The sequence below is a fragment of the Strigops habroptila genome, chromosome Z, assembly GCF_004027225.2.
Source record: "Strigops habroptila isolate Jane chromosome Z, bStrHab1.2.pri, whole genome shotgun sequence".
In the NCBI taxonomy this organism is placed as follows: Eukaryota; Metazoa; Chordata; class Aves; order Psittaciformes; family Psittacidae; genus Strigops; species Strigops habroptila.
Genome location: NC_044302.2, coordinates 30,913,533 through 31,057,711, shown reverse-complemented (window position 1 = coordinate 31,057,711; position 144,179 = coordinate 30,913,533). Strand labels below are relative to the sequence as shown.

Here is a 144,179-nt window from a genome sequence, read left to right as displayed (position 1 = left end):
AACCCTTGTAGCCTTGTCTATGTCTAAGTCCATATTAAGTGAAATACTAGTTTAATTCGGTATCAATTATACACTGAAAGAAATAAAGGACTAAGCTGTTCTTTATCTTCAGTGGGGATGGAGAACTAGAAATAGATTTAAAAAGCCAGATGAACAATTCAAGAAGGCATTAAGAGAAACTTTCTGGTGGCAAATATACTGCTGGCCCAAGTTCCATTATACAGCTTGTTTTTAAAATTCTCCAGATGCTCCTACATCCCCCAAACCAAACCTGAGTAAATTCCTCATTTTCTGGATCCCGTATGAGTGCAGCAGCAGCTTCTTTCCTTCTGATAAGAGGCCTACTCTGATCTTCCAGAGGACAATTGCATAAACCTAATAGTGTGGTAGGGTTTATGAAGCAATCAAGCTGTAAAAGGGGATAGAGAGTTACGTTGTATTTATCCCCTCCATGCTGTGCCTCAGCTTTGTGGGCTAATCAGGAGATTATTAAGAGTATATATTTCGTGTTAATTATGATAGGGCAAAAGGACAATTTGATTACTGTTAGAAGCTTAGTCTTGCCAAGTGATCTACTTAGAAAATAAATAACCGGAACCTAATAGCCTTGGGCCAATTTTAATTCACTCGTGTATAAAAATGGTTTAATCTTCCTTAGTGGTAGTCAAAATAATAATCGGGTTATAGACAATTCACAAATGTGCTGTCAAAGTAAACGCGATCATAATTAAAGACTATATACTTTCAGGGAATTTTATTTTATGGCGTCCCATGATAAGCACAATTATGGCATCCCATGATGAGCATAATTAAACTTCTTGGTAAGTTGGATATTTAAGCTGAGTTAGAATTAACCTGTCACATGTCAAAAAATGCTGCTGCTGAGGTGTAAAAAGGAGCTTAGTATCTGTGATAGCTGGAAACATGTGAGTCATATAATAAACTCCTTTTCCCTGGCAGTCTTCCCATCCCTTTTGTCAGACCAGAACACAAAACATCCATTCTTGTGCATGTCTTCCCATCAAAGGAAATATCTAGGGTGGGGAAAAATCTAAGCAGAGTTCATGCTGGCTTACTACCAAAAAATTCGAGCTTCAACCAGTTCACATCTTCACTGGAAAGCCCTTTCAACTGAAAATCTTACTCAGCTTTATCTCTGTAAGACTTCCAGGTGTCGGAAAATGGACCTAAAAAGAGACCATGAGAGAGAATGTCCATCCCTTGGCCTGAAGGAGAATCAGGTTATCATTCCCTTGCCTCTTCTGAGAAGAAAGCACAGACAACATTTTCAAGAGTGACTACCTTTACTCTCTGTGCTGTCACAAAAGCTGGAAAAGCTGTTTTCCTCCTGCAAAACAGAAAAGGTCACCAGCCATTTTCTAGTCCTTGCTGGACTGATACCAGCAATCAGCTGCAAGTTTCAAATTCAGCTAAAACTAACCTAGCATCCCAATGAAAGGGTCATAGGAAAAAGAAAAAGAAAAAATGGCTTCTCTGGGGAGACAGTAGGAGCCACAGAAAAGCAACAGTGCTTGGTAATTATTTTTAACAGAATGTAAAAGCCACAAGTTCAAGGGGATTTTCTTTGTTTGGTTTCTTTTAATAAGCAGGATTGAGAAAATCTTTCTTTAAAGAAAAAAGCATTGCCTCTGCACAAGAACAAGTGAAGCCTCCAGGAGAGGCTGGCTGTCAGACTTGTTTTATAGTCCAGCAGGTAATCATAGCAGAGATTATGGAAAGCTGGCTTTCTATTAGAAACTGTCTTGTACATCTGCTACTCTCAAAGAACTGCCAGAGGTCCTCAAGCCAGTGTGCTCTTTGGGTTTCTCTTCTCAGCCTTGCACAGATCATGAGCAAAAGTGGTAGGAAAACTGAAGATAACCCTATCCAAAAGCAGAACTTCTTTAGTTTGCGTTTCCTCTGAAGTGGCTGAGCAAGGCTGAAAATCCACAGCTCACATACTGCAGGTCTTTTGGAAGGCTGTGGTCTTGTTCCTCATATGCTGCTTTTCCAGGTAAAAACTAAATCAACTTCCCTTCATCTGGAAGGACTTGGAAAGTGATTGCTTTTGTATGAGTCTATATCTGAATCATGGTATCTACGACTGGGGTTTATTTTGTTTCAGTGATGAAGGAACTTGGTGTCACACAGAGGAAGTGGCAGAAAAAATACACAGTATAAATTCCTGGTTTTACTCTATAAGACAGTGTCTAATTATGCTGCAACCTGGTTTTCAGTAGTCACAGTTACTAGAGTATAAGAAAGGAAATGTGGGAGTGGTGTGGATACTGGGAATGGAGTAATGGGCAAGTGCGGCTCTTGACTTTCTTCCACACGTCCCTGGAGTATAGATATTCCTTGACATTGTTCTGCGGTCCATGGGACAGTATCAGCAGCTGTTCCAGTGAAGTCCAGATGTCTTCCTAGGTGTTCACTATGGCACTGAAAATTTCTGTCCCAGAAGCAAACTCAAGCTGTTCCATTTCCTGATAAACCCCTGTGTTGTGGGTTTTTGAAGCATGTAACTGGTGGGCAGTTATGTTCCGTATAGCTGCTTGCTCACTCGATCCACCCCCAGTAGGGTGGTGGAGGAGAATCAAAAGGATAAAACTGATAAAACTCACGGGTTGAGATAAAGCCATTTTAACAGAAAAAGCATAACTGCCTGAATAAACAAAGCAAAACAAGGAATTCATTCACAATTTTCCATCATCAGGCATCCAGCCATTTCCAGGTCTTTATCTTTCATAATGGTTAAGTGGGAAGACAAATGCCATAACTCTGAATGCATTCCCTGCCTCCTTCTTTCCAACAGATGATTGTTTCTTTTTTTGCTGTGCATGATGCCATATGTTATGGGATATCCCTTTGGTCAGCTGGGGTCAGCTATCCCCGCTTCTTGTGCGCCCTAGCCTGCTTGCTGGAGGAGCAGTGTGAGAAATAAAAAAGGCCTTGATTCTGTGGAAGCACTGCTCAGCAATAACTAAAACACCCCTGTGTTATCCACACTTTTTTGGTCACAAATCCAAAACATTGCACCATATAAGCTGCTATGAGGAAAATTAACTCCATCCCAGTGAAATCATAGAATCCTAGAATGGTTTGGGTTGGAAGGGACCTTTAAGCTCATCCAGTTCCAGTCCCCTGCCACGGGCAGGAACACCTTCCACTAGACCAGGTTGCTCCAAGTCCCGTCCAACCTGGCCTCGAACACTGCCAGGGATGGGGCAGCCACAGCTTCTGTGGGCAACCTGTGCCAGCGCCTCACCACCCTCACAGGGAAGAACTTCTTCCCAAGATCTCATCTCAGTCTCCCTTTTAGGGAGATCTCATCTCGGCCCTTTTAGGCACTGGAGCTGCTTTAAGGTGTCCCCTTAAGGAGCCTTCTCTTCTCCAGGCTGAAGCAGCCCAGCTCTCTCAGCCTGTCTCCAGAGCAGAGCTGCTCCAGCCCTCGCAGCATCTCCGTGGCTTCCTCTGGATTCGCTCCAACAGCTCCACATCCCTCTTGTGTTGTTGCCCCAGAGCTGGATCAGGACTGGAGGGGGGGTCTCCCCAGAGCACAGCAGAGGGGGAGAATCTCCTCCCTCGAACTGCTGCTCACGCTCTGGGGGTGCAGCCCCGCACATGGTGGGGTTCTGGGCTCAAGTGCATACTATGGGTCATGTACATGTAGAAGACCTTGCTGTCACCCTTCACATCCCTCACCAGATTCAACTCTGTGTGGTTTTTTGCTCTCCTAATCCGTCCCCACCCTATCAGACAGCATCTCTGTATTCCACCTAGGTCACCTCCTAGGTCACCTCCTAGGTCACCTACCCACTTCCACATCTCATATACTTCCTTCTTATATCTGAGTTCAGTCACAGGCTCCTTACTTATCCATGCAGGCCTCCTGCTGCCTTTGCTTGTTTTCCTGCTTTTCAGGTTGGCTCTTTGTAGAGTTTCAGGGTGGGCCCTTGAATATCAATCAACTGACATGGGTCCTTCTTCTCTGCAGGGCTGTATCCTTTGGGATTCTTCAAAACAGATATCTGAAGAGATTAAAGTCTGCCCTCCTGAATTCCTTGGCTGTGGCTCTAGTTTTTGCTTTGTGCCCTCCTCTTAGAATCCTGAACTCCACCACCTCATGGTTACTCCAGCTGGGATTGCCCACAGCTTTCACATCCACAACTACTTCTTCCTTGTTTATAAACATCAGGTTCAGCAGATCACCTTTCTTCGCTGATTTCTCAGACATCTGTATCAGGAAATTGTCATCGGTGCCCTCCAGCAATCTCCTGGGTTTGTGCTCTGCTTTGTCCCTTTCTAGCAGTTACTGGCATGGTTGAAGTACCCTGTGAGGTCCAGGGCCTGTGAGTGAGAGACTTCTAGTTGTTTGCAGAAAGCCTTATCTACTTCTTCTTGATTGAGAGGTCTGCAGCAGACACTCACAGCAAATTCACAGCAAATTCACCCAGGTTATTCTGCCCACTAACCTAGAGTCATCAGCTCTTGACTTGATCCTAACAGCTCCACAGGCAGGGCTCCATTTATTTTGGCTTCTCTCTCACACAAAGGGTATGACCCACTTCTTGCCTTCCAAGCCTGTCCTTGTTGAAAAGCCTATATCCATCCATCACAGCACTCTAGTCATGTGAGTTATCGCACTGTATCTCCATAATCTCCATGAGATCATAGCCCTGTATCTGCATACAGACTTCTAACTCCTCCTCCCCATGCTGCATGCATCAGTGTGGAGACTTGCCCCATAAGCTGTTCTGCAGGCAGCTCCTTCTTTACATGCCTATGCTTGAAGTGACTGCATTTCACTTCTATTTTGTTGGTTGCTACCTTCCTTCTGTTCCAGTGATCCTGGGCCCTTGTCTTTCCCACCTCATCCACAACTCCTTCACTTGTTATGTAAGAAATCTCTCCATGACATCATCATTCCTAGTTTAAATCTCTCATCTGGTTGGCAAGCCTGTTGGCAAAGATCCTTTTGCCCCTACTTGTCAGGGGGATCCTGCCTCTTCCAAGTGGTTGTTAATCTTCAAAGACAATCCCAAGATCATAGACACCGAAACCTTCGTGCCAGCACCACCTGAGCTATCACTTGTTGGATCCATCCAGTCCTCCTCAGGCCCTTATCCCTCACCAGCAAGGCTGAGGAGAGCACCTCCTGGCTCCCCATACCCTTGATTACTGTGCCCAGAGCCTTGTAGTCACTCTCTAGGTCATCCCCAGCAATGTCTACATAGAAGAGCAGCCCTAGGCAATAGCTGGATGTACCTTAGTAGCTGCTTCACATCACCTTGAATTTGAGCTTCCAGCAAGCAGCAAGCCATCCTTGGTGGCAAATCAAGCTGAGAGCCTTCATAACATGCAGTAGAGTCTCTAGTCTGATGTGCAATTCCCAAATCCAGATAGGATTCATTTAAGCACTGGCTGGTGATCGAGCTCATACTGTCCTAAATAGAGATATATGCTTAATGTTCTCTAAGCATTACAAGTGCAATTTGTGTCTAGTCTCCTTCCTCATTGTATGGTATTTTTATGAGTGGTTTGTTTTTTTTTTTTCCTGTGGGTTTTGATTGAATCCTGGTGTTAACTACTTCACACTCCCCATGAAACAGTGAATTAAAAATACGGAAATGTGTACATGTTTCTGATGTGCATTACTTAAGTTGAAATGCATGAGGCTTGGGGAAATGCAAAGCTGTTCTCACTAGCAAATGAACTGGTGTCTCACTACTGGTGGGCAACAAGAAGCGTAACAAGGCTCAAAGAGGAAAATAACTTTCTATACTGCTATCATCAATGCCAAAGTTAAACAAAAAGAAAACAAGAAAAACGTCCTTTCTGTAGAACTCATCCTCTCTCTCCTAATGACTCCTATTAATGCAAGTGAATCTATTCTACAGTACTTTGTTTTTATCCTCCTGATAGAGCTGGAAATATTCCTTAATGTTACTATCTTGTCAGTGGATAAGCAAAGTGTTTTTCCCAAGTTCAGACATATTATGGCAAAGCAGGGCATAGACCCCATGTTTGCAGATGCATGCAAAAGACATAGTACCATCAGAGGAGTCTTTCCAACAATCAACTAGAACATGAAGTAGGAAAGAGACTGAGCGGATAGGCTGTTTTTTTCTTTCCTGAAATCCATGAGTTGATTTTTTCTATGCTGTAAAAGGGAGAGGTTCTTATTGACACTGATGGCATACTGCATCTAATATCACTTTAATAGTTTGCTCCAGCATCCAGTGGAGTCAATGGAAAAGCTTTTCAGAGTCCTTTTGTTGACAGAAGTCTGCATTCTGGTCTAGGAGGATTGGTTCCTTGTCCTTCTTTTACAGGAGAGGTGTCTGAGGCGGGATTTCTCTGGCTGCCCAAGGGCAACAGAAGTCTCTTAGCTTTCTATTTGCAATCTCAGTCTAATTGCTACCAGGAATCCCATCTACACAATAATTGTAGTGATTCACAATACAAGAATCCCTTTCATTTCTGTCAATCTCACATAAAAATGTAGGTGAAGTCAGTAAAGAGCCTGGCACATTGATGAAGAGGAACATAAAACTCACAGGATGAAAGCAAGTGTGCTCAGGGTCAGATTCACATCGAACACCCTACATGGGGATTCTGTGTTAGCAGGACACATCATTTATGACACTGCAGTTACTCACAGCAGTTAGCACAGCAGACAGAAATGTCTTTTCTTACATTGTTCTTTGAGAGGTGAGATTAGATATTTCAGCTACGCTTGAGTTAGAAATACATTTGTGGCCAGTGTCAATTTACATTAAGTCATTCTCCTTTTTTTTCAGCTGGGTTCACCTGAATGTTGGTTGATGTCTTTGGTCTGCTTTGAGGATGCTTTCCAAGCTTGTAATTTGCTTTTCAGGAAGTTAAAAATATTTATGAAAATATATAAATAGATATGTAAGTATATAATTAATTTATATAATGAATTATGAGTACAAATATAAATACAAATATTAGTACATATGTATTGGGGATATTCATATATCCCTCTAGAGTAGTTTTCATGTAATATAATTTTTAAAAGATTTCTACCCCAAGTACTTATTCATTTTGTTGACTTCCAGAATTAAAAATTTCCAACTTCTTGTCTTGCTGCTGTCAGTTTCAGAAGAGGAACAAAACAATTATTCCAGATTAATGTGAGTTATCTGCACAAATGAGAACTGACTAATTGCAGTGCCTCTGATGTACAGCCTTTGTCTGGTCATATTTGTTTTCATCACCAGCTGGAGGAAAAGGTGAGGGTCAGCAAGTTCTGCAGCACCGTGGCTATGCTTTGTCTCCTCTAACCTTATTTAGCTCTGCTCTGAAAGCTTTCTTAATAAGGAGATTTCTGAGCTTGTAGCTAAGCAACAATTAATTGAGCTGCTCTGCACCTTGCAGTCTCAGCACTATCCAGGTGCGGAAACAAGACATCAGCAGGAAATTTCAGCCCTTGCCGGAGTCAGTCAGTGGGAACTGACCCTGAAAAGCAACTTGGAATTCCCTTTTGGACTGGTTTGGGATTTTCAGATCTTTATCTGTGAATATGAATTAGCCCAAAAGCTTCTTTGAGTCCAGCCTGTCTTTAGAGTGGAGTTTCTCTCCCACACTGAGGCTGTTGCTTAGACTGAGTGAAGGGGAAGAAGCTGGTACAGTTTTGAAAGCTGTGTTGCTTAGGGAGTCTGGGCTCTTATACAATCCATAGTTGGAGACAATGGAGAAGAGTGTGTTTCAATACACTTAGTCTCCTGCCTCTTGTCTGCAAGACTCTTTTGGGATGGGATAGGCCAAAGAGACCAAAGGGCCGATCTGGAGATCTGTTGGCTGCCTATGGGGTGTCTGTCATCGTTTTCGTCTTCTGGACTAAGAATTTTGATGTTGTTTGTAGGCAAAAGGGGCAAAGACAAAGACAAGCACTCTGGATCAGTCCCAGCACTGGCCCCTGAGGGACACCACTCATTACCCATCTCCATTTGGACACTGAGCCGTTAACCGCAACTCTCTGTATATGGCCATCCAGCCAATGCTTTATCCACTGGGTGGTCCATCCATCAAATTCATGTCACTTTACAAGGATGAGACAAGGGTGTTGTGCAAAATAGTGTTGAATGTTTTGCACATGTCCACGCTGAGAAAAAACACACCTGTAGCTTTTGTTGCAGGGATTACAGATGTGGTTCCTCCCTGCGCCTTGTGCTGTGGAGCTAGTCGAATCCTATTGCACTCAAGCACTTCTTGAATGCTCTTCTACCAAAGAGCTTCTGGAAGAAGTAGAGTTAACAACATGCTGGTGGGTCTGAAAAGTGCTGGTGAGCAAATATGGACATGCTCCAGATATGAGTGTTCTGACCAAGAGGTAAATGCAAAGGTAAAAGCACAACAACACCCGGTTTTTAATGTATGGCATCCTAGCTGTTGATGGTTTGATTGGATCAAGGCACATCCAACCTGGCCTTAAACACTACCAGGGATGGAGCAGCTACAGCTTCTCTCGGCAACCTGTGCTAGGGCCTCACCACCCTCACAGGGAAGAACTTCGGCCGAAGATCTCATCTCAATCTCCCCTCTGTCAGTTTAAAGCCATCCCCCTTGTCCCGTCCCTACAGGCCCTTATCCAAAGTGCCTCTCCGGAATTCTTGCTGGCCCCTTTAGTCACTGGCAGCTGCTCTAAGATCTCCGCAGAGCCTTCTCTTCTCCAGGCTGAATAATCCCAGCTCTCTCAGTCTGTCTCCAGAGCAGAGCTGCTCCAGCCATCACAGCATCTCTGTAGCCCAGTCCAGGTATTAAAAGTACAAGGAAGGAAGGGGGGTTTTTTTAAGGTATGGACAGGTCTTCTCTCCTTTAACATCACCCTCAGCATGTGTGTCTATTTTTAACTTTAACTGACAATTTTAGCACATGCTTTGGTGTATGTCTTGCAGCAAGGTCTCGTTAGTTCAACAGGGACAGTTTCCTTTGTGACACATAAATGCACTTCTGTTTCTTCACTCTGGATGCCTGGTGTGCTCTTAACACACAGTCAGGTCTAAGAGTCTAGCTGAAAAACAGACTAGTTGCTAGCTCTATCTTATACAACAAATATTCAAAGTTGTACCTGTGCCAGAAATAATACATCCTGAGAAGATGCCACCCACCACTTTTTGGATGAATGGCAGATTGAAAGTGGGATTCATTAAACAAGGCTCTGCTTGTAACATGTATTGTTTGAATCCCTATTCCCCTGTCCATTGGCATTGTGGTTTTTTTGGTGTTCCTCCCTGGCTGCTGCAGTTGTGAATCCAGGTTGAAATGCTGCTGGCAAGCCCTGGATGTGAGAGACAGGCAGCTTCTTGAGGGTTACTACTACAGGTAGTTTAATATATTGCCACTTAAGTGACATCAAAGGGTTCAGCAATTCATTGCTTCTTTCCCCTGCTGTGGTTTCCATCCCTGATAAGGGTCAGGATCTTGTCCTAAGGTTAGATTTAACCTTTGATGTGACAATGCAGAAATCCACCCACTACAGCCAATGTGTGCAACGTCACATTTGGCCTTAGTCATAACTTCACCTTCGGTGTTCTTAGGCCATATTCTTTCCATACTATGAACTGTGCTCCCACCTTCCTTCAAATCCCCCAAAAGGGAGACAGGGAGACTCCTCTCTACCTCTGACCCACTTTTACTTGGAGAGAGGGGGGAAGGCAAATTTTCAAGGTAAATATTTGGGGCTAAAGAGCCTCTACCTGCATGCATCCCATAAAACTGTCATCTTTTGTGGTTTCTTTCTCCTCACCAACAATAAAAAAAAAAAAAAAAAAAAAAAAAAAAAAACACAACAGCTCCTTTCCTGAGGTATTGAGTAACTTTTTCAAGGGAAGAAGAAAAGGAGAATGGTTCCTGCAGGAAGTTGAGTGTGCATGTGGGATGACAATTTTCCACCAAAAAAAGTCCGGGGAATTTGGATGTTTTGTCATAATTCCGCTTTTATACATTATCTCTTCTTGTCTAGGTGTAGGAATGCACAGGTGAGAATATCACTTCAAATTCTTGTGAGGAAGGGTGATAACATGACAGTCTGTAAGTGCTGTCATGTTAGTGCCACACGCACTCCCCCCCCCATTCTTGATACACTGACAAGTATGTCACACCTGCCTGATTTCATCTGGCAGCTGAGATTATCTTTCATCTGTGCTGCTTTATGCACCATAAGAGATGAGCTCACACAATCCATACAGAGCTAATAAGGAATATGCTGTCCCGTACTTGTCTTTCCTAAGCAGCACAAGACTTGACTTAAAAATGAAAAGGGTAAAGACAAAAATCCACAACACCCAAAACCACATGGGAAGAAACAGTTTTCTTGCTGCAGGAGTTCAACCCTCCAAGCTTCTGGTACTGATTTTCTCTGAGCTTAATTGCTTTTGTGAACCAGGCAACCACATGATGCAATAATCAAAATGGTAAATCAGTTCAAGCAGAGGTGTACCTTGTAATTAAGCAATGCAAGTAATCAGCCTAAAATGGGGGCCACAAGAAATTATAGTGTCATCAAGCAATAACTCAATCACAACTCTGCATACGGTTTGGCAATAATGTGGAAAAGATTGTTTAGTTATTAAGCCCCTCAATTTTGGAATTTCCAGTGAGAGTCAGGCAATGTTTAAATACCCTGTCAAAAGGCAGAACTACTTTCCAGTTAAGTCTCAGGCCCCCTTTGAACTGGTAGAAACATTTTTATCTCACCTGAAGTCTGATGAGAATTGAGTTTCGGACAATGTCTGTGTCTTCACTTTGGAAGCCTTTCTTTTAAAAGGAAGAACACTGTGTTCCTATCCTTTTTTCCTCTCTAAAAGCTAATCTGGTCTCAGAAGTTTAAAAAAGGATCCTAGCACTGTATTTTAGCAATGTTTCCTAGGGGGGAAAAAAAAAAAAGTCAAACTCTTACCTTTTTCTCCATGGAAACCCTTTACAAAAACAAAGGCATTTTAGACTTCTTTGTGGTCAAAGTAACCCCTTGTACAATTAAAAGGCACATTTTGTGAAGTAAACTTTCTCTTGTGGTTGAAAATACTTTTCTTCTAGAAACTGGAAACAGAAATGAGTAATAACTTTTTAAAACACCAGGTTTTCTCTGTAACATTTTATGCTGAAGTCCTAGGTTTTCAGGTGGTTTTGATTGAAATGCATGAAGATGATTTTTTTTTTAAATACCAAAAATGGTTTTCAGAAATCAAATTACCACATTCTTGATCAAAGAGTTGTTTTGAAAAACAGGAGTTGTGTGTGGGGGTGTGTGTGTGTTTGTAGGTTTTTTGTTTGTTTGTTTATTTTTTAGTTTAACATTTCTTGAGCTCTTTGAAAACTTGAGCAAAAATAATGTGAATGAAAACTTGACAGAAAAAAGCAAAGCCAAACAAAAGCAAGAAAGTCCTTCTATTGAAACTCATGGAAAATACTATCATCCTGTGAGTTTTATCAATGCTGTTTTCTAGGGCTGGGGGTTAGCACTGTTCTTACAAGCTGCATTTATTTTGTTTGGAGTTAAGCTCTCATTAGTATTTGCTTGGTAAATGCAGCTTCATTGATTTAATTTTCTACCTCCTGTGATATTTTAAGCTGCAGCCTCAGTGAAGTCAGAAGATCTCTTCTCTCAGCTGCATCACAGGAGTGCCCTTTTTAGCCAGCTAAATATATCACCATGACTTGAATTTTCGTCTGTGATTTGTGAATTGAATAGATGGATTTCTCCATCCCCTCTGATTGATGTACAATTGTGAAAGCTTGACCTTTACCTGCTGAATACCCATTTCATTTTAGCCTGAAAATAATTCAGTCCCAGAACTGTAATGAAGTTTCCCAAACTTGTTTGTCTGCTAAGTACAAAGTTCTATCCTCTGCAGAGAGCCAAGGAGGGAACTGGTTACCAATTAATAATGACATTTCTGCTGTTTTCCTGTCCCAAAGACACTTGACATGTCCCACTAATCTTCTCCTTGGGTCTTCAGGAGGTCTACACCATATTATTCTGTACTTTTCCATTAATATATACTGTAGGAGATAAATGTAACAAAACTCAGTGCAATCCCTTATGGAAGAGGGAGGAAGTTTTGTTTAAAATGGTCTCTCAGTGGATTAAAACTATGCAGAAGGGGGCCCACAAGAATGTGGGAGAGGGACTCTTCATCAGGGACTGTAGTGATAGGACAAGGGGGAATGGGTTAAAACTGAAACAGAGGAGATTTAAATTAGACATTAGGAAGAAGTTCTCCCCTGTGAGGGTGGTGAGGCCCTGGAACAGGTTGCCCAGAGAAGCTGTGGCTGCCCCATCCCTAGCAGTGTTCAAGGCCAGGTTGGACGGGGCTTGGAGAAACCTGGTCTATTGGAAGGTGTCCCTGCCTGTGGCAGGGGGTTGGAACTGGATGAGCTTTAAGGTCCCTTCCAACCCAAACCACTCTGTGATTCTGATTCTGTATCAGCAGTTGCTGATCCATAGTTGTGAGTGCATCATTAAAATTCTGCTGTGTCATTCCTCTGTATTTTAGCAGAGGTTCTCAGAGCCGTCCCCAGAAATCACTAGGGTGCTCATCAGGTCTGCATTCTTGTACTTTAGTCCAGTTCACCCCTCATTCTCTTAATAGCTTCTACTAAATTCTAGAGCCCTGTCTGACAAATGGCTCATCCCTTGCATTTATTCCCGATTTGGACCATTTGCTAGGCAGGGTTTTTTTTTTACCTCCCACCTGTTGAGCCAGTTCAGCACCCTAATTAAAGATTTTATCTTTCTCAACAGGTCAGAATAATTCCCTCTGTAACACCAGGGTATCTCCGCAGCTGGGATTGGGCTGAATGCATATGTTAGAAAATAATTGAGCATATTTCTCAGCATCCTTCTTCAGCCTCGGCATTTTACTTCCCTGTAGAGCCAAATCACCAGACCCATCAGACTCAGAGTCTCTCTCCTTCAGACCTTATGTGAATAACTTTCTCCCAAATCAACGTGCAGAGGAAATTAAGCCACAAGATGAGCATGAAGAAACTAGCTATGGGGTTTTTTTCACTATGGCTTCAGCTTATTCAGCATATCTACAGACAAGTGGGTCAGTTTTTGAGGAGGTATGGACGGCCTGCAGATAAGTGAATAGTAGGGCATGCAAACTAGTCAGAAGAACAGACCTAGAAATACTGTGGAAATAGTCCTGTATGGTAATATTCCCTGGTGAAAGTGGGCCCTATAACTCTGTAACCCTTGTACCTGTTTGTTCCTTTTCGTCCCTCGCTAGGGCTGTAGAGATCTATTAAAAGTCAGGTAGGGAAGTGACAGTAAAATCATGCATTGGGGAGCACAGAAGACTTGGCCTATGGTCAAAGAGCGCAAAGAGCACTGCACTTTTCAGCACAGTTGACTGAGCTCCCACTCTACTCCATTATTATGTCTCTGAGATCACCTTTGGGTCCACTGGCATCAACTGACTTTGCCCAATGATTTCCAGTACTCCACCACCGACGCCAGTCAACCTTTTTCATCTCCACAAACACAGGGTGCTATCAGGATCTGAGGCAGAGGGCCTGCACTCTTCAGGGTCTCTTGACTCTTGAGGTCTGATGTCAGGAGCTAGGTTGCCTCATGTAATGTAATTTGACAGATAAGGATCGAAACAATGTGACAGGATCTTATAAGACTGTGGCAAGATTTACCCTGTATACCTATATACCCTACATACAATTACTCATCATCATAGAAGACTTATTCTCCATGAAATCTCCCAAAGCCTTTCTTCCCCTGAAGACTGCCTTACTGTCATTGGGGTGTCTACACATTCATAGTTTGATCTGTGGAGAAAGGAAGGAATTAAATACCCAGCAAGGTAAAAAGAACATGCCTATTAGCTGTGAATTTTCCAACCTACTCACTTTATAAGACATTGATAGCATAGAAAATAATTATTTTTATTCTTTTGACTAGAAAAATTCTGAGCTTCTATAAAGATGAAGCTACCTAAGAAGGAACTGGTTCTGATCTGCAAATTAACCTCACCCCACCACTATCTAACTTAGCAAATATTGACTCTCTCAGCATCCTGCTATGCATGGTCCCAGAAAGTGTGACTAGCTTCTTAGGGACCAGTGGTCTTCCCTCGGTATCTGTACACTTCTGAATTGACAGCAAGACACATCTAGCCACATCAGTTGTGCTAAACAATGAATTAACATGATTTAATCTAGACAAGAGTTCCCTTGGGACACAAGCCAAAATCCAGTGGCTGGCTCTGGTCTGGCCACTAGGCAGTGGAACCCTGCTTGTTCTCTGAGGTGTGTTTACATGAGGAAGACTCCATCCATGCATGATCAGTATTTTGGTATCTGCTGCGTATAAACGAACTCCTAAGGGGATCCTATAGGACAGCCAGAACTGTGACATTGTAAATCTCACTTATTGTTTGGAATTGAAAAGGAAGTTGCAGAGAAACCTGGCATTGTGCGTGGAGGCCTGCCTTTGGTATTGCTCGTGCCTCCATCACTAAGGTGAGTTGGAATAGATTTTCCTCTGGAACCATGGTTCTCATGGGTCGAACTTCCTTTCATGACCTCCTTTAGTAGGTATCACAAGACTTCTTCCATTTGACTTCACTGATGAACTTCAAATATCCATATTTGTGTTATCCTGCAATGTTAATATGAGAGCTTTTGGTTCACATTAGGAGTAAGAGTTCACTCTACATTGATTTTTGGAAACTTGTGTTCAAATTCTGCTCCTGCAGAAAGCTGATGCCTTTCTTGTTTTGCTTACCTTAATTCTCCATGTATTGAGAATGGCTTCATGGCCCAGCAGTGAAAGAAATACATGTTCATTGAATTTTCAGCAAATGAGTGGGTCAATTTGAAATCCATGTGGTAACAAGCAGCAGACTTCTAAAGCATCTCATAGTACAATTTCTAGTTTCTGTTTAATTTTCTAGTGTCAATGCAGTGTCATGTGGCATTGAGCAGAAGGCAAATCTCAGATCACACAAGTGTGCAGATATTCATTTGAATTTAGTTTATAAAGTCATTGTGTCACAGAGGTAGCTCCAAGGTAAAACTGGAATGCAGAAAAAATGGATTCAGTTGAGACCCCCCACCATTTCAGAATGAAGGGGAAAACAAAATCAACACACTACCAAACTAGTATAACGTGAGTTATACTTTTGGAGAAGAGAAGGCTGTGTAGAAACCTCTTAGCAGCTTTCCAGTATCTAAAGGAGGCCTACAAGGATGCTGGAAAGGGACTCTTCATCAGGTGCTGTAGCGACAGGACAAGTGGTAATGGGTTCAAACTTAAACACTTTGAAACAGGGGAAGTTCAGGTTAGATTTAAAGAAGAAATTCTTCCCTGTGAGGGTGGTGAGGCACTGAAACAGGTTTTCTTCTGAAAATGGGGTTATATTTCCCCTTTTCCAGTCATCAGGAACTTCACCTGACTGCCACGATTAATTTGTAGAGGAAGACCCAGCAGTGAATTCACAACCATTCCCCACCAGCTTGGAAACCTGGATGGGAAATAACACAGATGGAATAAAAAACCAAAATTTTCTGTGCAGTTGCTTAAGCTTGCTTCAAACACACATTTCTTAGTCCTGTGTGGGCCAAGCATGAATGGAACATCAACCAGGCCTCCTCAGCTCAAGCTCCCCCTGTCCTGTCCCTGCATAGTAGTTAGTTCCAGAAACTTGGGTAAATGACCTCACTCTGCTAAACTGTAACTGGCACAATGAGGCGGAGCTTGAGAGAGGTGTTCATCTTTGTCTGCAAGAATAATTAACTACTTTGCGTGATGTGCATCAGCTGGCTTTGTGCATTTGATAAATGTTATCATTTTAAGATTAAATTTTACAAAAGAGGATTAGATGAGAAATGGCACGTAACTAATTAGTGGCAAGCAATGCGAAATTAAAAGGCAGACAAGCGTACAGAACAATGCTTGTATTTCACACAGATTCAGGCACATTAATGATTAAACATTTGGGTTATTGAATCCTGAAGAGCTTTTACTCTCAACAGAGGACACTTATCTCTTTATACCTGCATCTCCTGAAGAGTCACTAAACACAGTGAATTTTTTCATTTAATCTGTAACTAATTTTACCAAAAAAAACCATACAGGAAGACCCTGTGTAAGAGTTAAATTGACAGATCATGTTTCCAAATCACATCATTTGTATTCAGGGAAACTCATCATTTGAATTGTTCCAGCCTCGATGAACTAATTTGGATTCAACAAAGGACTTATACGTGTTCCGTAATGGAAGTACCCACATAAGTTCAGTTATTTCAGTGTAGCTTAAGGAGATGCTTTAAGTCAAACTCCTTCTCTTGTGGTTTAGCTTTAATTGGAATCTGTGTTTTGGCCGTTCTTGTCTAATATTCACCTCATTCAGATTTAAAAACTTTTTTATGGCTACTGAAGTGTCATTTCTGCTGACCAGTAGTAAGCCATCCATTTTGTGATTGTTTGATAGGGTCATAGTTGATGTGTTCTGCAGACACTAACATTGTATAGCATAGGTAACTTTTTTCCTTTTTTGCTAAGGGATTCACTTGCATGCACTGGGCATGGGGAGGATGTGGAAATGGAAAGAGTAAAAAGTTTATCATTTTTTTTTTTTTTTTACCAATTTTAGCTATAAAATTTATTACATTATCAGAATAAATGCCTGGGGGTCTGATTTACTAGTTGCTATAACCCAAGAAGACAGTGGGATTATATTATAGATGTGGTGTAGGAAATGTGCTAGTAAGAGAAGTATTAAGAACAGATGCAATATTTTAGCTCTACTTGCATCGATTTGTGCACATGTGGATGCCTTCAGACAAGGGTGAAGCAGAAAGAGGGATGATAGTGAATGTCCTTGGATACTCTTGGAGAGAAGCTGATGAAAGAACAGCCTGTTGTATAAGGCTGTGGTTGTATAGATGGGCTTCCTCATTGCATGGTCAACTTTTCTTTGGCTGCACAACCTGGAGGAATAGGATTTCCTATGCTGCTACTTGCATGCAACCTTGTTCCTACAATGCCTGTGGAGCTGTCAGTTGACTGACACTGATTGGACCAATGCAAGAAATGCCATGCTAGTAAAGACATGGAATGAGTTTGTTGAACATATTTATTTATTTATATGACATTACAAGTTACTTTTGTACAATGCCACTAAGGGAAAAAGTACTCATTCTAAGGTGAAATGTATGTCTATATCTTCTGGATTACATAGACTTGTTATTTCCAGGTACTGCTATTTCCCTCATCCTAATTCAGCAAATACTTTCTACCTAGAAAATTAGTTCATCACATGTTTAGGTTTCTTAACAAAGTGAGGCAGTGGGGAGCAAGTTCAAGACTAAAATGGGAAGGTATGAACTTTTGTTTTGTATTTAAGTATTATGATCTCTTTAGAGACACCTGAGTGCAAAGAGCATAATACTGTAACAGCTTAATTTACCAGCACTGCATGACATACCTAACAGTAATTGTTCTACAAGTGCCTGAAGTATCTGAAGAGATATGCACACATTCACTTCATGCCTAATGAAAAGTTAAAAATAATAAACAATTAGATTTGTTGTTATGAATGGGAAATCATGCCTATTGAGGTGAATAGCTCCCTTCCAAGCTGAGTTCAGAACTTGGGACTACTGTTTTTACACGGGAAAAGAACTACAGGCCACAGTATTATGCTACTCATACTCATACATAGCTGAGTATGCTGATTCCCTCTGCTTCTTTTCTTTGCCAAGAAGCAGAGTAATAAAAGAAGGTGAGGCACAGAACTAGGTGGGAAAATTGAGAAGTTTGTTTGACACTTTGAATTTTGTTTCCACTCTAAATTACAACAAAGAGGAAAAATGTGACCTCTTTTCTCCTCTCCATGATATGGAAAATCTGAAAAAAAGAGGTGCTCTGATATGATTATGCATTTAGTGTTGATACAGACGTGCATTGCTAGAAGAGAAAAGTCAAGGCAAAATGAATTAGTCATCATCAAAGTGCAGTGCTTTTGCCATATCAAAACAGAATGTCTCCACAGCATCAAATACAGGAAAGTAAAAATACTTTCTTTGTCTTGTTTATCTTTAAACTTCTTTGTAAACTGACACATTTTCGAGAATGCACTGGTTTGGACAAGACTTCTTTACCGGTGAAAAAAATCCAGTCAAAAATACTTGAAATAGTAGTCCCACAACAAAAGCTTGATGAGCTTTGGATAAAGACACCACGATTTGATCACCTGATTGATAAAGATGAATTCCCAGCTTTGCGGACAGCTTATGTCTCCCAAAGAAACCTTTTGATATGGACCAGTAAATCCTGGAGATAAAAAGCTACAAGATCTTCACCCCATCATGCCCATCTGCAGAAATCAGTGCCCTGCTGAGATGGGACTCTAGAATTCTGAAATGTTTTGAAAGCCAGAATTGGCAGCTGAAGAGCAAACAGAAACATGCAGTAGGTTTGTGTTCAGTGAACTAAACTACTGGGGAGGCTGAAACTGCTGTCCACAAACTACCCTTACCAAGTATGTGATTCCTCTGTCTCAGTAGCTGTTTTGATTAGAAGCTAATCATCTTATTCAAGGCCAGGCTGGGCAGAGCCTTGGGTGACATGGTCGTGTGTGAGGCACCCCTGCCCATCATAGGGGGGTTGGAACTAGATGATCTTAAGGTCCTTTCCAACCCAAACCTTTCTATGATTCTATGATCCTATCTTGCTGCTGTCCAGATCCTGCCTGCAACACACTGAACAGTGCTGCAGGTACATCAGTGTGAGTTGATACTAAGGTGGGAAAAAAACAAACAAAACTTCCCAAAAAACAGACAAAAAGAAATAAAGTAGGTTCATTCTGGGCAGCCGCTGAAGCATTTTCTATAACCTTCATACTTTCTTATTAGTATCATTTTTATAATGATTTCATTGGCATTGATTTCAGTTTAGCAGTCAAACACCATATGGAATTGAATAATCAAACATTGCATTTAAAGATGCTGAAATAAAACATCTTGACTCATGTAATTTTTTTCTTTTTTTTTCTTCCTTTTTTTTTTTTTTTCCCTGGAAACAGACGCTTTTCCTTCTTTTTGGAGAACTGAATATTCATTTTTTCAACGGAAAATGTGACCAAAACTGATTATTGGCTTACACCACCTTTTTACACAGACATGAGTAAATGCACAGGCACCCAGCTGATGGCCAAGGAGTCGGAGTTTCATAGACAAAGCTCCATGGAGATCTTTCTTTGCTCTGAGTTTTCCGTACTCTTCATTTGCGCCAAGCAAGGTCACAGAGTGGATTCCTGTTGTCCTGGTTCTGTAAAAGGAAGAAGACTGTTCGCACACTCAGGAACAGGTATATCTCAGTCATACAGTGCAAACCAGATGAAGAGCTGGCTTTAATATTTTGAGAAGATTTGGAGGTGCCAGTGGTGGTCTCAGCATGTGCCCATGGTGCTGAGATAGATCCCATGTGAGAAATCAGTCTCTGTCCCTTGCCCTGATGAAAAAACACTGCTATTTATGAGACTTGTAAATAAGTTATTATATTGCATTACTGCCAGATTAATATTATTTATGTCCAGATTAATTATTATTATTATTATGTGCAGATTAATATTCTGGACATAATATTTTGTTATGTGCCATCAGAGTGAAGATCCATGGGGCATTGCTCATATCATGGCCATGGCTGGGCAAGCTGTTTTTTCTCTTATAGCAGAAGTCATGTATCTCGGGTAAATCACATAACAGATCCCCATGAGTCCATCTGTCTTGTTGGTTTTCTCAGCAAATTTAGGACAGGTTGTGTCAGAATCCCTCTGTTCCATTTCCAAGGTAAAAGCCTTCTCCAGAAGACTTTCTGAGACCATTATTAGACACATCTATAGACTACATCACCTCTGTTTGACCGTGTATTTTATTGCCTTTGTGCCTGAACCCTGTTTGTTGATGAGGGTACTGGTGGGATCTTTTCTGACTGATAAGTCAGGGTGCCACTTGGATAGAAGGTACCCGAATCAGGCTCACAAGCATTTGCGTTTTCATCTTTGAAGGCACATCCTGTGGGAGCTGCTTGGAAGCTGGCCCTTGAGGCAGGGAAGAGATGCTTAACTTGGGACTAGAAGTATCTCAGTGGGATTTGTGGTTTGGTGATCCTGTGCCTTGTTCTCCTTGAAGAAGAGGGAGCTGTGAAGTAGTTGGTGTTGGGGTCATGTTTCACAGACTCATGTGCCTTGATTTTCTGTGGCAGTTGTATAATCTGGAAAAAGTGGGAGCAGTTTTGGGACAAAAGCATGGGTATATGACCTTTGGAGGGTCACCTGGTTCTGGGAATAGTCCAGCAGCTCTAAAGAGGTCAATGAGAAGCTGAAGGACCTCTCAGGGCCTTCCCCTTGATATGTTCATTGTTTTGCCTGGCTTTGAAGGCCCCCGTGGATGACATCACTTTATTCTCTGCACACAAGGGAGGACATTTACTGCTGCAAAGCTTGTCAGGAGCCTATGGACAGGAAGCCTTCTCAGCAGCCCTACTTGTCTGTGCTAACCCTTGGTTGCTACAGGAGTTCCTTGGTGTAGCATGCTCCAGCAGGGAGAAACCAAGTTTAGGCATTTAGATGTTTTAACTATTATTATCCCACACTTCTCTGATCCTTGTGTTTGAGGGAATTTGAATTGTTCCTTCCCAGACTCCAGGATATAAGAGGAAGGTGTGTGCAAGGAGGTTTGGTAGTGTGTGGTGGGCACACTGTCTTCCTTTATAAGAGCAATCATATGATGAAGGAAGAGTGTGAGGATGAAGGAAGGTTATATGACAGACCCAAACTATAAGCCCCACCAGAATTATATGGGCATGTGGAGAGGGCAACATAGGCTTGAAAATACTGTGTTAATTGCACAAGAATGTGGGCACACAACTCCAGCAGGCTCTGATGTTTATTTCTTGGGCATAGCCATCTACAGTGACACACTGCTAACAGTATGTATGGGAAAGAGAGCATCAAAAAAATACCAGTATGCCCTTTGGATTGGAAATACAGGGGGTGAGGTAAAGCTTAAAAAAAGCAGGTTCCCTACACCCTCTTTGTGAATAGGATATAGAATAGAATATAGAATAGATGAGATAGAGATAAAGATAGAGATATAGAGATAGATAGAGATAGAGATAGAGATAGAGATATAGAGATAGAGATAGAGATAGAGATAGAGATAGAGATAGAGATAGAGATAGAGATAGAGATAGGACAGGGTAGGATAGGATAGGATAGGACAGGATAGAATAGAACAGAACAGAACAGAACAGAACAGAACAGAACAGAACAGAATGAATAAAAAGAATAGAAGAATGAAGAACGTAGAATGTAGAATAGAATATAGAGTAGAAAATAGAAAATAGAATACAATAGTTCAGTTGGGAAGGACCTCCAGTGATCACCTAGTCCAACTGCCTGACCAATTCAGGGCTGACCAAAAGTTAAAGCATGTTGTTAAGGGCATTGTCCAAATGCCTCTTCAACACTGACAGGCTTGGGGCAGAGAGGCAGATCCAAGCTGGGGGTGGACATTATCCTGACCGCAGAAGCCCTCCTGCATCTGCACCCGAGAGCTCCGCAGGCTGCAGACCCGCGGTGCCCGGCAGCTCTGCCCTGCAAGGAACCGTTCTGCCGTGCCCCTGGACCCACACTCTTGCGCCCCGGTACCCTCCCCTTCATTCCCATTCCGGTGAGCTTCGGGGGCTGCTGTCCCAGCTCTCCCGCTGCCGATAGCAGGGCGGGCAGGAGCAGAGCCCCAGGCCGGCTGTGGCATCGCTAAAGGGAGCGGGTATGGCTCTGCTTCGACATGTAGCGCTCGCAGCAGAAGCAGCTCCTTCGTCCTCACCTTCAGATGCCGTCCAGAATTCGGGATGGACCATGGATGACCTTAAAGGTCTTTTCCAACCTAGTTGATTTTATGACTCTATGTATCGCCGCAGTGAACTGCGGGGGGGTGGTGGGGGGAAACGACCCGACACACTCCTCCCCCCCTCCGCGCCCCGCTTTCCTCAGCCTCCTCCTGGGCTGGAAACATCGCTGGGTAGCGAGTGAATTGAGCTGAGCGCGGTGAAATCCAAGCGAAGGAGGAGGGAGTAGGAGGCTCTGCTCCCTCACTATTTTGTTCCTTGCCTCTCCAACTCCTTCCAGGACCTCGGGGTTTAGAGGGAAGGGGATCTCCGGGAAAGACCCAGAGCAGAGGATGCGGACCCGCGCTCCCACCCTCACCCTTTTGCAGGAATCCGTATTTGCAGAGATGTCCCCGGTACACACACACAGTGACTCCCGAGTAGATGCAGAGAAGCGATTGCAGAAAGCAATCAGCGCGCTCACAACCTCCTGTCCTTCCCTGCCGGCAAAGCGCGACCAAAGCTGAGGATGCTGCAAAAAGCCGGGATGGGGCTGGTGTGGGGGGTGCATGAGAACAGACGCACCCCCCGAGGGGCTGGGGAGCGCCGAGGCAAGGGGCGGGGGAGCCGGGGGCAGGGGGCGGGATGGAGCCCGGCTCCCGCAACGCGAGGAGGAGGAGGGACCGTGCCGGTGGGATGGTCCGGAAATCCTGTGATAAAAAGAGGGGAGCGGGGGGAAAAGTAGGGAGCAGTTCTGGACTCTTTTGCTCTCTCTTCTCCTCATCCCCGAACACGCAACTTCCCCGGCAGCCCTCGGGCACACGAGAGCCGGTAGGACCGGAGCGGAGCTGCCGCAGAGACCTGCCACCGGCCCGGCCCGGCACGGCTCGGCACCACTCATCTGAGCTCATCCTAGCTCAGCAAAGCTCGTCTCAGCTCATCCCAGCTCAGCACATCGCCCACCGCCGAGCGAGGTACCGGCGCCGGGGCGGGATGTACCGTGCCGTGCTGTAGCGTACCATGCCGTGCCGTGCCAATGTGCGGAGGGCAGCGGGCACACAGGGATGGGGAAGCCCTTCTTGTCGTCTTCCCCAGCGCTGGCGGACCCCGTGGTGCGTGTGCCGGGCGGGGAGCAGCCGCCGAACCGAGCGCACTGCTCCCCGCCGTGTCAACCTTCAGCCGTCCCGGGTGTTCCCGGGGAGGTGCAGCCCTCGTTGGCGTTGAGCCCGAGCGAGGGTTCTGAGGGATCAAGGTGCGGGATCCTGCCCCGCATCCGTTGTCTCCATCCCGTCTCCCCTGCCCGCACTCGCGAATGCTTCACCTTCAAATGCCCCCTCGGTGGTCCCCGGCGGAGCTGCGGCTCCCGAGATCGCCCTCGGAAAACCGAGAAGGCGAGAAGCAGGCAGGGAAAACGAGGAAGTTCAGAGGTTTAACGCCTTCCTGCCCGCCTGCAGGAGAGAAGCCGTGAGGACCGCCACACGGCTCCTCCAGGATCACTCCTGTGTCCCCTTCCCTCCTCCTCCATCCCCTTCCCTGCTCATCAGCATCCAGCTTTTCTCCCCCGGGGCCTTGTCCCACAAAGCCAAGGTCTGCAGGTATGGCAGGTTGGAAACTTGCCTGCACCCAGACAAGGGGAGAAAAGTAAGATTGAGAAGGAGCTGAGAAAGACCAGGCATCAGTGTTTTCTCCTCCTAGAGAAACCATTCCTCTTACAGTTGTGCCTTTCTGCAGGGTGCCCTTCAAGGATTCCTAATCCCTGTGCATCTGAGGTGTGAAGGTGGGCAGGGCCGCTAAGCCATCACCATGGACTTCGTCATGAAACAAGCTCTGGGAGGTAAGTGCAGTTGGCACAAGAGGGGCTTCTCATCCTTCCATCCCCTTCCCTTTGCATCTGGCAGGAGAGGGTCCCTCTGAGTCTCTGGTAGGGTCTGCAGCTGGACAAGCTGTCTGGAAATGCATGCCTCTCACAGATTCGTGATCCCAGAGCCCAGTGTCTGAAGGTTCTGGGCAGGAGAGGGCAGCAACAAGCAGACACCAAAGCGCCATGTCAGGGGAGAGATCTCCAACACAAGGTGTGCAGGGCCTGGATCGTGCCCCATCTGGCACTTTACTTGCTCCATAGTGAGCAGGTCTTGCCTTGCTTCATGTCATACTGCTGAGGTGGGTATTACAAAGGCTGCAGAGAGGTTTAGCTGGAGTAAACCCAAAGAAAGGGTAGCATTTTGTGTATGTGCATGAGCCTCCTCTTTACCCTCTCCCCCCAGACCTTGCCCAAAAAACATCCAGTGCAGAAATATTTGTACCTGGTGTTTGGAGATTTATTTTTAATAAGACAATCACTGCAATAAGTAGTGATTAAACATTAGTAAAATATCCCCACACACACACCCTACATGGATTTGGGGCCAACGCCAAATACGTTTTTGACATATTTCCTTCCATTTGTGATTGTTTTAACCTAATGATGGGAAATAGAAAAGGCAATGGTGTACGTGTATGGGGAAACTGAAAACAATGGAAGTATTTGGGGATGAGATTGCTTTGTTCTGCCACAGTTAACATTGCTTTTCTGTGCTGCTTGGCCTGAACATTCAGCCTAAGCAAGGCTGTCACTGCAATGATGATGCTGAATGATGGCTGCTGTTGGGAGTTGGAATAGTTTGCCTCAGAGGAAGTTGCTGAGGTTGGTCTGATCATTCAGTTTTGTACTGTACCTCATGTGTGAATTTTTCATTGATTTTCCTTTGGAGAAACTGTAGAGTCATGGGACTGTGAGAATGCTTCATGCATAGTGTTACTCTACTGATGTCATATGCAGCTTCAGCACTTACTGCAGGGCTCTCTCCCATGGCATGGAAGCAAGATTTTCATCCTTGAAAGCAAATGAACTGTTTGGGGGTTTTTTGTTTGTTTTGTTTTGTTTTGTTTTTGTTGTTATTGTTTTTATCACCAAGAGAGCAATATTCTCACAGTTAAGACTAGAACAAGCAATCCAAGTTTTATCTCGGGTGTTTTGAATGGGAAGATTCTACTGGAGAAGAAAGGGTCTAATTTGATTGTACAAAATAGCTAGATATGGAGATACCTATGTGAGAAGACAGCAGTTTGTATGGTAGCAGTGTTACATTTCATTACTCTCCAGAACCTGTTTTGAAGGAGAAATATTTTAGGGAAGAGTAGATTTTTCACTGTTCACTACTGCTTGCACAGAAATGAACATGTGTACCTGCAAACTGGAGATGCAGCCACTGCAGCTGGAGATCTGTGAATCCACCAAGGGAAATAACTGCTTAGAGATTGCAGTTGAAGGCAGGGGGAGGATGGCTGCAGCAGAGCAGTGACAGCTGAGATGCATGCCTTTTCTTGCAGCTTAATTTCTAACCTGAGCTGGAAGCAGTGCCTGCCCATGATTAACATCCATCCTGGGCAGACGTTCATCCTAACATAATGTTGCATGCCAGAGTCAGGATTGGCATCATAAGAGGAGTTGCTGAGAAGGCAAAGTCAAAAAGCAACTTTTGGCAAAGTCTGAGTTCCTGATGTCTGTCAAGATGCTGTCCAGGGCACTAGCTCTTGTGCCAGGTCACTTAATGTGTCCGGAACTTGCCCACTTAATAAAGGAGAAGTCTCTGCAGAGTGGTAAAATCCAGGAAATGCTCATTCATTAAGCAGAGACAAGTAGTTTCTAAGAGGAAAAACAACATCTTCCAAGGCAAACAGAACATGGAAAGCAAAGGTAGTTTTGGATACTTGTTTCCCATTAGAGTTAAAGCCCAAGCTGATGCAGTCTGTCTGCACTGGAACAGTAGATAAGGACTAAAGGTTGCAGTTTGTTTCCTTAATTACTGGGCCAGAACTGTTTTGTTTGCTGGTTCTGACATCCACAGGGAGATGCTCAAACTGCGTAAAGCACCAAACCTCTGGTGGGTGACAGGCTTGCTTCGGCTGGGATACATGATGTGATCTGCTAGTGGACTTTTTTATTATTTGCACTTTCAGCGAGATCTTCCTGTGGATTTTTGGCTTTTTGACTTCAGTTTAATATGGCTTTTCCCAGAACATCTCCAAATTCATTTTGCTGCCTGCTTGAGATTTTTTGAATGGTGTGAAAGTTCTTATCCAATTCTCAGGATCTCTTCTGACGATCCTGGCAGAAACAAAAAATACTGCAATTTTGTCAGTGAGGTCCTCTCCAGTTTACAAAGAATCAGACTTGCTATAGATATCACTTTGCAGATCACCCTCAGCTATGATAGCTTAACCCTTTCACTATCTCAGCCACAACAAATGCCAATGGGTTTCCTCATCTGATCATTATGGTCATGACATTTTCTCTTCCCAGCATCCAGCACCAAAATGGGGCTTAGGTCAGAGCTTATGGTAGCTCAGACCCTGGATCTGAGAACTGCTTTCAGGTTGGGTGTTTTTTGCTTTTCCTGCTGGACAGGGCTGTACAGGGTTCTGAAGTATACGTGGACTTTGGGACAGGATTTTGTCGTACTAGAGTGATCAGAGTTCGTACTGGGAGGAAAACTTCATTGCTTTCCCACCTCCTCACTCATTAGCAGAACACTTCTGTGGGAGTTCTCCCACTGTCTTTGAAGCAATTCTTAAGGATGTTGTCCTGTGCCATTAGAGACAAAGGAAATCAGATTTGGTTTTCCTTGGAGTTTTGCCAGTCAGAGAAGAAGTCAGTGGTGTGTTTTGAAAGGTAAGTGAGCTAAGTTAGCAAGGAAGGATAGGCAGTTATGTCATGTAAAGTTGCTTTGCTTGGAAGTCTGTGTGACTGGAGAATTTATGTTTTGTGAAATCAGTTTTGCAGGTTACTGTGTTGCTGAAGAAGAATGTGACCTTGCCCTGACTTCTTGTAAAGGGTGTCTGTTTCTGTGCAGTGGAAGGCCATCCTCTGCTATACTGCCAGCACTGGGATTTTGCTGCTCATGTTGGCAGCAGAGTCTGTGTGGCAGTTGACCAGGTTGAAATGTGTCTTTGCAAATCCCTGTCCCCTTCAAGGCAAAATCCTTGTCCCTTTCATTAGTAGTGGAGACTGTGGCCAAGGAAAAGCTGTGCAAAATATGAACTCATTTGGCCAATTTGCTTCCATGGCTTGTTTTGTGCTCCTCAGACATTTCAACACCCTATTTGAAAGTCACCTCATTTATTGTCTGACAATGTCAGAAGCTACAGAGACGAAATGCAGTCATGGTGCTTATTAGCTGTGTAGGACAACAAGAAGAAAACAGGAAGAAGAAACACAGAGGCTTACAATTGCAGCTTCTTCTTGCACTAAAATAACAGGGACATCAGAGGGATATTTTGTAACTCTGATCCTGTCACACCAGTAGGCACTAGCACAGTATAGTGCATAGATATGCAGCCAGGGTGATCAGTCACTTTGCTGTTCCTGCGACAATACACTAAACCAGAGTGTTTTAATGATCATGTTTTACATTAGGATTGCTCTTTGCCAAGCCAGAGCAGACCTCTGGAGCACTCTCATAATGACCAAGGTGTCTAACTTTTCAGGAAAAAGCTGGTAGTGGAGGACCTGGAGGAATTCAGCCATAGTTTTTCACTGGGAATTGTTTATTTCTTCATAGGTGTATGTGAAAGCAAAGGTTGCATTAACAGCTGTGTTATACTCCTGTGTCATACTGCACTGTCTCACTTCTGTCACTAGTGGCTTGGACAAATAGGGAAACAGGACCAAAGTAGAAGACAGTAAAATGCATGAAGCTCTGCTAGCTGTCATCCTATTACTGGGAGACTTGGGGGACAAGGGTCACTAGGTATTTTCATATGGAAAAAGAGGAAAGCCCATGGGAAGGTGAGTAGGATTTGTCTGAGGTGGGATCATGATGTGGTTGAAGAGAGAGAGATTTCTTAGAGCAGAATCTAGCATTGTGCATACCAGAATTCTGTGAAGATATGGGTATACAGAACACACAACAGCTCTAACTCTATTATATGATGTTGTGCAGGGGCCTTTTAATGTGCTCCTTTTATTGCCATGGGTAGGAGAAGTATCTAGCTGCTATGCCTGCCTTAATTAGTGACTTTTCCTAATGTTAGCCTGTGGATAAATCACGTAACTCATTTCATATACAATGATGCAGATGAGTAGTACTGTCTACATTTCTTGTTCATGCTACCAGTACCTCTTGAACTCATTGTGCAATGCAAGCTCCATCAGGAGGGAGGCTACATTTGAGTTTCTGGATAGATATTCACTCGGCTATGTTGTAGGCATAAGTTTCTGTTTTATTGGCTGCATCTTAGAGTGAAGACTACAGCTTAGCATTCACTTCTTTATCTGTCAGGATTCAGTGGAGATTTGCTTTGGTTCATAATAATTCTTAAAATACTGCAGGCAGAAGACAAATGCAACCATATTGCCATCTGGAAGATGCTAGCAAGTGGGGGACTGCCTACTTCATGTCCCTTACTGGCAGCTTTGGTTCAGCTAGGTGTACCACAAAACATGGTCCAAAGAGAGTTTAAAGTGCCCTTGTTCCCGAAGATAGGCAGGGATCTAAACCCTCCTGAAGATGATGGGGTTGAAGTCACTGTTCATAAGCTCTGAAAAAGCAGCCCCTGTGCTAAGCTTACATTAATGAATATGTGAATATGTGTGAATGCCAGCTAAGCCTGAATGGAAGCTGTACTAGTGTTTGACAACATCTTAGAAGTGGCTTTCTCTGTGATTTGTGAAGTGTATATTTTGCTGCTACATTTGCCTCACTTTAGTTGCTTGTGATGTGGGGATGAAGTCCTTGATTTTTGCTGGAGAAGTCAGTGAGATCGAGTGCAGTCAGAGGCAATACAGACATGAGTGGGGTGGAACAGACAGTGGAACAAACACAGTGGTTTCTTCCTTCTCGGTTTCCAACTCAGCCTCTTGTTTCTCACATGTGCAGTTCTCTGCTGAGCCTTTCTCCTGTTCTGGGACCTCATGCACCATTCAGACCATGTGCAACAGCTTATGTTAATGTATGAAGTCCTGGAGCAGGACAGAAACTATAATGCAGAATGGCAAGTTGTAGTGCCAACAAGCACTGGTGGTATTTACTTCTGGGGTCTCTATCGCCTATAATCCTTGAAACCTGTGGCACATGAGATCTTTCATTTTGCAGTCAGGTGCTTCCAAATCAAAAAGATTGAAGAGGCTGGGATGAGACAGGAGTTCACCAGCCCACTGTCACAAGTGGTAAATGTGGGGGGCCCATCTACTTTTGTTCTCAGATAACTTCTGCCTGTATTGTATGCAGCTCTAGGCCCCACAATTTAGGCATGATGTTAAGGTATTTCACTGGGTCCAGGGAAGGGCAACAAAAGTGGTGAAAGGGGTGGAGAGCATGTCCTGTGAGGAGCAGCTGAGGATCCTCGTAGTCCAGAGGACGCCATCAGGATGCTCCGAGGGCTGGAGCACCTCTGCTATGGAGACAGGCTGAGAGCCTGGAGAAGAGAAGGCTCCAGGAGACCTTAGAGCAGCTCCTAGTGCCTAAAGAGATCAGCAAGAAACCTGGAAAGGGGCTTTGAACAAGAGCCTGTAGGGACAGGACAAGGGGCAATGGCTTTAACCTGACAGAGGGGAGGTTGAGATGAGCTCTCAGGCAGAAGTTCTTCCCTGTGAGGGTGGTGAGGCCCTGACACAGGTTGCCCAGCGAAGCTGTGGCTGCCCCATCCCTGGCAGTGCTCAAGGCCAGGCTGTACAGGGCTCAGAGCAGCCTGGTCTAGTGGAAGGTGTACCTGCCAGGGACACAGGTGTCCCTGTCCCCTGTCCAGGGGTTGGAACTGGATGAGCTTTAAGGTCCCTTCCAACCCAAACCAGTCTGTGGTAATGTGGTTGTGTGATTGTATGATGCTATGACTTTGAGTTTGTCTAGTTTGGAGAAAAGGGGGCTGAGAGGTGTCCTTATTGCTCTCTAAAGCTTCCTGAGGAGTGGAAGTGGAGGCTGAGGTTTTCACCCCTTCTCCGCAGTGACAGGCTGTGTGGGAATGGTTTAAAGCCGCATCACAAGAGGTTCAGATTTGACATTACGAAACATTTCTTTACTGGAAGGGTGGTCAAACACTGGGACAGGCTCCCTAGAGACACTGAAACAGGTTGCCCAGGGCAGCTGTGGATGCTCTATCCCTGGAAGTGTTGAAGTCTATAAGAGGTGGTGGATTCCCCAAGCCTGTCAGTGTTGAAGAAGGATTTGGACAATGCCCTTGATGACATGCTTTAACTTTTGGTCATCCCTAAAAAGGTCAGTTGGACTAGATGATCATTTAAGGTCCCTTCCGCTATGTTATGTGGAATATATTGTATCATATATATACCACGTATGTAATATGAACTCTATTATTCCATACTATTATGTTCTAAAGTGAGTAAGAGTATAAGAAGAATTCTGCAGCCCTGGTTTGTAGAATGGTTGTGTTGTTGATCTAATATCTTCTGGATCTTCTTTTCTTCAATGCTTTGAGTATATGTATTTTAAAGACGTTATTAAGATGAAGAGGTAGTGTTGATATCTGATGGATACATTTTTCACAAGGAATGGTTTTATAGACCTTTTTCTTCCTAATGTGTATTGCTGGCAAAGAGATTTTCTTTAAGAAATTGGATTAAGTTGAGTGCAATCATGATGTCTGTGGCCGAGGCAAGGATAGAAAGCAAAATCCCATGTAGGTGACCCAGTGCTTCCAGAAAAACAAAACATAGGTGCACTTAGCTGTTCAAGGCTGATTGATCCATACCAGCCTTGGATCTTCCCTGTTAATTTATTTGATGCCAGATCCTCCAATAGCAATCTGTAGGGCTTAGTTATTCAGGGATTCCCATCAACACCAAAGAGCAAGATGTCTTTCAAGGAAGCAAATCACTGACTGTGGAAATGACACTGATGGAACAGCTACAGTGAGAGTCATATGATTTATTCCACCTAGGATCCAAACCAGAAGGAGGAAAACTGGCTAGGTCCTTTCTTCCTGTGTCTTTCTTGAGAAACCATCCTTTTATTTTTGCTTGCCTCCATTGGGCCTGTTGCTGTTATAGTCATATACATGCTCTCACTTGTGTATGCCTGGATCTTACTTGTGTTTGTCTTATTTGTAAGCAGGCACTGAGATCAGAGTGTGCTTATTTAGTATTCTTGGAGGAAATGAGCAACCTTCAGCCTGCTGATGGTAGAGGTATGCCACAAAGAGCTTAACTAAGATTTCTCCTGCTGAGCATCTGTTTGGCAAGAGCCTGCTTGGAGTGCAGTGACATGGATAAGCAGGAAATTTTCTCTCTCAGAGAGTGGAAAGAGGGAGGAAAAAGGAAATTTCACATGCATTATGATGTATTAAGGAGTTTGTCTAGGATTCCTTCATGGCAGAACTAAAGATGCTTCTCTTTGATTCTCTGTCCATTTCGAAGGAAGTTCTGCACACTTTTCATTTTAACATCTCTTGCTGTACAGCTGAATCTTTCTGGCTTTTCTTTTTTTGTGTCTTCCGTGATTGAAGCTGGTTCTCATGAGGGCAGAGAAAAGTGGTGGTTTCTTGCCCAGCTGTATACTTTTGGCATAAACAGAGTTTGTCAGTGCTGATTTTTTGTCCTGCTTTGCATAGGGAAACCCTATCTGCAGCCCCAGGTTTGGAGTTGGTCAGGAGTCTAGTACATGATGCATTATAGTCATTCAGGCCTTTCTGGTGAAATGGGACTCTGAAAATACAAGCTACTGGCTTACCTTTGTGTTGGTCCTTGGAGAGAGAGAAGTTCAGACTGTAGTTAGGCTGTTAGTTGTGGAGACCTATTCACTTGCTTGTGTGCTGGCAAAGGGAGAGCCATTAGAGAAGGCTATTGCATATGAATGCCCATGTACACGGCAGGGCGTTGTGCTTTGATTAGAAGTGAAGAGAAGACAATGAAATCAAATCCATGAGGCTACATGGGTTAGAAATCTTGCTGGTTGAAGTTGAGAGTGTATGGACTGCTCATGTTTATTAGCACTGCAGTAATGCACAGGGCTCTAAAAGGATTAACTAATCTCTGCAAATGCTAAAGGGAAGACAGGCACCCTGTCCTGATGGAAGACAAGAATCTCTCATTCTGAAGTACCCCCTAGGCCAACAGCACAGAATTTAGTTCTAGCAGCAAGATGTTTGCATGGGAATTTGCAGTAAGAAATCTGTGGCAGCTGCATGGAAATGAAAAGCACTCCAGCAGTTCTTAAAGGTCACCAAATTGTTGAGGAGACCTGGAAAGGCTGGAAGAAAGAGCGGGACAGATCTTTAGTGTGTTGGCACTGGCTTGCCTCCTATCAGAGGGCTACATGCAAATGCTTTTCAGTTTGAGCTTCAAGGTCCCCTCTTAGAACATTACATGATAATGCTCAGAGAGGAAAGAGAGGGAGTAGAGGCTGGTGATGAGACTCAGAGACAGATACAGGTTCTAGTGTTCTCAAGAATGGGAATCCACCATTTCTTAGGCTCTTGGAGAGGCGAAATGGTTCATAAAGTGGTGACTATGGGACATGAGTGTTTCAAAGCTCCAGAATTTCTTCTCCCACTTCCTACAGCTGCAGATGCACCATGCTGTGGCTCTTCCAAGTTCTCTGACTCTCCTCTTTCAGTGGTGGGGCAGGCAGCACTCTGCCTTAGCCGTGGACACTCCTTTTTGGGAGGCTGCAACTCTGCACTGCCTTTGTATACTCATTCCATGTGCTGAAAACAAGTGCTTGCATAAGGCTACACAGAACCTTGAACTTTTGCTAAGTAATGTATTTGAGAACTATGTTTGTGGCTGTTTTATTTTCTCACCTATGGCTTGGTAGCGAGAGTTTGGATATAGTCAGTTCTGTTTCTTGTTTTGGCGGCTTCAGGTTGGAGTACGTGTCTTAGGATGTAGAGCTTTGCCAAGAAGGCTGAGAATTTCCACAAGTTGCTGAGCAGATAATCATGTGGTTTGCTAAAGGGTGATCATGGCAATTACAGACATGGCCAAGGTAAATGGTGATCTTCCTATCACTGGTACAAATCACAGTGCATACCAGAAACAAAATGCTTCAATCAAATTGTTCCTCTCTACTACGGACAAATTGATAATAACACTGTGCTGTTAGAGATTGATTCCCCTTCCTTCTCCCTCCCTCCCCCCCTGTAGTTTTAAATGAGCTGTTTCCAAATTGGGTGGATGCTGTCACTGCAGAAATGCGCTAATGCAAACACTAAATTTAATCTGATGACTTTGATGTGCATCTTTTTTAAAATTTGAATTTGCCATTCCTTGCAAGAATAAAGCTGCTCAGCAGTTACTCGTGTTTTTGCAGCATGACTTGAGTCTTGTGGCTTGTTTGCAGTGATACTGACCTTGAACGAATGTCAAACATGCAACATCAACAGGAATGAGGGATTTGAATGGTTGATAATTATCTTCTGTGGGAAATGAGGAAAGAAACAAAGAAACCCAAGCCTGGAGTGGTGGAGCTGTCTCCTGAGACAATAGGAGGAATGAAGGCAAAGGCAGACCACTATTAAAGGAATAGGAATGGCAAAGACGTGTGTCGATGCTTAGGTTAGCTGAACTGCCATGTCTCTGTGTCCCTGGATCCATCTCTTCTCTTTTGCTGGTGAGCACAGGCAAAGTTGACCAGCTGAAAAGAAATTTGAACCTTGTGTTTAAGGTCACTGAGTGGTAGGTGGTTGTCCCAGCTGCTGAACCCTGGGTGTGCTTGGAAATGTCACTTGGTCTCTAGGTTAGATTGTGTTTCTCCCAGTCCCCTTCCATCAGAAGCAGTATGTGGCTCCATTACCCCAAGAGCTGGACAGAGCCGAGTGTGACCCACAGGAACCTGAACAGTGCCCTTCTCTTCGTTGGAAGGGAATAACTTTTCCTTTCCTTCAGTCACTCCTTCTTCTGCTTCTTGGTGCTTGGCAGAGCTGAACATGCATACTTAATGGACTTGAAAGTTTGTCCTTGACTTGCTATTGGCAGTGAAATTTTCTTGTTTATTCTGCCTTCCTCTCAGCATATTATTTCATGAGACTCTTCATCAGGGACTGTAGTGATAGGACAAAAGGTAATGGGTTCAAACTTAAACAGTGGAGATTTAGGTAAGATATAAAGAAGTTCTTCCCTGTGGGGGTGGTGAGGCCCTGGCACAGGTTGCCCAGAGAAGCTGTGGCTGCCCCATCCCTGGCAGTGCTCAAAGCCATGTTGGACGGGGCTTGGAGCAACCTGGTCTGTTGGAAGGTGTCCCTGCCTGTGGCAGGGGGTTGGAACTGGAAGAGCTTTAAGGTTCCTTCCAACCCAAACCAGTCTGTGATTCTGTGATTCTGTGTAGTGTGAGACTTTCTGCATGTCTCCTGAAGAAGCAGAAACTGCAGGGGACTGCCTGGTCTCTGTTCAAGTCCCTGTCCTTAGTGTATGTGTCCATTAAATTCCTTGAAAAGACACATATTAATTAAAATTTTATTTTGCAAGAGGTCTTTGGAAAGGTTTTACTAAACTATGTGGGTTTGCTTATTTGGTTGCTTTTTTTGTTTCTTTGTTTTTTCCTGTGAAAAGCTTCTAAATACACAGTTTGTATTTTCTCCGCAATCACGAAGAGACTCCTCATAAACCTGAAAGATTTCATGAGACTAAGACATCATATCCAAACAGATGTATTTTTAACCTATAACAGCCACTTATTATTTTGCTGGAGTTAAGCCTATGGATGCTATTTTCCCCTGATAGACATGTTGCTCTTACTGAGTGAAATGTTTTGTTCTTTGTGAATGAATCTATTTCCTTTTGTAGTTGCCTCCAGATTTATTTTTTTCTTAAGTAAAATAAATTTTATTTAAAAAACTGCGAACGAACAAAATACAAATAATCAAAAAATTGAGGAGAAGGAGAAAATATTCAGTAGTTTTGGCAACCTCCAGCATATCAACATAGCTGCTCTTGTGCACGGTTCCAGCTAGTAATAAAACTGCTTGGGAGAGTGTTTAGAAAAACCATAGTGTCTGTGAGAAATAGACAAATCTGTATTTTACTATTTATGATAATGATGATGATCTATATTTAAAAGACTTTTCTTGTGGCAATTACAAGTTTCTCCTGTGTATTTTTCTTACAGTTTAAATGTCTGCAGTTCCTGTTCCATGTCAGTCCAGCTGCACAGTGATAGATGAAAAGGAGCATAAAAGAGGAAATTTGTAATTATATGGAGATGCATTAAAATGCTGAGGAAAAATTTAAGAAGGGAAACAACTTCTCTTTCTAAATACATGACAGAGGTAAACACTGCAGTGAAGGAAGAGCTGCTTACAGTGAAGAACAATATTGGTAAAAGGATAACGTGAATAAATTTGCTGTGAACATACTTGAGTCAGGAATTAGAAGAGAGTTTCTGACTAGTGGAAAAGGAGAGAGGTGCTGGGGGAGCCTGGGACAAACGGTAAGCCAGGTCTCAGGTGGGTTTCAAATAATCAGTGTAATTGTGCATGCCCAGAGATATAGGGACAGTGAGGCAGGAAATAATTCTGTATCCTGAACACCCCTATAGAAAGCAGACAACATCTTTGACTCTTCACTTCAAAGACTGTCCTAATAACAAAACCATCTTTAAAAGAGGTTTAGTTTTCACATTCAGTTTTGATGTTATTACAATATGTGATAGTCTCTGATGGGATCCAGGGGTCCGGTCCAGCTCAGTGGGAAGCAGCAGTGTGCCCCTCTGCGTGAGGTTATCATGGAATCTGGGAATCATGTAATGGTTTGGGTTGGAAGGGACCTTAAATCTCATCCCGTTCCAACCCCCTGCCGTGGGCAGGGATACTTTCCACTAGACTTGCACAAGCTATGCCGGGGCCTCACCATCCTCACAGGGAAGAATTTCCCTCCATTGTAACTTCTACCAACAGCTTACATGGAAGCAATTTTGAACAGGTGTCTGAGAACAAGCTATTCTGTCTTCCTCAGTACCAATATTTACTGTTTTACTTGTGATGGCAGACTATTAGACTCAGTTTAAGTTTCTCACTTTATGCTCCTGCTATCTACCCTGGCCATAACCTGGTCTTAGGCTCACATTCCAATGACTTAAATCTCTACCTAGGTAGGCACTTTAGGAGGATGCATTATGCTGGCTTAACACCCATGAAAAGAGGCATGTTTTATATGCAGGACTGAATCCCTTGGGCTCAAATGCCTCCTGTAACATTGTGAGGCTGATAACTTTTCACTCAAGTCTCCTTAAAACTGCTGAATTAGTCCAGGAGTACCTACCCAAAGGAAACCTTCAGCCAGGGCATATAGGCAGATAGTAGAACATCAGATCATTGCCACAGCAAGGTGTTGGCTTCCGGAAATGAAGAGGAAGGTGCCATCCCATTCTGCTGACTGCATCTGGTTGTGTGTCCAGGCAGAGATCCCACTGCAATTCCTCTTTTCTGGTTATGTGGCTTGAGGTCTCTTAACATGGAGACAATGACTTGCCTCCTGGCTGAGACACTCAATTGGGACTTCTGGTTTTGGTTTTTAACTGCTATCTGGTAAAACTTTTCAGGTGGTACTGCTTCCTCCTGGACCTCAGTTCCATTCTTCAAAGACACTATACATATGTTCCCGCTATGCTAGCTGCTGCACTAACAGTTGCTTAAAATAGGTGAGCAAAACCCATCCTCTTGATCATGACCACAGACAAGAGTGTTCTGCTTCCACACCAGCTGCAGTGAAGACAAAGCTTCTACAGTTTTAACTCTCCTTCACACCTTGAATCCTACCAATGCAGGGTATGCCAGCTTCAATGCTGTTTTAACTCCAGCCAACTATTGTGAATTGGCCACCCTGAGTTAAGAACACCCATTATTTTTTGTCTCACTTGTAGACGTGCTGTCTAATTGCTGGTTTTTAAGTGGCTATTTGTCTGATGTTTGGGGCTCAGTTTAGTGTGTATTTTGCTATGTCCTTTAAAAGACTATGTCCTTTTTAAAGGACCTTAAAAATTAGAATTGAAAGACAGCAATTGAACTAATCTAGCCCAACAGAGACAAGCTCTGCATGATCAGTGAAATCCAGGGCTTGCTTCTGCACAACAGGGTCCTGAGACCTCACAGGCACTGCTCTGATACAGCATAATGTAATTCGCAAATTTCAGCTGCTCTGAGCATGTCTTTTTTTTTTTTTTTTTTGACAGAGATCTGTCAGTCTACAGCAGCTGAAGAGCAGCATTTCTACTAATTTCTTGTAGATGAGAGTAAAATCATCACAGGGCTTTTCTTCCCCTTCTTAAAATCTCACAAAAATCCCTTCAAAGTCTCATGGGTTGGAGTATTTCGTGTTTCTACACCGTCTGAAAAGGATGGGTCAGATCTACCACTGCTGAATATGCATAGAAAAGGTATTTGTGGCACATTATTAGGGGGCTGGCTAACCAGAGATGGTGTCACTTACGTAAGATCTCAAACATACCCCAAGTGCAGCACGGATGCTTTGGAGTGAAGCAATTATCTATTTTGCTGTCTTAAGAACAGAGTGACCTAGATTCTGTCTTCTTTTTTCTCTTTTTCTTTTTCCTATTTTTTTTTTCCCCCTTTTCCTCACGGGGTGGCCCACTTAGTTGATTAAACTGCAACTCAATTATAACCGGTTGTGTTACAGTTGGGAATAAAGCAGATGTAAAGAGACTGGAGCTGATAAAGTAATTTTTTTTTTTTTTTTTTCCCTTGTTGGTTGGCTGGAAATTATGGTTGGGACTAAGTGACAAGAATTAGTTTTAGTAGCTTTTGGGTGACAGATATCTCACAATAGCCTTGGCTGGCAGCAGGGAATGCAAAAGTGATATAGTGAAAAGTTGTGCATTTCATGATGAGGAAAAAAAAAAAAAAGGTAATGGACTAATTTCAAATAAGAGATTTGAAATAAGCTTTAAATCCAAAATAAGCCCAAAGTCAGCAAATGCAGTGACAATGTGAGGCTGATACTTTTTTGAAGTAAATACATAAACCACGTTTACACTTGTGTATTATTTATGATTTTGGTGTGCCTGCAAATTCTCTAATAAATCATCAGAGGCATCAGGAAGTATCCTGATGTCATCCAGGTAGAGTCTGAGAAGAACGTGACCAAGCTCCAGCTGAAAACAACCCATTCTAAACATTCTTTCATAATAGAATTATCCTTTACGTTAAGGACATGCCAGCCAGGTAACATGTGGTCCGTGCTAAACAATGATGTATTTAATGGAAACTGGCATCAGCTCAATGCTGTATTTGTTTCTTTCTCTGTTGTCTCCTCTCACTTAAAGCTCAGGGAGCACAAGAAAAGCAAATCTGTTCAGTGCAGGACAACCTGAAAAATAAAATTCCTCTTCCTGTCAAGTTCAAACAGGAAAGGGATCCAATGAGAGCTCTTAATCCCTCCCTGAAGACATATGCAGTCAAACTGTACTCCCAGGTAGATATTTCCAGGTAGGTATCTGCAGCAGGGATGAAGCTGTGGATGGAAGCCAGCACCAGATTTATGCATGGACTCCAAGTGGTGGGAGGAGTATCTTCTGTCTCTTTGGGCTGGATGCTTAGCAAGGCTTCTGGCTGTGTCATTGCATCACCTGCAGCTGAGCAGCCTTCACAGCATTGCCACCTGCACATTCATCCTGATCTTATTTCTGTCCCTGGCAGTGTGAAAAGCTGATGCTGTGAATATATTTCCTGATGGCAGAACAGAAGAAGCCTGCCCATTTCTGCTCTGGAAAGTCCCTTTGCCCAAGCTGAGCTCTAGTGTACTGTCTTGCTGCTCACTTACTACTTCAGGTTCTGAAAGTGGTCTCAGAGCTGCAAAGTCTGTTGTATGCAGTGTGAGACAGACAATCTTCTTTCCTGCCTGGGTTCTTATTTGGCTTCAGCAACACATGAAAGAAGCATCTACCTGTGCCAAAATCTGCCTTTGATACTTTGGGGCTTAAAGAAGTTCCTTGGGGATCTGGGAAGAGCTAAGGGAGAAGGGCCTGGGAAAATCCTCCTTCCTGTGTTTATGCTGAACTTCCTGGTATCAGGGAGTAGTGGGCTAGTAAGGAAGAAATATGCAAATATTCTGTGAGGCTAATGGCTCATATGACTCACTTATGAGAAGAGCCAGATCTGCTCCAAGTGCAGCTCACTTAGAGCAAAAGAGAAAGATCACACTCTTCTATCTTCAAACAGTAAAAATAAAGCATTATTTGTCTTTGTAGGGAATTCTTGCTCCATTGGGAAGGATTAATCAGAGATACCACAGAAGACAAAAGCTAGTCATGTAATTTGAAGGCCTTGAAGGCCCTAAAAGATGACTTGCATTAAAGATGACTGTCATCAAGGGAAAGGCCACACTGATTTTAAACTGTCTGAGCTCCATTTGAAATTTGAAAGCATTTGTGGCACACTTACACATGAGCTCAGATGCTTTTATTTTGACTTTCATGGTTAATTTTCTGTCCTTTCTCAATAGCTAACTTACACAGGCATGGACATTTGTGTATCCTACAGTCTACTCTTTTTTTCCGCATTTCATAAACCCTCCTGTCAGGATGTTATTTCTGTTTTACTTTGGTGCTAAGATAGCACTAAAACCACTTGTCAGGGTCTGTTCTTCCTGGTGATCTCTTGTGAGGACAGTGATGGAAAGGAGAAAATGGAACAATAAATCTTGTTTGAGGGCTCAGCACTCCAGTTTTCAACCAATAAACTTGTTCCCTTCTTTGGGCTGCTGCAATTTCTTCCCTGCAACAATGTGACTAGATTCTGGTACTTGTTGCTGCTTAGACCCAGCAGTGATGGATGAAGACAAATAAATGTTACCCTGTGAATTTACACAGCTCAGCAGTCTGGATTACAGGGCTAATATGTACATGGTGCTGTTGAAAAGGCTGGTGTGAACTGCCAGTGGAGTATGCAGGAGTTAATGCTATCAGAGACATTCATCCAGTGAGCTTTAGTCCTGTCTCTGCTCGTGATGATGTGGTAATTTTGTGATGAACTGGATTCACTGTGGAATTGTAGTAACTTGTACTGGGGCATGCATGTGCAGCTTCCCCTGAGAAAGACCTTGACTTGGCTTTAGTGAGAAAGAATGGTGACCTTTGACAGAAACAATAAATCACAGAGTGATTTGGGCTGGAAGGGACTTTAAAGCTCATCCAGTTCCACCCCTCTGTCGTGGGCAGGGACACCTTCCACTAGACCGGGTTGCTCCAAGCCCCATCCAACCTGGCCTTGAGCACTGCTAGGGATAGGGCAGCCACAGCTTCTCTGAGCAACCTGTGCCGGGATCTCACCACCCTCACAAGGGAAAAGTTCTTTCAAATGTCTCATCTCAATCTCCCCTCTATCAAGTTAAAGTCTTTGTCCTGTCCCTACATGCCTTTGTCAAAAGCCCCTCTCCAGGTTTCTTGTTGGCTTCTTTAGGCACTGGGAGCTGCTCTAAAGTCTCCCTGGAGCCTTCTCTTCTCCAGGCTGAACAAGCCCTGACTGCACATCCTGACTCAGGATCGGGAGAGAATGATCTCCTTTATGTACGGGGCATGCTTCGAAGCTTCCAGCAGTAAGCACAGAGACCTTGTTCATGTGGTGGCAGGGTACACTCTACTGCTGTTGCATGTATTACACCATGAACCACAGCTGATGGACCTGCTCACAACCTCAATTCCAGCAGATCTCTTCTCCCAGAAAGCCCATTGCACCTCTTGAAGAGCCGTAGTGAGCTGAGAGGATATTTCCCCTCCATTTGTTAGATGTGTTCATTGCCACACAGAAAAATCACCAGACTGGCTTTGCTATAGTCACCTTGCTGAGAAGGTGACCTCTCTGTGCCTCCCACTAGTGTGTGCACACAGTAACTGCAGAGTACGATTGCTGTACAGGGCATTGACTATAAACAAAAATGAACCCTTCCTTGACTGTACTGATTGTATGAGAGTAGGCTCAGAGTAGAATAATCCCTGTTATCCACCATTCCCCATAATTTTCATTCCATGTGCAAGTTTGTGCCTGGGAATCAGAGACTTGCCTTAATTATATCACTGACAGTCTTGGGGTAGTTAAATTCAGTTCAGGGTTTAAGCAGAGAGACTTGAGGTTCCTTATGTCTTGGCAAATGCTCACTGTTCATGTTTGCTAACCTTTTAATTAGAGAGCCAAATAGAGAAAGTGGTAAGAGGTAACTGGCTTGAAATGCAAAACCCTCAACACAGTTTTCATTTTAACAAAGTCCCTATTCCCATTCTCTTTAACTACAAAGCCTTTATAAGAGAGCCAAGCCATGAGTCAGTCTTCATTAAGACATGTACTAAAACTGGCCATAACTGTTCTTCGAAAAATAAGAAATTAGTTGTGTTGGGCAGATCAAGGTTTCTTGGTTTGTTTGGTCTTCTTTTTCTTGCTCAAATCCACTCCCATGCCCTCAAAAAAAACCCAGGGAGCACGCACTGGGGCAGTGGGAGGAGAGAGGAGTACAGACAGAATTTATCTTCTCATCAGAGAAGCTGGCCTATCCTTGCATTCTTTGTTGCTCAAGGGTAGAAAGCACAACTCTTGTAATCAGCCACTCAGGGGCTTGGCTGACTTTTGGCTGACTCTGTGGCCATAAGCTCATGCTGGTTTGGTAAATGAGGCAAAATTGCCTATCCCTTCCTGGTCTGTTGGACTATGTAATTTTTCACTGGTAACATGGGAAGTCCCATCTGTTTCACAACATATTCCGGACCTCTGGGGGATCTTGGGGAACAGAAGCTGTGAGCAGAGAGCTTTTTTGTCTCTCCACCATCACCTTATCCCACTGTCAGAAGCAGAGCTACTAATCCTTTAGCTCTCATTTCTGGCATGTCATTGACCTCTGGTCCCAAATGACTGTTAATTGTTAGACATTTTCTCAACACTGTCAGCAGGCCTCTGGTTTTTAACCAGCTCAGTCTGGCTTATACCTATACCAACTTTTATGTGTATCAGTATGGTTATATTTAGTCATTTGATGAGTGAAGAGTGTATGCCTGAACTCAGCATGCCTTTCTTCCAAGATTGTGCCTATAGCCACAAATGTATGAAAGGAAACCAATTGGACAGACCCTGTTTACTGCTTTTTGGGACACAGCCTTTAGTTTTCCAGTGCAGTGTCATGGCAGAAGTAGGCTAGACTTCAGCTGTGATGGTCTATCCAAAAACCAATGGTGGTGTGGTGTCACTGTTGCTTGATCTGTGTCAGACAGATAAACAGAAGCACATATATGTGGCTATGTGTTGCAAACCGGTCAGCCACCATGACATCAAAGGATCTAGAGAGTTGAACTGGTTTTGGTGGGAGAAAGTATTTGTCATAAAATCTGTTTATTGTTAATCTAAACTCCTGCTTAATTAACCTGGGACAGGCTCATCTGTGTAACTTTCCAGCTGAAGCACTGAAGTTCCTGAGCAAACTCATTAAAGCACTCGGATGGATGGACCAGCTTGATGAGGGAAAGTAGCACAAATAATAAAAATAAGACAAATAATAGTCTTAACTAGAGACCGTTTCATTATGTAACATTTTAAAAATGTGCTTTCCTTAAGCAGATCTCAGCACCTCTGGGGAACATTTACAACTTCTTCCTATAAGTAAGCATGTGTTCCTTCTCTGGCCTAAAAGGTGATAATGAAGTCCTTCGCAGGATCTATGGTAGTTCCTTGCTAGAGAAAGATGAAATACAGCACTGGGATATATTCTGGCCACCAATGAAAGGAACAGGGTGAAGGTCATTTAAACATTTTCAGCAGAACACAATCACTCAGATCGGGATGATTTGCTGCCTGATATACTCACATTATGTCAGGATGAGGCAGAGATGTATTTAGTAGCTGTTCTCTTTAATCTGCAATATGAGCTATTTCCTGGCACACTGCATTGATTTCCATCTCATCGTTATCTTGTATAATTGTAGAGGCAGGACAAAGCCTAATCTAGTCTAATTTTTCTAGCGTCTTCCATGCCTTAGCTGTGACAATAGTTTATATCTCTGTCATCTCCTTATCAGCAGAACCGCTGGTGGGTCCACACTCCCTTGTGGGAAGCATACTTGTACTCGTGCACTTGAATATTCCTCTTTTGGTAGACAACTTTGGCTTTGCACCCAGCCTGTTTTATGCCATTATTTGAGTGGACTTCTAATGCTAATTTTGCCCTGTTAGCTTTCCATCATCCAGATGAAGAACTGTAGGAAGGCTGGTGTGCTTGAAAACTACTGTTTTTTTTCTGGGTAATGCAAAGTATTCTGTCTTGTAACAAGCCATGCTTGTCCAACTTCCTTACTTTACCCAGTTTACACTTACACTACTGCAGCAATGGAATAAGTGTCCATGTTGTCATTCAAGTGATTAATTAAAATGAGGGATAGACCTTTCAGAACACTCTCCCTGCAGCACATCCTTCCAACCTGACTGCAAATCCATTATGCATCGGCTTCCAGACTTAACAAAGCAATACAAATGGTCTCCAGGAGCCTTTTTATCATTGCTTCTACAGACATACTGATGGATACAACTAACACAGCTAATCATCAGATTCTGAGGTCCCCTCAAAGAACTAACGTGAAGTGATCTTCTAAGGGACCTTCCAAGAGACACTGGTTTCTCTTCAGGAGAATGGAGAGAGCACAGGCAATGTTTCTTTACCATATCTGCCAGATGCCCATATCAACTGAGATGGATCCCATTAGGATTGTCTTCTTGGGAGAAGGCTCTGAATTGTCACAGCTACAGACCCAATTTAGATTAAGTAGAAATGCTTGCAAAGAGAAGAAGGTCTGTTCTTGCTTTCATGTCTGCTAACCAGAAGTCAGGTCTATAGCTTCATTGCAACTGTTTACTCTTTTATTCCTTTGTCTGCCCCTGTTAAACTTGGTAGACAAATAGAACAAGGAGAGGTGCTGTGAGATGAGAAGTATTTGAGAGGAATAAGGAAGTATTCTGACAGCAGAATTTGGAGCTGTGAGTATCCTGGAACTAAGATATGCCCCATATCTTCTAGAATTTAGATAATCATGCTGGTAAAGCACCTATAAGATTTGTGATTGGTGTTACACTCATGCCAATAAGCCAAGTTTTATCTGTGTTATGTCTTCTAATATATTGCATCCTTTATAGGTGCAAAGAACAAGTTATTGCACATTAGCATTGTTGCTATTACCTCTCTCTGTGTGCTCCTCAGTCTGGTTTGGGGGATGTTGGTCCTCTTTTCTTGAGCAAATTGAAGCCTTCTATCAGTATGGAAGTCCTCTCAAAGGAATTCTGTGTTCATAAAGTGTAGTTATTTAGAGCAGGAGGCATCTGAGCCTTAATTCAGTATGCAAGAGGCAGCGTGAGGTAGTCTCATGTATTTCAGTAACATTGCTTTGTATTTTGATGGAAAGAAAGACATAACCAGAATGAGCCATTTCTATGTGCTCTGTCTCCCTTTAACTTTTTCAGTGCTGCATATGGATACCAGTCACCTGGAAAGATCATAGCAACAAGCAGGAAAGTTGTCTGAAACAGTGCAGGGAGTGTTTCTGCATTGCTGGAGAAATCTGAAGTTGCACTAAGTGAAGTGGGAAGAAAAGACCTTTTCACACAGTTTTCACTTCTGGAGCTAGAAGTCAGCCAGATACCACACAAATTCCCTCCAGACCCTCTTGTGGAAATTGTCATCCATGGCCATACCGTTTAGGCAAATCAGTGATAAGGTGAAGGCACAGGGAGGCAGCAGACTTTCTGCTCCATGGTGTGTCCAAGAGGCCCACACTGGCGTTAGGACTCCAGCTGTTAAACTGCGAGTAGGATTGGAGCTGTTAAATTGAAAGCAGTTCCACGATATGGTCTGTAGGAGTCTATTTATGTTTTCATTATCCACACTGCCCTTTTTGGGTACTTATACCTTCCCTTTCAGAGTGTGGCCACACAAGGAAACAGCTCAGCACAACTAGAAACCAGCCCCAGGGCGGGAGTGAAAATGAGAAAGTGGTATACTTCTTTTGGTTCTCTTAGATATGTGAATGCAAAGGCAACATATATGACAAGGCAAGCAGAGGATGGATATTCTTCTAGCTGGTCTGTGGGAGCAACAATGGTAATGGTCCTGGTTTTCCTTTGTCCTTCCAGACTGAATCATCAGTTGTGCTTCTGAGACAAATGCAGAACCCCTGTCAGAATGAACAAGGGGCTGAACTTTCACAGTGTCAATATAATAAAGATGAGAGGTGAGGATATGGTGGAAAGTAGCTGAGATGCCATGTTCTCAAGAAGAGAAGTATGGTTTACAGGAACTGATAAAAGAGATGAGTGGCTTGTGCTGGGAGTATGTCTCTTGAACAATTGCCCAAAGCTGCTGTGAGTAAGATACTTTCTGACTATTCATCACAGTTGCACTTTACTTGAATAGCAGCAACCAGCATAAACTTGTAAGCGGCACATTCGTTTTGAATATGCCCACCAGTCTGACACCACTTCAAGTTCCAACCTAAAGAGGAGGGCAGCCCTTCTTAATTCTGTCTTCTATTATGCAGAAGCATCTAAACCCATGTGCTGATTTGGGACTATGTTTGAGCTTTCTCAAACCAGCTTTGGTATCTAATCTCTTCCTCTTTTTTCATGCCAGCTCTTAGAAGGAGGTGTGATTTCTCAGCAGCTGTGGCCAATGTAGTGTCCCCTTGTGTGTATGTTGGCTACATTGTGGTGCGATAAGAGCTCTTTGTGTACTGGAGAACAGTGCACTGAGTTCACAAAACAAGTGAACCTGCCCTGTCCTTTCAAAATTGGATAACTGGAAATTTGTTGTTGGTGTTCACAATGGAAGAAACAGAAGAGAAGTGACTCAAGGATTAATTAGATTGTCCTATTTGCAGTGGTAGTCACATTTGAGGCGTGGCACTCAGCAAAGGTTGACCTCAAGAACATCCAAATTACTCTCTATTAGTGGTCTTCTCTCTTATTTCTTTCATGTTTGAAGCTGGGGTTTTTTGGGTTTTTTTTTTTTTTTTTGGCTGTAAGCAGAAAAAACACCTCAAGGAGCTATTTTGGTGCTGCTAAGTGTTCCCCTGATCTCTCTGTTTGTCTCTAAGTCAATGTCTGTCAGCCTTGTCACAGACTTAAAGGGGAGGGGGGAGAGGGAGAAGCATCAGCTTCAGTTGTGTTGGTTCTTGCCTTAACAGTGTAAGTTTTAACTTGATCTTAAGGCATGACTTTCTCTGCAAGGTGAATAACTGAGTAACTCTTATGTTTAACATAAGAGAATGAACATCAGTGATGCCGGCTGATGACCTGTGGCTTTAATCTGGAAATGCTTTAAATCATGGTCCATCAGACTCTAATCAAGTCCCTAGCTGAAAGAAGTGTTTCAAAAGTTCATTGTGGTCATCAGTAAGGTAAAAAGCATGGGCTAAAATTTAAGCATATGTGTGGCTCATTTCCTAGGTTGGGGCTCTATCATTTTTTGTACACAATGAGGAAACTGGAACTTGCCAGGCTTTTGTAGCCACTCTTCCCTCGTTGTCTTGGCCTAGACTGAGACCTGTGCATGGCAGAAATCTGAACATGAATGCAGAGCTATCGATGGCTGGCAAGAACACCATTGAGAACCATGATGTATTGAGACTCATGAGGAGACCCCTACAGCCATCAGTTGCTACCTCCCTTTATAGGACAGCCTTTAAGCCTTGTTTCTTACAGCCACTGTTATTTATTTTGGCAGCAGAAAGCCCTGTTCTCCCCCTTTTAAAATATTTGCTGTTTAGCCCATTTAAAGAGTGTGCAGTTAGAAAATTTTCCAGCCACTCTTCTAGGTCATGTTCCATCTCTCTTTGCATCAGTTCTCCATCTCCAATAATGCTTCAGATGCAGCTGTGCTTCTGGGCTCTTTTGCACAGCAGATTTAAAATTGTGTTAAGCAGCTGCTAGTTGGAATTGAGGCTTAGGGGCTCATTAGCTCACAGAGACACTTATATTTCCATTTGCATTTTAGGGTAGCTTATGATACCCTGTAATTACAACGTCTGAAGACTCTCCATCCTCCTGGTGCTGAGTAGCCACTGGTTTTCTGCTCATTTGATAAGTAGCAGCAAAATTAACCATTTGTTTAGAAAGCAGGTAGCTTCCTTGTACCATTGACAGCCAAAGAGGTGATACCCACCCCTGCAGACACTGGGGCATGTCTTCAGTAATAACAATGGATGCTTCTTCTTTAGAACTCACTAGACTGCTAGGTGTTTTTCAAAGTGGGGGCAAGGTCTTTACTGCTTTCACAGAAGAAAGAGCTAAGGCTCAGAGGTAAACCCCAGTCACTGCGATGTAGGTAGGGTGAATTTGCCATGCTGACTAAGAACCAACTTTGTCCCCAGTGCTCACCTGTCCTGTTGTATGTGTGGAGTTCTATAGGACTGATACAGGTTTGGAAGATGGTTTTCTTCTGCTCCTATCTTCATCCCCAGATCTTAGCATTTGAAAAATGAATTCAGTCACCAATGCACCTGAGATAGTGTCCCTGTGATAGGAGAGGAGAGTCAGCAGCAAGCAAAAAGGAGTGGTGAAGGAAATGGAAACATCATGTGAAGGAAGGAGACAAGAATTAAGATATTCTGAAATTTCTCTGGCTGGAAACTCACATTGAGCAAATATCCTTCAAAGAGAGGTTGGACTAGAGGGCTTTCAATGTGTCTTCCCATCTAAGTGGTTCTGTGACCCTGTGGTGTGTGAAGTCTACTCAGTGCTGGTTTATGTTGGTCCTCCTGGTGAGAGCACTCAGTGAAGACAAACTAGAGATGAGAACTTGTCTCTTGTCTGATGTGCTGTTTTGTATCTTGAGTGGAAATCCAACATGCCCTTCTGTTAGTATCAGAATCTTGTTTTGGCCACAAAGGGAACATATGTTACATATGAAAAGCCAAGAATGTATTATTAGTATAATAAAAAACTTAACTGTCTAATTAAAGATGTATTATTAGTTCAGATTTAGATCTTTCTGGCAAAAGAAAACCAGAAATAAATACTGCTATAAAAAAATATAAAAAAAATCTCAGTTGTAGTAACAATACAGTTAAAATTATCATACACATGTTCTAGCATCTATCTTTCTGCCCCATTCTGTGATAATATGCTTGCCGTTCTGCTGCTCCTTGAGGTCCTAAGGAGAATAGCTTCAATCTGGCCAAGAAAGTCATCAGTATTGGGAGTTCTTTATCAGGAGAAACATGATGGTGATGTTAACGAGTTCTTCCTCACTCAAGGATCCAGTTGGGGTCATTTTTATATGTTTCCTAGCACAATTTTACACCTTGCTCTTTTTTTTTTAATCTGTATTTAGATAAAATATGTATAACACCATACATGTACGTTCTTTGTTCTGTTATCTTTACAACTGCTTTTGCCCATCTCCATATTTGCTTTTCTTTAATTTACTATTAGTGAGTTGCAGGATCTCCAGTCTTAACCTGTGTCATATCTTCTATCCCATGTTCACTTCTAATGACGGGGCATCCACAGCTTCTCTGGGCAACTTGCTGTTATTATGGAATTACAAAGGAAAGTTAGATATAAGGAAGAAGTTCTTTACTGTGAGGGTGGGGAGGCACTGGAACAGATTACCCACAGAAGTGGTAAATGTTCCATCCTTGGCAGTATTCAAGGCCAGGTTGCACAGAGCCTTGGGCGGCACGGTCTAGTGAAAGGTGTCCCTGCCCATGGCAGAGGGGATGGAACTAGATGATCTTAAGGTCCTTTCCAACCCTAGCCATTCTATGATTCTATGATGCTATGAAGTGTATAGTTATGATCATTTATCTTTATGCTCACCTATATATGTTATGAGAGGTCTAACTGATACAACATTCACCAAATCATTCCCAGGAGTGTGGGATGGAAAAATATCTATTCATAAATGATCCACGACACAAAGTCTGGAGTCAGACAGGCATTCCCAAGTGAGAGTCCAGTCTGGGAGATGTCATATAGAGAAGCACCAACAGAGAAGCTCATCTTGGGTAAATAGAGACTTAATTTTTATACAATTTTGGTGTAAACACATAAGTAGGCATAGGACATGATTCCCAGCTTTCTTCATCACCACAGCTGGTACCAGTGGTACCTTATCAAGTATGTCTTGGCTGCTGGGCAGCTTATTGGGGATATCCTGGGCTCTCACTGAGCTCATCAGGAATGATGCTGAGAGTTCATCAGAGTGCTGAGCTCATTAGGGAGGCCTTGGGGTGGGGTGGCCTTGGAGGCACCCACAAAGGAGATACCCATCTTTGCAGTTGGTTTACTTGGTCACCTTTATGACTACTTGCATTAGCTTTTCTCTACAACATCCTGTGTCTCCATTTCTCAAGGCCCCTTCTGTCTGCTTTCTCCTAAACTATGCCAAATTGTGCTAGAATCATAGATACAACTACAGAGAATGACTGCCTGCTTCTACTGCCTTCTTAAAAATCATGATTTTACTGTGGGGAAATAAGCAAGAGTAAGACAAATCAGCTATAGCCACCTGGCCATTAGGAAAACTGCCGTTAGAACTAAACCAAGCATAGCTGTAATTCCAGGAGAGTCAAAATCAGTTAAAACAAAGACGGCTTGGCAAGCCTCAGCCCTGGGGTCATGTCGTGGTTTAAGCCCAGCCGGTAACTCGGAACCACGCAGCCACTCGCTCCCTTCTTCATCCCCCCGCTCCCAGAGGGATGAGGAGGAGAATCAAAAAAATGTAAATCTCACGGGTTGAGATAAGAACAGTCCAGTAACTAAGGTACAATACAAAACCACTACTGCTACCACCAATAATAATAATAAGGGAAATAACACGGGGAGAGGATACAATTGCTCACCACTCGCCGAACGATACCCAGCCCGACCCGAGCAGCGATCTGGGCCTCCGGGTAACTTCCCCCAGTTTATATACTGGGCATGACGTGCCATGGTACGGAATACCCCTTTGGCCAGTTTGGGTCAGGTGTCCTGTCTCTGCTTCCTCCCGGCTTCCCCTCCTCCCTGGCAGAGCATCAGACTGAGAAAGGCCTTGGTCGGAGTAAACATTACTTAGCAACAACTAAAAACACCAGTGTGTTATCAGTGTTGTTCCCAGGCTGAAAGTCAAAAACACCAGCTACTAAGAAGGAGAAAAATGACTGCTAGAGCCGAACCCAGGGCAGGTCACTACACAACTTATGCTCTGGTGCTCGCACTGGCAGTACTGCAAACAGCCTTCATTTATCCAGGGTGAATGGGGACACATGGTTGTTTCCCATGGCCCCACACCAACTGTTGTGGCTGCTTATCTGACCCACTCCTTCCACTTGCGGCTCAGGTTTGACATTTTCTCAGGTTTACTGTCTCTAACTTCGCTTAGTGTAGCATAACATATAATGCAGACATCCTATTCTTAAAGTGCCACTAACAGCTGGTTTTTTCAGCTCGTTTGAGGGAAGTTTAGCTCTACTATAAATTTAATTCAATTTGCACTGCAATGATTTGACCTCTCCATGATGACCATTCATGCAGATGAGGATTAGATCCATGTACCTGTGATCTAGGGCTCAGATTTTCCCCCCCCCTTTTTTTTTTTTAACATGTTTTTAATGCTTAGCAAAGTCACATTGAAAATGTTCCATGACTGCCATAATCAATACCAACTTGAATCTGCCAGTATTTTTTACCAAGTCCTTGATAAGGATACTTTCCTGGGGCAAGTACAATGAATTATATGCTGTAGTAAACACTACACTGAGTTCTGTGGCATTTGTAGGATCCTGCGTTTGCTGTATTAATCAAAATGTGTGTGTTGTATTCTCTTACTGTTGAAATTTGTTTTCATGTGAGATGCAGCAGAACCTCACCTCACATGACCCATGGTAGGGACTCCTATGACAACTTGCTATGGATTTGAGAGGGGGCCCAGCTCTCATGTTGAAACTTAGAGCACTGAAGAAGAAAATATATGTATGTGTGAGCAAGCAGCATCCAAAATGTAGCTGGAAAGTTGGAAAGGATTAAAATGAAGAAAAAAGTTGAGAGTAATAAAAAAGATACAAATATCTTTACTGTTAATGAATGGTTAGGAAGACTACTCTAGGAAAGATATACATAGCTTCTTGGTCAAACACTAATTAGTTAGCCAGAACCATCCCAAAGTCTTATGCAACAAGGACAAACATCTGAAGGCAGGGTTTCTGAGGGTGAACTACAATTTTGACTTTCACTGTGCATGTAGGTTACCCATCCTGCGCTTCTTAGGTACCAAAATAGATTGCAGGTCTCTAATCACCGGGGCATATTCTCCATTGATGTTGACTTCACAGAACTGCAGGCTAGTTCACAGGATGTAAGAACTCAGCTTTTACCTATAGTTCTCAGAAGCAGCAGCTGCACACACTTACTGGTGATGCAAGCTGACTAGTTTATGTGGAAGAAAACACCTGTGAATGATGAAGGGTCACAGATAGGTTGAATCTTCTCTGACTCTAGGTTAGAAATGTAAAGACAGCATAATTACACAAGGAGAGGATTTCTGCCTTGCAGTGAGTGGAGCAATTTTTAGTATTTGGCATAGCAGGCCTATAGGAAAGCATCTGTTATAAATAAACCCAGGATGAACACAGGGGGGATTCTGATAGGCACTGAAAAAAGTGCTGAGCAAGCAAGATACCACATTGTGGCAGTCAATGCTGCTCAGTGCAGTGGGATTGGCCTAGATCTTTGAAATCAAGTTGCAACCATGTAAGCTGAAAATCTTCACTATAAATCCAGCTGGAATAAGCACCGGGCAGACAAACTTTAATACAGCAAAGTCTGTTCCTGTGCCTCAGCTCTTGTTAGTTCCTAGCAGCAGCTTTGTGCCCACCAACACTGAAATTCCCTCAAGATTGAATTCCTATTGTACTCCCTCATGCTGTTAAGTTTAACCATTCCTTTTGAGCAGTGGCCGCGCCAGAAATATTTGGAATCAATTTCACCATTGTTAATAGTCAGTTGGAAAGGATATTAGATGGCAGGACTCTGGCAGATCAGATGAAAGGATCATTTAGCTCTGTGTTGGCTCCAACAGTGGATGTGTTGGGAAGACAGCAACTTGGTAAGTGTAGTGGGGATCTAACCAGAACACTGTCCAGCCTCCAGTAGATGTGACTTTCAAATCCAGATATGTTACCTCTGTGCATATTTGATAACCATGAGGGTTCTTTAATTTGGAGCAAGGGAGTGTTTATGTAAAAAAAAATTGTTACGGGATTTGAGTAGAGACAAAAATGTGTTATTCATCATCCTTGTAAAACTGAATCTCCACACTGAAATCTGCATTTTGTATTGAACTGGATTTGTCATCCAACACAAACAAAGCTCTGATATTTTATAGGCTGTTGAAAACCATAGGAGAGTTTAAAAGGCTGTGAAAGGCATTGTGGGGAGCACTCTGTGCTTTTGCTTCTTTAGGTCCCAATCAAAGGCTCAAAGCCTTCGGATGGAAAGCCTGGGTGATGTACAATTTGGGGTGAATAAAGAATTTTGACAGATATTCTCCCTTGTTGTGAGGATGATGGGTGAGGTTTGTTGGCATGAAATTGGTCTAAATCATGCTCTTTGTAAACATAAGGGGCCTGATTGCAGTCAGCACTGAAATCCCTCGAATATTTCTTGGAAATCACTCACTTGAAAGGTGGAATTTAAAGATCTTTTGCTAGGACGGGGAATTTGCAACACATTGGCTGTCCATTTGTGTAACTAGGATACATAATTAGCAAATCTTACCAAAAAGCTGTTGCCTACTGTCAGTTAGATGCTAGCTTTGGCTGTCCTTTTCTGCAAAGAGGTAGGCAGATTTCTGCCCACATCTTGCACCACTGAAGTTAATGTGGGGTTTTTTTTAATTTCTGAAAAGGCTTAGCAAAGAAACAGAGACCTCTGTGATCCTATGTGTGGTGTGGGCAGCTCACACTGTTTGTTTCACCACCGTCTCACATCATCTGTTCACAGTAGGGCCTTTTTACTGTTCTGGGATCCAAAATGCGAGAAATATGTGTAGGAGGGCAGGTTTACACTGGATCACACCAATGGTCTGCCTCTTACTGCATCCTGTCTCCAGTACTAGCAAAATGTAGATACTTCATGAAAGTGTATGCATATGGTGAAATAACTCCCCCTAATATTCTTTCATCTCTCTCATTCTCTGTTTTTATCCTGGGGGCTTCCTGGGCTAGAAGTATTTTCTCTGTATTTAGTAATACTAAGTGGAATTATCTACTGTGATCTTGTCCAGCCTATCCTTGAATCTGCAGCACATTTTGTGTCCCCAGAGGAAGTGCCGTGGATGCTGTGGATGCTGTGGATACTGTGTAGTATCCACAGCACTTTATGCAGGTATTCCACCAGCCTACTATTAGTTGCATGAAAAATCCAGCTTTGAATCTTGCTCCTCATACCTTCATTTGCTCTCTCAGCTGCTTTTCTGAGATTTAAGTCCAGGGACAGGGGAAGCACGATGTGTTTCCAGATAGGGAGGAGGTCTGTTTTTTGCCATAGCCCCACACGTAAAGGAATTCTAGTGAGATGCATGTTTCTCAGTGCAAATCTCAAGCAATCAAGAACTTGGTGCTGAAGATGGTTGCATAATCAAAAGTGGAAGACACATAGAATCACAGAATCACAGACTGGTTTGGGTTGGAAGAGACCTGTCCTAGGTTCAGCTATAGCAGTCATTTTTCTCCTTCTTAGTAGCTGGTGCAGTGCTGTGTTTTTTAACTTTCAGCCTGGGAACAACGCTGATAACACTGATGTTTTCAGTTGTTGCTAAGTAATGTTTATTCCAACCAAGGACTTTCTCAGTCTCATGCTTTGCCAGGGAGGAGGGGAAGCCGGGCGGAAGCAGAGACAGGACACCTGACCCAAACTAGCCAAAGGGGTATTCCATACCACAGCACGTCATGCCCAGTATATAAACCGGGGGGAGTTACCCGGAAGGCCGGATCACTGCTGGGGTCGGGCTGGGTATCGGTCGGCGGGTGGTGAGCAATTGTATCCTCTCCCCTTGTTATTTCACTAATCGTTATTATCATTGGTGGTAGCAGTAGTGGTTTTGTATTATACCTTAGTTGCGGGACTGCTCTTATCTCAACCCGTGGGAGTTACATTCTTCCCATTCTCCTCCCCATCCCTCCGGGAGCGGGGGGAGGAAGAAGGGGGGGGGGAGTGAGCGAGCGGCTGTGTGGTTCTGAGTTACTGGCTGGGCTCAAACCACGACAGTCCTTTTTGGCGCCCAACGTGGGGCACGAAAGGTTGAGATAACGACAGATCTGACCAGAGTGTGTCTAATCATATTTGTGATAAGCATTCATTGTTACTACTCATCACAATGGTGATTATTTGGCTCTCAGACTTGTTGCGCTTGATCTCAGAGTTTCAGCATGTTGTACCTTACTTACAGCCACTATTTGCTGTTTTAGTGTTTATCGGCTGGGGGGCCTGGGCTAAGGTTCTTGTTTCACTGTACTTCATGGTAATGACTTGTAATACAATAGACTCATTGATCATGAAACTGGTCTGGTTTGTGCTTCCAGCGTGGCCATCACCACTATACATTGGGAGGTATATAATGAAATATTTTAGCAATTGCATATCTTTTTTTTCTCCTCGGGGGGTAAACTTACGAAGGAAGCATTCTCTTTCACCCCCCGTTCCCCCACCAGCCTATTTGCAACAGCAGTTGAGAGTTCTGAAGGTTTTAGATGGCCTTTGAGTACCCTTGAGACCTGCCTGCTGATTGTGCTGGGGATCAGCATGTTGGCAAACATACGGAGTGTGTTTTACCCACGGCCATCCCGTCGTAGGAACATCCTATTTCGTTTAATCTCAAAAATGCAGCAGTATCAGGTTCGAATCTGGTCTAGGGTTAGACGACGATATAGGAGGACCACCAGGAGATTTTCCCTGAGGCTGGACAGTTATGAGTGGCAGGGTGTGTGGGATAGTATGGGCAAGTACCTAGGCCAGTGGGCCCCTCCAGTGCTTTGGAACTTCACCACTGAACAAGTGCAACATCCAGAAAAACTAGTAAAACACTTAAACGAGGTGTGCTGTCGTCCTGGTTATACCAGAGAGGGACAAATCTTGGCAACGTGCTGGGGCTTGGCCTATGCCTACAGAGCCCTGCTCAACACTATCCAGCACCTTCAAAGGGAAAAAAATGTCTCTGGATCTGATGGCAAAGCAACAGACAATGCAGCTATGCCAACTACAAGCACAGCAGCTACTCAGACCCTGACCACAACAGTCAACACAGCTACTCCAAGCACAAGAGCTACTCAAACCCTGACCACAACAGACAACGCAACTACTCCAACTTCAAATACAGCAGTTACACCAACCCCAGTGACAAGCACAACAGCTACTCAAACCCCGACAGCAACAATGTGGCTACTCCAAGCACCGCAGCCACACCAACCCCAGTGACAAGCACAGTAGCTGCTCAAACCCCGACAGCAACAGACAATATAGCTACTCCAAGCACCGCAGCTACACCAACCCCAGTGACATGCGCAGTAGCTATTCAAACCCCGACAGCAACAGACAATATGGCTACTCCAAGCACCGCAGCTACACCAACCCCAGTGACAAGCACAGTAGCTACTCAAACCCCGACAGCAACAGATAATGCAGCTGTTGGTGTTACTCAACTCCCAAGCACAACAGCTGCACCAACCCCAGCAATAGACATTGCAACCACTCCAATCCTGGTGGCAGACACTGCAGCCACTCCAACCACAGTGACAAACACTGCAGCTAAACCAAATGTCCAGTTTGTGACAATGTCTGTTGCCCCTGTAAGCAAAAGCAGACGAAAGGCACAAAGAGCAACCCGCGAAGCGAAGAAAGATGAAGACCCAATGCCATTACTACATGCAACAGCATCTGAACAAGAGTTACTACTACGTGGGTCAGAGGAAGAAGAAGAAGAAGAAGAGGTCACTTCTCGACCCCGGACCTCAACCGAACTGCGGAATATGCGAAAAGATTTCACCCGTCTTCCAGGGGAGCACATTGTCACCTGGTTGCTCCGGTGCTGGGACAATGGGGCTGACAGTCACGAACTAGAAGGTAGGGAAGCCAAGCAGCTGGGATCACTTGCTAAGGAAGGAGGAATTGACAAAGCGATTGCAAGAGAGAAGTGAGCCCTCAGTCTTTGGAGGCGGCTCCTGGCAGCTGTGAAGGAAAGGTTTCCCTACAAAGACGATATTACGAATCGCTCAGCCAACTGGACCACGATAGAGAAAGGCATCCAGTCCCTGAGGGAATCAGCCATTCTAGAGATGATTTATCGTAGGCCGGATTCCAGGAACACATCCGTAGATCCAGATGAAGTCGAATGTACACGACCCATGTGGCGGAAACTTACACGGAGTGCACCATCATCGTATGTGATGCCCACACATTGGCATCAATGACCTGGAATGATGGAGTATCACCAACAGTGGATTGCCTGATTCGTCAACTCCGAGAGTTCGAAGACAATCTCACCCCTTCCATCATTTCAGCTGTGGAAAAACTGTCCCAGGAGTTCAGACAATTGAGAGACGATTTATCCGATCTATCCAGCTCCCCACGCGTACCAACCCATGTCTCAGCTATTAACAGAAGGCGCCCTACTGCTCGAGAAAGAAAATATAGGAGGTACACGCCACGGGCCACCCTACGGTTTTACCTGCGGGATCATGGAGAAGACATGAGAAAGTGGGATGGAAAACCTACTTCAGCTCTGGAGCAACGGGTGCGTGAACTGAAGAGGAGAACAATGGTCAAGGATGATCCTCCCAGGAAAGCTGCTGCTCCAGTCTCTGGTGAGCAGTTTCCCAGATGGAGTGAAAGAGCTGATTTTACTCCAGCTCCTGTGATAAGGAATACTAATCCCTTTCTACAAGACAGAAGTGGAGAATTTTGTGATCACTATTAGAGGGGCCCTGCCTCCAGCCAGGTGGAGGAGAGGGATAATCGGGTTTACTGGACTCTGTGGATCAGATGGCCTGGCACATCAGTCCCACAGAAGTATAAGGCTCTAGTAGATACCGGTGCACAGTGTACTCTGATGCCATCAAGGTATCAAGGGGTGAAACCCATTTATATTTCTGGAGTGACAGGAGGATCCCAAGCGTTAACTATGCTGGAAGCTGAAATCAGCCTGACTGGGAGGAAGTGGCAAAAGCACCCCATTGTAACTGGTCCAGGGGCTCCATGCATCCTTGGCATAGACTATCTCAGGAGAGGGTATTTCAAAGACCCAAAAGGGTATAGATGGGCTTTTGGTATCGCTGCCTTGGAGACAGAGGAAATTAAGCAGCTGTCCACCTTACCCGGTCTCTCAGAGGATCCTTCTGTTGTGGGGTTGCTGAAGGTCGAAGAACAACAAGTGCCAATTGCGACCACAACAGTGCACCGGCGGCAATATCGCACCAACCGAGACTCCTTGATTCCCACCCATAAGCTGATCCGCAGACTGGAGAGCCAAGGAGTGATCAGCAGGACCCGCTCACCCTTTAATAGCCCCAATATGGCCAGTGCAAAAGTCTAATGGAGAGTGGAGACTAACAGTAGACTATCGTGGCCTGAACGAAGTCACACCACCATTGAGTGCTGCCGTACCGGACATGCTAGAACTTCAATGTGAACTGGAGTCAAAGGCAGCCAAGTGGTATGCCACAATTGACATTGCCAATGCATTTTTCTCAATCCCTTTGGCAGCAGAATGCAGGCCACAGTTTGCTTTCACTTGGAGGGGCATCCAGTACACTTGGAACCGACTGCCCCAGGGGTGGAAACACAGCCCTACCATCTGCCATGGATTGATCCAGACTGCACTGGAACAGGGGCAAGCTCCAGAACACCTGCAATACATTGATGACATCATCGTGTGGGGTGATACAGCGGAAGAAGTTTTTGAGAAAGGGAGGAAGATAATCCAAATCCTGCTGAAGGCCGGTTTTGCCATAAAACGGAATAAGGTCAAGGGACCTGCACAGGAGATTCAATTTTTGGGAATAAAATGGCAAGATGGACGCCACCAGATCCCCACAGACGGGATCAACAAGATAACAGCAATGTCTCCACCAACTAACAAGAAAGAAACACAAGCTTTCTTAGGTGTTGTGGGGTTCTGGAGAATGCACATCCCAAATTACAGTCTGATTGTAAGCCCTCTCTACCACGTGACCCGGAAGAAGAATGATTTCAAATGGGGCCCTGAGCAACAACAAGCCTTTGAACAAATTAAACGAGAAATAGTTCATGCAGCAGCCCTTGGACCAGTCCGGGCCGGGCCAGATGTGAAAAATGTTCTCTATACCGCAGCTGGGGAGAATGGTCCTACCTGGAGCCTCTGGCAGAAAGCTCCAGGGGAGACTCGAGGTCGACCCCTCGGCTTTTGGAGTCGGGGATATAAAGGATCCGAGGCCAGCTATACTCCCACTGAAAAAGAGATACTGGCAGCCTATGAAGGGGTTCGAGCTGCCTCAGAAGTGATTGGAACTGAAGCGCAGCTCCTCCTGGCACCCCGGTTGCCTGTGCTGGGCTGGATGTTCAAAGGCAGGGTCTCCTCTACACATCATGCAACGGATGCTACATGGAGTAAGTGGGCCGCACTAATTGCACAACGAGCTCGAATAGGAAATCCCAGTCATCCAGGAATTCTAGAAGTCATCATGGACTGGCCAGAGGGCAAAGATTTTGGGATGTCACCAGAAGAGGAGGTGACGCGTGCTGAAGAGGCCCCACCCTATAATGAACTGTCAGAAAGTGAAAAGCAATATGCCTTGTTTACTGATGGGTCCTGCCGTATTGTGGGAAAGCATCGGAGATGGAAGGCAGCTGTGTGGAGTCCCCTGTGACAAGTTGCAGAAACTGCTGAAGGAGAGGGTGAATCGAGTCAGTTTGCAGAGGTGAAAGCCATCCAGCTGGCCTTGGACATTGCTGAACGAGAAAAATGGCCAGTGCTTTATCTCTACACTGACTCATGGATGGTGGCAAACGCCCTGTGGGGGTGGTTGCAGCAGTGGAAGCAGAGCAACTGGCAATGCAGAGGTAAACCCATCTGGGCTGCTGCATTGTGGCAAGATATCGCTGCTCGAGTGCAGAACCTGGTGGTGAAGGTACGCCACGTAGATGCTCATGTACCCAAGAGTCGGGCCACTGAGGAACACCAGAACAACCAGCAAGTGGATAAAGCTGCTAAGATTAAAGTGGCTCAAATGGACTTGGATTGGCAACATAAGGGTGAATTATTTTTAGCCCGGTGGGCCCATGACACCTCAGGCCATCAAGGCAGAGATGCAACATATAGATGGGCTCGTGATCGAGGGGTGGACTTAACGATGGACACTATTGCCCAGGTTATTCACGAATGTGAAACATGTGCTGCAATTAAGCAAGCCAAGCGGTTAAAGCCTCTCTGGTATGGAGGACGATGGCTGAAGTACAAGTATGGGGAGGCCTGGCAGATTGACTATATCACACTCCCACCAACCCGTCAAGGCAAGCGCTATGTGCTTACCATGGTGGAAGCAACCACCAGCTGGCTGGAAACATATGCTGTGTCCCACGCCACTGCCCAGAACACTATCCTGGGCCTTGAGAAACAAGTTTTGTGGCAACACGGCACCCCAGAGAGAATTGAGTCAGACAATGGGACTCATTTCCGGAACAACCTCATAGACACTTGGGCCAAAGAGCATGGCATTGAGTGGGTATACCACATCCCCTACCATGCACCAGCCTCTGGGAAAATCGAACGGTACAATGGGCTCTTAAAAACTACACTGAGAGCAATGGGTGGTGGGACTTTCAAACACTGGGATACACATTTACCAAAAGCCACCTGGTTGGTCAACACTAGGGGATCTGCCAACAGGGCTGGCCCAGCCCAATCAGAACTTTTACGTACCGTAGAGGGGGATAAAGTTCCTGTGGTGCACATAAAGAATTTTTTGGGGAAGACAGTCTGGGTTATTCCTGCTTCAGGTAAAGGCAAACCCACTTGTGGGGTTGCTTTTGCTCAAGGACCTGGATATACTTGGTGGGTAATGCGGGAAGATGGGGAAGTCCGATGTGTACCTCAAGGGGATTTGATTTTGGGGGAAAACAGCCAATGAACTCAATTGTACGCTGTTGCCTGCTCTATAACACTTTTATAGCCTACCAGCTAGATATCTTCAGGTCGCCAGCAATTGACCCTGACTTCCCTCCGATCATCACCTCAACAAAGAATGAATTTTGAGGAAACCAGACGAGCTCAGCAGTGACCAGACGAGTTTGGCGGTATCATCAGCAGGCAACAACCCAACACTACATACCGTCCCTGCTGCCCTGAAAGACTATTACAAGAGATGGAGCCTGACATCATGGGCTGGATGAGTTCAGCAATTTTACAGGGATTGGTCCATGGACTAGGGAATGATATCTTTCTCTGTGTGTGGGTGTGGGTGTATATATATATGTGTATATATATGGGACAGGGGTGATGGTGTGCTGAGAGATGTGGGATCTGAGCATGACAAGAATGGTATGGAATAAGGGGTGGATACTGTCCTGGGTTCAGCTATAGCAGTCATTTTTCTCCTTCTTAGTAGCTGGTGCAGTGCTGTGTTTTTTAACTTTCAGCCTGGGAACAACGCTGATAACACCGATGTTTTTAGTTGTTGCTAAGTAATGTTTATTCCAACCAAGGACTTTCTCAGTCTCATGCTTTGCCAGGGAGGAGGGGAAGCCGGGCGGAAGCAGAGACAGGACACCTGACCCAAACTAGCCAAAGGGGTATTCCATACCACAGCACGTCATGCCCAGTATATAAACCGGGGGGAGTTACCCGGAAGGCCGGATCACTGCTGGGGTCGGGCTGGGTATCGGTCGGCGGGTGGTGAGCAATTGTATCCTCTCCCCTTGTTATTTCACTAATCGTTATTATCATTGGTGGTAGCAGTAGTGGTTTTGTATTATACCTTAGTTGCGGGACTGCTCTTATCTCAACCCGTGGGAGTTACATTCTTCCCATTCTCCTCCCCATCCCTCCGGGAGCAGGGGGAGGAAGAAGGCGGGGGGGGGAGTGAGCGAGCGGCTGTGTGGTTCTGAGTTACTGGCTGGGCTCAAACCACGACAAGACCTTAAAGCTCACCCAGTTCCAAGCCCCTGTCATGGGCAGGGACACCTTCCACTAGACCAGGTTGCTCCAAGCCCTGTCCAACCTGACCTTGAACACTGCCAGTGATGGGGCAGCCACAGCTTCTCTGGGCAACCTGTTCCAGGGCCTCACCACCCTCCCAGGGAAGAACTTCTTCTAAGAACTCATCTCAATCTACCCTTTTTCAATTTAAAGCCATTCCCCCTTGTCCTCTCACTACACGTTCTTACATCCTCACTCAAAAGATCCACATTGTCTTCTAGCAATCTGAGAAGACTTGTGAAAGGAAGAGAGTAATTTTGCTGTGCTGTTGGAGCAGAATTGCAAAGACTTGAAGGTGTCTTGTAATAAAGGGACTCTTGAAAGCATTAGCTCTGCTTCTGAGCAGTAACTGAATTTGATCAATTAACAGTACAACATTTGTAGAGGTTTTTTGCCACACAAGAGCAAGCTCAGCCTTCACAAACAAATGGAATTGATATTTGTCTATCTGCAAGAAATGTTTCAGCTTTTGGTGAGGAGACTCACCTAATGAGTCTCTAAGTACTCAGTAGGTGTTCTGGGTTCAGCTGTAGCAGTCATTTTTCTGCTTCCTAGTAGCTGGTGCAGTGCTGTGTTTTCGACTTTAGTCTGAGAACAGTGCTGATAACACACCAGTGTGGCTTAAACCAAGACAGTAGGTCAGTTAAGAAGTGATAGAAAATGCTGTGTGACCTAAGCAAATGTGTAAGATTATGTAAGAAAAAAGAAGCAGAGTAATGGTGAATGAACAGTTCAGAAAGCTCCATCACTCTTCAATTGTTCATGGTCTGCTAGCAATGTGAAGAATTAAGAGCAGCACCCCGAAAATTAGAGAGAAGATTGTATGATACTGCTAAGCTTGCAGAAAAAAGGATGTATATGGAATAATTACATTCAGACTCACTTGTTTATTCTCTCCATGACTTACCTAGGTAGCATGACCTGATTTCATATAAGCGTAAGCCTGGCTTGAGGTAGGAACCCAGACGGCAGTCTCAAAGGTACATTATTATCTCCATCTTTTTTGGAGAGTTCCATCTTGGTCATTTTAGACTGTAATTGCTGTTGTTATTACTGTTGATTTTGTTGTTACTGACAGTTTTTAAGTCAGTCTGACGAAATTAACATGAAAAAATGAAAAAATAGAGAAAAAGGATCATCTCTTGTGCTGTCAAAGATAGATGATCAAATTATTTTGAGGCTGAGGAAGGAAAGCATTTACAGAAGAGCAGAAAATGGGCAGTTTCAAAGAAACTGTGTTTTAACTTGCCTGAGAGCTGAAACTCTAGGCCATTCATAGTTTTGCAAATAAATGACTGCAATGCTAAATATAGTAGCTGAGAAACATCTGGACCTCTGTTCTCAGAACAAGGGGATGGTGTCACATAATCCCCATCTTTGCTAGTTCAGGTTTGTTTACAACCCCCTGTCTCAGTTACTAAACCCTATGGCTATGCATAAATATCAATTCCGAATGTGAGTGGCCATGAGACATAAAGAAGTTCCAGGAGACTGTCCAGTTTGTGAAATCATAGCTTAAGCCACTAAAATCTTCCATGGATTGGAAATTCAGACTTTCTCTCTCCTCCAACTCAGTAGAACATTTGGTATAAGAATGGGGTTTGGGACATGCCAAGCATTGGGTTTTTTTCCTGATCTTAGCTGTAAGATACTTCTGACATTAAAAATGGAAACTGTCTATAAGTATGATGTACATGTGCTTTTCCTTTCTTTTTTCTCTCTCTCTTTTTTTTTTTTTTTTTTTTTACCAGCAGTCTGTATTTTGTGCAGGTTGTAGAACTGGCTTCTGTTGCCTTCCTCTAGCCACAGCATATTAGAAAAATTTTCCCTGGATGGTAGTACATCCTGCTATTAGGAACAGAAATATTTCAGTGTAAATGAACTTCATAGACCTGAATTTGCCAGATGTGAGGCACGTGTTCCATGCAGAAGATGCTGCAAGGTGAAATTTAATTCATTAGAAGTGCTAGCATCTTCCTGTGGGCTAAGCACAGATGATGTTTGCCTATAAATCAGTCTGTAGCCTACACTTGTCCTTGTCAAACAGTTGGAGAGTCTTGAGGGGACAGTGTTGGCTGTGCCTTTCGAGTTAGTGTTCTCCCCTGGATAAAATCCCATTGATGACACATTGTTCTGCAGGCCACAGTGTCCTGACTAAAGGTTTATTTTTGTAAGTATGCATGTCACAGCCAAAAAGTGATTTCTGTGGGGAATAATACTCATGTGGTTTCTGGTTCTTTCAAAGATGAGAGGTTCCAGCTTTTGCCTTAATATTTTGCGTGTGCATGTGAGTTCTGGCAGATGATACTATTGGCAGTGTTCTTTTACCTATTTCTCTCAGCTAAGTAGTTTTGGTGGAGAATTGTGAGTTTCTTTTTCCTGACATACTGCTGTAGTACATTTGATAGGATGTCTTGATCAGATACAGAAGTGTCAATTTGCAGTTCAGTTACTGGGGTGCAAGGGAAAGAAAACATGAGTCAGATTTGATGTTCATCAAAAGCAAGTGGGATCATGAAAAGGATTTGAGGAAACATTATTTTCCAACTTTTCATGGCTTCCTTGCACACTACAAGTTATCCCAAACTGCAGCTTTTCATGCGTTATCCCTGAGGAAATCTTGCAGATGCAACAAAGTAAAATCCCTTTCTGATAATTAGACTGTGAACTTGCCCATAATTCACTGTGGTGAGGGAAAAATATTTTACAGGAAGGGAAGGGATAAAGTAGGAATAGAAGAGAGAAATGCTGCTTGTCTTCTTTTTACTTTTTTGGGGTAACTTATCTGCCCCAGATTGCATGTTATAATGACAAATAATAGAATCACAGAGTGGTCTGAGTTGGAAGGGACCTTAAAGCTCATCTGGTTCCAACCCCCTGCCATGGGCAAGGACACCTTCCACTAGACCAGGTTGCTCCTCAAAGCCCTGTCCAACCTGGTCTTGAACCCTAATGTCTAATATAAATCTGTCAGGTTAACCATTCCCCTTGTCCTGTTGCTACAGGCCCTTGCCAAAAGCCTCTCTCCAGGTTTCTTGTCGGCCTTTTTAGGCACTGGAGCTGCTGTAAGGTCTCCCCTTAAGGAGCCTTCTCTTCTCCAGGCTGCAGCAGCCCAGCTCTCTCAGCCTGTCTCCAGAGCAGAGCTGCTCCAGCCCTCACAGCATCTCTGTGGCCACCTCTGGACTCGCTCCAGCAGCTCCACATCCCTCTTGTGTTGTTGGCCAGAGCTGGATCAGGACTGCAGGGGGGGTCTCCCCAGAGCGCAGCAGAGGGGGAGAATCCCCTCCCTCGACCTGCTGCTCGTACTCTGGGGATGCAGCCCAGCACATGGGGACGTTCTGGGCTGCAAGCTCACACTGTTGTACACAAAGTACTGGTTTATACTCACTTACGAGAGACAGAGCTAAAGCGGTCAGGATCCAGATACCTGGCAGAAAAGTCTAGGTTCCTTCTTGGGGGTGGACTTCTTCCTTTGAAGGATCAGTAACAGGTGAAGAAATAACCCATTAGATAAATTGATGCAGAAACAGCTTCCTAGTCATGGTAGGAGAATGGAGCATGTGATTTCTTTGGGATCTTTCCAGCCCTATTTCCCATGGTTGTTTCTCCCTGATAAAATTCTACTGAATTATTGTTCTAATGAGAAGCAAAGATTTCTCATTTTAGGCTGTGATAAATTATTACAGTATTAATTAGAACTTGCATAGCCAATTTCATTTTTCAGAGTTTTTAAAAAATGTTAATTACTTTATTAGTAATAATTAACATGTTCTTTGGGAATTCTAGTGCTTCTTTTTTCCAATTGTTTGTTTGCCATTGATTTTGCTCCTTCAGATGCGTTTTCTGTCCTCACTTTGCAGTTTGGACAGTGTATTTTCACCTGGTGCGTTCAAGTTATACTCAATTTCTTCCCCCCATCCTATTTTAATCTGATAACATGGGTCATGGATGTAAGAAGTAGCATGGATGTATGATGGACTGACTGTAAAAATTACTTCCAAACATTTCTTTAAGAGCCCTGTGAATGAAAGAACTCTCACCTTCAATTAGCCTGAGTCCTGGTTTCTGTTGTCTTTAAACTTTTTTAAAGAGTGGTTTTGATTTTGGAGGAAGAGGTCATATTGGTTTTGGGTTTTTTTCCCCAGTAGGCTGCTATTCTTCTGGAATGGTTGCAGTGCTCCGTGAATTGATGTGGCATGTCAACTCCAAGGCTCTTGAGTGCCCAGTTCATAGATGCATGGCCAGGGTTATCCAGTGAAGTTTGGTAAGCTTTCATGATGTGAAATTAGGAGTTCAGCTTGGCTCCTACCATAGTTGCTTCTGTGGTAGAGAGGGAAGTCAGCACCAGCTACATAGCTCAGCTGATTATGAGGAGAGTGGAAATATTTGCTGGTTCCATTGCTGGATAGATTTCACATTTCCTTATTTCCAGACAGGAAGTTAATACCTAGCACATAATTCCTTGACATTCCTAAGAAGTACTTGCTAATGAGAGTAAAATGGTTCAAAACAAGGTCTCTATGTATTATAGCAATACAGCTCAATTATGTCATTGTTAAGTTTAGATGACATAACATGAATTACCCCTCAGAACTTTGCTATCTGAATCAGTTGCAAGGGACATGAGCCAGCAGTGGGCCCTGGGGAAAGCAATAGGTATGCAAGTGCTTGCATTTTGAAGTATATTTCATGTTCCAGCAGAGATTTGCAAGGGATTGAGTTGGGCTGCAATCCCTTTACTGGAGATGGATTATGGAGGGGTGTTGACTTGGTGAATGATTCAGGGGTTGTTTCTTCTTTTGAAAATATTGCTACGGATGCACCCTTTGAACACCTCTTCTGGTGTAAGTCTTTCCGTTGCACTTACAACTGTGGATAATAGGTCTAGGGCTTTCTATAGGAAGAAGATTGCCTGAGCAAGATTTCATCCTGGCACTGGGCAGAATCTGACCTGGAAAACTTTCCTATCACTTTGGCTTCTATTCAGGTTTATGTTATGCCCCAGCTCTTTGCTATAGCAGAAATTAAAAGATAACCACTCTGGCACTTACAGGGACAGGGGATCTTGGTCACCTGTCTCATCTTTTTGGGAAAAAAAATGGGAGAATGTAATTTATTTCAGTAATCAATTTGCTTGCTGTAGTAAAAAAATATCCCTACTTAAGTGTGACATAAAGGTGATGTGGGGAATAATTGACTTAAATTCATCTTCAGTGATTTTCTTTTCCTTTCTTACACTTACAAAATGCTGAAGGCTGGATATTGAACAGACTTTACTCCATGGACTGAGTCACCCCTACCTGAACAAGTTTTGAAATACTAGAATTGAACATTCCTTGCAGGTCCAGCTGGCCTCTGCCTACTTCAAGAAAACCAGTAACACTCCCAAGACCTGCTGGTCATTCTGAAGGGATTGCAAAACTAGTTAAACAATGTGCAAAGTCCAGTGCCTTTTGAGTGCATGTGGTGATCAGAATGGCTTGGGAATCGTCAGAATAAAGACTCACCTCCTATGAGCTCACAGTTTTGTCTCTCATTTCATAGCTAACCTATCACTGCTTCCTTGTAACCCCCTCAGTTCACCACCTTGGGCACCAGTTTTCTAACAGCACCCCAGCTACCCCTCATATCCTATTTGCTCCCACTCCACAGTTTTCTTTGCTCTTTCCTATACTGTCCAGCATTTGTTGCTAAAGAAATGCTGACTTGTATTCTGATCACTGCCTCTTGGGATAGGGAAGGTCATCATCTCTGTCCCTGTGGGTGATAATTTCAGTTCACCAGTCTTGTCTTATCTTCTGCTTTTTACATAACACATCAAAAGCTTTCAAGCTGTCCTACTCCATCTCCTCTGTTTGCAACTGGAAAACAGAACTGAAACTGTGCATGTCCCCCTGTCAGTGGGAGAGCAGACAGAGGATTGGTATGGCATATTTATATAACACAGTGTGGTGGCATATAAATAATCTTCCAAGGAAGCAAGCTTAAAAATCAAGAAAAATATAGGTAATACAGTGTTACTATAATGTGTGTTTTCCAAGGAAATGAAGATGTCCCATCCAGCCCTTCCAAGGGAGGTCTTTCAGAAAAGTTTGACAATGCTCCAACTATTCCAGAATTTTTTACTCAATATGTGCTGGATTTTGACTGCTTCTCATGATTCCTCCAGAAAGTAATGCTGTTGTAGAAAGCAATCTCTTGAACATGCAGGAAAAAAGCCTTTAGACAAGTAAACCAGCTGGTTTGTGAATATCTTGTTAAAGAACACTGATTGAAATATTATTATTTTGCAGGTGTTTGCAGCGGCCAGAGAGTGTTGCAATGGCCGTGTTCCTTGGCAGTAGATCTTCTGTACTATTAGATCTCAGAAGACCTTTGCATGGGTTATACCTGCCTGCAAAGCAGCCTGTGCAGAAGACTGAATGTGTAAGGATGGGAGATGTGGTTGGCCTGATGCACCGTTCCCACACACCCCAGGATTTCTGGCCAGCTCCTCATATGGAGCAGAAATCCTTATATTAAACTTGAGTGTAGCTTGAAAATGGTTTGCTGACCTCTATATTAGCAGGTGTCCTGGGTTCAGCTGTAGCAGTTATTTTGCTCCTTCTTAGTAGCTGGTGCATTGCTGTGTTTTGGCTTTAGTCTGAGAATGACAGTGATAACACACCGGTGTTTTTAGTTGTTGCTCAGTAGCGCTTACCCTGATCAAGGACTTTTCAGTCTCATGCTTTGCCAGTGAGGAGGGGCACAGGAAGCCGGGAGGAAGCAGAGACAGGACACCTGACCCAAGCTAGCCAAAGGAGTATTCCACACCACATCACGTCATGCCCAGTATAGAAACTGGGAAGAGTCACCTGGAAGGCCCAGATCGCTGCTCGGGTCAGGCTGGGTATCGGTCGATGGGTGGTGAGCAATTGTATTGTGCAGCACTTGTGTTTATTGTTTTCTTTTCCGCTTTTAGTTTTATATTCGCTCCTATTGTTATTTCCCTTATCATTACTATTATTGGTGGTAGCAGTAGTAGTTTTGTATTGTTCCTTAGTTACTGGACTGTTCTTGTCTCAACCCGTGAGTTCTCCTCCCCGTTCCACCAGGAGTGGGGGGGAAAAAGGCAGGGAGTGAGCGAGCGACCGCGTGGTTCTGAGTTACTGGCACAGCTTCAACCACAACAGCTGGGCCAGCTCTGTAGCAGGAAGGAGACACATGTGAGGGTGGAATGTAGAAATTCTGCCAGCTACTGCCTCCCCAGCACCTTAAATGCTTAATTCTCCCCTAGAGTCACACTAAAGCTGCAGAATAAGCTGTGACAGCAGCAGCGCAGGTGGCTCCTGATCTCTGGAGCCAAGTCACTCCAGCAGGCAATTGAAGATTGTGGAGGACTTCTTGGAAACCATACAAGAAAATGTAGCATTTCCACCCACCAAGTCCCAGGGAAGGAGACCTTGGTAGTGCACAGAATCACTCATGTGTGGAACATGAAATGGTAAGAGCTTTTTTATTAAGCAACCTGGTCTGGAAGTGGTGTCACTGTGAAAGATGTTGCTGCCCAAGGGGGATTGGAGGCAGATGATCTTCCAACCCAAACCATTCTATGATACTTTTAGAATCACAGAACACATATTCACCAAGTAAAACTTCAGCAAATTTCAGATATAGAGACAAGAGTCGTAACAGATTTCTGGTTTTTTGAGGGTTAATTCTTCAACGCCAGACACAATTTGTGTTTCTAGAGCTCATGCCTGCATGCTATGACAGAAAATAACCCCAACCAACCTTTCTCGTTCCTTAGAAATTCCCTTATTTATTTAAACAGAATCAAGCCAAATAATCTTACTTTATCTTTTCAAGGTACACTGAATCTTCAAATGGGAAACAAGTCTGACTGTTCTGTTCATATTTAAGCATTAAAGTCTAGGTCAAGTAGACTTTATGTTAGTGGACTAGCAGTACTTATGCAAGGAGGAAAAGAGAAGCCTGCAAAGGAGTCAGGATCCTGGAGAAGGAGTGGAAAGCTCTCTTGCAGGGCAGAGAGCTTGTTCCCAAACAAATATTGCTTCTGAGTCATGAAGTAGTTAAGTGAATCTGTGAACAACACAGTGCTGCTGGTGATGTGTTGTTATTTATATGTTTCGGGGATGACAAGAATGCATATGCCAGCATCAGCGCAGGTCTGACAGCAACGGGAGAGAAAGTTGAAGAGAAAGACCACCATCCCTTTCTTGGCTCTTCTGTTTGAAGTCCTTAGTTTATGTACGAAACATAAAGAGAAAAAAACAATAGCACCAGAGGCAGAGCTGGCAGGCATGTTGGATGATAGTTTCATAAGAATAAGTGCACAAGCAAACTGGAGGCAAGTAATGTCACTAAATTATGGGAGGTAGTACCAGCACAGTGCTCCACAGAAGGTTGAAGACCTGGAAATAAACTAAGATTAAGATTCAGCCGGCCTGTTGCCATTTCAAAACAGAAAGTCACACGGTTTCCCCAAAGAGAGTCAAAGATGTGCGAGGTTCCAGGGGACAAAGCTGGCAGATTTGAGCATCTGAAAGCATTATTGAGGATCTTGCCATGATTCTGTGTTTTGGTCATGGAATTTGAGGGGTCATAGGGCCTTAATGCTGGAGAGTACCAGATATCTGGATGAGGAAAAGGTTTTGTCCTCCAGTTATTTCAGATAGGTGAGCACTCTCTGAAAGCTTTTGTAATTCTTGCTCTTCTTCAGTTAGAAGATCACTTTAGATGTAGAGGCTGCAGTATCCCTCTGATTAGAGATTTCCAAAATGTGAGTTGACAAGGCTCTGAGCATCCTGGTTTAACTTGGTAGCTAACCTTGCTTGAAGAAGCCTTTGCTGAAGAACTTCAGTGGTCTCTTCCTGCATAAAGTGTTCTGTGATTTAGCCAGTTAAGAGAGGCAGTGGCGAGAGCCATTGGAAGGTATTCTGGATTTCTTCCTGTGTCTCTCACTTTTAGATACCATGCTTGGGAGCCCCTGGCTTTCTCATGGATATCTTTCTCAATTTTTGAAAAAGAGAGAACCACTGCGACTGCTGAGGAATGGGTTGTGAAGCAACCAAAGTGCAATAGCATGCAGTGCAGTATGATGAAGGGCAGCTCCTCTCACACCACAACTGGGCTGAAATATTCAGCACAGAGGTAAAAGGCAGGTTGCAGTGCACTGGGATTTATTGTACAAACTGTACCTTTATCTTTGGGGGAAAGCTGAATACAGAAGACTAAATTGTTAAGCACAGCAGTGATTTAGTTGTTCTAAACAGGATTGTCAGAGAAACTTATATTGTGTTAAATCATTTCTTCTAATGATTTTAAATTACACTCTTATCTCCTGCTTAATGAACTGGTGCATAAGAGGCTTCTAGAATGTAAAGCATTTTGGAGAGGGCAAAACCTATGTGTTTTGTAAGGCTCCATACTTGAAAACATGAACTGGGAACATTTTTTGTAAATATAAATTTTTCTTTTTCTTTTTCTTTTTCTTTTTCTTTTTCTTTTTCTTTTTCTTTTTTTCTTTTTCTTTTTCTTTTTTTCTATTTCTTTTTCTTTTTTCTTTTTCTTTTTTCTTTTTCTTTTTTTCTTTTTATTTTTCTTTCTTTTTCTTTTTCTTTTTCTTTTTCTTTTTCTTTTTCTTTTTTATTATTTTTATTTTTTTGGAGCCCTGATTTTGTCATTCATTTCATCTTCTGACTGTAAATACGGTGAAGGTGCCATTTCATTCTGGTGGAGACACAACAGGAGCTGGGATAACTCTTGAGTGGTATATTAGCCACAAAAGCAGGAGAGAGAAGCTAAAATTCTCCTTTGGAGGATATTTTTCAGCCCTGCAGGATTGACATGATGACTTTGAATGCAGGATGGAGAGTAAGTAGAATGGGATTGTCTGAGAAAGAAGGTCTACATTTAGTCATTAATGTGTTGCCAGATAAGGAAGGCAGAGACATAGAATGTGGATTTGGATTTATGTTTTGAGAAAGATTCATTTTTCAAAAGGCAGCAGAAAACCAAAAGACTGCAGAGGTTTATCAGTACCAAACTGAAAAACCTTGATGGTCTGATCAGCCAGAGGCTGGATGCTGGGACTTACAAACTGGAGCTACCAGTCTTTTTTTGTGCTTTCCAGAAGCCCCAGTGCCATTAAAAAGTTCTGGGACATGATGAGATTTTCTGCTAATGTCTTCTGTATTGTCTCCTGCTGAGTACTGACTGTGAAATCGCAACCTCTCTCTGTTCTTGAAATGTGTGAAGAAAAATAGTTGAGCTGGGATATAGATGAGAAATAGTGCACTTGAAGCCATTCTGGGAGCCCATCCAGACATCTTTGAAGCCTGTGTGAGTCTATCCATCTATGCAGCATTATCCTCTCTAGAGCTCCCAAATGTTCAGCACAACAGTCTGTACCCACACCCAAAAGATGCTAGACTAATGCTTTAAGTGCTTCAGACCGAATTCCCTGAGCCAGTGATCCAGATCTGAGCTTTACCAGCCTGCACACTGTGAGTATAACATAGAGGGAGGACAAATCAGAGATTAATCTGAGCAGGGGGTGTCCATAAGAAAGCTCATCCTGGAATTACTACCAAAGCCCTTGTCACCAAAATCCTACTTTGATATCAGATGTTTTCCAGTAGCCTGCTGCCCTTTCTTCCCCTTGTCTATCTCGGGTTTTAAACTGGCAGAAGAGAGATTAAGATAAGATTTTAGGAAGAAGTTCTTCCCTGTGAGGGTGGTGAGGTGCTGGCACAGGATGCCCAGAGAAGCTGTGGCTGCCCCATCACTGGCAGTGTTCAAGGTCAGGTCGGATGGGGCTCGGAGCAACCTGGCTTAGTGGAAGGTGTCCCTGCCCATGACAGGGGGTTGGAACTGGACGAGCTTTGAGGTCTCTTCTAATCCAAACCAGTCTGTGACTCTGATTTTATGATTCTATATATGGGGGAAAAGGAAGGTGGAAAATCATCTTCAAACAGCAAGGTCTGGCGCTGCTTCAATACACATTTTACATCACTCCTGCAGGCTTCATTTCCACCTGTCCTTGCCATCCCTAATTACCCAGCCCCAAGTCTTGTTCTTCTATTTGTCAGTGTATTGTGATGGTCCTTTTCTACTTCCAAAAGATCCCACAGAAGGCTTTCTGTTAATTTATTTCCAAGGATGTCACAATAGGAGCAGGGACTGTAACGGCCCATCTTTCTCTTCTGGGGGCAAGCTCTTACTTACTGATTTAAATGTTCAGGTGGACATATGCCATCAATCTGTGATAAAGCATTTCTGTAGAGCAGATTTAGCATAGCCTTGTACTTTTAGGCCAGTCCTAGGCTTGCATTTGTAAGACCAGAAACCTACAAACACTATTTGCTTCCAGCTCCTGACATTGCTTAGAATTGTTGTGCTTTCACTTCTGGACATTTAGACCTGGGTTTTGCAGCTCCACTGATATTTTCAGTAGGTGTTAGCATTCAGGTGACTCTGTCTTAAAGCAAACTCTACAAATCATCAAAAAGAAATACATCAAATACATCCTCTCTTAAGATTTATCTTCATGTTCCTTTTTCAAGAACAACTCATCTGGACATGCCTGTTCCAGAGTCATTTGGAGTCCAGACTAGCTTAATTCCCCTTTAAAGATGTTGCACTTGAAGCTTTCAACTTCCCTTAACATGAAGGAAGCTCTGGGTAAAATATCCCACACTGCAAGCTGCATTTTGTAGGACTGTTAAACATACTAGCACACAATTCTTACCAGTGGTTAAAGGAAGAACTGTTCCTGTCTGTCATTAGAATCAGCCATTGAACATGAAGGTGATAGATCTTGCCACTTTGGTTTTTTGTTTTAATAAAACCAGTCCTCGTTAGTGATGGAAGACTGATGTGTGCATTTTATAGTGGACCCTGCACAAATAATTAACTAAATAATGATAAAACTGTAAAAAGAGTCATGCAAAGCAGTTCAGCAAATATTTTATCTTGGGAAACAAATACTCCTCTTATTGTCAGATTTACATTTCCAGCCTGATCACCATTCACCATTATTTTAAAAAACAGTATGTGTGTGCTTTAAGTATCCTTAAGCAAAACCCTCTAATGCAATATTTGTCTGGGGATAAATTTGGGTGGATTAAGTGGGTGGGTGTATAAGCAAAATGGAGCAAGCTGCGTAGAAGAGGAAATTCTGCTTAGACGCCAGGGAGTTGTGAAGAATTAACAAGAGGCCAGACATAGTTTCTTTAATGACAGCTGAGCTTGCAGTGTCTGCACAATAAGGGATGCAATCAGTAGATATTTCTACTATGGCACAGCCACAATGTATAAAACTGGTGAAACATTTCCATCCCAAAAGGGTGAGAGCTTTTGCAAAGTTTTAAAATTTCTGCCAAGGGAATTCTCTGGAAAAGTAAGATTGTGTTTTCCCAGTAAATTTTTTGAATACTGCCGGAAGTCCAGAAGAAAACTGATGTTACTCCAACAATGAAATGTTGAAAGGGAAAGGGGGTGACCCAATTTTCTCTGTATGATGTTCAATAAAAAAATCTGGCACAAGGAAGGTAGGTGCATACTTCAGTGTTTGTGAATTAATTAATACCATTCAATATACCTTTTCTTAAAAGTATATCACGTCATATTAGGTCATTTCCTACTGGAAATGAAATGACATGCTAGACAGAGTTTCAGTATTGTTGATATAATACCTTGGGTACTGGAAGATGTGAAAGGTAGGCACTGCATTATGCCTTTGAATCCATTTGGATGTCAACAAACAACATACAGAATGGATTAAAGCTGAGTCCCAGGTCAGGCTCAGGATGTCCTTTTAAACAGAAACTATGAGCTTACAGTTTGTGCTGCTATTTGGTACTGTACCAGCTACTAGGAAGAAGATTAACTCTATCACAGCCAAAACCAGGAGACAGCAGATAAGCATTCCTTTTCTACTTCCTTGCTCACCTATTTGCAACATTGCAATGAAAATACATTCTTGACCAGTATCACAGTAAATGTTAGCAGCTTCCTCTGTTTTGACCTAGCAGTAAGATGGAAGAGTACTTGCAAGTATATAAGAAGGGATCTCCTTTCCTTCCTCATCCTGGAGAGATACCACAATCAGCATTAAACGCAGACCAGCACTGTTGCCTGCTATTTTTGAAAGTATCCAAAGGAGTATTCAAGAAAGACTAGAAATACTGGTAGAAGCCAGGGACTATGTGAAAAGAAGTTGCATCTTTGTACGTTGCGAGCTACAGCCCTGCTGGTGGTAGATCTGGCTGCACCAAGCCACTGTAGTTCATTGTTTGATGCCTTGAATGCAGCCTGAAACCCAGCAAGAGGATGATGTTTAGAAGTATTCCAACAGTTAAATTACAGTAATAAATGTTGACAAGTTTGTTGCATGGATTTTTGAATGTAACCTGTAAGTTGCAGTACCAATAAATTAGTTGCTAGCAACATCAGATTAATATTCAGAGTAGATTTCTCTGGTGGCTGCACACAAGTTTTACCTACACTGTAAATAAAGCTTCTGTCAAGTCACTCTGAGACCTTGTTCATGTTTTATCATGCACAAGAAAAATTAAAACTCATATGACAGAAGGAGAAGAAGAAAGCTGACAATGCAGGGGAGTCACTGGAAAGCCTGATGGAGCTTGTCAGCTAAATTAAATGATCCAGACATGATGCTTATTTAGTAAAACTGAAGAGCTGGGGCATATCAGGGACATATATTCATTACACAGTTTGGACAAGAAGGGAAGTTGTGATTTTTGCTGAATTCAGTAAGAACAAATGCGGTTTGAGATGTGTCAGGGAATGACAAAAAGAGCTCCTATGTCAAGCCCAAATGTTTGAGGCTTTGTGTATTTTTGCAGCAGCAAATAAGATGTCCTCAAGCTGTTCTGCTTGAGGACAGAAAGGCTCCGCGGAGGGATCTGCACAGGCTGGATCTATGGGCCAGTGCCACTGCTATGAGGTTCAACAAGGCAAAGTGCCAGATCCTTCACTTGGGCCATAGCAACCTCATGCAATGCTCCAGGCTTGGGGAAGAGTGGCTGGAAAGCTGCTCAGTGGAAAAGGCCCTGGGGGTGCTGATTGATAGAGCTGAACATGAGCCAGCTTGTGCCCAGGCAGCCAAGAAGGCCAGCAGCATCCTGGCCTGTATCAGCAACAGTGTGGCCAGCAGGGCCAGGGCAGTGATCATCCCCCTGTCCTGGGCACTGGTGAGGCTGCACCTCGAATCCTGTGTTCAGTTCTGGGCCCCTCACTACAAGAGAGACATTGAGGTGCTGGAGCGGGTCCAGAGAAGGGCAATGGAGCTGGTGAAGGGCTTGGAGCACAAGTGTGATGAGGAACAGCTGAGGGAACTGCTGACAACTCTTGGAAAAGAGAAGGCTCAGGGGCGACCTTATCACTCTCTTCAACTACCTGAAAGGAGGATGGAGCCAGGAGGTGGCTGGTCTCTGCTCCCAAGGAACAAGTGATAGGACAAGAGGAAACGGCCTCAAGCTGCACCAGGGGAGGTTTAGACTGGCTATTAGGAAAAATTTCTTCCCTGAAGGGGTGATCAGGCATTGGAACAGGTTGCCCAGGGCAGTGGTGGAATCACCGTCCCTGGAGATATTTAAAAGATGTGTAGAAATAATGCTCAGCAACATGTTTTAATGGTGGCCTTGCCAGTGTTATATTCATGGTTCGACTTGATCTTAAAGGTCTTTTCCAACCTAAATAACTCTATGGTTCTATGCAAAAAAAGACGTGGACAGGCTGGAGAGGGTCCAGTGAAGGGCCTCAAAGATGATCCAAGGACTGGGAAGCCTGCCATATGAGGAAAGGCTGAGAGAATTGGTCTTTTTCAGTCTTCGTAAAATAAGACGTAGGGGAGACCTTATCAACATGTTCCAGTATTTCAAGGGTTTTTGTTTCCCTCCAGAATTTCATTCAGCTGATAAGATACCATGAGCACCAGGCTTCCTGTGATTAGGAAGTTCATGCTTTTAAAAGTGCTCACAGAAGCAGCCTGCTCTACCATGCCCTGGTGTCAGCACGTGTCCCTTTACTGTTTTAGGTACAACTTTTGCTTCAGCCTCATGCAGGCTTTCACCAGCCTGAATTCGCACTGCTTATATTTGACAGCTGCATTGCTTCTTCTGAGATTGTACCAGTACATCACAAAACCCCTTATCCTCCTGATGTCTGTCCCCCACATTGTTTCCTTAAACAAAGGTCCTCTGTGAGAGAGTATCTATACAAATCGTACCATTGTACAAACAGGTTTAGGCACTGTGCTGTTAACATCTCCATGTTGGAGCAGATCACATGTTTTCCCCTTGGCTCGCCTTACAGGGATAATGACACAGCTAGTGAATAATCTTTGCTTGATAGTTTTTGATGATCTAGGTGGAGCTGAGAAGAGTGTACTGCCAGGAACGGTCTGTGGTTTATTGGCAAGAGGACTGGATGTTCCTTTGTGTAATACAGGAGCAGTCTTCTGGAATAATCTGGCATCCGTTTGTGCTGTTAGTGCTGCAGCAGTGCCAGGGGCAGCAGGAAGTTACTGTATTTAGCGACAGTAGCCATTTTTGAGAATAGTCACCTAACACTAGGCTAAAGTCCGTTATTATTGTGGACTGTGCAATAAAGGTAGCTCAAAGTCTATAATTTGGCAACTTTATTTTATATAGTCCTAGTATCCTCGGCAATGTGGCGTTAAATAAAAACTGGTTGAGGAGTATGGGAGGAGTGTAATTACATCATCATCATCATCATCATCATCATCATCATCATCATCATCATCATCATCATCATCATCATAATCAATTATTATGACCCAAAACACAATCAGGCTTTGTATAAAAGTCCCTTATACTCTTTTAACCTGACCTTTTCCTGGCCTGGGACCAAGTGAGAGTGGATTGGAAACATCTTTATGTAGTGTCTGTTTCATGGTGAGATTCCTTTGACAGCTGAATACATTGAAGGCTTAGAAAAGTGTTGCTGGGACTGCTTCAGTAACACTTGCAGCCTCCAAGACTAATTAAATTGGCCAATTTGGTTTCATAGACTCACCCTGGATCATAGCCACATGACTGGAATTGAAGTGTTTAGGAAGATAATTTCTGGTAGGAAAAAGAAGGGATGGGAATGAATCGCTGAACAATTGTCCTAGCAATATGTACATTGTCTGTACCCGGCAAAGAGGCTTTTGGAAAGACACCAGAGGCTAACTGGCTGTAGGATTCTTTAGATAGCCACTTGAAAAATGGTCTGGTTTTATGTTCAGCCTCACACAATATGAAGCAAATAGTGCAAGCCGTGGTTCTGGGCATGGGAGGTGGCGGGCAGTCCTCAACACAGCCATTCCTTCAGTCATCCATTTTCAGAGAAGCCCTGCAAAGACTTGCACAGGGAGAGGGTGGGGACAGAGTAAGAGAAATGAAATGGGAGGACAGAAACTCTTAATTGAACTCTGTGTTTGAAAGAGAAATTTCAGCCTGTGTGTATAATCTGATGAACAACAGCAGGAATTTTTAGTCTCTTTACTTGCTCCCAGAATAGAATGAAGATTCCAGGTACCAGGCTCTCTCATGACAAGTGCTTCTGCCTCCATGTATCTCAGCTACACTGTGGTGCAACATTCAGTACAACAGTATGGTCTGCAGTCAAGTGTCACATACATGCATGCATATAGAACCTGGGACTTAGGCAGATGCCTAAATAAAATATGAAATTCCTGAGTATACATATTTCCCTTCTTCCCTCTCCAAGGAAGAGTCCACTAGCTGTAAACACCTCTTTGAAGAGAATTTGTATGAGATAAATAGCTCCACAAAATCTGCAATTCAAATGAAGAGTACTTGTGTCAGTGTTTGACAAAGCATGCCCAGTGGGGTGCCCTGTGATTCTGTCACTGAGCAGATGGGGAGATGGAGGAGTATTGCTTGCTGTATTTCAATTTCATATAGACAGCACACTGCACATCACAGATGAACCCTCACAGCTGAAGTTTGACGACTGCTAATGGAAAAATACTGATGAAGTAAAGAGTAGCCTATCAAAACAGTAGGCTTACATTATGAGAATTATTTTGTTTAAAGGAACTGTTTTCAAACTTCTGGACTGCTTGGGATTAAAGAGGATAGATTTACATTCGTGCAAAACAATAAAGTTGTAATGAATAAACAATTTCTCTTTTTTCTGCTCAAGTATAAAGTCTCTACAAATAAAGTAAGCATTTGATGATGGGCTTGGAATGATGCAGCCTTGTCCTACTGCAAAGTCTGATGGCATTTTAATTTTTATTGTGACCTTCAATTTTGTGCTGAAGTGCAGTGCTAGTCTCTGTACTGAACTTCAAAATCCTTAAGCGTACTGGGATATCTAGCTAATGTATTCCTTTCAAAGCTCCTAATTTGACAGATGCACATTCCTCACATAGCAGAGAAAGACAACATGTTAATTCCCAAAGCAAAACAAAATTATGTGAACTTGTAAAACGGCTCTATTTTGCTTTGGGGAAACTATCTCCCAAATATCTTCCATGAGTGAATATGTTGCTTCTGCCTTTAAATTACTAGGAGAAATATGCTTAATTTGAACATGTGTAATCAAAAAGCTGTTGATCTTGAGCAGTATGCTGTGTCTTGTTAAACTCATAAACCAATACTTAGACATGCTCCACCTGTTACAGGATGATATTCTTTTTGGTCTAGCTCTATTTTCTTCTTCACTAACAGTTACGTGACTATTACATGGTTTACAACCCATTCTCTACTTAGTCATCCACATATGCTCTTCATTTATCTGAAAGAGAAAAAAAGAAAGCTGGAAGATTATTCTCATCATGCTGAAAAGATGAGGTTCATCTGAGCTATGTAAAGTCAGGCTGTCAGTACATCTTCCTTACATTGCATCCTTAGTATTGGTTTACAGTTGTTTCCTGCAAAATCTTTCCATTGGGAGTAGGTTTATTCGAGAAGCAAGGAGGTTAGTTCAAATTCTAGTAAGAGACTTTTGCCTCAACACTCATTTCATGTATGAAAGTGATGTCAGCATGAGCTCAGGCATCCTTGCCTTGGAAGAGTCCACCTCTGTGACCTGAAGGAATTCTTCCCCAGCTAGGAAAGGAATGGAAGCAAGTGCAATAGTTTAGTATGTTATATTTAGCGATACCTCATTTTGCTTACTAAAGGATCTTGCTGGTAGAACAGGTCTGATGTGTCTAAATCTTCTAATGGTAACAGCCTTTTTAAAATTCCAAACACCAAAGAAATTATCCATACAATGTAGTAATGTTGTAAAATACACACACATATATTTACATGCTGCTTTCACTGTGGGGAATAAAAAGCAACAAAGGAAATTATGTCTCAATGGGATATCAAGGAAGATGATGTGCCTCACTTCCAGAAAGAGTAATAAAATTTGTAATGTTACATTTTTTAAATTTTTTTTTTTTTAAGAACTTTTACACAAAGGCATTGATTTCCCTTCATTCACCTGCCTCTAACCTAGTACTGAAACCTAAAAATCTATGGGTGTAAACTACAATTTTACTTGAATTGTAATCTAGGCTCTACATCATGTACTGCTGGAGCAGCAGTCCAACAGGATAAGAACACAGGTAACTTGATTCCCCCGCCCTGCTGCTGCTCATCATGAAGCCTATAAGAATAGAGGATGCTTGGAATCATGTTTCCCCAAACATTTTCCAAGCTTCCAACACTGCTGGTTATGGAACTTCTTGAACAGAAAGTAGTTTCTTTATATTTGGCAGCCCTCTTTTTCTTCTTGATCTTTTCTATTCTCCTCTCCGTGCCATGGAAATTGATAGGATTTGCAATATCCTGTGGCAAGGAGTCTCACAGGTCAGTTACTTGCTTTATGGATAACCACAATCTTCTGTTTCTCTAGAGTTTTCCTCAGACTAACTCTGAAATTTGCTTCTTCCTTAGTTCCTGCGTAACTTTCATATTGAAATAGACAGTGAAGAGTCATTCTTTCTCCAAGTCATTCCTAATTCTGTAGAGTTCCAGCAATGTGTCTTCTTCCCTGGTGGAAAGTTCCACTCTATTAATAGTTGCTTGGATCAAAGCTGTCCCACACCCATCATCCTCGATGACCTACTTTAGTGTAATCTTACTTACCTTGACAAGCTGCACAGACCTTTACTGCAGAGCAAACACGAGTTTAAATTACACATTTTTGTGAACCTACTCCTATTTGTGACAGATGCTGTCTGCATAAACACATACCACAAAATGCACTGTGCCTCTCTCAGCTTACCATTTCAGACTATTTCCATTAGTGAACATTGATAAACTTTGTTTCACTACTAGAAGATCTTTCTAACGTTTGATTAACAAGTTTCTTTTGACTTAATTTAAAAGATATTCACTTTCTGTAGCTGAGAATATATCATTTTTAAATATTTTCTTTTTTTTTTTTTAATCTTTTTTTTTTTTTTTCCATGCATAGAGTAAATGGTGAGCTCGCAGCTTTTCACAGGAAAAAATGTGCAGCTTCTCAGTATTGCAGCCCATCTGTCTGTAAAAATGAGACTGAATCCAGTTGCAGTTGAGGTTACAGATGGATTGAAAATAACAATCCTTCCTACTAATTTTTCTGGGGTGCATTTGTTAAGCATCTCAGTGCTGAAACTGTCCTTCTGATGCCCTTCCTTATTCCTGCAGTTCTGGGTTGTAAATGAAGATTCTAAATGTATTTAATTGGCTATTGAAGTGAACAGTACTTGTTTCTCTATATAAAGCTTTCCTTTCCACTGCATATGGTCTCTGTGTATAACTACCACATTACGGGTCAGGAAGAGTAGGGCCAAGTATAGAAGGTCACACATTAGATTATGCCTGTAACAGCAAGCAAGCTGTAGCCTTGAAAGTATGGTGTTCGTGCTGTCATGTCAGCCTTGCTCCAGTGGCTGTTGATTCCAGAGCAAGTACTAATTGTACAGAAGACTGAATCTATTCCCCCATAGCATTTATGTGCTTGTAAGCACTGGGTTGCATTGCAGAAGCGTGTCTTTACTGCATTTGTAACAGTGGAGTTAAAACCAGTCTCATTCTCCAGTACTAGAGTATCTCCTTTGAAGCCTGAGGGGTTGGGGTCTGTGTGTATCATGTTTTCTTTTTGGTACTGAAAGCTTTATATTTGGTCCATGAGCTTCCTTGGGTCTCAAGGTTTGTGGGCACGGGGAATGACAAAGTAGTGTAATAACAGTTCTCCCTCCAGGGGTAAGGGCTTTTTATGACATGCTAATACCGCATTCTACCATAGAAAGCAAGTAGTAAAAGCCAGTTTTCTCTCTTGGCCTGGGATAGGGAAAGATAGCACTCCTAATGTACAGTAAACTGTCTGGTCCTGCGTCCTGATAACCTTTTGTAGATAGCCACAGGTGTGTTGAGATGCTTTTAGGAACTTCCATGCTCTCTCTTTTATGGTCTGGGTGGCCAGAGGGCTCCCAACTGACTGGGAGCTGCCTGGATTCAGCAGTGCTAACATCACCATGAGCTGAGAATGGAATTTCTTGGAGGACCTACCTTGGATACCTCCCAGTTAGGTTCATCCAGCTGCATCAGCCACTATTATGAGCACACATCTAGGCACGTACAGGATCTCTGCTGCCACCAAAAATACTGGCCTGACATCTGACAACAGTATTCTCTCCTCCTACCTACTGTAAATACTTCAGTGCTCAGGTTCAAAGCAAAGAGAGGTCAGTGTAGTTAATGAGCTATGTGTGGATTCTCCCTGGGTCTAGAGAAGAGGAGACAGGACCATGAGGATCAAACTCAGAGCTACAGAATTACCTATTCAAAGTCAACTATTGCCAAAGTCTCCTGTTGTCTTCCAATTGCTCCATTCTTAAGTCTGCATCACACTATTTCTGGTTCCATTTTGCAGTAATAACATATTGATTCATAATGCATTCAATGTAGTTCATAGGGGATGTGCTGGAGAAAAAAAATGGAAAAAGAGAATTTACCAGTCATCTTTCCTCTAGGTACTAGATCTCATTGTGGTGCTTCCATGACAGGATTAAGCTACATGGTAAGCCATTGAATATTCCACACTTCAAATGTGAAACAAACAGTCTGGTAATAGTTTAGTTGCAGATCTGTGAATATAAGGGTCCAAAAGACTGTGCCTGCACAGAAATCACAAGAAACAAATACAGCTTTTTAGCATGATGTTGGAATCTCAGATTATGAAGCAGTCATTTTATACACCAAGTGAATATGGCGGTCCTTTCTTCACAACTATGATGGATACCACCCCTTCCCACCTTAAAATGCTTCAAGAAGAGAAGGATGTTGTTGATTGTACTGGATTTACTGCTAGGATATTTAGCAGCAAATATGCTATAACTATATGCTATACTCCTTGCCCACCATGGTGTAATAATCAAGCTTTTGGCCATGGCTGTTCCCTCAGACACCCTTTCAAACCCTGACTTTTCTGTTGCCCACATTAAGCAACCATTGTGGCTGTGGCTCTTAAAGAAAGATTTGTGGTTGAGGTATTGAGGGTACCTTCCTGCTATACCCTCCATTCTGCAGCAGAGCAAGAGGAACAGAGTGCCTCTGGAGAAGAGCCATAGTAGACCTACAACAGTAGACAGCAGTTACCAAAGAAAACACTGTTTCCATGAGGTATAGTTGGTGTCTGAGCAATCCTGACCACCCTTTGCAATACTTGCTCTGGGGTGCAGGAGAGGGTAATATTCATACAAGTAATGAACACAAGGTGAATGGAGCAATGTAGATTAGCAAGCTGTTCCCATCTAAATCCAAATGATTCCAAGGAGTCAGAACAACAGCCTTACACAACTGTTTCCTTGACTTTTTCACTAGGTAGGCATTTATAAAAATATGTTTTGTTTTAGGATTACATTGTTGGCTCTTTCATTTATATCATACTTCTGCAAGTTGAAGTTTATCAAGAGCTGAGAGCCATTAAATCTCACTCTTCCTTAGGGACTGTAGTGGTAGGACAAGGGGTAATGGGTTCAAACTTAAACAGAGGAAGTTTAGATTAGATATAAGGAAGAAGTTCTTTACAGTGAGGGTGGTGAAGCACTGGAATGGGTTGCCCAGGGAGGTTGTGGATGCTCCGTCCCTGGCGGTGTTCAAGGCCAGGTTGGACAGAGCCTTGAGCCACGTGGTTTAGGGCAAGGTGTCCTGCCCATGGCAGGGGGGTTGGAACTAGATGATCTTAAGGTCCTTTCCAACCCTTACGATTCTATGATTCTATGATTCTATGATTCATCCCTAAATAAGGATGTGAAATCTCAAATCTGGCAATGTTTAAAAATCTTCTATAGAAAAATTTCCAAAGAATAGTTTCTTCTGGTTCCAAAATCTTCTATAGAAAAGTTTCCAAAGAGTAGGTTTCTTCTAGTTCAAAAGTAAGTGTTTCATGCCTTTCAATTTTCTTTTGATTCTCCTGCAATAATAATTTGAAAAAAAAGTATAGAAATGACATAAATTATTTTTCTTGCCCAATTATCTCCTTATCCCTTGAGCTTTTCTGAGTAATTCTATAGACTCAGGTAACTCAATGCCATGCTGAAAAATGCATGGATCAATAGCAGGCATGGCCTATATATTAAAAAGGGTGAAAGAAATTAATGCTAATGGAAGACTGAAAATAGAACAAGCACATCTTGCACAACCAAGGCTGCAAGGTGACTTGCAAGAAGTCTTTGGTCCCTTGATGTTTAACAGCACCCTAGGGCTTTTGCCTCCTGAAGTAAATTACTACAAAATTTTGCAAGAAATATTACCTTCCTTGTTTTAAGGACATTTGTCCTGAGATCTGCATGTTCTAGAAGGGTTGTGAAGGTCTTACTATGATGGAGACTGAACAAAACACTAGGATATGTGAGAGGTAGCAGGATCACAGCTACAGGTTGGGCGGAGAAGAGATTCAGAGCAGCCCTGCGGACAAGGACTTGGGGGTGTTGGTTGATGAGAAACTGAACATGAGCCGGCTTCAGTGTGCGCTTGCAGCCCAGAAAGCCAACCATATCCTGGGCTGCATCAAAAGAAGTGTGACCAGCAGGTCAAAGGAGGTGATTCTGCCCCTCTCCTCTTGTGAGACCTCACTTGGAGTATTGTGTACAGTTCTGGTGTCCTCAACATAAAAAGGACATGGAGCTGTTGGAGCAAGTCCAGGGGAGGGCCACGAGGATGATCAGGGGGCTGGAGCACCTCCCGTATGCAGACAGGCTGAGAAAGTTGGGGCTGTTCAGCCTGGAGAAGAGAAGGCGGCGTGGAGACCTCATAGCAGCCTTCCAGTATCTGAAGGGGGCCTACAAGGATGCTGGGGAGGAACTCTTCATTAGGGACTGTAGTGATAGCACAAGGGGTAATGGGTTCAAACTTAAACAGTGGAAGTTTAGGTTAGATATAAGGAAAAAGTTCTTTACAGTGAGGGTAGTGAGGCACTGGAATGGGTTGCCCAAGGAAGCTGTGAATGGTCCATCCCTGGCAGTGTTCAAGGCCAGGCTGGGTGGAGTCTTGGGTGCCATGGTTTAGTGCAAGATGTCCCTGCCCATGACAGGGGGTTGGAACTAAGTGATCTTAAGATCCTTTCCAACTCTAATATTCTATGATTCTATTCTACGATTCTGTATGAAAAAGGCACCAAGAACAAAAGCCCATGTGTGGGTTCTCTTCAGACTAATGCATCAAGAATGCTGCTGAGTCAGGATTTTATATGATTCAAGGTTATGCAGCCTGCCTATGTTATGTGATATAGGTTTATGTAGCGTGGTCTTGATGGAAGGCCCACAGAAGTTAAAAACAGGCTGGACAGCCATTGTGGCCTCTCATCCTGATGGTCTTGCCTTGGGATAGTTCAGTGAGTCCTTTGATGTTCTGCCTCACAGAAAGGAAATCTCTGTTCTTGCTTTCAGATGAGGTAAATATTTAGATTAATTTATAAATGGAAAGTCTTTTGAATATAGTAATAGTGCTACTGTATTTCCCTTAACTTTTTTGAGCTGGTTGACAGGAAATTGCTGTCTTTGGTATTGGGTTAGTGTGTGGCCAAGCTTTGGGTGGTGCTTCAGGTGTATGGTTCTTTCTCACTCAAGCTACATTCATGACTTTTACTTTGAAAAAAGGAGAAGGCTTCCCCTTGGCATCCGCAGGACAGCCTAGGATACAAACTTCACTAGTGTCAGATAGCTAGAGTGTCCTTAGATTTGTCAGAAAATGATAAAACCTGCCTTAGGAACTGTCTCACAAATTAATTTCTGTCAATATAAAAAGAAAGAGCAGACTTTGTTTTGAGGGTTACCCACTAGGGTCTGCAGGACCCAGAATAACAAATGTTGGGGTGAAAAAGAACACCTACCTCCAGGGTAAGAACATGTGCAACAGAAATGCTACCTTCGTTGGTTTGGGAGTAGATGATATTTTCTGTTGTTCCAGATATTTGAAGGAAATAGATTTACCTTGGGATGTTCTTAGTCCTGAGAGATGGTATTCTGGATGCCAGAATAGATTTACTGCTCACAGTCTATCAGGGAAAAATGGCAAAGTTATTTTTTTTGTTGAGGTGTTCAAAGTTCTGAGTCACAGACTGTGTGTGATGGGATTCTTGAAAAGCAGACAATGACAAAAAGGTAGAGTCACCTTGGCAGAAGGGAAGATAGTGGAGTTCAGAGTTGTGTTAATCAAGATTAAAGGCTAAACCAGAGTGTGGTGCATGTGACAAGAGACAATAGCCAGGACAAATACAGAAGCTGTATTTACTGAGTAAGGAGGCATAGGGGTCGAGATTCTGACACTCTCCAGCTACACGCTTGTGAAGGCAACTTCTTCAGGTCCCTCTTCTATGGATACAGACTTCAAAGGACTTGCACATCAAACATTTCATACTGAATCTACTTCTTGCCAGATTTTAAGGTTTCTAGGTGAGATACAATCATTACAGAATAACCCAACAATGGCAGTTCTGAAAATAACCTCTCACATCTTACCCGATTATCAGACTTCAAGCATGAACAATGACTCAGAGAACTTCTGTTTGAGTCAGGCATGAAGACAATTGTGTATCTTGGTTTATTTTTTTATTCTTCAGTTTTTTTAAATGTATTTTCAGCCTTCCATTTGCACTTACAGACTGTTAGAATATGAAACAATGCAACATGTTAATAACTGCCTTGCCACTATCATTTTTCTTAATTATTTTTTTACAAATAAAGCCATACGTCTCAGGCTGAAAAAAACTTCAGTTCTTTGTTTCCCATGGCAAAACATTGGCTTCTCAGACCCCTTGTAAACTTTGAACTCAGCAAAGCCTGACTGCTCCAGTATTGCTTCCTCTCCATCTCTTGGGGATCTCTTTGGTTTTGCAGATTTCTGAAAATAGTCCATTTTGTGACCTGCATGGAATCCTTGAAAAGGCCTGGAAACCTTCTTGCTAGGTTCCATAGTAGCAACAAGTCCACGGCCATTGGGCAGGGAACAGTGTTTAAAATACACTGGGGAGAATGTATTAGTTCTTTCATGAACTAGTTTATCCATTTCATATCCGTTTCTGCAGATTGGGATATCCCGTGATGCATTCTGTGTCCAGGTTGCATGGGGCTTGGAGCAACCTGGCTTAGTGGAAGTTGTCCCTGCCTGTGGCAGGAGGTTGCAACTGGGTGATCTTAAGGTCCTTTCCAACCCAAATCATTCTGTGATTCGAAGCTTGCCTGCAGGTAGCAGCACATTGTCAACTCCTTCCAGGAAATACTTGTCCTAAAGTTTGACTCTTGCTCCAGTGGAAAGGCTACAAGGTGAGTGTATGGGGGTAGAGAGGAGACCATTCATGCTGTGTAACTTTTGTGTGAATCAAAGACAGTAGGAAGCAGGAGGTGAAAATGGGCTTGGAGCATCTGCAAGGCTTCTTTGCCAGGAAAAACATGGACCTGTTGGAGAGTGTCCAGTGGAGGGCCACAAAAATGATCAGAGAGATGGAGCACCTCTGCTATGAGGAAAGGCTGAGAGGGTTGTTCAGCCTGGAGAAGGCTCCAGGTAGACCTTATTGAGGCCTTTCAGCTCTTAAAAGGGGTCTGTAAGAAAGATGGGGAAAGACTTTTTAGCAGGGCCTGTTGTGACAGGACAAAGGGTAGTGGTTTTAAACTAAAAGAGGGAGATTCAGGCTGGATGTGAGGAAGAAAGTTTTACAATGAAGGTGGTAAAAATTGGAACGGGTTGCCCAGAGAGGTGGTGGATGCACCATCCCTGGAGACATTCAAGGCCAGGCTGGATGTGGTTCTGGGCAACCCAGCAAATTTGTGATTCTGTGATCCTGTGATCCTGTGGTCCTGTGATCCTGTGATTCTGTGAACCTGACCTGGTTGGAGATGTCTCTGCTTATTAGAGAAGGGTTGGACTATATAACCATTAAGGTTCCTTCCAACCCAAGCTATTCTATGATTCTATGACTAGCTTAATGACGCCATGGAGGTAGCTCCCTCAAGCCATGGTGATGGGCAAGCTCAGGAATGAATGACAGGGAGGAATCTAACTAGGCATGACTGCTGGAGGGATGCAGGCAGGGCTGCCTCAACAAGTGGCCCCAGAGGAGGGAATGGCTGAAGTCTCTGCAGCAGCTAACACAGAGACTTCTTGCTCAGAAAGTTATTCAGTGCAGGGCTTTGAAGCACCTCTCATGTGAAGTCAAAGACACACTCACAGAATCACAAAATGGTTTGGGTTGGAAAGGACCTTAAGATCATGCAGTTCCAACCCCCCTGCCATGGGCAGGGATGCCTCACACTAGATCAGTTTGCTCAAGGCTTTATGCAGCCTGGCCTTGAACACTGTCAGGGACAGGGCATTTACCACTTTTTTGGGCAACCTGTGCCAGTGCCTCACCATCCTCACAGTAAAGAACTTCTTCCTTATGCCTAACCTGAACTTCCCCTATGTAAGTTTAAACTCATGTGCCTCTGTGTTACCAAGGAAGCCCTTGCATCCTGGGACTCCTCATTTGCGTCTCCATGCAAAAGACATTACAAATTACACTGTTCCCGTACTGCAGAGATTTGTATATACCATTGGCTGACTCTGAACCAGCTTTGGCAGCTCTCTATAAGGGATTGTGAAGCATAACATACAACTCCTTTTGTCAAGGAAACTTTCCAGGCATTGAGAAAGAATCCGGTCACCTCAAATGATGTTGATAAGGCTGTTGGGGTTATGACATGGATGATTTCAGAAGTGACATCTCTGAAGCAGTTTTTTGTTTTTTGGTTTTTTGGTTTTTTTTTTTTTCTAATTGAGGGAAGCTTTTGGTAGCTTCTGTTCTGAAACTCCTGAAGGCACACTTTGCCTTTTTCTGTCTGAGTTTTTCTTTCCAGATAGTTTTGTCTGTTTGGGGTTTTATCTATATTCCATCAGTGTCCCATCCTAGATTAAATTCCCACAAAGAAATGAAATAGTGCAAGCTGCAGAGAGGAGAGAAATCTAGTCTGGCTAGCATATACAATATTTGTGTGTGTGAAAGTGTATATGTTATGCTTCTGTCTGTGTCTCTATGAAGAAACTGCTGGAAGCAACCAAGATTTAAAGAGTTTCTTTCTGGGCATGATGTGTCTGCAATCACTGTTATTTCTTGACTATGGAAGTTCCACAGCTTCTTATGAAAATTCATCTCAACTACTCAGCCTGCCTACTGACCCTCAGGCTTGAGAAAACATGACAAATCACTGGCAGAAAATACATTTCAAATCAAGTAGAACTTGATTGTATGCAATAAGATGAGGTTTACAAGCACCTAATTTGAGTAATAGCCCATTCCAAATAACATTTTTCTCTGTCTGGTAAGCACCACTGCAGTGATATCACTGTAGCTACCAAGAAGCGTCACAGCACCAGTCTATTGCTATGCTGCTGTTAGCAAGCATCCACATTTCTTGATATATATTAAGAAAATAAGTGAAGGTGCATTAGTTATGTCTAAAAAGTTCCTACCTTTTCTGATAGGTTAGTGATTTCACCAGTTAGAATATATTACAGCTGTTTAAACATCCCTTGCAGCTACGTAGAGTCTCACAAGGATATTTCATCAGAATAACTCAACTGCATGGGAAAGGCTTGTAATGATTGTTGATTTGACTGCAGTTAATTTAGAACTTTGCTGTGGGAGGATGTCGTGTTTCAGTGATATTGGTTTAGCTCATGCCCTCATGCAGCATTATTTGTTCCTGCCAATAGGTTCCTACAGGGGTGTCCTTCAAGGAGACATAGAATCACAGAATCAACTAGGTTGGAAAAGACCTTTAAGATCATTAAGTCCAACCATTCCCCCAGCACATCCTGGCTTGTGTTAGCAATAGTGCGGCTCTTATGAAGACCATGTGAGGGAGCTGGGGGTGTTTAGTCTGGAGAAGAGAAGGCTCAGGGGGGACCTTATCACTCTCTACAACTACCTGAAAGGAGGATGGAGTCAGGAGGTGGCTGGTCTCTTCTCTCAAGGAACAAGTGAAACGACAAGAGGAAATGGCCTCAAGCTGCACCAGGGGAGGTTCAGGATATTAGGAACAATTTCTTCCCCGAAAGGATGGTCAGGCATTGGAACAGGCTGCCCAGGGCAGTGGTGGAATCACGGTCCCTGGAAGTGTTCACAAACCACAGGACTTGGCAGTGTTGGGGGATGGTCACTGCTCTGGCCCTGCTGGCCACATTATTTCTGATACGGGCCAGGATGCTGTTGGCCTTCTTGGCTGTCTGGGCACACTCCTGGCTCGTGTTCAATGACTGTTGACCAACAGCGGGTCCTTTTCCTCTGGGAAGCTTTCCAGCCACTCTTCCCCAAGCTTGTAGCATTGCATGAGGTTGGTATGACCAAATTGCAGGACCCAGCACTGAGCCTTCTTGTCTGTTATTGGTTTTGGTTTGTATTTTTTAATTGCCAAACACAATTTCCATTTCATGACAAACTAGGAACAGCTACTAGGCTAATAGGTATCTGTCATTCAGAATGACCTGATAGAGCTTTTTCCAGGCTGAAGCAGGTACTGCATTTTGTGATTAATTTGTGAAAGATATCAAACTCTGTGGATGGCCTGTCAGTGGTATGTCATTTGTAGGCATGAGAGCTGGTGTTCTTCTTACTTCTTATTATGCCGTACATTTTTAATTTAATATACTTAAAATCTCTGATCAGTGAAATGTTCACTTCAGTCGATTCATTAGCTTCCAAACCTCCTCTGTTGTAAAATATAAGCACACTTCCTAGTTGAAATAGTTTCTATTCCCTGATGGACTTCCACTCATTCTCTTTCTGCTCTGTGACTTCTCATTAAGCCTACAAGGCAGCACAAATAATTATTTTCTGATGCATTAAGTGTATTGTATACCAAACAGCCATGATACATAGAATGACACCATTTCATGTCAGGAACCACAAGATGGTGGTACATGGTGAGATGATTGAGACAAACAAAAAAAACAAATGTGGGAAGACAGAAGCTGCAGCAGGGTTATCATCTACCTCTGACCTAGGGGGAAGTTTTTGCAGCAGAAAGAAACCTGTGGCCAAGAGACCTGTCTTGACACAGTCTGCTGCAGTTTGGTTTCGAAAGGTTAAAGAAGTCTCATTTCCACACACACACACGTCTCACATTCTGCAGGAGATTGGTTTACTTTTCATCTGAGTGCATCATTCTGCATCCAAGCTACACTGAAGCACTTTTACCATGGCCTTTGTAGACACACAGGCCCTTAGGAAAGGCTGGTTATTACTTCAGTCGCTGGTAAAAGTACTACTCTTGTTTGCAAACAGGCTGTCTGAAAAAGTCGAGAGCTCACCTGAGCAGGTCCCATTGAAGATGAGACCAGAAAAACAGCTCAAAGAACTAGTTTTTCTGCAATGCTTCCAAGATAATTTATATGCCAACCTTCACTTCAGCGTGCACATGTGTTTAAATAGCACACATGCAATTCCAACCTTGTCATAAAAGGAAACACCTGTTGATGTACATGCAAAGCTCAATGTGAGCAGGGCCAGTGGGCCAGCCTGTCCCAGTGAGATAACTTGGGTTGGGGGCACACCGTCTCCAAAAAACCCAGCTCATCGGCTCACTGGCCCAGGCCCTCCAAAGTTAAAAGTTAGGCTTTCACTCCTACAGACATTCTCAATAGTACCATTCTCCCTTCCCAATCCACCATTATGCTTCTGTCCACTGCTGAAGAGCACCGAGCCAGGAGCTTCAAGGTCCTGCAGCTGCAGAAGGAAGGTCCAGGAGGAGGTATCTTTCTTCCCAAGACTAAAACACACACAGCAGGCAGGTTCCTCAGCCTCCTTTTACCTGGCTCCTGCCAGCTAGATCCTACTACAAGGCAGCAAGAGGAAAAAGGAAAAACCCAGAAACAAAAACAGTCATCAGACTTCTGCATCCAGTACCAAGAGGATATTCAACCACTGTGCCCTGGCTAGATGAAAAGTGCAAACCTGACTGATCTTTTGGAGAGAGTTTATTACTCAATGATACCTGGAAGGCCACAGAATTTGCAGTAAAAGTCTGTGACTGCTAGGTGGAAAAGGACCTGGGGGTGCTGATTGACAGAGATGACCATGAGCCAGCTTGTGCCCAGGCAGCCAAGAAGGCCAACAGCATCCTGGCCTGTATCAGCAAGAGCGTGGCCAGCAGGACCAGGGCAATGATCATCCCCCTGTACTGGGCACTGGCGAGGCTGCACCTCGAATCCTGTGTTCAGTTCTGGGCCCCTCACTACAAGGTGAGGTGCTGGAGTGGGTCCAGAGAAGGGCAATGGAGCTGGTGAAGGGCCTGGAGCACAAGTCTGATGAGGAACAGCTGAGGGAACTGGGGGGTTTAGTCTGGAGAAGAGAAGACTCGGGGGGGACCTTATCACTCTCTACAGCTACCTGAAAGGAGGATGGAACCAGGAGGTGGCTGGTCTCTGCTCCCAGGGGCAAGTGAAAGGACAAGAGGAAACAGCCTCAAGCTGCGCCAGGGGAGGCATTTTAAAGATGTGTAGATGAGGCCCACTTGATGATCTGAAAGGTCTCTTCCACCCTAAATGATTCTATGATTCTATGACAAAGAAGAAGAGAAAACTCATATGTCCCGGGCAGTGTTACTGTGAGTCTGAGATCAGGTCGGATGAATGTCACCTTATTTCTCTACATACATTGCATAGGCAACTTCATTGTCCTAGTTAAAGCAGAATAAAAAGGACCAGTGCAGAGGAATAAATCATATGCTAGCTGAAAAATTCACTTAAATACTTGAACTGGTAGTTGTAAGCTAGAAAGAGAAAACAGGAGGCTTAAAACATCCATTTGTTGCACAAATACATAAGTGCCATTGAGATTAAATGCTGGGTTTTGTGCAAGTACTGTACTGCTCAATACGTCTGGAGAGAAACTGCCCCTGTGCAGGGATGGGACTTCACAGAGGAAAAAACAGAGACAAGCATTTTAGTTTAGAGATGATGCTGATGGGGCTGGCAGGGTCTTGCTCTAAAAAGAAGACTTTCTTTCATCTGCCAAAGAAGACTCCCCGACAGCCTGTGAAATAGGAAAATCATTACATTCTGTTAACATGGCTATCTACCTCTTCAGTTTTGGGCTTCAATACCCATTTGCAGAGTGAAACATTGGTCTTGCACATGTTAGAACCTATTTCTGTCTCAGAAAAAATAATTCCTAGAAAGTTCTATTTGCCTCCATGTGGGTTTGTACCAAGTTTAAAAAGGCTCTTCAACATCAGCCTTTACAGTCTGCTTTGGGGTGTGTAAAGGAAATGAAACATTACTGTAGTGGTGAGAAGAGGCATTTGTCTCCAAACAGCTGGAGTTCCAAATACCTCCAAATAGCCTTAAATATTTCAAGTACCTTTACACAGAGTTTGCTCAACTTACCAGTTTATTTCCCAACAAGAAGGCTTCTGAGTATGCAGTTTGTCTGGCTGGTTCCAGAAGGACAGAGACTGAAGTCAAATACCAGAGACAGATAAACCTGAGTCTGGGGAGAGGGGGATGACTGAAGCAAAGGATGCCAGGGACAGTAAGAGAAAGAATTATCTGTCTAACTACGGACAGTGAAGCAAATGCTTGCTGCTCAGAACCCTTTTCTGAAGAAAATGCAGAGAATGACAAGGCCTGAGAGTTTTTTCATGTTATACCATGAACACAGACCAAGGTGTTTTAGAAAATTCCAAGATGTGGAATAAGTAAAGCTGAACAACAGTAATTGTTCTGATGATCACCCTCATGTCTTGATCACTGAAATAATCATCTAGTGTCTTGTCACAGTTCTGATTCTGTGAATAACTTCTCACGATTACCTCTATATATTTGGTTTGGTACCTGTTACATGAGGCGGGTCTCAGTGAAGCCTTTGTTCTAGGTGCTGCGTATCCTCAGACCTTTGTCTTTCCTGCTGGGAATATTTTAGATCCCAGCATGAACACTCACTGAACAAAAAGGACCAATTCAGTGAATTCCACTAGGTTCAGAAACAGGAATTACTACAGATGCTGAGAAAATACTAAGCTGACCAACAATCTGGAAAATGGAGATGGAGGAAAAATGAAAAGACCAAAAGCAGACTAAGTCTGTATCGCAGTGTAATGAGCACTGCAGTGGCCAGCTAGCTGTTGACCACAGCCTTCTTTACTGTTTTGCCTTCAACTCTGCAGTACTTTGATAAAAGGTGAGACAAAGGGCTGGCAGGAACAGCATAAGGCTGATCCTTGGAGCAAGGGATAGACCAGACTAGGCTTGCATTCTCATTTATTTGGAAGGTAATCTAACCAATTTGTGTGGGGAAAACGAACATAATAAAAAACCAAATCCATACCTTCATGTGCAGCTTTTTCTCAGTATCGTTAATTTATAAATAATGTAAAATGAGGCTTTGAGTGCTCCTTTTCTTCTCCTTCCTCATGTCCACTTGTGTTTTGCAACTACGTAACTTGCAAAATCCCCATGATCCATGTTTCACCACTTGATGTGTTCAGATGGACTTCATTGGGATCCTTCCAATAACATTTTTCTGTAATATCTCAGAAAACTTAATGCTGAAATCGATAGGCATTTCACTGACCTGGAAATAATCCTAAAACCAGAGTTTGGCCCAGGGGCAGAAATGAACAGAAACACTTCCCTTCTCCACTGTATAAGACACTTGTGTTGAGCAGATCTGGAAAAGTAAACAGCAGTAGCGTTCCATTACGTGCTTTGAGCTTCGAATTTCAGTAAGAATTTCTTCATTTAATACAATGTTAATGATCCTTATCAGAGATCCGCACCATACTAAAAAGACCAGAGAAACAGCATTTCAGAGGCATTATGATTTCTCAAGTGAGCTCCTCAAGTGAACTTGGCATCAGCTCTTTCTTTATGAAAGATGAATCACTAATGCATTCCAGTAGGTGTATTAGTTATAGTTAATTAATAAATTGTTATGGTTCCTTTGGAGCTGTTCAATACTAATGTATGAACACTGTATTTCGTTCACGTAAGTGCCACTTTGGATTATCATACATACCCTCCTGAAAGGCTGTTACATTTTTAGTAAATGTTTAGAAACTTTAACAGGCGGAAGTCATGGGTTTTTTTCAGCTGGAATAATTGGTGTGGCATTTACTTTTTTGATGAAAAATAGTAATCGTTGGCTAGTAAAACTGCTGAAGGAAAAGATCCTGCACTTTTATTTCCCAGTTGAAGGAGTAGGAGGCAGATAGCAGAGGCGGCTTCATTCTTATCACTGAAGAAATGTGCAAATATTTTTGCTGTAAAATTGCTTTCTACAGCAAGAATGGAGCTGTACTCTTTTGCTTCCAAAATATTCCTAAAAGCATTGTTTGTTCCAGTCATACATAAATGAAGAGCAGAGGTAGAGTACTTTTTGTACTTGCAAAGAGCATCAGGTTAATGTGGACACAGACAATAAAATCTTTCCAGGCTATTGCCTTATTGTACTTACTTAAGGAAAATTTTTGTTTCCAAAACACGATGGCCTGGATCCCTAGGGCCAGGACCCTCTCTGTCTTCCCCTTTTTGTCAATGGAACAGAAAGACCAGGCAGACAACCATGCTGCCCAGGTGGTGTGGAACAGTCAAAGGCTTTATTCTGGTCGGTTGACAGTATGTACTGGTTCTTTGTGGATAGATTGTTTTGGTCTCATTCTTGACCAGAAAAATATTTTTGTCCATGTAATTAAGGATTCTTGAACTGGCCCTAGTCTGAATACATGTATTTTGGATTACATTGTTTGTAACATAGAATCATAGAATAATTAGGGTTGGAAAGGACCTTAAGATCATCTAGTTCCAATCCCCTCACCATGGGCATCTTTTGCTCATGTCAACTCTGATAAATTTCCATTGGATTCTGCCAGACTCTGGCCTGAAACAAGCATTTCCTGGTGGAAGCTGACTCAAAAAAGTAAGAAATCAGAACTGCCTTACATTGTACACCTCTGCAGGATACAAAATCTTCAAGAGGGACTGGCATCTAGATTCAGGGCTGTTTTACAGATGGGAAAACTGAAGAAAGGAAATGTTTGAAAAGCTCACAATATACATAAGTCACCATAAGTCTCAGTAAAGAACCCAGAAGAGAGCACAGGAGATCTTACTGGGCAGAGATCAGTTCAGTCATTCTTTCCCAGTCTTGTTTTCAAAGAAGAGTCAGACAATAAAACATGGGAAAGTCCAAGTCATCAAAACCATCTTGCAATGTCAAGAACTCTCAGAGTGAGAGACAAAATTGAGGTTGTGCTGCCCTTCCATCACTGACTGCTTTTTATTCCTTCCTGTTAGGTCCATCTGGTTGCTAAAAGCCCCAAGGCCATTGTTTTGTTTCCACTCAGTCCTTAGAGGGAAACTTACATTTCTGCTGGGTTTAAAAAAAGTTTCAGGAGTTATTTGTGTACAAGATAATCGTAGAATTCTAGAATCATAGAATGGCTAGGGCTGGAAAGGGCCTTCAGATCATCCAGTTCTAACCCCCTGCCATGGGCAGGGATGCCTCACACTAGACCAGATTGCTCCTGGTCTAGTGGAACCAACCTGGTTCCAACCTGTCCTTGAACACTTCCAGGGATGGACCATTCAGAACTTCCTTGGGCAACCTGTGCCAGTGTCTCACCACCCTCACAGTAAAGACCTTCTGCCTTATACCAAACCTAAATCTCCCATTTCAGTTTGAACCTATTGCCCCTTCCTTGTCCTATCACTACAGTCCTTGATGAAGAGTCCCTCTCTGGCATCCTTATAGGTCCCCTTCAGTTACTGGAAAGCTGCTATGAGATTTTCATGTAGATTCACTTCTCCAGGCTAAACAGCCCCAGTTGTCTTAGGCTAGAATCATAGTAATTATAGAACAGTTCCAGTTGGAAGGGACCTTCAAAGGTCATCTAGTCCAACCCCCCTGCAATTAGCAGGGATATCTTCAGCTAGATCAGATTGCCCAGAACCACATCCAGCCTGGCCTTGAATGTCTCCAGGGATGGTGCATCCACCACCTCTCTGGGCAACCCGTTCCAATTTTTACCACCTTCATTGTAAGGAATTTTTTCCTCACATCCCGCCTGAATCTCCCTTTTCGAGTTTGAAACCCTCACCCCTTGTCCTGTCACAACAGGCCCTGCTAAAAAGTCTTTCCCCATCTTTCTTACAGACCCCTTTTAAGAGCTGAAAGGCCTCAATAAGGTCTACCTGGAGCCTTCTCCAGGCTGAACTACCCTCTCAGCCTTTCCTCATAGCAGAGGTGTTCCATCTCTCTCATCACTTTTGTGGCCCTTCTCTGGACCGTCTCCAACAGGTCCATATCTTTTCTGTAGTGAGAACTCCAGAGCTGGATGCAGCACTCTAGGGAGGGGTCTCAGAACACTCTGGATTCTTGTATGGGAGGTTCTCTACACCCGCTATCATCCTCATGGCTGTATGAGCTACCAGTACTAAGTCTGCGGCTGTTTCATTCTGGTGAGTCAGAACAACTCATGGGTGATTCAGTTGATTATGGAAGGCATTGTGGAATGGAAGTGTGTTGCAGTAGTACTGAAAAAAATCTGAAAAGCTTCTAGATATTAGTGGGTTAGGTCTGGCCGTAGAATACATACTCCTTACTTTCCATTTTATTTTAGACTGAACTAGCTTCTTCATAAAATGCTATTTAGTGATCATTTATCACCTTGTCTTAGCTGCAGAGGAGGTTAGTGATACACTGGAAACACCTCTTTCTTCTATAAGGGTGAAGGAAGTGTATCAAAACAGGATTGCTGTCCAAACATAACAAGTTTGGGATCCTGATATTTCTTGTCTATATTTAATGCTTGGGAGAAGCTACACTCACACCGCTCCCGTCATCCCTGTTGGGAACTGGATTTCATCCTGGTGGTGAAAACTGCTTTCTCAGCCAGTGCAGTTCATTCAGGTGTAACCAGCAGATGTAATGACTACTGAAGGAAGGTTGGAAGTACAGTGCAATGTTTTAAGAGCAGGGGAACAGAGGTTCAGTTTGTATTTTGTTTAAAAGAATCTCACCTACTTGTGTGTATTTTGGCTGTGATGACAATAAAGTTTATGTCACAGCAGCCAGGGGGAAGAGTTTGAAAGTGTCTCCATAACATTAAAGGGGTTTGGACAAAAATGCTTGGACAAGATCTGATTCGTAGAATCATAGAATCATAGAATGCTTTGGGTTGGAAGGATGACAGAGGGTATGTGCCATGAATATTCCGGCTGGAGATCATTTGCGGTCTGTGAGTGTTTTCATCTTTTTATCCAGTTTTCCCCATACAACGGAAGTGTCAAAATGCTTGTGGTTAGCTAGCTGAATGAAGACAGTCATCTTTATTGTTATTATTTACCACTTGGTAAAAAAAAAAAAAAAGAAAAAAAAAATTAGTCCATACAATTAGATCTTGTCACGTTTAAAATGACCAGTTTCTCCATACTTCTCTATGGGAGATGTAAAGGGGCCATTTCCGTTTCTCTGTCACGTTTTGGGGGTTTGTAGGGTTGCTTTTGGTTCAGGGCTGCTTTCAATTTAGGGCTCTGGAAAAACATAGAACCACAGAGTGGTTTGAGTTGGCAGGGGCCTTAAAGCTCATCCAGTTCCAACCCCCTGCCACAGGCAGGGACACCTTCCACTGGACCAGGTTGCTCCAAGCCCCGTCCAGCCTGGCCTTGAACACAGCCAGGAATGGGGCAGCCACAGCTTCTGTGGGCAACCTGTGCCTGTGCCTCATCACGTGTGATCTGGAAAAGAAATGTGGAAGGGAAAAGCCATAGGATCTGCTCACCTCCCAAGGAATACCTTGGTGGTTTTTAGAGGCAGTAGTTAACCTGGTAACTGCCATCTCTGGAGCAATTCAGGAGGATCATCCTGTTGCAGATGTTTTTCCCCATAAGAACCAAGGTTCCATCATTGCCATCCCAAGAACTGATGTGGAATGCAAGAGCAAGAACAGTCCTCTGGCACTGTTGAGACGCTGAAAAGGTAATTTATAAGGGAGGCATAAGTGGTTGTGAAAACCTCTTCACTTTACTTAGCTTCTAATAACGCCAACTAGCAGTGACTTGAAAGGACTTTGACAGTATCTCCTTCCAGCCTAAGCCTTTGAAAAGGCCCAATAACTTTGCCTTATGCAAGGTAAGAGATGTTAAATATGTAACCAGACACCTACAGTGTTCTTCCAGGGTGAAGGTACCTTTTTTAGTAAATGATGAAGGGTGTGTACCTGCTCCAGGGCAAGTCTAACATGACTCCCAAAAGATATGTGTCTTCACTTTGTCCTGTAACCAGGCTTGATCCTGCTGCAGCCCTCTGGTGCCCCGATGATGAATTACCACAGTAAATGCCCTCCTCTTTTCCCCAGCACCCTCTTTCCTCCCCAGCTGGATTTTTTGCCAGTCATCTGCCAACAAAAATGCTTCTGAAATACAGAGTAGATTGCTTTATGCAGCCATCTGGGGACAGATGTGTGTGCAGGAGGCATCCTTATTTGCATGGCTATGCAAGGGCTTCTCACAATAACAAAGAGCTAGCTCAGAAGCACACAGGGGCTGAAAATTTGGGAGCAATGCACATGCAGGGTTAGAAAGAGCACAAGGCAGAGCCAGGATTCCACCTGCACACTAAACATTAGAGGCAGTGGTGCCCAAGGGTAAAAAAAGACATGCAGAGATGCTGTTTCTTTCTGGTCTGTGGTAGGAATCTCAAAATCACCAACAGCTCCAAATGTCTGCTAATACTGTGTGCTCTTACCTGTCATGGGATGTGTAATTTCTGGCAGCAATTAAGACTGTGATTACTCATCCCTGCAACTGAGATTTCAAATTCCTTTCCTAACCCTGGTGTTATTCCTTTCTGGATGTGCTACCTGTCTGTTACATTAAAGATCCTCCAAAATCAATCTTCAGCCATTTGACTTCAGGTTACATATAAGGAAGAAGTTCTTTACTGTAAGGGTCGTGAGGCACCGGCACAGTTTGCCCCGAAAAGTCGTAAATGCTCCATCCCTGGCAATATTCAAGGCCAGGTTGGACGGAGCCTTAGGCTTTATGTTCTAGTGTGAGGCATCCCTGCCCATGGCAGAGGGGTTGGAACTACATGATCTTAAGGTCCTTTCCAACCCAAACCTTTCTATGATTCTATGACTGAGCTGATGGAATGAAAACATCATGTGGTTGACAGCTTACCCTCTTTGCGACTGCAAACTGCTTATGTTGCTTTCATGTAAGCCTAGAGCTGCAGTGTCTTTCTCTTGCAGCCCTGCTTCTTCCACCAGTGCCAGGTAAGTCACCTGGTCAGACTGGGTTCACTAGCCATCTCCTGCTTCTGTGTGGAGTGTGCCTCCTCCACAATGGAAGGAGAAACATTTCCAGTAGAAGGAGGTCCTGACTGTGGGGAAGGAGAGAGCTGGAATCATGGTGGGTTTCCCACATTCTTACAGGGCTGACTTTGTCTTGTGCTTTCTCTAGGGGCTACCAAAGACATGGGGAAGATGCTGGGTGGGGATGAGGAGAAAGACCCAGATGCTGCCAAGAAAGAAGAGGAACGACAGGAAGCTCTCAGGCAACAAGAGGAAGAGAGGAAAGCCAAATATGCCAAGATGGAGGCTGAAAGAGAAGTTATGAGACAAGGGATCCGAGACAAGGTAAGGCATCTGGCTTTCAGCACACGCTGGGCATCTCATAATGCTCAGTGGAGAACTACAGGTTTCAGCTGACTTGAGACCAGTTCCCTGAGTAGCTCCATAGAGCCAGGTAATTCCTTTGCCACACTGGACTTTCTAATCTTGTGCACTGTCCCTTGAGCTTTGTCCCTTCTGTATGGGAGGTTTAAACATACCTCTCATACAGAAAAACCCTGTAAAGTTGAAATAGAGTGTGAAGACGAGGGGAGAAAAATTACTATTTTTTTCATAATCTCTTAAATGCTCACATTATTTTGACTGTTAGAAGCTTCTCTGTCCCTTTGCGGATGCTTTCCAAGGTTACATTTCTGGTGTATATGAAGGGTCCTAATTCAGCATGTTTCTGAGAGATACAGTTCAAGTGTCTTTTGTATTGCTTCCAAGGCTTTCTTTGTGTTGACAGGTGACAAATCTACTCTAGTTTTCATATCTAGGCTTCCACTACTCACAGGGAATTGATCCATCTGAAAGAAAGTTTTGTTTATCTGAGGGACTTAACCATTGGAAAGCACTGGCTTCTGCTTGAGTTGATGATGTTCTTGTAATGACACAGTTTGGTGTGAGAAGGAAATGAAAAATTGGGACGATTGAGACAGAGATTGAAATGCAGAAAACAAACCTTTACTAGAGAAATTAGCTAAATTTAAGGTGGCTGAACACATTGTTACCATAAATTAGCTTTTGGGGATTGGTGTGTGGAGGGAGAAGGCAGTTTTGCTGCCTCATCCTCAAGACAGGATCAAAATTGTCTTTTTATAATAATTTAGTTTTATAGGAAGAGATCCTGGAGCTTAGATAACTTGCAAAGAAACGTGGGTAATGATTGGAGGAGAGGTTTCTGATGATGAAGGCCTGTGTGTTGACTTACATTGTATGCCAAAGAATAATAGGAAATACCTGTAGACAGAATGAGGAAGTCCTGGTCAGTATAAGAGATGTTCCCTCTGCAGGGCCTACCATTGCACAGGTTACAGTGCCCTAAGAAAATGTCTGGGAGTAGCTTCAAAGCCTCATCAAAGGGCTGAGGGAGGCTCTCCACAAACAAAACTGTGCCTGCACTGGGTCAAACTTCTGATGCAATCTTTATGATTCATGAGGAAAGCATGGTTAAGGATGAATTGTTGTGGTGGCATAGTACATCTTGTAAAGAGGCATTGAGAATTGTTCATCGAATAAAGAAATTCTGGATTACACATCTAAAATACCAGAAAGTACTTACAGGGAATTGTCTGCGTATGACACTGCCAGAGAAAGATATTAATATGGTCATTTAAAAGAGGGTATTGGCGACCAGGCAGACACAGAACCCCTACCTGATCAAAATTTGTTGTTTCATAACGTATTTAATGAATATGTATCTAGTGTAATATATTAATATAAAAATATCAATGTGTGTAGTATATGTTCAATGTATGTTTATAGGTTTATATATGTTTATATATGTAATATGTTTATATTGCTTAGAACTGTTTCTAAGCAATAACAAAGGTCTGCATTAGGTATGAGGGGGGAAAAAAAGAGTAATGAATTTCTGAGTTGCAGGCAGATGGTCTGATGTCCTGTTTTCACTGGTTGCTGTCTCTTCTGGTAGATCATTGAAGGGTTCCCGGAAGCAGATGCATATTTCTGTTGGGCAGACTGCTGTAAAACCATTTAAAAAGTCTGAGATGCCCCTGTTACAAATCCAGGGTGATCCATACTAGAATTCACATGTTCATGTGTAAGATGCACATAGCCTGAGCTTGGATGAAACATCCAGCCAATGGGAATTTCACTGGGGTACTGTTGGCTATCTAGACTTGGCTGAGTCAGGCTGAGTACTGAGTGGTGAAGGCTCTTGGAAATGGATTGACTCCTGAGCCATATGGCAAGGGGTTGGCTCTGCAGAGGAAATAAACAGGGATTCTTGGAGCAATGTTATTTCACCTCATTGAAATGTCTGGATTGGAACAGGCATTGAAAGCTTTTCTGGTGATGTGGTGGGTGATCTTTGAGATTAGCAACAGGAATTCCTGTTTTGGGGAGTGCACCTGGATTGGAAAAACGCCACATAGTTTCCCATGGTTCTCTTTCTCCTGGGGATAATCCCAGGTGGCATGCATTTGAAAGATGAAGTTGCTTTCTGCAGAACTAGAAAAGATGGATAAAGCCATAGAAAGGAGCTGTATTGGGTTTTGAATTTTTTTTTTTTTTTTTTTTGAAGTTTGAGAGATATGTGAAAGAAGGCAATTACTTTGTCCTGACAAAGAGATGGTTTTGAAGATATACAAGACTCTATCTCTAAGTATTTTTGGCTAGAAATGTGAAACAGATATTGAAAGAATAGAAAAAAGGGCTGAATTATTTCCTCCATTACTTTTCTATTTAGAGATTACCTTAATTTTTCCACCAACTCCTGTAAAAATAAAAATATAGAGAAGGAGAAAACTGAAAAAGAAATGTATACACATTCCCCCCCACACCTTTTCCCATAGAATGGAAGCAGAGCAACTGGCAACGCAGAAGTAAACCCATCTGGGCTACTGCATTGTGGCAAGATATCGCTGCTCGGGTGCAGAACCTGGTGGTGAAGGTACGCCACGTAGATGCTCATGTACCCAAGAGTCAGGTCACTGAGGAACACCAGAACAACCAGCAAGTGGATAAAGCTGCTAAGATTGAAGTGGCTCAGATGGACTTAGATTGGCAACATAAGGGTGAATTATTTTTAGCCCGGTGGGCCCATGACACCTCAGGCCATCAAGGCAGAGATGCAACATATAGATGTATACATGTATGTATACACACACAAGTTGCTGTAAGCAGATATGAATTAAATCCAAGAAGTTTTAAGTATTAGAGATCTTTCTGATAATACGTACTCATTTCTTACATAGAAGAGTGAGAAATGAGTACTTGAATTCAGTGAGTGAGCAGGCACATACTATTTATGTAGAATACAAGTTTCAAATTGTGTGTCCTAAGTCATTAACTTCAACAGTTAGTTAGTAGGTGTGACCTACAGAAAGGACAGGTTCATCATGTTTGTTGTTTGTTGTTCTGGACCTTTTGCCTTGACTCTCAAACAAGTGTGAGGAATGTATTGTCGTGTTTAGGACTACGGGAAATGTGGCAGCTATGACAGAGCTTGAAAGGAATGATGACAGGTACTAGATATGTTCCAGCATGTGCTAACTTCAGGTTTTAAATCCAATATGTTAAATTGAGACATGTGTTTCCCCAGCCCAGCATGGCAGCTGGGTGCAGAAATTACTTTGGAAAAGGGTAGAATGAATTTAACTGGGGGTGTTTAGTCTGGAGAAGAGAAGGCTCAGGGGGACTTTATCACTCTCTACAACTACCTGAAAGGAGGATGGAGCCAGGAGGTGGCTGGTCTCTGCTCCCAGGGGACAAGTGAAAGGACAAGAGGAAATGGTCTCAAGCTGCGCCAGGGGAGGTTTAGACTGGATATTAGGGACAATTTCTTCCCTGAAAGGGTGGTCAGGCATTGGAACAGGCTGCCCAGGGCAGTGGTGGAATCACTGTTCTTGGAAGTGTTCATAAACTGTGTAGATGGGCCCTTAGTGACATGGTTTGGTGGTGGTGTTGGCAGTGCTGGAGTAATGGTCGGACTTGATGATCTTAAAGGTCTTTTCCAACCCAGCTGATTCTGTGATTCTATGAATTATACAGCTTTTTTTTTTTTTTTTTTCCCCTGTTAAAAATAGGCAGCATTTTCATTTGTAAATGAATTTTTAAGGATGACATTTGGACATGCCACTTTGAAATAACTGGACCAACTCCTACCCAATACTAAAGTCCAGTGTCTGATACTAAAAATGGACCTAAAGTATGCAAAGAACATAACTGGGGTGTACGCCAGCTTCATTCTACTTCAAGATGCATATATGCAGCTTGCTTTCTGAGCTGATTTGGGCTTGAGATCTCAACACTCCTGTCAAGAATCCTTCAGTGCCCCTCTGCCTGATAGGTCAGGGTTTGTTGCTAGTGTCCTGGTAGTGAGGCTGTGGATAGCTAATATCTCTGTTACCTTGCTAATACCATCAGCTTGGCATCTAGAGGAGCCACCAGACCAGTCTCCAGTGCTCCTAGGTGAAATACTGCTTTCTATAAAGAGATGACCTTGTTTGTGTTATGTACCTGCACAGCTCAGCAGCAAAAGCTAATTGCTTCCTTCATGTAATGATCCATAATTACTTATTTACATGATTAATTATTTCCATCACTGTGACATACCCGAGGCCTAAAAGAACCTTAGTACATGCTCTGTAATTAACACTCTACCCATGCTGGCTGCTAGTGAAACAGTGCCTGTAGTTGGCTTCTTGCAAATCTTACACATGCTTTAGAGAGTCAGCATTGCTGAGCCTAGGCTGAAAAATAGCAAGAGCTCAAGGCTATCTTCACAAAGGTGGGTTTCAACCAAAAAGGATGTTAGCATGGTCCTCTCTCCAAATGGCTTGGCTTCAAGACAAAATTCAGGTTTGGATTTAGGCCATACTTGAGAAGGATCATGAACTGCTTATACTCAGTTCTCAAAGTGGTAGGGGAAAGTGTCTCTGGCCCATCATGTCTTTGGCCAGCCTTATGTGCTGTGAGGAATGAAGCAGAAGTTTAGTTCTGCTAATAAAGATTCCTGCCCTCCAAGTTGAACATGAAATCCGCATGAAAAGTATGGAAAGGTGTCAAATGGAAAATTCAAATGCTGGAAGAATTAAGGTTGTCTCTACAATTGTAATTGACACTGTTGTGTGCTGTGTAAAGATTGTGGCACAGTGCTTAGTTGCATGATCATATGTTTATGCTTCCAGGAACCTCAGCTCTCCCATTGCACAAGACAAGGTCAACTGTTTTCTTGATAAGCAGATATTCAGTATTTAATCTCTGCCATGCCTTAAAATATATGTTCTCAAGCTCCTTCATTATGCAGTATCAAAATTCTGATGGTAAAATAATGAATTCCTTCATTTGAGAGATTAAATCTTTGTTGCTATTATTAAGATGCTTTCTTTAACATAGCTGATGAGTTCATCCTAAGCATGGTTTCTTGTGAGATTTATCTGGGTGGGGCACAAAGGGTTTTGTTGATATTTCCTGTTTACAAAGTACAAAAGCAGAAGGGTCATTATGCGACTGAAGCCTTGGGGGCAGAAGAATGTTAACATCTTGTTGCATCAGTGACCCTCTATGGCACAGTAAGAGATGCTCAGGACTTCCTTGTCCCTTTGCTGGCAATAAGCAAATGGTGAAGTATGGGGTTTGATGTTTATTGCTGCGGGCAGCATATCACACAGCGGGAGAATGTGCAGTCCTTGTTCTTTTTAAGTGTGAGTCCTTCTGCCTCTGGATGTGTGCCATTAATTTTTCCCATTTTTCTTGTTGTTGGGCCTTTAAATGCTTTCAAATGTGGTTAGGCAGTAAGAGGCTCTGAAAGAAATCTGGAATTTCCAGGAAAACAATGAAAACTATTCAGTTCTTTGTAAGTATTTAAGCCATGTAATTTCCAGGTCTTCCATGGTTTAATGTAGGTATTACTGGAATTTACTTCTAGAAATGTGAGAGCATTTGAGTTCCTGGCACTGGGAGATATCCTAAGTTAAATCTTTGCTCTTCCCAGTGGGAAAGTGTTTTCATAATCCTGCTTTTTTGTATTTTTTTTTTTTTTCTTTTTTAAATTTGGTGGCTGAACTCACTTTTGGCACTAAACCACTCAGACAAGAAAGCAAACAGGATTTATAGCTGCAGTTCTAGATCCTTATGTGAGATAATAACATGCAACATGAATTAATTATTTACTGTTCATATTTCATTTGCATATTTTTATATATAATTGGTGCATAGCTGTGAAAATCCTGTCTTAGGGCAGGAAAAATACCAGAATGCAAATTGACTCTCTTCTCCAGCAATATCAGACCTTTGAAACTAAGCTCCAAGCTCAGGAGTGCGAACTTAGCTTTGGTAAAACTTTGTTGCTATAAAAACAGCTTCACACTGTTAGCAAAACTCTTTGGTGTTACTGCATCTATGGGATGTTTCATTCTTGTCTAAAATCAGATGCAGATATTGCCAAGGGCTTTAAAAATTCCTGTACAAAGGAATGAATTTTCACTGCCTGAAAATGCAATTTTGAAGGTGCAGCTTTCCTTGTGAGGGAGAAATATATATATAGTGCATTTTTACTGGAGACTTATCAGCAACTGAAAAAGTGCAAAAATTGTATTTGTATTCTTTGCATGTCAAAACAAGAGATATTCCTCAGCAACGAATCATGTTCTGTAATTCAAATGACAGGATTCATATCTCAATGAACAGAAACATTCTGTCTGATCTCTTCCCTTTTAAATCATTGATATTAAAGCAGTGATGTGAATTTTTATCCAGTACTTGTAATGTAGTGGAGCTGTGGCTACTGTTCAGTGTGTGGGCCTTAAAAGAGATCTTCAGGGATTAAAATGTATGTATTGCACAGATGGAGAGGTATCAATTGACATGACTCTTCTGCTTCCACAGTGTCTTTTGACAATACAGGATTAAAAAAAAAAAAGAAAAAAGAAAAAAATCCTTTCTTTGTTTAGTTCAGTGAAGATACAATTTGTGCTGTAGACTAAAGAGTGTTTACAACTGGATCACAGGCCTTCTGGCTATGAGAAAGCAGTCGGCCTGGCTGTGACCTTCCTGGTGTGATGCTTTGCAAGATGGAGATTATATTGTGCCTTCCAAGAAGTGGGCTCTGGAGTAGGTGGGAACAGTCATGACACCAGTGGTGATGACACAGAGAAAAATTACACTCTTTGCAGCAATTAAATCATAGGCTGTTCTGGGAGAAGGCGGCTGCAAGGACACTGCCCTGTGGTGTTTACTGTGCTCAAGAGATATTTGATTCACTGGTTATTGAGGACAGTGGAACCTGGAGTAATTGCTGGAGCAAGTCCAGAGGAGGGCCACAAGGATGTTCAGGGTGCTCGAGCACCTCTCGTATGAAGACAGGCTGAGAAAGTTGGGGCTGGTCAGCCTGGAGAAGAGAAGCTGCGGGGAGACCTCCTAGCAGCCTTCCAGTATCTGAAGGGGGCCTACAAACATGCAGGGACTGTAGCGGTAGGACAAAGGGTAATGGGTTTAACTTAAACAGGGGAGATTTAGGTTAGATATAAGGAAGAAATTCTTTACTGTGAGGGCGGTGAGGCACTGGAACAGGTTGCCCAAGGAAGTTGTGAATGGTCCGTCCCTGGCAGTGTTCAAGGCCAGGTTGAACGGGACTTAGAGCAACCTGGTATAGTGGAAGGCATTCCTGCCTGTGGCAAGAGAGGTGGAACTAGTTGATTTAAGGTCCTTTCCAACCCAAATAATTCTATGAGTCTATGATTCTAAGCCCAATCAGAGTTGGAAGAAGGAAAGGACATTTGCAGGGTGCTTGAAGAGCCCCATAGCCACAGATTATTATCATGCTGGTATTTGGAGACATTCAAGGGCATAAAGTGATTTGAGCTGGGCTAGACTTCTGACCTTCTGCCAGAACTTGTCCCCCAACCAGTTGCATGCAAGGATGTCCTGACTGGCCTGTGTTGCCTCTGAGCTGGGTTCTTGAATTTCCATAGCAGTTTTCTCGATAGTTGAGAGTACAGTTCTTTAGCATCAAACTTGCTTCCAGGCTACAGTCCTTTGTGGTTTTACTAGATCACCCACTTGTCTTCTCTAACACATTCAACCTTTGGAAATTCCAGCCATATTTAATTTTCTGCTTTGTATATCAAAAAAAGTCCCCTTGTCTGTGAGGCAGTGACTGTCTTTTGTAAAAAGGTGAACAAACTGGTCCCCTTCAGTAAAAGGAAGCACAACTAGAAAGCCAAAGGTTAACAAAGCTACGTGAGTATGCCTAAGCTCAGCAGTGTCTCTTGAAAGTTTAGAGAGAGAACGGTGCTTTCTCAGATGTGCTTTTCAGTATGAAACAGGGATCAATGTACCTGCTAAAGACCTTCAAGGCCATTCTTAGCCATAGTCATCTTTAGAGTGATTTTAGGGAATCTGTTTCTACCTAACCTCTGTAGTTTCATCTTTATAGTCTCTTGGAAATCCCAGGATATGCAACACATCTTGGTCTTTGTGAATCCAGCCACCTACATGTACAGAATTTTCTAGGTGGTCTAATGAAAGCATGTGTGTGCCAGGTCTTATTTCTTAGTATTAAACTAACAGAACTTCCCTGATGGGAAAAGTTTTGTGGATTCTTTTCTGCTCTGTAGCTTTCAGCGATTTTTAAAATTTAGAAAAGGGAGGCACCATTGTCAAACCATTGGAACTCAGAAGCAAACTGACATCTTTTTCACCTGCTCCATGATAGTTAAAGGTTCAATTATTTAGAAGAACTCAGCTGGTTCAGTTTCCAGCTGCTGATTTCCCTACTAATACCTTTAGGGGCTCATTAGTCAGCTTCTTTCTGCAGCTCTGCCTTGCTCTAACTTTGTTTCTACGTTTCACGCTAATTCAAATCTATACCAGTAGATGTCACTTTGGATACTCACTAACGAGATCCCACTGGGTGATGCTTCTGGAGTCACTGAAATGTCTCTTCAAATGCAGAATTTTTTACTGTTGTGCACTGGCTAGGGCACCTTGTCGAGTCATTCAGATGAAATCCTCACTTCAACAACTTTTGTCCCGCTGACCTGTCTGGCAAAACTTATTCACATTGCTGTCATGGGGCTCTGCAGATTCACCCACTCAGGACTGGGTGCAAAATAAGCACAAGCAAATGACATACAGCAATTAGTGTTGGAGTTGAGCTATGAAGGACATCTGAATAGTGTCTCATGCCTTCCTGGCTGTGACTTATCAAAACTCCAGCCTACTTGGAAAGACAAGAAATGTGAACCCCAACAAACGCCCTTTTTTTCAAGTTCTCTTCCAGGACCATTGCAACTGAGAATCTGTGTCTGAATAACCAGACATTACTGGTGCTGTTCTACCACTTCACAGACCAAGCTACACTTCTGGCCCTCAGACCAGAGTGCCTCATTGCCAGAAGATCTGTTTGGAAACTAATATCCAACAATTTTAATTAATTTACTTATTATTCTAGTCTCATAATAAGGACCTCTTCAGGACAGCTCTCTCTCACCCCATCAGTTATTTATGTTACCACCCAGAGGACAAGAAAGGTGAGAAGGCAGTATCTATTTTTAATTTATTGTCTGATCACACAGTGCATCCTCCCTTTCCCTCTCTCTATCCCTCTCTCTGTTTTGTTTGTTTTTTGCTGTTTCTGGTGCTATCCTTTTTTTTCAGAACCAGGATAGACTGACTACATTGCAGAGCAAGAACATGTCATCTAGGAATCACTGCTTTATTGCTGCAGAACATTATTACTATAAGGAAACAAGCATGTACACACAGAGAAATGTATATTGAGAGAGTTCGAATAGATTTTATTTATTTAGATTTTTTTTTTTCATTGCATAAAGGAGAATATTAATGCAAAGGGAATGTCTGCATCGTGGACAAAGCCTTACTTCGTTCCAGTTTTGGTGTCAGTGTGCACTCACTTGTCACCATGACTAGTCTACAGCTTGAGGAAGTCCATGAGAAACCTCATGGAAGAGGCTGCCCAAAGAGGTTGGTGGCTGCCCCATCCCTGGCAGTGTTCAAGGCCAGGTTGGATGGGGCTTGGAGCAACCTGCTCTAATGGTAGGTGTCTCTGCCCATGGCAGGGTGTCGGAACTAGATGAGCTTTAAGGTCCTTTCCAACCCAAACCATTCTATGATTCTATGATAATAAATTCTATGTTAAATATATAATTTAATTAATGTTTTAATTACTATTATATTTTACTTAGCTTTACTGCTTGTGATTTACAGGTGGAGAAATTGAGCGTTTTGCCCCAAATCATGCAGCGGTTGAGTAAGAAATTGGTTTCCTGAGTTGGAGACCTAGGGATAATCTAATCTTTGTGTAAATGGGGTTTCTTCTCCCAAAAACCTCCACAGGCAGCAGTCCCTGACAGAAGTTTAGGACTTAGAAGCTAAGAACATTCCAGAGCCTGTATGAACCACATTCCCATTGCTATTGGCCTCCAGAAGTGGCTGCCATGCCAACACTCTTCCATTTGGAATTACTTTAGGTAGTGGAGGCAAAACATAATGGAATAATTTCTTGGCTAAATCCCAAAAAGGACAGGAATGCCTTTCTTTGCATTGAGAGGCAGAAGAGTTTATTTGCTGCTCTGCTGTTTTGAGGAATATAATATTCTTTCCTTGATGGAAAAACCCCTCAGTCAGGATTGTGTAAAATTTGGCCAAGTGGCTGGAGGACCTCCGAGCTTTTTCTAAGACATCCTCTCTAAATCTTTTGATTCACCTCATCTTTCAAGGTAGACAGTTTTGTCCTGGATCATGCTGCTTGTGACAGCCTCAAAATGCAGACAATAACATTAGAGTAAAGGGATGAGTACTATTGCCTGTAATAAGTACAGCTTCACCATTTTTTCATCTAACCTTTTTTTTTTCCCCTAGATTAAAAATCACATACATGGGGGAGGGCTTGTACAGTTCATGCTTCTTTTTTATGTTAAGCTAATTAAGGACTGTGAAGGTCACCAAACAGGATTTAAAGGTCTGTTCCTTTTTTGCTGCAGCCAAAGAACTCTGATTACTGCTTAAAATCAGGCATTAGCCACACTATACCTTTTATATTGGCAGTTTGTTGTCTGAATATTGAATGATCAGATAACTCACCAGGAATTAATGAGACCAGTGGAGCCTGCTTGAGAATGCAGCCTGGTAGCTTCACAGCTCAGCTAATGGATGCATCGTTCTTTCCTGCTAAAAGCCATCAGAGCTAGGCTCAGCCTTTGAAATGCTGCTGCTTCTTTAGAGCAAGATGTGACTTGGTGTCAGCCTCACTACAAAGCTCTGCATCTGTTCTGATATTGCTTTCAGTTTCATCAGCCTGGGGTTTAAGATTGTCAGGGAGAATTAGTCACCCCACCTGGCTGAAAGAAGAAGAGCTGATACAAGGCCAGATCTGACTTCATGCAGGGTGATGAAGTTTGGGGCGTGCTTTGCTTGTGGTAGTTGTGTAGTTTTTCCCTCCTGTGTGTCTCCATTCCCCATGAATGCTTGTTACTTATAGTTGAGCTGGGAAAAGAGGGGAGGGTTTGCATGGCCCACTCTTAGTAAGTGCCAACATTTTGTCATGTTTTTGATATTTCTCATGAATCCCTGGTGGTTGACTGGTGGGTGGTGCTAAAAACATTTATTACTTTTCTCAAAAGATTGGTTTATACCACTGAAAATGTTATAGGTAAAACTTACCAATTTAAACTGTAAACCTGGCCAGCAAAGGTGGGAGTGGCAGAACTGTGTTGCAGAGGATCAGCTTCATCATGTCTGTGTGCTTATTCCAGCTACAGGCTAGAAAATTTTCACTTGCTCTCTTCACATTTTCTTTGCTCTGATGTTGTAATCACAGATTTCCATGCACTGTAATTTGCAGCGGCGGAAGAAGCTAGTAAACTGCCTTTGATGGGGTGAAGGACAACACCTCCACTTTCTGCAGCCAGCGAATGAGAAGGAAGATTTTTCTGTCCCTGCCCACTTTCAGTTAGTTTCATATATCATTGGGGTTTTTAGCTCAAGGTGGAATTCAAATTTGTGGCTTGAATTCTGATCTGCAATTGAGTTTTAGGAGAGCAAAGCTTCTGAGATATTCTCCATCCATACCTCATTGCTACTACTACAGCTCTTCTCTACAGTGTTTTTGCTCTTGGCCAGCTCTGATAGGGGAGATGAATGGGAAGATTTAAAGCAGAAACATAGAAAAATGGTTTTTGAGGCATGCTCAGATCTCCAGAAAGCCTTGGACACAATGCAGAGCCTGCTGGAGATCTGAGAGAACAGCTCCTTGACTTTACACAAAGCCCTGTCAGTCTGGTGACGTTTAACAGAAGCAGGCTTAATTTAGTTAACTCCTGAAAGTGTGACAGTGCTTTGTAAGTCAGGAAATACAACACCAATGCCTTATATCCATGTGCCAGGTAGTCTTCCAGCCTTTGCAAGTCTGTCCTTTCTAATTTAAAGAGCCAGCTCTCACTCCTAACTATGCTGTCTCCTTTCATAGAAGAGGGAATAACCTGTATATGCTGGTAGAACAGTCTCAGTCTTGATGGATGTTTTTGCTCTTCCTTAGTCTTTCCCCCATGTCTTGAGAAAGGAAGCAGATTCCAGAGGAGGAACTGAGGATCACAGATCAAACTGAGAGCCACATGGGAAGCTTTAAATTGAATTCTTGCTGAGCAAGTCTGACTTGGACAGTGAGAGTGCTGCAGACTTATGTCTCTAAAGGCATTTGAAAAGTGATCATCCCATCCCAAAACCGATGATTTTCCATGTAAGAGAAAGATGAGGATATGTTCTGTTTCTTACAGGCTGTTGCAAAAGAAAATAGTTTGCTGTGGGGGTGGTGAGGCACTGAAAAAAGTTGCCCAAGGAAGCTGCGAATGCTCTGTCCCTGGCAGTGTTCAAGGCCAGGTTGGATGGGGCTTGAACCCGGTCTAGCGGAAGGTGCCCCTGCCTGTGGCAGTGGGCTGGAACTAGATGAGCTTTAAGGTCCCTTCTGACTTAAACCAGTCTGTAATTCTATGATTCTATAATGTGCTGTTGTTAAATTTCAATGTATGGTGAAAGAATGTGTTCCTCCTCTAAGGGAAGGGTAATCTGCAAACAAAAACAAATAGAAAAACACTGGTCTGCTTTTAGATGAATGGTCACTCTTCTGTCATTCAGACTGGGTGTTGGGCAAGGGGTTTAAGCTGATTCTGTGCTGCCACATGCAGCACAGGTGTGTATTTGGAGGTGGAGAGAGGTAGGGGGTGCTTCAGGACTCAGTTCGGACAGGTAGTGGGAGAATTTTAACTAAGAAACTTCCAGCCTATGCCCAAAGATAGGGATATCACTGCTCCTGCAGGGCATCCAACATGGTAAGGGAAAGAACAGGAATCTGACTGGCTCAGAACTGCTCTGGAATGTCCTTCCCTTGAGAGGCGTGCATGGTTCCTATTTTAAGATTTCATTTTCTTAGAGATTAAGCACTCAACCTTGTTTGACAGACTCCCTGAGTGTCAAAGTGAAAGGCCTGTCGCTTGTACTAGTCATAATCTGCCTCTCACTCTGAAAGTGTCACATTAGTGTCTGTGTAAAAGGCACTCTGCACCCTCCAGGCCCTTCCAGAGGCTGGGCTCACAGGTCTGTTCACCAACATTTTTGGCAAGAATCTCTGAGTGAGTCTGGTTAACAAAAGCAGTCACAGATTATGGGAGAACTCAACACACCAACATTTGTGTTGATTTTTCGCTTCCGCCTTTCTGGCTGTTCACTTGTGCTGTTCACATGAAACGGTCAGTTCATGTCTCCAGCACTGCTTTTTATCTCTGTGTGCCTCACAAATGCAAAATGCAAAAAAAAAAAAATTTAAAACAAACAAGCAAGACTGTGTTCTTCTCCTTCCACTGACTGGCCCTGACTTTCCAAATGGCAGCTTCTCCCTGCAAAATACATCTACTTCTCAAGAGCAAACCTGGGATATTTGACTACTGAGAGCACTGGGAGAGGCATCAGGCAGAGGAAGGAAGACAGGGTGCTTTGTCTTAGGTTCAGCACTCTCACACTGTGTCAAAACTGGGAACTGACCTGCTTTAAATCCTTCTGTCTTCTTTTCAGTTTAACGATCCACATGAACACATGAATGTTAGGGGTACCACATAACAGGTAACAAGAGCAAATACCCAACAGTAACATAGCCTTTGAATCCCTTAAAATAATTTAAATCTGCTTAACAGAGATATCCAACCATACCCTTGATAAAACTTATTCAGTGAAAGGTTTTAGGCTCAGTGACATTATATTTTTTAAGAAGTTTCACTAAGCTCCTCCTTGCCTGTTTCTACAACATATATCTTGGCAAGTGTCTTTTTACCACAGAGCAGTGTGAATAAGAGCACTGGCATAACCACAGAAGAGATTTGTTTTGCTTTTAGTAAGCATGCCCCGAAATTTTAAAAGTGTTCTTCAGTCTTAGTGAAATGATTTATTTGACTGACATGGACTCTTTTCCTCTAGTGGCCTGAAGTACTTTAGAAAGAAATTACTGTTTTTCATTCAAAAACTAAATATAAAAATTCATCAATTTCTCCTGAGTCTGATGTAAAATGGAGTTGAGGAACCAGCTATTGATTTACCGAGAGTGGGGGCAGTTCAGGTACAGGGAAATGACTAAAGGTGCTTTGTCTGTCCTGATAGCACCAAACAGCATGAAATCCATTCCCACACCTCACACATATACCCTGCAAGCTTTTAACTCAAAGTATAACTCTGCTTTTTTAGGAGTATTTCTTTATATTTGCTCAGTGATGACTCAGAAACAACATTGTAAGGCCTGCACTGTTGTGCAGATATAAGTTTGTACATGATTCTGACAAAGAAGCCTGAAATAAAAGGTTCAAAGATAGGTAAGCACAGCTTGGAAGGAGTTTGGTAGGACAGCCACAGGACAAAACTAGGCACTTCATAGTACAATTATCTTGAAACAGTGTTGCACAGGTCTTGTTCGCCCAGTCTTTTGTAATCAGAGCATCATGGCTGTGAAGAAAGGCAGTTGCTTAAAAGATGCTAAAAATGTCACAGCTCCTGTAATTAAAATCAAACCTGAAAGCTCTGAAGTGTTGACTAAGGGGAGTAATAGTTCTTAAAGCACCTGGGTCTTACTAGGAGATGCCAAGTCTCTCTGGCTTTACTGTACTCAAGAGCACACTGAAGAATTTAAAAATATGAATGGAAAATCAAACTGAAAGCTGCATGGTGGGATGCTTGTGGAAACAGGCTAATTTATAACGTGGTGCAGAGCTATCAAAAAGCTACATTGGATTGATTTATCATTATTTTGATTAATAAACCACAACACTGCCTTCTCAAGTCTGATTAAATCAGGTAATTTATGCACTTTCTAGTGATCACGCTCTTAAACGCAGCTCCCCTCCTGTAAAAAGCTCCAGTCCTGCAAGCAATATAGTCCTGATCACTGTGGGTAAAACTTCTGATGGTTCCTGGCTTAAAAAAGTAGAACTTGGAGGCAAGAAACTCATTTGTAGTTATGTGTAATGCTTAGGAAAATTCAGGCATTGCAGTGGCTTTATAATCTGCAAAACATGCTAAGTCTCACCCCAGGAAGCAACCTCATATTTTCTAAAGCAGAAATTACAGCATTGCTTTTGTTACAGGGTGAAAAAGGTGAAGTAACAGGTAAGAATAGGGATAAAATTCACCTCCAGTGCAGTCTGGAGAAGAGGATCTTAATCTCAAGAAGCAGCCTGCCTTCTATTTCCAGCAATTGCCTGAGATAGGGCTAGAAGAAGGATGGTTCGTTTGGTCTCCACAGTTCTGCATGGGAAGGGCAGCATGCACTTGGTGTCAGGGTGATCACTGTCCTGAGGATACTGCTAGACAGATACGCCAAAGTGAAATAAAAAGCAGATGCAGGCAGAGAATGTGGTGTTTGTTAGGTATGTGGCAGGGCCTGGGTCACAAACTGGTGGGTGATTTCCTCCATCCTGCTTGAAAAATTGGTTTGTGATACTGCAGGTCCTCATCTGGATCCTTAGCCTATTGCCTTTAGAGCCACCTCATTGTGAAGACCATCACAGGACAATAGCAAGAACAGGTACAAGCTGCTTTTGAGTCTATGCCACTTGTTGAATTTCGGTTCTACACCACCTTCTGCCTCCCACTCTCAGATAAAAAAAAAACCAAAAAATTGAAATTAATTAATTCAAAGTCACAGTAGGTTGCTGATTATAACCTTAAACAAGATAATTCATGCACGAACTTTCTGCCACTTGAAAAAAAAAACAACAAAAAAAACCCCAAAAAACAAACCCCAAAACACTAGCTACAAATTAAAGTAGCTGACAATTTTATTTAGAACTCTTAAACTGCAGAGAAATGTCCTACAGTATTTAACTTGTTTGAATGCAAATTTACAGATTAATACAAGGAACAATGATATTGTTATACTAATCACAACATTTTTCATCTTTTTGATTAAAGGCTGATTTTTTCCTTTCTTTTGCTTCTGTAAGAGATGGTGTGCTCTGATTCTTTGTTCTCAACCAGCAGAATTATTTTTGGGGAAATGCAGGGTGGTTTTGCCATAGATATTGCACAAGAAGGAAGCTTTGCAATGTTTTCTGTGTGGATAGTTAAACTTGTTTTGTTTGTGTATGTGTACATGGGATGGTTGTTTCTGATTTATCTGATAGTATGTATCAGCCTCTCTACTCCATGACTGCTTTTCACATATCCTGTAGGTACTTTTCCTTACTTGAAAAAATATAACTAAACGTCAAATGATGTGAAGATGTCAGAACCTGATACTGTATATAGTATCTTCTTACATGATTAGAAGATATTAGAAGATACTTACTATTAAAAGATACTATGATTAGATTTATTATATATGAAATGGAGCTGACAGTATTTCCTCTGTTCTTCGACTCTTAGTCATTCAGTCATGCTTTAGTCAAACTTTACTTCATTCATGCCATTAACTGATGCAAATTAAAGGAGCAAAATGCAAAAGCCAGGATTTAAAAGCGTTCTGTCCATAAAAAAAAGCAACTTCAATGTGTGGGCAAATGGTGGTAGACCTTTGCAAGTTGTGCGGCTGCTGGTCACTCCTAGTCTTCAGCACCTTTCTGGACAGTAGGCTTGTGTCTGACATGATCTGCAGGAGTGGAATGCTGTTGGTAGAGCTTTAATACAACAGAAGCTCTGGTGATACATCTCAGCCTTACAACCGGAGATGTAAAGTATCCTGTAGCTGTACTCCAAACCATGATACCATGGTCTCCTTTACTCCATGGAAAGTTAGGAGCATGAGCTTCTTCCACGACTCTGCAGTCTCCTGGCTGCTAGCAGGCAGTTCCTGGATCTGCTTTGCCATCTGTATAGAAACAGTAATAGCACTTATGTAAAACCAGTGCTTTGCCAAACAGCTTTGTCCTTGATTAGCCAGAATATGTCCACCCTGCTTGGCCACTGCCCGGGACTCTGTACACAAAGATGTCCACCCTGCCCTGGTGCCAGGAGGTAGCTTGGACAACACGCCACTGCCTTGCTGTGCCTGTGGTCTAGACAGTCTAGGGACAGAAATGTTCTCTGGATGGCTGAGCCCAAAAAGTAATGGTGAATGGTGTCACATCTAGTTGGCAGCTGGTCACTAGTGGTGTTCCCCAGGGCTTGACACTGGGGCTAGTGTTAAGATCATCCAGACCTTTACTGACAATCTGGATGAGGGGATCAAGGGCACCCTCAGTAAATTTGTGGATGACACCAAGTTGGGCAGAGTGTTGATCTACTGGAGGGCAGAAAGGCTCTGCGGAGGGACCTGGACAGGCTGGATTAATGGGCCAATGCCACTGCTATGAGGTTCAACAAGGCAAAGTGCCAGATCCTTCACTTGGGCCATAGCAACCTCATGCAATGCTCCAGGCTTGGGGAAGAGTGGCTGGAAAGCTGCTCAGTGGAAAAGGACCTGGGGGTGCTGATTGATGGAGCTGAGCATGAGCCAGCTTGTGCCCAGGCAGCCAAGACGGCCAACAGCATCCTGGCCTGTATCAGCAACAGTGTGGCCAGCAGGGCCAGGGCAGTGATCATCCCCCTGTACTGGGCACTGGTGAGGCTGCACCTTGAATCCTGTGTTCAGTTCTGGGCCCCTCACTACAAGAGAGACATTGAGGTGCTGGAGCGGGTCCAGAAAAGGGCAATGGAGCTGGTGAAGGGCCTGGAGCACAAGTCTGATGAGGAACGGCTGAGGGAACTGGGGGGTTAAGTCTTGAGAAGAGAAGACTCAGGGGGGACCTTATCACTCTCTTCAACTACCTGAAAGGAGGATGGAGCCAGGAAGTGGCTGGTCTCTGTTCCCAAGGAACAAGTGACAGGACAAGAGGAAACGGCCTCAGTCTGTGCCACGAGAGGTTTAGACTGGATATTAGGGACAAGTTCTTCCCTGATAGGGTGATCAAGCATTGGAACAGGCTGCCCAGGGCAGTGGTGGAATCACCGTACCTGGAAGTTTTAACAAACTGTGTAGACGACGCCCTTAGTGACATGGTTTAGTGGAGGCCTTGACAGTGCTGGAGCAATGGTTGAACTTGATGATCTTGAAGGTCTTTTCCAACCCAGTTGATTCTGTGATTCTATGAGTTCATTATTCTGCTAGGGGGTAGACAGCCTGTAACGTTAAACCCTGGTCAGCCCTTCCCTGGCACCATGCGCCGAATTCCAGACACCTCCTCAGATGTGGCAAGTTACTTGTTCTTTCCGAGTCAGCTCTGAGGCAAATGACCTCAAATGCTTCTGAACCAGTACTTTCATGCTTCACATACAAGATGGGCTGTAAATTGGTGTCTGGTATGGCTATCTATTTTACAACACAGAACTGCACAGCCAGCTCTTCAAAGATCTATAATACTTAACTAGAAAGTGTAGAAAAAAATCTTTTTTATGGGACACTTCAACTGAAATGGATTATGTCACATGGCTACTGCCGGTATGGAAAGCATCCCTGGAAAAATTTTTCGTAGCTCAAGAGGTATTGCTTTCACAGGGAAATTCTATATTAGGTCTTGTCTTGACAGATAGGTAGATATCAATCTCAATACTTACGGGTGGATGATTTTCAGATGCAAATGATCATGGCCTGAATATATTTGCAAAAGTAAGTTTAAACAAACAGATAACAACTATTTGGTACTTCTGATGAATGGCTTTAGAAAACTCACAACAGTAATGGGCTAAATGAGCTAGAAGATCATGTTTAAACAGGAAAACTAGAAGATCCTATTTAAACAGGAAAACATTATAATCTGAAACTGTTGAAGAAGTTTCATCCTGTGCACACCCACATTGTACAAAAAACCTTGATAGCCTTGGAGGTAATAAAAGTCAGAATTAAAAATAGAAAACACACTGGAATGAAGAAATTGTGGAAGAATAATACAATCAAGATGGTAAAAAGTATCAGAATTTATAAAGGAAGAAAAAGAGCAGAAGCAGAACTTTAGGAATGGCAGAATTAAAGGCAATAAATCATAGAATCATAACATCTTAGAGTGGTTTGGGTTGGAAGGGATCTTAAAGCTCATCCACTTCCAACCCCCCTGCCATGGGCCAGGACACCTTCCACTAGACCAGGTTGCTCCGAGCCCCGTCCAACCTGGCCTTGAACACTGGCAGGGATGGGGCAGCCACAGCTTCTCTGGGCACCAAATGTGCACCAAGAAAGAATACTCAACAGCATTCATCTGCTATTAAATGAATTCTGTATAACCGTTAATGACACTGAATTTTTTTTTCTGTGTACAAGAGACACAAACAACGCATATGAGATGAAAATTTTAAAAGGTCATTTACAGCCAAAGACGATACTAAGTAACAGCTCTGATGTGAAAAGAGCAAACTTAGATGACTTATGCTGTGGATACTAGAGATCGGGCCAGTTAGGTGGAGACATCAGAAAAGAAAAACAGGTAAGGTAATACCAGTAAACTTGAACTGATTCTTGCGTGCAGTTAGAAGTTTGGTTCATATTACAACAGGACATTCTTAGGCTTGACACAAGATCACTTCTGAATTGCTAGCCTTAAATATGTATATAAATGGATTAAGGTTTTGCAAACAGAATTCTCGTCAAATAGGTAACTTCTAAGTCTTGTGAATGATTAGTCCCTGGCCCTAGACTTAGAGAATATTTTTATCAAGATGATAAAGACAGATGTGTATAGAAAGAACAGAAAAGCTATTACCTTTTCTGCAGGCCAGATTAAGAGCCAGAAATAGCATGTAATGAAAAAATCACACGAATTGTCATGTGGCAAGAACAATGCTGTGGGGAGGAGAGTTCACTTCAGCCATCAAGCCTGTGGTTCAGTGATGAAAATACAGGCAAATCCAGTTCTTTCAAAAATTGCAGCTTTACTCAGAACCACTGTTGAACCTCGTTAAAAACATAAATTATTTTAAAATGAACATAAAGGAGAAAAAAGGCATTTGATGATAAAAATGTTCCCTACAGTTGGAAATTGCTTTGCATTCTCTCAGACAACTAAAGACAAGAATGGAACACTTAACTGTGCTTTGAATGGTGTTAGGGTAGGAGCACAGCTCTGCTTACTGATGACTCCACTTTATTTAGCCATCCCTAAGCCATTAATACTGCCAGAATTGAATCAACAAAGTATATAAAATCTGAATGGATTTCAGGTTTCTTTCTTTCCCCTTTCCTGGCAAAAGAGAGGGGAGAGAGGGGAGTAAAAACTTGCAACCACCCTGGACCAAATGATTACCTTCTCCCAGAGGAACACACAGATGCAGGAAGAATTTTAGACAAATTTATGCTCACTGCCTAAAGTGTACCTTAGTTTTGGTCAATGGAGCACTATGGACCTGAAGCAAAATCGTTGTTGAGTAAGAATGTGTGCTGTGGATAGTTCTGCAAGTCCCTTCAACTTACTGTCAGAGAAGAAAATTTTGCTGAAAAGGTGTTGAAGACCTTTGAAGAAAATACATCAATTTGAAAGAGATTTCATCTACTAACAGAAGAATCAAATATTTCTGGCCTGATGAAACAGGCTAATCTCAGGAAATTTTTTCTTTAATATTGAAATAGCTCTTGAAATGATGACTTCTTGAGAGCCACCAACAAAGAAGTGTAAGTGGAATGTCACAACTTTAGTAAACCAGATGTACTCAGCCTCTGCTTGGAACTCATTTTCATGTAGCTTAGCTTTTTTATTATTTTTATTAACAAAGTGCCATTTCAATGAGGGAGAAAAAAAATCAAACATGGAGAGTTCCTTCCAAAACAACAACAAAACTAGATTTTTTTTTAAAGCCAATAACAAAACTACCACTGACTTCTATGGTGCAAGATAAGTTCTGAATAGCTGGTCATGAAGGGAAATGAAAAGACAAAGAACAAGGAGGCAAAATGGGTTAAGAGACAATCAGGATGGCACAGAAATTTAATGGCAAAGCTGAAAAAATCCATGTTCCTTGAATTACTGTTTTGGTTAACTGCATAGCTTTTCAACGTGAGGAGGTAATCCTGCTGATTTCCCATACTGTCAGAAGAAAAGAAATCTGATTGAGACACTATACATGCAATGTGGAGAAAAACAGAGCACGTGCGTACTTTAGACACTGGCAGACTAGGCAGAACAGACTCCCTTGTGCAAATGCTCTGAAGTGACTAGCAGAACAATATTTGTGAAATTTTTCGATGTAATAGAGTTGAGGAGAAGAAATAAGACACTCCCAAGCCTGATTCCCTGCACAGAGAAATCATTGAGAGACTTTCCTTACTGTTAATTGGAATGGATTGATCTTTTTAGGAGTATCAATGTAGCTCGAAATCACAGTTGAAAACACAATCTTATGTTAAGAAATATTATATTAAGTGCGTATTATGATCAGAGGACACAAAGTAATAAATAAAATATGTCCCAAGTGCCTTTCTGATTTATAAAATGTAAATTGGTAAAGGGTATGGATGTGGTTAACTCAGAAAGGAGTAATCATAGTAATTAGAAATCAGTACCTCTGGCACACTAATAGAATGGAAAATTAGAAAGTCAGCTCTGACTTGTAGCTTCAGACCAGTGTAAGTAGGGCCAATAAAGTACCCTTATGACAACAACAACTCAATCATAAAGACCAGCATGGTAAAATATAGGATATATTTTTTTTATCTGGTATGTATTTCGTGAAGTATTGAGATCCACTCTTTTTTTTTCTCTAATTATACACTTACAAAACCTAACAAAGAGCTGACACATTTCTGAGGTTTTGTTTGCCAATTGTAAATTACCAGTAATCATGACATCCACACACTGGAAAAGCATTCACAGCACATTTCAGTTTTGCCTACAGAAGAGACACAGAAGCCGAACGAGTTATTGTAAATAACTGGTTTCAGTAAATATTGAAGACTGCCTTTTAATTTTTTAAAAAGCCTTGAAAATTAAAACCACATAGGATGGGAAGATCATGCTCAAAATGTTCCTTTGGGCATATGCTGTGCCAGCTCTGCACTACAGCTTTGAATGAGAGGAGCCGGTTAGCAGGCATGTCTTCCAGGACTCAGACTTCTTTGCTGAGTTCTCATAAAGGTAGACATCTAATTTCCATGTGGCTGTAGAGTTAGCTACATGCATAAGTCTTAAAATATATATAACAAACAATTAGCAGAGTATCTAAATGTGCATCATTTGGCTGAATAACATCTTCAGAGACAAATGCTCTTTCAGACTAAAGAATGGCCACATATACCCACAACACTCACTCTTCCATGCTCTCTAGAATTTAATCTTAGTACTATAGTTAAGCCTTGAGCTGTGACTGAAAGAGCACCTAATGTGTAATGCTGCAACATGGAAGCTCAGAAGAATGTATGACACTTGCATCCACCTCAACAATTCTCACAGAGATGCCCAGTAAGGTGGGATTTGACAAGTCACCCTAGCAGGTCATCAGAGAAGGAGTGTAGGGTTTTGCAGACATTTATGAAATCGTTGTGACGATTTGAGGTGTGTTGCAGTGTTCCATGTGCAGGTTGCATCCATTTTCAGTCGTCATGTCTGGAGACTTTGAACAGAATTGAAAATGCAAAAAGGTAACAGGTTTAAAAAAGAAGAAATATTACATCCATTCATGGGGAAGAGCTAAATATGACAGCCCAAATGCATGCCTGGTTTCATGATGTCACTAAACTGCTGACGGTTGAAAGTAGTTGATGTCAGAGGAAGGATCACTTAATATTGCCCTAATTCTTACAATCCTTCTCAAAGCAGCAACCTCTGGCCAGCTAACTGGACCCTGGATCTAACACAGTATTACAGTTCTGCTACTCATTTTGCTCTGCGTTTCTGTTGTTTGCCCTCCCTTCTTACCTTCTTCTTCTCCCTCTTTCCTTTGTTCCTTCCTTACTGCTCCCTTCCCTTTTCTTCCCTTCACCTTGCTTTCTATCTCCTCTCTCCTCAGAGGGATAGGGTCCACATTTAAAAAGAGCTAAGGTCTGGCATTCAAAACAAGTCTTGTTGTAAGGAAATGAGAACTGCAGAAGACTCTCCTGAAGCTACATCTCAATTGAATCCATGTGTGAGTCAGCCAAGAAGTATATTCAATCAGGTACTAAATTAAGGTGGTTTCACCTTCATTTTAAAATACTTTTTTCCTTTGTGCTAGCTCTTAGCTGTGAAATGGTAGTGTGTGACATATATACATTGGAACTAGTTGAGACATGCGACGGTGAATCCCACAGCTCTTGCCAGCTGTCATTAGCAGAATCTGAATGTATTCCCAGGCTGTTTCCATTTCTGCAGAAGGAATTGATTATGCCTAAGGGAAGGGAGGTTGAGTGAAAGAGAGGGAGAAAAAGGAAGAGGAGCCTTGCTGCTTTCTGATTTTAGTGAATCTGTCATAATGGGAATGGGTAGTTAAGTATCTATTTAAAAATAAAAAATTAAAAACTCCTCGATGTACAACGTACAGAATTCAGAGTGAGAGGGAAATAAATCAATCTGAGGAGAGAGCCCTGGGAATATTTGCTATGATTTTAGGGATGAGCAGGTACATGAAGAAGCTTTGCCTTATTAAGCTTTAGCTATCAAACAGTTCATTTGTCTTCCCCTGAGCTGGTGCTCATTTCTTCCTTCATACTCAATAGAGAGAAATGCGTACCTCAAGTTATGATGTCCTAGGTGCCTGCCTTACTGCAGAATGTAATGCTGCCCACAGTGTATGTCTCTCCACACTGACTAGAAGAGCTCAGAATAGATGCTTAGCTTCTAGCTATCAAACTGAGCAAGGTGCTTATGGGGAACCTCTTCTTTTATTACCATATTCATTGCAAAGCCGTTTTGGGGAGAAGATCCAGAAATAAGAGAGCATCTTGGTACATAATCGTCTTGGTCCTTCTTAACCATGGTCTTAAACCAACTAGCAGTTTGCAGTCCATGTCTCTCCCTGGAGCTATAAAGCATGGTACAGAAGGCAATTTCTCTAGTGTCTGAAGTTTTCCATTTTTTTTTGCTTTGAATACTTTCAAGACGATATCCCTGCAGGAAAAGCCACAGGGCAAACTGGTAAAAATATTGTTACTGTCTTCTAAATAAATTCATTGAAACAAAGCAGCTTTCTGCTTCCTGTGTTCTTCATTGTCTGCAGCACTGCTGTCCCTCCTTCTCTTGGGATCCCCAGACCTGCCCTAATAAAGGCTGATGAAGTTAGCACCACAGTAATTTTTCAAACACAAGTCTGGACAGCCAGGCAAATAACATTTCCATGCAGCATTACTGAACAATAACACGGTGTTCTCAGGCTTGCACTGCTGCGTTGGGAAGCAAGTGTGTAATGGAATATTGATGGGTAATCTAGAGAGCAAGTGGGTGCTGTTGGAGCCAGCAATGATAATGCTGTCAGTGAGCTGTTCTGTCTTCAGACAATTGGAGGCTGTGTGTCTTTAAGGCTCCTGCTTTTCCCTCCTGATACAACCTGTGGTAGGGGCTGGTTTATTCCTGGGGACAGAACCAAGTAAAACTAGAGCAGGAACTGGGACTGAGGAACCTGCCATGTTGAGAAAGTGACAGGCAAGCTCTTACCAGTAGGGATGCCCAGAACGTATGAGTATATAAATGAGAGGGAAATTTTCTATCAGCAAAAAATGCACACCATGTTTCCCAACATGCTTAGGAGAACTCCAGAATTAGAAGCTTGTGCCCATCTTAAAAATATGCAACCAAGTTTTTTGCCAACATTTGCAAAATTCCTATCCTCCCACACTCTGCAAGTTCCTTTGACAGAAATCCTGCAGATGGGGAATTTCCACCCTCAAGGCATATCAGGTCAAGCACAAGTGCCAGAATTCACACAAACCTCTGCATCTGCTAAGCAAGATCTGAGATCAGTCAGTATCACTGATGATGCTAAATATCTGTTCTCTGACCATGGCCAATCAACAGAAAGGATGAGAAAAGGTCAGCAGATAATTCCACCTGGAAGAAATGTGAAACGTGAAACATGCATCTCCTCTCTAGTGCAGGTTTTGAGCTATCCACCCAACTTGTTTGCAGGCTGTTGCAATGGTGGGAGCTTTATTGTGCAGTGGCTGTTCACAGGTGACAGCAGCTCTCCAAATTGGTAATAGCAACTGAGCCTTGCAGCACTATGGAGCCTGAGTGTGTCCCTCTAGCTCTGTAACACCATTAATGCTATTCAATTGGATAGGTGAGATGCACTAGATATTCTCCCTTACCGACTTTCATTCACTGCAAACATGACTTCCACAGCCTATTGTGCAGCAAGAAAACTACCTAGAATTACAAAAGGAAGAGGCTGGTGTGCCAGATCAAAATGGGCTAGAGAGAAATAAGTGACTTGCCCTTCATTTTTTTCATGTCTCTGTGAAGGACTACAGCATGTGAATAAACACTTATGCTTTCTTACTTGCTCTTTTTGGATGTCAGAAGTGTTCATCCTATTTTTAAATCATTTTGATGTCAGGGTTCTCCTCTCTGTGGCCAGCTAATGGGTTTGAGAAGTACTGTTGTACTTCAGAGTGAAGTGTTTGTCAAAGGTTTCAAACTAATTGATTAGCTACCTTTGATTTTACTGAGTCTTGTCTCTGAGCTTGTGGCAATGCCTGGGTCTCCACAGATGTACTGTCAGGGCGTGTGTGCTAATTAGATCCTAGCCACAGTGGGATGTGGCAGGATTTATTCCACACAGAAGAATCCCCAAAGAGTTGATGACAAAAATTAAATGGTCTCACAGCAAGGACTGAAGATAGTCACCTAACTAATCTTTCCTGATGCCTTACCACTACACAATTACGTTGTCTTGTGCTGTCAGCAAAGTCAACACTGAAAACACTGATATAAGTTACAGAAGGAAAAAAAAATCTTAGTGAAAAGTTTTATGGAGATTCATGTCCTGTCAAACTCATCCTATCAATCCAGGGCAGTTACTAAGGACAGAATAACCTCTGAGAATTGCACCGAAACAACTTGTTAATTTGTGTGGCATCATTACAAGCAATGACTCTCCTTCAGAGCAGGGTCGCTCACTGCAGACCCTTTGAAAAGGCAAATCTTAGACCTAAGTTCTATGTCTACCAAAAAAAAATTAATTTTCTCCCATACAGGTCACACAAAACGCTGGGAAAAAAAAATGCAGATGCATACCTAAATTCAAGAGCACTTCTTAGTGTACTACAAAATGCCAAGGACAACCTAGAGTTCATAATAACAAGAGCTGTCACGTACACAGGGAAATTAATGCAACATGCCAGATAGAAAACTGACGTTTAGAATATTTTTTTTATCTATGTTAGTGGCCTCCTATAGAATTGCAAAGGGATCAAATGCAGGGAGATCATGTAGTTTATCTACTGAGATATCATCTACTGAAATGAACGAGCTATTTAGAGTTCAGCCTTTGAATTTCATCTGGCTTCAACCTCCAGTCTGTCAAAGTGCTTTTGATCGTTAACACAATGAAATGATGAGCCCTTGCAAGCACAAACATGGCAATGCAGGTTGATAACAATTTCTAATTCTCAGGAGAAGTCACCAAGTTCCCTACTCCTCTGGAGAGGGTAAACACTATTTCTTTTGGCAGTTGTCTGCATCTTCAACCTGCTTTGCACTGTAAGACAAAGCTGACTCCTCATCCTGCAGTGAGCCACTCCTCATCCATTTGTATTAAATTCTTGTAAAACACAAGCCCGGACCTGCACTGACTGGACTACAGCTTTCAGAATAAAATTTAATAATATAAAATTAAAAATTAGGGAAAAAATCTCGAAAGAAAACCCTTTCACATATGGTAAACAGAGGCTATGGAAAATAGATAGTTATATCTAATCTAAATTATTGCAACATACCAGGGAATTAATTTTACCAGCCTTGTAGTAATAGGAAGGCTTTCATTTGTCAAAGAAAAAGATTGCAGGAGGCGAGGAGGAGGAGCAGCTTGTACTCTATGTTCTGATCTTGAAAAGTGCACACATAAACACAGATATAGCCTGTGGATTTATTTATGCTGTCAGATACTTAGCTATAACATAAGTCCTTCTAAACGTACACAAGTGACTGCATTTGTCCATATCCAGGGTCCCTGCCACTGGCTTCTGGGAAGTTTTTCTGGTAAAAACCCAAATGCAAATGTTGGAAACACAAGAAATCATTACCCACTTGGGTTAGGAGCACAGCTGCTCTGCATCACTGGAAGATGCTTCTGTTCTCACGGGAGCCTTCTGCAGCTTGATTCCATCCTGGTGATCATGGAGCAAAACTCAGTATTCACTGTAACCTATAAGCAATTAAACTGCAATTCTTACTGTGGAATATGTAACTTTCTTCTTGTCGTGTCTCATCTGTTTTGAAGAATAGAATTGACCCAGATTTTTCTAATTGAAGATGCAAGTCGGGTTCTGGGGGAGAGATTTTCCAAAGGACTTAATAGGCTTAGAAGAACAACACATACGGTACTTACCTTGTGCCCTGTAGTCATAAGTCAGTGGTGATTTCAGCCAAACCTCCAGATACCTAGAATCAATATTCTGAAGCCTCTGATTCTGTGCTTTTCTTCATGAATCAGATATTCTCTGCTTACTCTGGAGATTTCTTCTCTGATTAGAAGATGGAAGTCTTTGCTATTCAACAGCAATTTAATTACCTCCACTCCCGAAACTCTCTGAACCTCATTCCCTCTCACTGAGGCTGACCATTCTGCAGTAAGACATCATTTTAATATGGATGCTGCATACACAAGAGGAAGAAAATTAACATATTTGCAAACGCAGAGAGAAAGAAATCATGTTTCCTGCTGAGTATGGTGAAAAACTCATGATATGTGATACCTATGCCTGTTCTTTCTTATACTCTTTCTTCCCAAACAGGAGTAAATTTCTTCAGAAACTGTAGTTCACAAATTACTTCACACCACCTGAAGGTAGCAATGGGAAAGAGCATTTTGATTGTGACAACCTAGCATAGTCCAGTTGGTTGAGCAGGGAGCACAATGGCCAGTTTACTTTGGAATAGGGTCAGCAACAATAGCGGATCAATCCAAAACATGTTTCCCATCTCTCTCTTTTAACCATATATGTCTGGTCTCACCTCCATCGAGACTAATGGAAAGACTCCCTTTGATCTGAATCAGCAGCAAATTCAGCGTCCTCTGCAACCAGGAACAAGATGCATCTCTGTTTTTCACTTACAGCTACACAAATAGCAAGCATTGGACAGATGTGATGTTGCTCCCAATCAAAGTAAAGTAGCAAGGTTTGTTAAGTACAGATCAGACCCACTCAAGAAACCACTGTTTTACCTTCCTCTGTGTCAGCCGTGGGGCAGCAGAAAAACAACTTTCATATCTATTGATTTGGGCAGCTCTACTCTTGGATGCTGGGGTCAATGGGTATTCCCACAGGAATCATAGAATCATAGGATCATAGAATGGTTTGGGTTGAAAGGGACCTTAAAGCTCATCCAGTTCCAACCCACTGCCACAGGCAGGGACGCCTTCCAGTAGGCCAGGTTGGTCCAAGCCCCATCCAACCTGGCCAACAAAAACAAACATATTAACAAAAAAGGGCCAATGTTCATGCATAAAAGAACTGAGGAGATCCCTAACGGTGAGGTGGAAGAAGAGGCAGTGCACATTTCTGGGCCAGATTCATGTTGAAGCAGGTCTGTGTGGTGAGAACAGAGTGCTCAGGGCTCTGTGTTTCAGTACTACCATCTCCTGTAGGAAAACCCTCTATCATTCTGCTGCAACCCCAGCTCAGGGGCTTGGAGGGAACAGACACAGGGGAAGGAGAATACACTGTTTATGTGTTGTCACATAAACACACAGCAGCACACTCACCACAGGAAGATCTGTAAGCAATACTGTAGCACCAGTAAAAAGACAAAACCAGACCATAGTCCATCAAAATGACAGATACTTTGCTAAGACTCTGACTGAACACTGTCTCATCTTCACTTAAAACTTAAAGCCAAAGATGCGCTCAGCAGCCTGTTCACTCACAGAGACCTGCTAATGTCAGCAAGACCACACTGTTGGTCTTTTGAATCCCCATCCAGAGTAAAGGAGCCCCAGGGTCAGTCTGCCTGGTATGTCAATGGGAAAGTTGTTCATCTTGGCAGCTGTCTATTCTCAGATTCCAGAATCCTCTTCACTGCTAAGGTTCTGCTGATCCCACCATGCAGTCTCTCTATCCCCCACAAAACTCCTGTATTTCCTTAGCTTCTCAAGATAAATCTCGTTGTTCCTAAAAAGTCAGTTCAAAATCTGATCCAAATAAACTACTTACTTAATCTTGATTAAAGCTGTCTTCCTGGAGAGCCAGATATTTGATAGATATATATGTTCATTTTCAATAAGCAATGATTAGCTTGTCATAAAAAATGGTACCTATCTTTGGTTGGATTGACATTTTAGCTGCAGGTCCACCTTGGCTCAACAATTCCGCTATTCCTTAACATACTGCCATTGGAGTGACATCAAATTTCCAGCATGTTTCTAGTTCATGCACTTAATTTTACTTCCCGTGGAAAGAAGAAGGAATAGGGAAGGAAAGAAACAGCAAAGAAGTTGATTGTTAGTGTAGTCTTTTCCTGACATCCAGTCAGTGAGTGTGGGATAAACTAAGGGCCATGGTATTTTTCCCTACTCTTTCCACCTGATGACTGAGGATTCCAGCCTGCCAGTATTTCACCAACATACAACCTAGTGAAAACAATCTTATGTGACAGCATAGTAATGACTTTAGGAGCAGCAACATGATTTACATACTTAAAATGTTTCAGTATCTTGCTGGTTTAGGTCCATAATTCTACATTATTAATTGTATGGTGACATGAGTGAAGGCCAAGCAGATAATAATATAAATACAGCCTCTGATACTAAATTTTGTGGGGTTGGACTTTAAAAAAACAAAAAATAAATTGTTCTCATCCTTTTTTTTTTTTTTTTTTTGGGATAATGGAATATTTACTATCCTCAGAAAAGCCAGAGCATGAAACAGGTCATTTTTATATTTTTAAAAATTATTTGTTGACTTCATCTTAAAGATTTCAAGTGAAGACTCCAGGTGGTCTTTTAAAATTTTGCTCATATTAACTTTCCTTTCTATAATTTATCTCTGAAACAACTTCAAACCTGAATAATTCCATTTTACGCTCCTACGAATCATCAAGCATTACATTTTGACTAATGTAAAGCGTTAGAAAATACTACCAACTTTAAATTATACCAATGAACTGATCCTTTCTTATAAAAATTGCTTTTGATGTAATGTCATCTTTCTCCAAGAGAAGAATATATTTTTCCAAAATAAATCTGTATTATGTACTAGGTAGATATGGCTTATTACTACATCTTGTAGCATTGCTATGTATAGGAACCAGGCTGACAAGTACTGTGCTACTTCCTTCGTGTAATCTTTGATCTTCCCTCTATCCTAGCACATAGTAGCACTCAAGTGGTTGGTTTTGTTCCATGCTTTCCTGTGGCCTAGGTCTTTGTTCAACAAGTTCATGACACAGACGATCAACCCACCATTGTTTTGAGATGGAGGATTTGAAAGCATGCATGGGGCCTGTGTGTTACTATGATTTGTGTTGTCTTCACTACTGATCTTCTCCTCTAACTGGCAAAGGAAGGTAAAGTCTGTAGAATGGGAATGTACACTGGGAATCATCTAGAGGGATCTACCTGTGACTTGAGAGGGAGAGTGAATATCAGACAGCCATATAGACTGTACACAGCCAAGTGGTGCATGTCATTCCCACTGCAGCGGTTGTTGTTCCTATGCTGGATCTTTTTGCTGTTCAGCCCTGCAACTACAAGTTGATCAAATGCTTTCTTTGCATCAGATGTGGAGACATTGTTTGTCTTGAACATCTCTCCCATGAAATGTGTGTGTGACCAGCATCCACTAGGTATAAAAATCATAAGACAAATGTCCTTAATGAACATATTTTGGAAGAACTGATTTAAAGAACCAGGTGGTTTTGAAGTTACTGGTTTCAACCTTGCAGGATGTCATCCTAAATCTTAGTGACAGTGGAGAAAGGAAGCAAGAATATTGGCTTTGCTCAGAAATATTTAGGAGTTTCTTGCCAAACCCAAGAGCCCTTTGAAATTAGAAAGTCATGACAGCAACAATGCATTTTTTGCTTTACTGGTAAACAATTTGGACTATACTTAATGGAAAAAATTACAAGATAAAATAATGAAAAGAGCATCTACTTCATTTCTACTCAGCAGAACCACACTATTGATACTAGAAAATACTGAGTACTTTGTACCAACATAATTCTTTGATGTTTTTTAAATAATACCTAATTTTCTTTTCAAAGTCCTTGTCAGGCTTATTCATGTAAAATATTTTGCTGTCCTTTGCCTGGGTTTAAGTTAGTTACCTCATGTTTCTGATGTACTGAGACAAATCGTAATTCCATTTGGCACTTTAACTAAAATTTAGGCATATGTAAAGGAATAGCTTCTACAGAACAATAATTTTGAAGCTGATAGCTGCTACAGCCTTTTCTCTTCCTTTACAAAGGTCAAATGCCTCTATAATGTAGCTGAAGTGAAATGGTTTTATAAGGAATTGTTCAGGTGCTTGTGAGGTTATTGTGCAGGCAAGAGTCAGCAGCCATAAAAACATCTGGTTAGAAGGGCAAATGACTGAAAAGAATGTTCCTGACAACCTGGGAGCCTGGGGACCAGAATCCTTGCAACATGCAGATGGCCTTTTTGAAGCACAGCTGGGCACTGAGAGGTGGGACATGTGAGACTGCATCGATGACAAAAGAAACTAAGAAAGTTTAACCTATGTTTATAATCAGAAAAAGTCTGAGAAATTTAAATTGATCTGAATAAACAGAGCAGGTCTCTGAGCAACCTGATCTAGTTGAAGATGTCCCTGCAGAAGGGACACTGCAGAAGGGTTGGACTAAATGACCTTTACAGTTCCCTTTGAATCCAAACCATTCTATGATTCTATAATAAAGAGGGTAGTTTGCAGGTATCCTTGTTGCTGTAAACTTGCATGGAACAGCTTGAATTGATCTATTTTTTTTAATCATGTATTACCATAACCTCCAAAATTTCTGTGCAAACGCTTATGGAAAGAGCATCAAAACCTGAGAATCACCGAAATGCATGAAGGCTGAGGAGTGATGAGGATTGATGGTGCAGAAACAGTTTTTCTTGGGCATCCCTTCAAACGAGCAGTTGTAAAGGAAGTTCTAATGACTGTGGGAGCTGAGATATTATAGCATTTCTCTCCCTAATCTGATTCACTCATGCTTATATTTAGTTCTCTATTAAATCTTGCATTTTGAATGTAAAATCATAAAAAAGAGATTCTGGTTAGTCATATAAAGTCTTAATAGAGCACCTTTAATGCTTAATGGGAGTAGCAAATTTCAGGTATCTATTCTACTCAGAGAGATCCATTCTCCTCACAGGCTTCATGATATTTCTCTTTAGTGTGAGTCAGCTTTAGCCCCAGAAGTGCAGAGTTCAGTGGGCAAATACAGTTTCTCGTGACGGTTTATTTTCACTAGATCTTTCTGTCCCACTTACACCAAGAGCACAGGGATGAGGTTCTCTAGGATATCTCCCCCATTAAAATATCTAAAACTGCCATTTTCACTGCAGTCTGCCTGTTTGTCCTGTCCTGTTTGCTTTCTTTTGTTGATAATTGTTTTTTTGCTGAAGTTTTGCCACATCCATTAATCTTTACTAGAAAATGCTGCAGATGGAATTTTAAAATCACTGCAGATGATGGACTTGAGCATCATATTTGTTAACAGAAAATCGGAGGATCAACACCAATAGAATACCACTCCAAAACTTTACCAACACAGAGCTTGTATTGTCTTTGCTATGCAGTCCCAAATTCTCTTCCATGCTTGTTTCTGAGTGGTTTGAGCATCTGACTGTCTTGTCACAGAATCACAGGATTGTTAGATTTGGAAGGGACCACTAGGGATCATCTAGTTCAATTCCCTGCCAAGGCAGGTCCACCTACAGCAGGTTACATAGGAACATGTCCATGGTGGGTTTGGAATGTGTCCAGAGAGGGAGACTCCACAACCTCCCTGGGAGGCCTGTTCCAGTGCTCTGTCACCCTCAGCATAAAGTTCTTCCCCATGTGGAGTTGAAACTTCTTGTGTTTCAGTTTATGGCCATTGCTCCTCGTTGTCTTGTAAGATCTGTCCATCCACTGGGCTGTATTTAGTGGGGGACTTGTTAAGAGGGGTAATTTGGGCATCTTTGTGAAAAAGCAAATATGAACAGTGATGTTCATACTGCAGAATATGAAGCACTGTGTGTGATGGCTGGCTTCATCAGCCATCCAGTTCGGTAGGTGACTGACAATGTGTTATCTCTCTCCTACAGTATGGGATAAAGAAGAAGGAAGAAAAGGAAGCAGAGGCCCAGGCTGCACTTGAAGCTAATGCTGAAGGGAGTCTGACGCGCCCAAAGAAGGCGATCCCACCTGGCTGTGGCGATGAGGAGGAGGAGGAAGAAGAAAGCATTCTAGACACAGTCATCAAATACCTACCAGGGCCCCTGCAGGACATGTTCAAGAAGTAATAGATGCAGACTGTTAGATGGGCATAAACAGTTCTGCAAAGGATTTTTCTTTTGCCCAATGGGGATTTACAATCTTGCCATCCATCATGCAGCCCCACCTCTGCCCTTTACTGCTCACTGGGATTCCCTTTGCTTCCCATTCCCTTCTGACTGCCTCTTGCCCTTTGCTCATCCGTCTCTTTTTTGTACATAGTCACATCCAGTAGATGCCTCTGAATGGATGTAAAAATTAAAAAGCTGCAGACTACACAACTTTTATTATAAGCCATAGTACTATGTATGTTAAGGCAACTGTACATTAAGCATAGAAAAGGAACAACCTTATGTGCATTTCCATCCAAAGCAGGAAGGAGTGTTCACTAAGTGTGAACAATGGCCTCTTTAACTTTCTTTAATTCTCTTTTTATTATTATTGATAATAATTACTAGCCATTATTTCTTGTTGATTGGCTCACACTAGTCATTTGATGTTGAGCACATCTGCCCTTGGAAGGGATATCGCAGTTCTCCCAGAGGCAGAGCTTTCCTGTTTAAATTCCACCACTGGCATAAATAAGAGATCATTTGGAAGGTAAATCAGGCGTCACTTACACAGCTGACATCACTCAGAACTGTGGAAGAAGTTAGTCATCTGCCCTCAGATGCTAGTATAAGTTAGATGCCTCAGAATCTAAGCAAGAGTCATGTTACTTTGGGAATTAGCCATACACTTGAAAGAGCAGATTTGATCAGACAGTTGCCATACAGAGAGCTGAAACCACAGGTGAGTTCATGGTGCTCTGGTAGAGGACCTCGCCATCCCCTTTGAAGCCAATAACCAAGTACATAGGCCACTCTGATCAACTAACCTTCCTCCTTCTGCCCATGCTCAACTGTCCCATTTCCAGCAGTGCTTGCAGGATGGACATTTGAGTTCCAGTGTATTGTTGCAGCTGTGTCCTGTCCACCCTTTCCTGCGGTATGTGAGAGAGTGTGGTGGCCTGAATGTTAGCCATACGTGGCCCTAGAGATCCAGAAATCCTGAGTATGCCTGCTATGAGTCATGCTAAATTACTGCATTCCCTTGGGGAGGTCACTTGTTTTCCTGTCCCACACAGCTGCTCCAGCTGTGTAATGTAGATTTCAGTCTCTACCCACTATAAAGGCATAAGAGTGCGGATGCTTCTCCAGTGCTGTGCAGAAGCTAATTAATATTGTCACAGTGTGTGGCATCCCTTGATTCCAGTAGGGTGGGAGGATATCTCTCTCTCACCATTATCTTTACTGCCTTTCCCAGACACAGGTACTGAGGGCTTCTCAATACAGGCCTGTACATATTGAGTAACTGCATAAGATAAGCCAAATTCTACTGCAGATGTTGGTTTGCTAGTATATACAGAGACTTACAAACGCAGACAGACTGATTTTGAACACAGACCCTCATGGTCAGGTATCTGGCTTGTCATCTGAAGAGCTGATCCTGGAGTTCTTGTGTTTGCCTAGGTCTCTGTAGTTGCTGTTGTGAGAGCATCACGTGTCTGAGTCTCACAGTCCTTTAGGAGAATCATGGTTTAGTCTGGTAGAACCACCATTGTTCATCCCTGTCATAGGAACAGAAAAGTTTCCTAAGTATATGGAAGAGATTTGGCAGCAAAAAGAAAGCAATCTCAAACACTTCATTATGTACCTAAATTAATCGTTTTACTTCAACGGAATTTCTTTGATACAGTTGTTCAGTGGAAGAGAGTTTAGGCAAACATCTCAGTACTTCCCTGAATAAGAAATTTTTAAAGATATTTATCATATTTTCAGGTAAGGAGAACAAATCTGCACCATGGTTAAGGCAGTGAGCTTGTGAACTCTGTGCCTTTTAGCAGCATCTCTTGTAAAAGGGAAAAAATATTATGAAAGAGAAGAAATGTATTTAATTTGCCCTCCTTACCCAATTCTTATTCAGGCCCTTGCTTCTTCACAAATAACTTCAACAGTAAGTTTCTACCAAATCCAAGGTAAAGGCTGATGAAGTTTGACTGACCTACAAATCAGAACCAGCTGATGAAGATGCAATTTATTTCACGCTGTATCTACAAACAAGATGTGTTCATTCAAGTAGTAGCTGCCAAGGGCTTCCCAGAGGAAAAAGAAAGCAGGTTTTACTCTTTCAGATAATGTCAGTGGTTTTTTTCCACTAAGTTTCATTTAAAGCAAGGTGAGTGTCTCACCGCCTGCAAGACTTTAATAGCCCAGAGCACCTTTATCTCTGAATCCGTGCTTGAGTGTAGCATAACTGTGTTGTGCAATTTGCCATTTCTAGGGAGAATGTCCTATTCACCCCATGAAAATTCAGCAACTAGTAATTTAAACCTATTTAAGTCCACCTGAAAGAATTGAAAACTCACCATTTGTCACAAAGGCAGCAGCTGGTTTTGATGCTCTGCCACAGAGGGAACTAAATCCAACACTCCTGAAAGCTAAAAGGCAGAGGATGGCTCTTTGCTCTGGCCACTCATTGGCAGTGAAATCTAGATCACACTGAGAAACAGACATCAATCTTTTTTAAATGCTCTGCCTAATCTCTGTGTCCTGCATACTTTGCAGAAGTAGAACTAGCAGAAATGTGTCCATGCTAAAAGGAACACATCCATTCACATTTTCCTTTAGCCTTGTGCTGGAGAACTCTGCAAACAAACAAATCAGGAGGATGAGCTCATTCCGCTTTGCTTTGGCCTTTCTCTAACACTTGCTTGTTGATCTTTCCTTAGCCGCTATCATGGACTCACTTTCTCATTCAGCCAATACTCTTCTTGGCATGGAATCAGGATTTTCTGCCTGTTGTGCTCCTTGCAGAATGGTATTGCCAACTGCTTGTTTACCTTCACAGTCTCTGGCAGCTGGATGTGCATGTGTGTGCAAGTATGTGTAGAAGTGGAGGAAAAAGGAGAAGAAAGAGGCAAAAGAGGGAAGGGTAGTGTGTTTGGTACTATTTTTTCTAACTGTCTCAGCAGCTCTGCCATTGAATGACTGATCTAAGTGTTCGTAAGCAGGTAATGCTGTCCCTGGGCATGTAGCATTAGAAATACTTTAGTGAACTGAGCTCCTTGAGCTGTGTGAACACCTGGGTCCAAACCATGAAGAGGGCCATAAGAATTCTGTACTGAGTTTGTTAGGCCTCATGACAGGGTCAGAGAGCAGGAGGGAAAGCGAAGGTGGCTTATTAAATAATGTTTGATGAATCTTCTCTGTTGTGGGACCTTCCCAGCCCAGCCATGTCATCATTCTATACCTCAGCTGTCCACACCAGCGCTTCCTCCACAGACAGCAGAGAGCTCAGCCAGGCCTGAGCTGACAGTTCCTGTTTTAATTGTCTTTTTTTTTTTCAAAAAAGAAACAGGACAAGAGATCTACTGCAGGTACTGGGCAGGTTTTGCTTGGGTTTGCCTCACATAACTTTTGGCACCTTGCATGAATTCTGGACCTCTCCTCAAGTCACTCCACTGTCCCTGAAGTGCCTCAGCCATGCTGAACAGACTTGAGAGCAGGCACTCTCCCCTTCCTTCTGCCCATCCATTTCCCTTCCCACTCTGAACTGGCAACATGGGACACAGACACCTTTGGCTCATGTATGAACGTAAGAAGCATTGTCTCACACCCTTTCCCCCTCAGCACTCAAGCAGGTGTTGAAGTACTTAAACGAGACCAAAGAGAAGCATGGTTCACTGTTTGGATTCTGAATATCTCTTTGTATTTCCATCCCATTGTTTTATTTGCATCACTGGTCTGTTCAATCTCAGGTAAAAGAGGTCTTTCATTTTTTTTAACTAGTTTTTATTTACACAGAAAGGTTGGTGGCTAGACACTGCAGCCATTTCACAGTTCCAAGACCTTACTTGTTAGAGGGAGAACAGTTCAAAGGGCCTCCTCATTTGGAGGGTAAACGATTTAGTTTACCATTGACCTTGTGAACTCGCATTTATATTTAGAGAAAGCCATATGAAATCAGACTGCAATATTAATTATCAATGCTAATCTTGTGTTTAAAATAAATAAAACATAATATAAGATCATGTGCTAAATCACTTTGGAATTCCTCTATGTTTCTAGTACCATATGTTGGCTCAGATTCCTCCCAGCCCCTGTCCTCTCTCAAGAAAGACCATACCAATGCTGCTGAATATGTATTTTGGCAAGCTTACTGTGCTAGAACAAGAATTGTTAGAAGTTAGCTGTTGTGACCTCAACGTAATGTCTCATGTATCTGAAAGTTGTCTGTATCTATTCCAAATATGTTATCAAGATAACTATTTCTTCATGCACTGAGTTAGTAAAAGATTTCATTACTGTCATTAAAAAATCGCTTGTTTTCTCACACACACACGCACAGAGCAAAATTCAACTTAGCCATGCATTTTCTAGTAGAAATGCTCCCCAACTTCCTTTCAGATGCATGCAGTACTCTCCAAGCAACAAGAAGATGACTTAGAGACTTTGTGAATGTGAACTTCATTTGTTACTTGCCTGCTACTTTTTCCTGCATGATGTGAATAAATGGTATGATATTCTTTTAAAATGGAATCACAGCCAATAAAAATACTGGTGATTTCATACATTTTTTTGCAATGTTTTCCTGTGAAATTCTGCCAGGCTACACTTGAAAATCAAAGGATGGATGCCAATATACAAATAGAATAGTAAAAGAATCAAGGAGAAACATGCATATTATTTGATGAGGCTTGACATCTACAGGTGATTATTAAATTTTAAATAAGTTTTGCTGTTAGGAATTAGTGTTCCTTAGGAAGAGCACAACAACGTTCCTTTGAAAGAAACACATCTAACTATGGTTTAGTGGGAATATGTCTGGATCTTAAAACAAAAAGTGTAAAAAGTTGATTTGCAATGACATCAAATATATCTTCGGATCCAGATTTTGTGATACATACAGAACTTTAAGTGGCAAGCTGCATACAGCTAAGCCTAATTTTATTTGTTCAGGGTCAAATCAGTAGTTGCTATGTCCAGCAACATGTTAGAAAAAGAAAGAGAAATAACCATACAACTTATAGGAAATGTTGCTAGTCTTTTCCCAGGAAAAGCTCTTTTTTAGGACCATTGCATGGCTATGTGTTGGGTTTTTTTACTAACAGAAGCAGACACAGGACTGCCACAAAGAAATCAGCAAGCACATCATGAATGCTTCTGGTAAAAAATCACTCAAGTTAAGGAGGTGTGTTAGCAACCTGCTTCTCATATACTGGTCCTGGGAAGCAATGATTAGCTTTCAACCTTCACTGAGAGCAGTGGAGGCACAGACTACATGCTTGGGCAGATATGAAACTTCTAAATGAAAAGCTGTGTGCAATGACACTCACCATTCTTTGCCGCAACTAAGTCCATTTTAATGGCTTAATTTAACTTTCTTTCTGAAGTACCATGGATGATCTAGGCTGCGTAAATCTCTCTTTGAAAATGGGGCTCAAATGAAGGCTACTGGACAATGCTGGCACAGCACTGCCCTGTGTGTTAGATCCCAGGAGGTTTGTGGCAGGCATCAATAGCCCCAGTTAAAAAATCTCAGCCAAGATGTTTAATTCACCCTCTCCAACTCTTCCTCCTCTCTTCAGGAAAAACACGGTTACAACTGCATTGGGGTATTCCTTGCTGCAGATAGCTCTGCTACAGCCTGTCTGGCGTTTTTAGAGGTAATCTGAGATAGGAGCTGAAAGCAAAACTGAGAAAGTCAAATAGTTGGAGCATATCAGAGAATCACAGAATCAGCTATGTTGGAAAAGACCTTTAAGATCATCAAGTCCAACCATTGCTCCAGCACTGTCAAGGCCTCCACTAAACCATGTCACTAAGGACATCGTCTACACAGTTTGTTAAAACTTCCAGGTACGGTGATTCCACCACTGCCCTGGGCAGCCTGTTCCAATGCCTGACCACCCCTTCAGGGAAGAAGTTGTCCCTAATATCTAGTCTAAACTTCCCGTGGCACAGCTTGAGACCGTTTCCTCTTGTCCTGTCACTTGTTCCTTGGGAACAGAGACCAGCCACTTCCTGGCTCCACCCTCCTTTCAGGTAGTTTTAGAGGGTGATAAGGTCCCCTCTGAGTCTTCCCTTCTCAAGACTTTTAACCCCCCAGTTCCCTCAGCCATTGCTCATCAGACTTGTGCACCAGGCCCTTCACCAGCTCCATTGCCCTTCTCTGGACCCGCTCCAGCACCTCAATGTCTCTCTTGTAGTGAGGGGCAGAACTGAACACAGGATTCAAGGTGCAGCCTCACCAGTGCCCAGTACAGGGGGATGATAACTGCCCTGGTCCTGCTGGCCACACTGTTGCTGATACAGGCCAGGATGCTGTTGGCCGTCTTGGCTGCCTGGGCACAAGCTGGCTCATGCTCAGCTCCATCAATCAGCACCCCCAGGGACTTCTCCGCCAAGCAGCTTTCCAGCCACTCTTCCCCAGGCCTGGAGCATTGCATGAGGTTGCTGTGGCCCAAGTGAAGGATCTGGCACTTTGCCTTGTTGAACCTCATAGCACTGGCCTTGGCTCATTAATCCAGCCCGTCCAGATCCCTCCGCAGAGCCTTTCTATCAAACATCCATGCTTTCTTGAGCCTTTAGTATTCAGAGAGAAGCAGAGTTCTGCTAGTGCTATGGGATGGGAACCATATTTTCATGTCAGGTTTGCTTTCCTCCCAAACCCTATTTTAATACTGGAGGGCCAGATATAGCAGTGTATTTGGCAAGCTCAAGCTGTAGCAGCTGAGAGCACTTTGAGTCAGAAAAGGACTTCTTTAAAACTTATATGGTGAACTTTTCAGCTGTGCTATGAAAGGTTTAGACCATGGCAAACAGCAACTGCCTGACTGAAGATGTAGTTCAGTTCATTTTTAATGAAAAAGAATATTTAGAACATTATTTTTCCCATTTCTCAACTGTGAGTTAAACAAGAAGTCAAATCCAAGCAAAGGCCAGTCGGCATGGGAAGAGACAATATGTTTTGAAATGGAATTTGGTATTCAGACTTTGTATTCTGTTTCAACTTTCACTTTATTGACGTTGAAAACAGCAAAAGTATGTGTATAATCACTTCAGATTTGGTTATGTAAGCCATTATCCTGAAGGCCACGCATGGTTGAGATGGGGCTCTTTGCTATTCCAGTTTTGTAGCTTGGTAAGCTGTGAATTTTCTGCATATGTGAGCCCAATATCTAGGAGCTGGCTTTTAAACCGTTGAAAAATGAGACACCTTTCCAGGTTTCCTTACTTTATCAATGGCCGAACAGATGCTCATCAGATATTCATCTCTCAGCCACAAAGAAACCTCTTTTTGGTGAAGACTGAGCACAGCAAATCTCAGACCAAATGTGAACATTTTAAAGTGAATGCATTTACAAATAAATAGATTAATATAGATTGACTCTCTGAAAAAATACCTTGATACTGAAACTCATCTGGTAAACTTGGACATAAAACCCACAACTATTACTTCTTTCTAAATAATACGAAATTCTGGCATACCTATCGCAAAATTTTAGCAAACAATTAGGTTGCAGATTGAAAACCCTTCTTATTTAGATGATTAAATTGTGTTTCACAGTATTAAATGGGGATGAGATGCAAGCCATTTGGAGATTTTTCATATTGTATTACAGTCTAGCATTAGAAAGCTCCTAATGATCTTGGGTTTTACCTAAAAAAAAAAAATATAAAAAAAATCCTTCATCCTCTGTAGGACTGCAGCCATTTTTCACGTGAAGATGAGCCAGACTGGCGAAATAGGCTATGGCAAAGAGAAAATAAATTAAATGCTCACTACACAGTTAAAATCATATGCTGGCAGATGGCGGTTGCTCATGGGGTTTTTAGGCCAGCTCAATAGAGCTCAGCACTACTTTAAGGAGGAAAAAAATAGGAAGAGAACATTTTAGTGGAAATTTCCTAGGCTGTGTATACAAGTTCTCTTATAAACTAAGGTTGTGAGGGGTAGCTTAGCAGGAACACTGCACAAGAACAGGCTGTGGAGAGCCATCCCCATGCAAAGCACAAGGGAGAACATTACCCAGACTGGGTAACCTGCCTGAGAAGAAGCTAGAGCTACAGGGGGCTCCTCATTTGCACCACTGGTGAAGAGAGGACAATGACACTGAGCCCTCTTCAAGATGTCCCAGTGAGATGCACTGTCCTTCACATAAGCAGTCTTCTCTGAGGAGTCCTGCAACTCAGATGTCAACAATACCCAAGGAATGTATGTGAGAAAGACTCTTGGGAATGATGAAACGAAACAAATGAGAAACATGTGACTTATTTACCAAGTGTTACACTAGGCTATGACACCAACTAAAATTAGTTAGAGCAGCTTTGGTGATAGACAGCTATCGAAATGTATATATTTTTCAGACGTAAATTTATTTACCTGCTGTGAAGTCTGTAACATACTTAAAGAAGTGGAGCATATGGAGTGTGCCCTTAAATGGCGAACTGTGCTTTATAAGCAAATTAACAAATGGGAGACACAAAGGCAGTTCACGACAATTAAATGTTCGTCAAGGATAAAACCCACCTGCTGTTGATTTGTTTCCCCACATGGACTGATCTAAGCCTCTTTAAAGCTGACTGTGGAGTGGCTATTATTTACTTCATGTTATTTTTTGTTTCTCAGAGACTGCAAGTGTTTTCCACTCAGAACTCATTCAATTCCTTTCTACCCTCATTTTCTTTCTCAAATGCTGAGACAAGACAGTCATGCCACACTTGAGGTAGTCGGATGATGGTACATGAGTATTAAATGAACTCTCAGCAGAAATGGAATGTGAAACATCTCACCATGAGCTTTTCTCCCAAGTCAGGAAATTCTCTGAACTAAGAGTATTTACTCTAGTATTTTACTCACCTGTGATTATCATATTCTCTCCAGACCAAGGATCCTCCAGGAGAAGCAATGAAGACAAAATTGTTAGCTTATTAAAAAAAAAACAAACAACAAAACTTCTTAAGACTTCACATATTAAAAAGTAATGCAAGAGATTAATGAAGAACAAAAATTTTGCAAGTCCTCTTCCTGCCTCTCTCCCACTTAGTAGTTCTGAATGAGGACTCTGGAGAGGTTGTAGTCGTCATGGAAAGCAATTCTTAGGCTGCATAAAAGTGGAGTTCATTGTGAGTGATGTCTGATAGTACTGTGGCTGGCTATAGTCACTGCCAATGAGGTAGATGACTAGAAGTCTCCAATTAAGACCAATATCAAGAAGGGTTCCTTATGGAAGCAAACTGGGCTACATCCATGGTCTCAGATATGGTACCAACTGCTGTCAGGGAAAAAGCACAGGCCTGCCATAAAAGGCCTGCTTCCCAGCAGATCTCTTGTGCCAGAACACTACTGTCTTGTCCAGAGACCAGAAAGAAGGGAGAGAGCATTGAACTGAAAGTGGGTTACTGTGCTAAAACACACTTCTTCACTGATGACTGTAAAAGTCTTCTTAAACCCCATCTGTCCTGGCTTGTAAATCCCTGGATTGGTTCTATCCAAAGAGAGTACTCAGATTTCACGACTGAAATAAAAACAAAAGGTGTGAGAAAAGACACAAAGACACACTTGTAGTGGTGTGGCACATGGTGGGATGGAGAATGGCTTCTCAGGGGCCCTTGTGGTGCTCTGGAGAGGCAAGGCTGGGGTAAATATTAATTCCTCATTCTACAGTTTATAAGTCTTTCTGCACAGTCACTCTTGACAGTGCTCCAGTTCGCTGAGCAGTGAAGGACTTGAAATCACGAGGGAAAGTATTTCGTGAGCCTGGGAAGCTCAGGGCTTGGCTGTGGGCATGTCAGAAATGCTGACCAGAGCTGAAGTATGGTACATTCATTTCTTATGTCAACTAAACTCTGACAGGGAACCCATTTGCCTTCCTCGCGCAGCACAGAAGGCCCATTCTCAGCTCTGCCTATTGACACATGGCTTTCTCTAAAGCACAGGCCTCTAGACTTCACATATTTCCCTTTTCCAAAACTTTTTCCTTTTTACCTGGGAACGGATGAGACATTTCCGAGTGAAAACATATTTGACCAGATCCATCCTTGCATTAAATGGCTCTTATGTCTTCATTGCCACATTGCTTGCAGGGTTCATTCCTTCTTTGCCTTTCTGCTGATGTAGATCTGGAACCCCTACCCTCACAGTAGCCAGTTCATAAGATCAGTAGCTTCTTTGTTCCTTTGTCCTTTATGCCAGC

The 144,179-nt window shown here is 42.7% G+C and overlaps 1 protein-coding gene across 1 annotated transcript; it reads left to right on the top strand.

Annotated features, from left to right (window-relative positions):
• The first annotated feature begins 22,565 nt into the window (after positions 1–22,565).
• On the top strand, positions 22,566–138,011 carry LOC115600723 (complexin-1). Its single transcript, XM_030470013.1, has 4 exons — positions 22,566–22,854; positions 23,612–23,714; positions 100,031–100,206; positions 133,771–138,011. Exons 2-4 carry the CDS (start codon positions 23,684–23,686, stop codon positions 133,966–133,968), a joined length of 405 nt encoding a protein of 134 aa, XP_030325873.1. The 5' UTR covers positions 22,566–22,854; positions 23,612–23,683; the 3' UTR covers positions 133,969–138,011.
• The last annotated feature ends 6,168 nt before the right edge of the window (positions 138,012–144,179 follow it).

Bases quoted from the DNA above. Each gene is read 5' to 3' on its own strand.
- LOC115600723 (XM_030470013.1), top strand. From the start codon at position 23,684: ATGGACTTCGTCATGAAACAAGCTCTGGGAG. The intron at 23,715-100,030 runs GTAAGTGCAGTT...TGCTTTCTCTAG, and splicing joins CATGAAACAAGCTCTGGGAG to GGGCTACCAAAGACATGGGG. The intron at 100,207-133,770 runs GTAAGGCATCTG...TCTCTCCTACAG, and splicing joins GACAAGGGATCCGAGACAAG to TATGGGATAAAGAAGAAGGA.